This window comes from Pleurodeles waltl, chromosome 7, assembly GCF_031143425.1.
Source record: "Pleurodeles waltl isolate 20211129_DDA chromosome 7, aPleWal1.hap1.20221129, whole genome shotgun sequence".
In the NCBI taxonomy this organism is placed as follows: Eukaryota; Metazoa; Chordata; class Amphibia; order Caudata; family Salamandridae; genus Pleurodeles; species Pleurodeles waltl.
This window is the reverse complement of record NC_090446.1, coordinates 1,493,350,533-1,493,494,711: the sequence shown is the minus strand read 5'-3', so window position 1 is coordinate 1,493,494,711 and position 144,179 is coordinate 1,493,350,533. Positions and strand designations below refer to the sequence as shown.

General features: G+C 46.5%; 1 protein-coding gene and 1 pseudogene across 2 annotated transcripts in view; one reads left to right on the top strand and one right to left on the bottom strand.

The window, feature by feature from the left end:
* LOC138246563 (chemerin-like receptor 1) overlaps positions 1-5,757 on the bottom strand; it is an 18,000-nt gene extending 12,243 nt beyond the window's left edge. The window contains exon 1 of one of the 2 annotated variants that reach the window (XM_069201241.1): positions 5,639-5,757. The gene's annotated coding sequence lies outside the window, so the exon portion shown is untranslated. The remainder of the gene's footprint in view (positions 1-5,638) is intronic. The other variant, XM_069201242.1, reaches the window with a different exon arrangement.
* Positions 5,758-58,978: 53,221 nt separating this feature from the next.
* On the top strand, positions 58,979-116,807 carry LOC138247088 (N-formyl peptide receptor 3-like; annotated as a pseudogene).
* Positions 116,808-144,179: the final 27,372 nt, after the last annotated feature.

The following is a 144,179-nucleotide window of genomic DNA, read 5'->3' as shown; positions in this document are numbered from 1 at the left end:
TTAACCTGTGATCAATATTTAGTTAACACTGTGTACTATTCATCTGACAAAACTGAACAAAAACACTCTCTTCTGGTGTTAAAGGGGATTGAGATAAAGTTATTTATCTAAAAAGTGGCTAAACTGCACTACAAGTGACTTAAGAGCTGGGGTTCAAACCCCAGGTTCGCCTTATGACTAAATTGTGTGATCCTAGTCAGATCAATTGACTTCAGATGTCAAATGTACTTGATAGTGACATTTGAGAGCACTTTCAAGTAATTCAGTTCAAGATGAAACATGCAGAAAAACCTCATATGCTTTAATAGCCTACAATGTTCCACCATCCATAGCAATAACAGTGGCCATGATGTAAGGGACATCTAACAGTTGTTGCACTCTGTTCACTCATGGCTTTAAAGTTCATGTTTTGAAAAGTTTCCATTTCTTTATCGTGGATACTCACTAACATTTTCCAGGGGGCCTGTGGAGTGACGGAGGGCCACATTTATGCCAGCAAGGTGGCAGGTGGCAAATGGCAGGTCGGGGTTGGGAAAATGTAAGTTAAGCATAGAAGAAACGAAGCATGTACATATAAAGGCTGAATTGCACATTGACCTGGGATCAATCACGGCTCTTTCACTTGACCAAATTGTCTGATTCTATGCAGTTGTTTTATTTAGTAAACAACCACTGTTGTGCTCAATTCTATATTAGAATATTAGACAAACAGAGCCACCATATGGCAGACTGTCATAAGCACCAGTGTTGACAATTAAGTGTCAATACCAAACACTAGAAACGACAGGCTCAATTTAAGCACTGATTGTGTTTAGTTTGATAAACCATAATATTGCCCATGTAAAATAGCAACATAGGCCAGTCAGAGGGTAAACAGAACAACTGACATGCCTCTTAGTTCATTATTTGCATTGTTTCGAGGTCTGGGGCAAGCATGAGTGCTTATAAGTTCACATTTTGCAAACTATCACTTAAAAAATACTTCGCAATGCACTGATATATTCTGATGTACTAATCTGAAACGCTTCTGTGTGTTAATGAAATACACTTTTAGTATTTTTTGAAAAGGTGTTATCATATTATTACATGTTTGTTGCAATATGTCTTTAACAAATTAAGATGTTTCTATAATTAAATGATGCAGGGCTCCTTAGTTACTTCCTTTGTTTAACATATTTCTCAATGGTTCTCTTCAACTCACATTTCTCTTCAACTGAAGCTCAGAGGAGACCCTTGACACCCTTGTGGGTGAGTAGCTGTGCTTCATAAACCCTGATTTTATTTGAATGTTAGTGCTTTGTGCACACTGATCTTTACTATGATCTCACATTTTGTTTGGTATGTAATTTACATCCTAAGTATTTTGAAGATTCTGTATGTTTTTGGTGCTTATAGATGAGCAAGATCACTTGCAGTTCATCCTTGGCTCAACTGCAAAACCATTCTCAGATACGAGCAGAGTGGGCAAGTGGCCCGGGCACAAATTGTGTAGGTTTGGGTAGCAATGATGCCCTCCACACCATGCTCAATGGCATCAATTTACTATTGAACAAGGACATAATGTGCCACCAAAATGTAGCATACCTAGGCACAATCACATACAGAGCATAATTAATAAATAATACAATATAAAAAACAATGCACTGATAAAGTAGTCAGATATGGTCTCTTCTCGGATGTCTCCTAACAACTGACATTTTGTTCTCAATTTGTGTTCTGAAGTTTGACCCTTTTTCTGATTTTTTACGTTCTGTCCTGCCCCATGCCAGGTGGTCACCCTATCAGATTGCAGTTCCATGCTGCGCCAATCCAATAAGTGGATGGAATATTTGTGACAGGGTCAAACCCTCTCACCCTTGAGATATGCATTGGGTTCATCTACCTATCTGTATCTCATACTAAGGGCCTGTGATAAACTGGGTTGTTGGTTGACTGGGATGTGAGAGCCTGACTATGCACATTCATGCATGGATGGTTACATATGTACACTCAGTTTATGTAAAGTCACAACAGAAACAGCTGGCCTTCTATACAAGTGTGCTGTGTTTCACACTTATGTCTGTAGGAGGTTGGCCTGGTTTGTAGTGGGTACCTATGTTACTTACACCTTATACCAGGTCCAGTTATCCCTTATTAGTGAAATGTGGGCAGTGTCTAGAAGCCAGGCTCTCTAGGGCTGGCTGTACCTGAGCAGCCAAGGCTTATCTGGGAGACATGCAAAGCTCATGCATTACCACTGTAGTAACACAGTACTTACACACTTGCAAGAAAATACTCAGTGTTACAAAAATAAAGGTACTTTATTTTAGTGACACAAATACCCAAAATACCATAGAGACTATATTCCCTTAGGAGGTAAGTAATACACCAATTATATACACTAGTATGCAGAAGTATCAATAAAAACAGTTAGAAAACAGTGCATTTAGTAAAAGTCACAATAGTTAGAAATGGACCTAGGGGGAACACAAACCATATACTAAAAAAGTGAAATGTGAATGTCAGTTTACCACCTAGGCAAGTGTGGTGTGTAGAGGGGCACTGGGAGTATTAGAAAACACCAACGTTAAGTAATAGAAGCCACCCCAGAGCCCAGGAAATCAGGGGTAAGTTTCCTAGAACACACAAGAACACGAGAAAGAAGATAATGCAAGAACCAGAAGAGACTGCAAGACACCAACAGTGGATTCCTGGACCTGAAGACCTGTGGAAGCGGGGGACCAAGTCCAAGAAGCACAGAAGAGTGCAGGGAGGACTCTACCCAGAGGGTGCAGGCCAAAGGGGGCTCTCAGAAACTCAGAGAGCACACAGAAGACCAAGCAGCGTGCTCAGGACTCCCACGTCATGGGGACAAAGAAGGTGCAAAAGGAGGCCCACGCAGCACGACAAAAAAGGATCCCACGTCACTGGAGAACCACTCAGGAAGCTGTGCATCGCAGGAAGGAGTGGAGAGGACCCGCGCTGCACGGTGCATAACGAACTTTGTGGAAGGTTGCCAACAAGCCTTGGCAACTGCAAAACATGCGGTGCACTGCTGTACTGTCTTGCGTGGAGAGGCAAGCTCTTACCTCTATCAAAGTTGGACAGTAGGACGTCAGGACCGTCGGGCCACTTCAGTCTACCACCCGTGAGGCAGGATCCATGCAACTTGTCAGGAGAGCCAGTCGTCATTGAAGAGAGGTGCCTGCTGAAACAGGGGAGTGACTCCTTCACTCCAAGGGAGATTCCTTCATTCTTCTAGTGCAGGCTGAAAACAGGCTATCCTCTAAGGATGCACGACCATGAAACAGTTGTAGTTGCTGGCAGTAGCTGAAGATACTATGTTTCAGAAGTCATTGCTTCTTTGTGGCAGTTTGTAGAGTTCCTTTAGGGTCCAGATGCAGTTTCTTCAGTGAGAAGGTAAAGTAGAGGATGCAGAGAATTCCTGCTGGAGTCTTGCAATCTTAATCTGAAGACTCACCCAAAAGAGAGACCCTAAATGGCCCTGAAAGGAGGATTGGTCAGCTAAGCAGGTGAGCACCTATCAGGGGAGGGCTATGACGTCACCTGCTGGCACTGGCCACTCAGATGCTCCCAGAGTTCCCTGTCAACTTGGAATCCAAGATGGCAAAACCCAGGGACCCTCTGGAGGAGCTCTGAGCACCACCCCTGGGGTGGTGATGGACAGGGGAGTGGTCACTCCCCTTTCCTTTGTCCAGTTTCACGCCAGAGCAGGGACTCGGGCTCCCTGAACTGGTGTACATCAGATTAAGCAAGGAGCGCACCAAATGTGCCCTTCAAAGCATTTCCAGTGGCTTGGGGAGCCTACCCTTCCAGGTCTGTAACACCTATTTCCAAAGGAAGAGGGTGTAAAACCCCTCTCCCAAAAGAAATCCTTTGTTCTGCCTTCCTGGGCTTGAGCTGTTCAAGCAACAGGAGGGCAGAAACCTGTCTGAGAGGTGGCAGCAGCTGGGGCTGCCTGGAAAACCTCACAAGGCTGGAATGGCAATACTGGGGACCCTTTAAGGAGCCCCCAGAGCGCATGGGATCATACAACCAATGCTTGCAAAAGCATTGGGGTATGATTCCAACATGTTTGATACCAAACATGCCAGTACACATGTGAAATGGCGTCCCTGCAGTCAAGAAGTTTGGGAAATGGTCCTGGAGGTCGTGGGGGCACCTCCGCTAGTGCAGGGGTGCCCTCACACACAGGTACTATGCACCCTGACCTCAGGGCTGAAGGGACTTTCATAGGAGTGACTTATAAGTGACCTGGTGTAGTGTAAATGGCAGTGAAAGGGTGCATACACCTTTTCACACAAGCTGCAGTGGCAGTCCTGCAGAAGCCTTTGCACGGGCTCCCTATGGATGGCAAAAGAAATGCTGCAGCCCATAGGGATCCCCTGGAACCCCAATGCCTTGGTACCTCAGTACCATATACTAGGGACTTATAAGGGGGCACCAGTATGCCAATTTTGGATGAAGTGCTGGGTTACCAGTATGCAACAACACAATTTAGAGGAGAGAGAGCATAATCACTCGGGTCCTGGTTAGCAGGATCCCAGTGAACACAGTCTAGCACACGGACATCAGGCAGAAAATGGGGGTAACCATGGCAAAAAGAGGGTACTTTGCTACAATGTCACAACCAAGAAATATCAGCTATTCTGGCTTCATCCTTATGCCTCACTTCTGTCCCATAGATTGAACAGTACAGTGTTTTTGACGTTCAGTACCTTCTTGATGTATTTAAATATCTATCTGAGATGGATTTGCTTTCAACTCTACCCTTTGATCATCTACCTAGGCGCCCCCAATATTTAGGGCTGGCCAGGTATCTTTGGAAATTCTGACTGTTGAAACAGTCAGCACCTGCATCCCTTTCTCTCTCATTAAAGACAGATGCCTTGTGCTCTCTAGCTGCCCAGTCCCATTCTTATCTCATCTATTCAAGGTATTTTTCGCTCCATTCTGGAATTTATTGTCTCCTAAAAACCAGGACTAATAATCCCATAATGGAAGGAAAGTGACTGGACTGAAACTTGAGAGCCCTGCTTACCAATTATGTTTTTCCATCTCACAAACTCCCCTCAGTGTTTAAGCAAAACATACCTTAATGTGACACAGCATAACCAGTGCTTAATTCGTGGTTGTTGTTTCCGGTGCTGAGCACCGGCACTTATTTTTGAGGCCGGGGCATAGTCTTCTGCCTCAAGCATTTGCTGCGAGCAAAATACACATATGGGGAAGGCGGAGGAAGAGAAAAACGAAAAAGCGTCAGAAAGGAAGACAGTAAAAAGCTGCAAGAGTGAGCTGGAGGGGCAGGGAGTGGCTGTATATGGATTGAAGAGGCCCGAGATAGCTTCAGGATTACGCTGCCTCGGTGTTCCCTTTTCACACATTTAATTGCAGCAGCCGCGTGTTTAAAAGCAGGGCTTTGGGCACCGGCACCTTTTTATTTACAAATTAAGCACTGAGCATAACATATCCCTATAGGTTTCTATTCATGGTGGTTTAGGGTAGATATTCTGCTCACGAAGCATGGCCTCCTGACCGCAAATGTATACATATTTCAACTCTCCACCACATAATTAAAAGAATCATTCACATGTGCTGTCCCCACGTAACCCTGCCCGTACATTCTCGCGATACTTACCCTTTTGAGACTGCTAAGGGTGAGTTGATTTTTCAGCGGCTCAGCCTCGGAGACCAGTCGTCCAAAGTGTTGCTTCGCCTTTGACGTGCAAATACTCAGTCCAAACACGGACAACTACGCAGTCCAAACACGGAGCCTGTCAATGTCCGGGGCAGCCAACCCTCCCCCTTAGCGGTGCCCTCCCTTGAGGGCGGCTCCATCCATCAGAAACGGATGCTGTTTTATCATAGATAAGGAACAGTTTACTTAGCTTCAGATAACAACAAGCGATCTTGGAGTACGATAGTTTGCTTAATTTGTAAATAAAAAACGTGCCGGTGCCCAAAGCTCTCCTTTGAAGAACGCGGCTGCTGCAATTAAATGTGCCAGCACAGAATACTGAGGCTGTCTAATCCTGAAGCCATCACGGGCCTCTTTAATCCATTGACAGCCACTCCCTGCCCCTTCAGTTCACTCTTACAGCGTTCTGCTTTCTCCCTTTGTGGCGCTCTTTCGTTTTTCTCTTCCGCCGTCTTTAACATATGCGTCTTTTGTTCGCAGTAAATGCTTGAGGCATAACAATAAATGCCGACCCTTAAAAATAAGTGCCGGTGTCCCGCACCGGAAACTATCGACTCAAATTAAGCACAGACTTTACAACTGCAGATTTGGACATTAAATCTGGTCAACAAAGAGAAGGGCAACGTCACCCACATTCCCTGAACACGTTTCCAGTCCTGGGATTTCATTTGACAGCTTTGTGTGTTCTGGAAGTAGTCGTTTCTGGTTGCTTCCACTTAAAGGTGGGCGAACCAACAAATCGCCCTTTTACTCTCATCTGCACACTTTCAGCGCATTGTGATAACGCAGCATGTTTAACAAAAGTGCTAGGGATAGCAAAAGTGGCATCACACATCTTTTGATCCTTAGGACATCATGGAGTGAACTTCTTGTCCTGTCTTAATCTCATCAGCAGGTCTGCTGGGGCACTGGAGCGAACACAGCTGCAGTTATCCAAGAACCCTGCCTCTAACACACCATCACTAAGACGACCATGGGTAGAAATGGCAGAGCCAGGGTAAACAAAGAGCAAGAGAGAAGTGATACTCCTAAGGTAGCTCAGTGGGTCAAGGACCTAATAAACTGAATATTTTTTTAATTATTGCGATATCTATGTAGCCAGCAGGTCACAGCTTTAAATTCCAACAGGGTGACTATGCAACTATTAGTTAAGTCAACGCAAACCTTGTAATAACACCTACAGAAACCTTAGTGCATATTATACCAAAACTATACCAGGTTTTATCCAAGTAAACTGCCAGAGCCAAGCTTCTGAAATTACCCTCCACACAGTCTCAGAACCACCTCAAGGGTTTTACAACCCCTAAAAAGCCCCCTTCATGCTGGACTTTCCACCCCAGGAGTCCATAGTAAAGTGTTTCACTGCTAACGCCTGCACTTCATGGGCATCTTCAGACCATGAAAGGGCCATTGAGACAGACCTCTTGAACCCAACAAGACCTACCAGTTACATCCTAGCTCTGGAGGTCGTGGCAAGAGAAATCGACTGGAGAGAAGCAAGCTGTTTTTTAGGGTTGAGCCTGCGTCGCATGCGCTTGTGCATGCGTTTTGCTTGCGAGACACTTTAGTAGTTAAAAAAGAGCTTGCAGCCCCGTCCATGTCACGTCAGTGTCTTTCATTGGTTTGTGGACATGCCTGTTAAAATTTGCTACTTTCATTAGTGGAAGGCATGCATACGTCATGCCTTTTCCGGTGGTTAGCCCTCCTCGAGCGCAGCAACCAAGTACTGAAAAACACGCGAGGCTCACTGTTTTCCATCCAGTTTGTGGACTACTTTTGATCTTTTTCGCAGCACAATCTCGCTTGGCAGAAGTTGAGCGCTTTCCATGACATCGACCCTGTTATATAGTTAATTGCACTTTTGCAGTTTAAGTAGATAATTGCACTTTTGCTGATAGGTTTCTGTTAGACTTTTCATCCTTGGCGTGGTCTCCCTTAACTTTTTGCCTCTGTTCCCCAGGTTGTTGATGTGTGCTGGACTCAGATTTTACTGTTTTGTTACTCTGGGCACTTTACCACTGCTAACCAGTGCTAAAGTGCAAGTGCTCCTGTTTAAAATGTGTACGTAATTGGTTCTCCATGATTGGCATATTTGTTTTACTGTTAAGTCCCTAGTAAAGTGCACTAGAGGTGCCCAGGGCCTGTAAAGCAAAAGTTACTAGTGGGCCTGCAGCACTGATTGTGCCACCCACACAAGTAACCCTGTAATCATGTCTCAGACCTGCCACTGCAGTGTCTGTGTGTGTATTTTTACACTGTAAATTCGACTTGGCAAGTGTACCCACTTGCCAGGCCCAAACCTTCCCTTTACTTACATGTAAGGCACCCCTAAGGTAGGCCCTAGGTAGCCCCAAGGGCAGGGTGCAGTGTATGGATAAGGTAGGACATATAGTAATGTGGTTTATATGTCCTGACAATGAAATACTGCCAACTTCGTTTTTCACTGTTGCAAGGCCCTTTCTCTCTCATAGGATAACATGGGGGCTACCTTTAAATATGATTAAAGTGTAGATTCCCCTAGAGAGTAGATGGACATGTGGAGTTTGGGGCCCCTGAACTCACAATTTAAAAATACATCTTTTAGTAAAGTTGATTTTAAGATTGTGCGTTTGAAAATGCCACTTTTAGAAAGTGAGCATTTTCTTGCTTAAACCATTCTGTGACGCTGCAGTGTTTGTGGATTCCCTGTCTGGGTCAGTTTGACAGTTGGGTTGTTTTTCACCTCACAACAGACAGTGACACAAAGGGAGCTGGTGTGTAACCTGCATTTCCTAATTAGCCATCTCTGCTAGGAGGGAGGGGTGGAGTGGTCACTCTCATCTGAAAGGACTGTGTCTGCCTCGGACAATGTAGACTCCAACCCCTTGGTGTGTGTCTGAGGCCTTGCCTGGGCAAGGCAGGATTTCACAAGTAGGTGTGAGTCCCCTTTGAAGTAAAGTGACTTCAAAGACTAAAATGGGTATAAGAAGGGCACCCAAATCTACAGACTTGAGAAACACTTCTGGAACCAAGAGGAACCTCTGCCTGGAGAAGAGCTTATAGCCGAGGAAGACGTGCTGCCCTGCCTGTGCTTTGTGGAGCTTTCCTGCAGTGCTGCTTCTGCCAGAGTAAGAGGGCAAAGACCGGACTTTGTGTGCCTTCCATCTTGTGAAGAAATCTTCAAGGGCTTGAGTTAGAACTCGCCTCCTGTCTCAGGGACAGCAAAGACTTCTCTCTGCCAGCACCTGGAGTCTCTGGAGAGACTCCTGCTCTGACAAGTGGTGCCCTATCCAGTCCCCGGGCCCTTGAAAGGAAAGCTGGTGGAAATCCAAGAAAATTGACTTTGGACGACTCCGGACTGATGCCCCTGCTGAATCCGGTAACACCGCCTGCACCCGACGCCGTGACCTTCGCTGGAACGCAACGCTCTTCGCAGGCCCGACACCACTGCAGCCCCGCTGAAGTCCACGACTCTGTGGTAGTTGCCGCACCACGTCGTGACCGTCGCTGCTCGAAGCACGTGGATTCAACGTTTCGCACAGACGCCGTGATCCCTGACTTCGCGCATCGGCTTGTTTTCACTCTTCACAAAAGGTACTGTACTTGGGGGTCTATGCGACTCCGTGTCCGGCGCCGCTGGTGTCGGCTTGTTGGGAACGACTCCGTCACGACGCCGTGTTAACATCCCATCGAAGCATTTTTGTTTCTAAGCGCTATTTTTGAGTTTAATCTTTAAAAATTCATAACTTGACTTGTGTATGTCGGATTTTTGTCGTTTTGGTCTTGTTTTGTTTAGATAAATATTTCATATTTTTCTAAACTGGTGTTGTGTCATTTTGTAGTGTTTTCATTAAGTTAGTGTGTGTGTTGGTACAAATACTTTACACCTACCGCTCTGAAGTTGAGCCTACTGCTCTGCCAAGCTACCAAGGGGGTAAGCAGGGGTTAGCTGAGGGTGATTCTCTTTTACCCTGACTAGAGTGAGGGTCCTTGTTTGAACATGGGATAACCTGACTGTCAACCAAAGACCCCATTTCTAACAGTTTCACTACGAGTGAACTGTACCAGCGCGATCACGCTCTTTTTACCATTTAATGTGGCAAGAAAAGTCCGGTTGGGAGTTTACAACTGCTAATAGCTCCAACTTGGAGAAATGCGAGATCCGTAGCATTGCAAATGCTTGTTTCTTTCAGCAGTTCATGACCGTGCGCATGTTTTCTAGGTCTCTTTATAGGTGTTGTTCCCCCCTGAAAACTCCTGCCCATCATGCTTCCTCCATGTTGCTCCCTCATTGATTTTCCCAACTCACCTGCTCCCCCATAAGGCTCTCAGTACCTTTTCTTTCATTGCTCCATCACAACTCGGTGTCCAAAAAAAACAAAAAACATTTTATTATTTATGTAGTTTTTAGGAGGCCCCAGCTACTGCCTTTTGGTGTTGGGCTACAATGCACTTTCGCACAAGTAAAAATAATTTATTTTGATTTCACTGACTGTCATGAGTGATGTAATATGTGATGTCATAAGCAGTGCATTACAGGGGCGCAAGGTATAGTTAGCTCAGGTAACTATAACTGCTGAATTTCTCTGGTGTGGAAGTAAATTCGGAACCTAACTATCATGTACCTGTAACCTTTGTTTTTTTCAGTGAATTTCTAAGGGTTTTTTAATTCTATTTCCTAACTATAATGTCCATGTAACCTTTGTTTTTTTCAGTGAATTTCTATGTTTTTTTAACGTATAGTAATTTTTATTACTATACATTATTCCAACCACTGCCCTGCACGGCCGAAGCGATTTGGCCAACCCGCTGGGTTTTGAATAGATGTAAGAGGGTGTATAGGCTATGAGATTCTCTGGGTGTGCGTGCATCAGTGTCTTAGTGGGTGCGTCAGTGTCTGAGTGGATCTGTGAGTGGGTGCATGAGGCTCTGAGTGGTCTATGAGTGGGTATATGAGTGTCTCAGTGGGTTTGTGTGTGGGTGCATCAGTGACTGAGTAGGTCTGTGAGTGGGTGCATCAATGTCTGAGTGGGTCTGTCAGTGGATGTGTCAGTTTCTGGATCTGTGAATGGGTGTGTGAGGGGCTGGGTGGGTCTGTGAGTGGGTACAACAGTGTCTGAGTGGGTCTGTGAGTGGGTGCATGAGGGTCTGAGTGGATTTGTGAGTTGGTGCATGAGGGTCTGAATCGGTCAGTATCTGTGCTGGTCTGCGACTGGGTGCATAAGAGTCTGAGTGGATGTGTGAGTGGGTGTGTGAGGTCTCAATGGGTCTGTGAGGGGGTGCATAAGGGACTTTGTGAGTTGGTGCACCAGTTTCTGAGTGGGCCTGTGAGTGGATGCATCAGTGACTGAGTAGGCCTGTGAGTGGTGTGTCAGTGTCTGTGTGGGTCTGTGAGTGGGTGCATGAGGGTCTGAGTTGGTGTGTTAGTCTCTGAGTGGGTCTGTGAGTGTATGTGTCACTGTCTGAGTGGGTCTGTAATTGGGTGTTTGAGAGTCGGAGTGGGTGCGTGAGTGGGTGCATCAGTGTCTGAATGGGTCTGTGAGTGGGTGCATGAGGCTTTGAGTGGTCCGGGGTGTATTTGTGTCTCTGTGGTTCTGTGTGGGTGCATCAGTGTCTCAATGGATCTGAGTGGGTGCATCACTGTGTGAGTGGGTGAATGAGGGTCTCAATGGGTCTGTGAGTGGGTGCATGAGGGTCTGAGTGGATTTGTGAGTGGGTGCGTGAGGGTAAGAATGAGTCTGTAAGTGGGTGCATCAGTGTCTGAGTGGGTCTATGAGTGGATATGTCAGTGTCTGTGTGGGTCTTTGAATGGGTGTCTGAGGGTATGAGTGGGTCTCTGAGTAGGTGCGACAGTGTCTGAGTGGGTCTGTGAGTGGATGCATGAGGCTCTGAGTGGTCTGTGAGTGGGTGTATGAGTGTCTCAGTGGGTCTGTGTGTGAGTGCATCAGTTTCTTACTGTCTCTGTGAGTGGGTGCATTAGGATCTGAGAAGGTCTGTGAATGGATGTGTCAGTGTCCGAGTGGGTGTGTGAGTGGGTGCATGAGTCTCTGAGTGCCTGTATAAGTGAATGTATTAGTGTATGAATGAGTCTGTGGGTTCTCTCTCAACTTTCTTTCCTATTTGCGAATTATTTTGGGAATAATTTGCAAAGATTTGTGAATATGTTGAATTTTCACAAATATCATGCATGGTTTCGCAACATTATTTTAAACCAATAATTTGCCCCTAAAACACATCTATATCACACCCCTGGCATCCGGGTGCCTCCATACTGACCCCATACGCCACTTTCAATTAGGATTTTCAAACCTGGGGACCAAGTCCAGTGAAATAAAGTGGTGGCCACAACTCTCTAGTCAGGTTGCGGTTAGCTATTACAGCACTTCTTTTTGCACACGCATTCGCCAAAATTCGCGAATATTCGCTAATCATTCAGAGCCTAGATATACACATTTGGATTTCCTTTATATCTGAAAAACTACTGAAAAGATTTATACCAAATAAGCGAAACGTTATCTGCATACTGATAGCTAGCTTTCTGCCAACTTTGGTGTAATTCTGTCCAGTGGTTTGGGCTATAGTGATGTCCAAAGGTCCTATGGGAATTAACAAGGGAAACTCAACTTTTCTGAGCCCTCCTTTTTCTTGGGCCCCACTTGACGAATCACCCCAAAACTTTCTATGCACAACAAGAATCATCAGGGCACTTTTTTGGGAAAATTTTGTGAAGATTCATCAAACGTTGGTAAAGATTTAGGCAAGTCAAACAATGCTTTTTCAATGGAAACTAGGTCCTAACTATAAGTACCTACTGGCGACCGCCACTATTTAGCTATAGTTATAGTTTTTTTTACTTGCCTGTATCTTTGGCGCCGATTGACGAATCTTCACAAAACTTTCCACAACAAATTGCCACTGATGTTAGCTGCTGTCTGGAAAGTTTTGGGGTAATCCGTTCGCAGGGCGAGGAAAAAGGGGGGGTCCCAAAACACATTTTCCCCATTCATTTTGCTCTAGGGAATTTGAATAGCGATAGTGCAGAAACTACTGGATGGAATTACACCAAATTTGTCAGAAAGGTAAGTCCTGGTCCAGAAGGAAACCCTTTCTTGTTTCGGTGTAAATCCGTTCAGTAGGTTTTGAGAGATTAAGGGGAGAAAAAATGTGTATACCTGGGGATACAAAGGATTTGCGACCCCTCCCGATCTCGTGCAGAGGTCTGATTGGCTATCAACCATTTAACCAGGAAGTGTTGACAGCCATCTTGGGACTCGGAAGCCGAATCCCAGAAAAAAATTAATAAAAGAAAAGGGACCAGTGTACAGTCACCCTGACCACTTAGCTCTGGTAGTGGGGCCCCAGAGGGCCCCACCCCAGGGCTAAATATCATTTTAATTTTCACCCAGATTCACTGCAAATCCACGGATCTGTTAAAAATGTTTTGAATCAATGAAGCACGGACTCCTGTGCTTCATTTTTTTTAAGCCCCTGGGAGGGCCAAGTCCCAGGGGCTTTCTTTATAGGAGTGCAGAGGGGCCGCCTGCACCCCCACCACCCTGGGGACCGCCACTTCCCCGGGGCAAATCTCTCATTGTTTGTGGGGGGGCATGTGGCCTCTGTGCCCCTTGGGACCACCACCTCCCTGGGTCAATATTAATTATTGGTGTGGGGGGGCGCACCCCGGGGACTGCCACCTCCCCAGGCCGTTGCTAATATTAAATGCAGGGGGCTGCCAGGGCCCCCCGCTGCCTTGGGGACCACCACTTCCCTGGGGCTTTATGAAGGAAATCGGGGGTGCGCCTGGCCCCCCCAGCCCTGAGGGCCACCACCTCCTTGGGGCTTTGCTAATATTAAGTGCTTGGGGCTGCACAGGCCACCAGATGCCCCAGGGGATCACTGATAACGCGTCAAAACCTTGATAATTGTGCTTACAGGGAGACACGTTTTAGGCCAATGAACCTTTTGACCACGTTTGGAGACTTTCCAGGACGAGAGATCCGTTCTGGATTCCAATCAGTAAGTCAGTAACCTCATCAATATTCACAATAACTAATCAATTGAGCTAATCAACATCATGTAATAGGACTCGAACACCCCTTGACGTTTCGGTCATGAATAACCACACAAATCTAGTAAGAGTTAATATATTTATTCCCTATTAGTTACAATCTAATAGCATATTTATTAGTCTCAATATCAATAAGCACATCAAAACCACAAAAATATGGCAACTCGAGTAAAACTTTATCAGAGCATAGATCATGAACATTAAAACAAAGCAAGATGTTAACATGAATCAACTTTAGCAGAGTATCATTAGCACGTTATTCATAAAGCAAGAATTCAGTCATTTGTCTATTTGCATCTGATATTAGTGAACTCCTTAACTAACCTCGAATTAGCATCAGCATGTTGGGCTTCATGCAAAACAATTTGGCAACACAAATTTAGAAAACATCTAACTATGGCCTCTATCAAAAGAGCAGTTGGTACCTAGAAAGAAAAGGCAAACAGACAATTACAATATATCATCAGATAGTTACCCATCCAAATGGGTCAGCATACAGCGTCAGTCTTCCTCCTCAGGACATCAGTCGATTCGCCATCAGCCAGGGTAGAACAGGCAAGTTTAAGTAGGGCATAGATAAAATACGAGGTTCTTCCCTTATAAGCAGGAGAAGTAAGCATTAGGCAGGGAATAGATGAGGATGGTTTAAAGTATCAAACAGCTAAAGATACAGGGGGTCATTCCAACCCTGGCGGTCGGTGTTAAAGCGGCGGCCAACCCGCCAACAGGCAGGTGGTCTAAAAAATTGAATTCTGACCCTGGCGGAAACCGCCAACAGAGACCGCCACTTTAACACTCTGACCGCCACGGCGGGACAAACAAACAGCGCGGCGGTCACCGCCAACAGACAGACGGGAGACAAAGTACCGCCCACTCTATCACAACCCACCAATCCGCCACCTTTTCCGGGGCGGTAGCCCCGCCGATAAAAACACGGCGGAAACAGACATCACAAACGGAAAACACTCACCTCTACACACTCCACGAGGAATCTGAACAGCATGGAACCCGAACTACACATCCTACCAGCTATTGTCTTCCTGCTCCTCTACCAGGAGCACGAACGCCGGTGCAGAAGACACCGGTGAGTACTGCACCTACGACACAGGGGAGGGGGGAGGAAAAAAGTTACGGGCACACACATACGCGACACGCCCACCCCCACCCTCACCCACTACAACACACACAGCAATGCATAGCAACACATCACAGTTACCCTCCCAAACCCCCCGGAAGAATGCAAAGACAAAAGGAAATGACCATGAAATTTGAATTATATTGTACGGCTAAGTAAAAATATATATCAAACATCTATAACTCTATATACATATGTAAATTGTCCGTTCCAAATTGGGTATCAGCCATTATTCCTTGGCCAATGGCCCTAAACACATGGGCAAAGCCCACACAGGAGACCCGAATCCATTGGAGAGAACACTGCAGGGGCATCAGATAGCACAACTACAGGCACCTCAGGGGGAAGGGAATGGGGGGGGCACCTCAGCCAGATGAGTCCACGACGCCAGATCCATGAGGGGCCTCCATGGCCACTGTTCAATCCTGGGGAGTGCAAAGCCACAGTCTCACAAGTCCAGACAGTGGGTGGATTGCCCACTGTGCCATCCTGGGGAGTGCAAAGCCACAGTCTCACATGTCTCTACAGCGGGTGGGTTGCCCACTGCTGCATCCTGGGGAGTGCAAAGCCACAGTCTCACAAGTCTCTACAGTGGGTGGGTTGCCCACTGCATTATCCTGGGGAGTGCAAAGCCACAGTCTCACAAGTCTCTACAGTGGGTGGGTTGCCCACTGCATTATCCTGGGGAGTGCAAACTCACAGTCTCACAAGTCTCTACAGTGGGTGGATTGCCCACTGTGCCATCCTGGGGAGTGCAAAGCCACAGTCTCACAAGTCTCTACAGTGGGTGGATTGCCCACTGCTTTATCCTGGGGAGTGCAAAGCCACAGTCTCACAAGTCTCTACAGTGGGTGGATTGCCCACTGTGCCATCCTGGGGAGTTCAAAGCCACAGTCTCACAAGTGGATTACAGACTCCACTGGTTCTGGAGGAGACATGGTGCCCAGAGTGCTTCGTGCAGCCCTGCCCGACACAGATGCGGGCCTGCCCCTTCTGCCAATGGGCCAGCGGTGCGTGACACGGCGGTGCCCAGCGGATTGGTGCTTGAGAGGAAGGGCCCAGCGGAGCGGTGCTTGAGATGAAGGGCCCAGCGAAGCGATGCAGAGACGGCGGTGCCCAGCGGAGCGGTGCTTGAGAGGAAGGGCCCAGCGGAGCGGTGCAGAGACGGCGGTGCCCAGCGGAGCTTGAGATGAAGGGCCCAGCGGAGCAGTGCTTGAGATGAAGGGCCCAGCGGAGCGGTGCAGAGACGGCGGCGCCCAGCGGAGCGGTGCTTGAGAGGAAGGGCCCAGCGGAGCGGTGCTTGAGATGAAGGGCAGTGTGGAGCGGTGCTTGAGATGAAGGGCCCAGCGGAGCGGTGCAGAGACGGCGGTGCCCTGTTCAGTGGTGCCTGACTTGAAGGGCCCTGTTCAGCGGTGCTTGACTTGAAGGGCCCTGTTCAGCGGTTCTTGAGATGGCGGTGCCCTGTTCAGCGGTGCTTGACTTGAAGGGCCCTGTTCAGCGGTGCTTGACTTGAAGGGCCCTGTTCAGCGGTTCTTGAGACGGCGGTGCCCTGTTCAGCGGTGCTTGACTTGAAGGGCCCTGTTCAGCGGTGCTTGACTTGAAGGGCCCTGTTCAGCGGTTCTTGAGACGGCGGTGCCCTGTTCAGCGGTGCTTGACATGTGTGTCCAGGGCACCAGATCCAGCCATGAAGTGGATTTCACTCGCCACCTGACATGTGGCTGCCGGGCCCTTTGTGCACATCTGTCTTCTCGCTTGCGGGGCCCTCCTGTGCTGCAGTCCTGGGCCCGTGGGTGTCCTTCTTCATACCTGGAATGGGGCTGGTGGGGCCCTCCTGGGCAGCTCGGCTGCTGCCGGACTTGTCGGGCGTGCTGCCCTTGCCACCCTTCCCTGCTCCTCTGTGGCCCCTTCCTCCCTTTTTCGGTGTGCCAGGTGGCACCCCACTTCCTGACGGTGCCAGGGTAGTGCCTTTGGAGCCTGCTGTCTCTGGCCTCTCGTGCCGGCCACTTGGTTTCTTGGCTTTTTTTCCAGGGGGGGGGGCTGGCTGTCTCTTTACTGCTAGCCGAAGTAGATGGCCTTGAAGGTGGTGGACTCCAAAACCCTTGGACTATTGTCCTTGTAGGTCCAGGGTTTGTGGTGGCTGAGGTGCTGATTGGAGACTTATGAGATGGAGGGGGTGGGTCAGGTGATGGAAAGAGGTTAAGTTTGGACAGGAAAAGCTTATTAGGAGCAGTGGGAAGGGTAGGTGTAGTGGGTATGGGAGTGGAGGAAGAGGATGTGGTTGTAGGAGAGTTAAGTCTGGTGTGTTTGGGTGCAGGTGCTTGTGCTGGAGGCTCTTGTGAGGTGGATGGCTGTTGGGTGGGTGGCTGCCTGCGTTTGTGTGGTTTGGAAGGAGGGGTGACAGACACACAGGGAGAGGACACAGGGGACGTGTAAATGGTAGTGGGGGTGGTGACTGCACGTGTGCTGAGTGTTCTGGTGGGTGTGCTGGTGATGGACGTAGTGGCTGATGATGTTGTGCATGCAAGTGTGAGTGGAGAGGTCACAGGGAGGGAGGAGGGAGACGAGGAGGAGGGGGACACAGAGGAGGCAGTCGCTGTTGGCATGTCTGCATGTGGATGTTGCTTGTGTGAATGCTTGTGTGATGTGTGGTGCTTATGTCTGGATGAGCTTGCCTTGGGTGTTGAGGTGTGTGCAGGCTGGTCTGTAGGTGTGTCTGGGATAGGCAGAGGTACAGGGGAGTGGGACTGGGTTGAGGAAGTTGGAGGTGGGAGGCAGGAGGCAGGGACAATGGCTGCCATCAGTGCTGAGGCCAGAGCGTTGAATGATTGCTGATGGGCAGCCTGACCCGAATGAATGCCCTCCAGGTATGCATTACTCCGGTGCACCTCCCTCTCTACACCCTGGATGGCATTCAAAAGGGTAGACTGCCCAACAATGAGCGTCCTGAGGAGGTCAATGACCTCCTCACTGAGGGCAGCAGGGGTAACTGGGGCAGGGCCTGAGGTGCCTGGGGCGAAGGAGATGCCCACCTTCCTGGGTGAGCGAGCACGGGGCGAAGGCTGAGGGGCTGCTGGGAGGGCGAAGCTGGTGCGCTGGGTGGTGGCTGTACCTGTTGTTGCGGTGGGCACGGATGTTGCCGCCACCACAAGGGAGCTCCCTTCCGAGGACGTGTCTGTGTCGCTGGTGTCACCACGTGTCCCCGCTGTGGAGCTCCACTCGCCCTCCGTCTCACTGGTGTACTCTGAGTCGGTTGCATGGCCCTCCATGGCCATGTGAGATGCAGCTCCCTCGTGCTCCGATGCCACTTCTCCTCCGCCTGATGATGCTAATGCACACATGAACAGAAAGACCACCAAAAAAAGGGGGGGGGAAATAAAGACATGTTGAGTGCATACATTGGCGACACAGTTGGCGGAGAGGACAGACACAGAACCCCCGTGCACTACGCCGCGCACTTGGGGTACACTACTCAATCCGTGGGACATGGCCTACAAGCCTATGGATGACATCTGCACACATAGATGACACAGGGCCATGAAAACCAGTACTAGGCACCCTACAGAGGTGGGGGGCGGGGGCACAAATCCATGCCTTACGGAGGGGACTAGCCTACAGAAATCGCCCTGGCCTAGGGATACCCACAGCCCTCCTCCCCCATCCAGACACCTCCACTGCGCGCTAAGATAGCAGAATGTGCTTGTACTCACCCCCTTGTGTCTGCTGTGATGTCCTCACGCGCCCATCCAAATCGGGGTAGGCCACCGCCAGGATCCTGGACATCAGGGGGTCAATTGATGAGTGCCACCGCTCCTACGTTGAGAGGCCATCCCCAGCAGAGCCTCCGCGGTCTTCCTGCTCCCGTGGCGGATGTCCTCCCACCTCTTGCGGCAGTGGGTGCCCCGTCTGTTGTGGACCCCCAGGGTCCGGACGTCCTTGGCGATGGCACGCCAAATGTCGATTTTCTGATGGGCGCTGACCTATGTGACATGTACAGGGGGAGAAAATAAAATATAATCATTTTCTGCATGCTCGATGTGAGTGGCCCCCCATCCCCACCCTTGCCATGTGGCACATGCTCTCATCTGTGGTTTGATGCATGCCTCATTCGCTCCCCTCCCCACCATCGTTCATTCACCCAATCAACCCAGGCATTGCCCACAAAGCATGCTCACAGTGTACTTACCTGTTGGTCTGGAGGACCGTAGAGTAGCGCATACTGGGGGAGGACCCCATCCACGAGTTTCTCCAATTCTTCAGAAGTGAAGGCAGGGGCCCTTTCCCCAGTCGCAGCAGCCATTGTCTCTTCCAGACCGAGGTCACAGCAGCACTTGCAGTATAGGTCCTCTCCTGTGGATGATCAGGTCTCGAGTGATTAAGCAGATAAAAAATGGCGGTCACGCCCGCGGCGGTGCGTACCGCGGCGATGCGTACCGCGACCCCCGGCACACATCGTCATTGGCTCCTGAGACCCATAGGGTTCAATGTTAACCAATGCGGCTTTGCGCCGCGGTCTTCGACCGCCTACCGCCACGGTGTGCCACACCAGCGCATTGACCTCACATCCCACTGTCGCACTTCACAGGTCAGGCAGTCGCCATTTCAAGGGCCCACATGGCTTAAATTCTACTGCGTCACACATACCTAGGCCTTGCATCAACACTCATACAAGCCATTCAATGCATTGAGAATCGTGTACTGTGCAAGCTGTGGGAACGTACCTGTGGGTTGATTGACTCTGTGCTCCATGTTGTCCTTCCTAGGCACCGTCCGCTGGGACTTGTGAGGAGATGGAGGAATCTTCCCGTGTACAGACCGCTGGTGGACCTGTCGACAATGGAAGAAAGACATGTCATACTAACATACAGGCTTGACAGAGCCACTATGCAGGAACTGTGTGCCCAGCTGGAGCCAGACCTGATGTCACCCATCCGCCAACCCACAGGGATTCCCCCTCTAGTGCAGGTTCTGTCAGAACTCCATTTTTTGGCAAGTGGGTCATTCCAAACAACAGTGGCCATTTCATCAGGGATGTCACAGCCTATGTTTTCCAAAGTGTTGTCCAGAGTGTTGTCTGCCCTGCTGAAATACATGCGGAGCTACATTGTTTTCCCTGAGGTGGGCGATTTGGCTACGGTGAAGGGTGATTTCTATGCGCTTGGACATATTCCCAACATCATTGGTGCAATTGATGGGACCCATGTTGCTTTGGTCCCCCCCAGCACGAGTGAACAGGTGTACAGGAACAGAAAAAGTTATCATTCCATGAATGTCCAGGTGGTCTGTTTGGCTGACCAGTACATCTCCCATGTAAATGCCAAGTTCCCTGGGTCAGTGCATGATGCTTACATCCTGTGAAATAGCAGCATCCCTTATGTGATGGAACTACTTCAGAGACACCGTGTGTGGCTAATTGGTGACTCTGGTTACCCCAACTTGTCCTGGCTACTGACCCTAGTGAGGAATCCCAGGACGAGGGCAGAGGAACGGTACAATGAGGCCCATGGGCGTACTAGGAGGGTGATCGAGCGGACCTTCAGCCTCCTGAAGGCCAGGTTCAGGTGCCTCCATATGACAGGTGGATCCCTAATGTACTCACCAAAGAAGGTGTGCCATATCATCGTGGCCTGCTGTATGCTTCACAACCTGGCTTTGCGACGCCAGGTGCCTTTCCTGCAGGAGGATGGTCCAGATGGTGGTGTTGTGGCAGCTGTGGAGCCTGCGGAGAGTGAAGAGGAGGAAGACGAAGAGGACGACACAGACAACAGGGACACAGTAATACAGCAGTATTTTCAATGACATACAGGTAAGAATCAACACCGACATTTTACATTTACTTAAAGTCTCCTGCCTCTCTACTGTCTGAGTTTCCCCCCAGTGTATGTTAACTGAGTTGTGACTTTCCCTTCCAATTTCAGAGATGTGGGCCCCACTCCGTGACCTCTGCTTTGTTTCCCCATGGACTACAGCCGTGTGACAGTGGTATGTTGTCATCACAATGTAACTGGACATTTTGGCACGGTTCTGTGTAATACATTTGTTCAAAAATACAGGCAGACTCCAGATTATTTTTGTGCAATAAGTGTGTTTATTAAAGTGCTCAATTTTGGGTAATGGTTGCAATTTGGTGATGGGTGATGGTGGAGGAATGTCCATGGCAGAGTCCAGATTTTCAGTCTCACAGGTGCATTGTCTATATGCCTGTGGAAGGTGGAGCAGGGGCAGTTTAAGGTTGGACAGGGTGACAATGTGGGACAGTGGGATGACAATCAGGGGGTATCCTTTCCTGGCGGGGGTCTTGGCATCTTACTCTGTCTTCTTCCTAGATCTCAGGCCCCGCTTGCGGGATGGTTCTCCTTCTGCAGGGGGTGGGGTTCTGGTGGCCTGTTGTTCTTGTGTCGGGGCCTCCTGTCCACTAGCGCCGGCGGAGGTGGTAGCCTGTTCTTGGTCCATGCTAGTGACAGGGGCCCTTTGTGGTGCCACATGGTCCCGCAATGTGCTGACAATCTGATTGAGAGCCACAACGATGGTGCCCATTGCGGAACTGATGTTTCCGAGTTCTTCCCTGAACCCCATAAACTGTTCCTCCTGCAGTACCTGGATCTCCTGGAACCGGGCCAGGACCGTCGGCATCGTCTCCTGGGAGTGGTGGTATGCTCCCATGATGGAGGATAGGGCCTCGTGGAGAGTGGGTTCCCTGGGCCTGTCCCCCCCCCTGTCGCACAGTAGCCCTCCCAGTTCCCCTGTTTCCCTGGGCCTCCGTCTCCTGGACCGTGTGCCCACTACCACTGCCCCCAGGTCCCTGTTGTTGTTGGGGTGGTGGGTTAACCTGGGTGCCCTGTAGTGGTGGACACACCGCTGATTGACATGTCCTGGAGACAGAGGCATGGGCCCGCTGGGTGGGTGCTGTGCTGGTGTTCCCAGAGGGGGGTAGGTCTGCTGTGGCCTGTAGCTGTCTGTGGGTAACCGACTGTCCCGAGGTCCCCAATGGGCCGGGCTGGTCATCTGGGTCCAGGGAGACAGAGCTGCTGTCATCACTGTGGGCCTCTTCTGGGGGTGGAATGGACATTTCTGGACCCTCCTGGGCGGTGTCGTGGCGTTCGGGTCCTGCAGGGGTATAAGAGTATGTTTATTGCTTATGTTTGTGCCATGGCGTGCAATGGGTGGGTGTACACGGGGTACCCCAGTGCTGGCATTCCTTTGTGGGGGCTGTTGTGACGGTGGTTTGGGGGGGTGTATGGGTATGTGCAGTGGGCATGCTTAGGTGATGGGTGTCCATGGTTTGTGGTCGCATGCAGGGCTTGGTGTTGGGATGGCTGGGTTGTGATGGTGAGACATTAGCAAGAAGGATGTGTGATGGGGGTGGGGGGGAGGGTGGGGATGGTATGATTTGGCATGCTGGTGGTGGGGGATGAAGTAGTTGAGATGAGACTTACCAGAGTCCATTCCTCCGCCTACTCCTGCGAGGCCCTCAGGATGCAGGATCGCCAAGACCTGTTCCTCCCATGTTGTAAATTCTGGGGGAGTGGGTGGGGGTCCGCCGCCAGTCTTCTGCACCGCGATGTTGTGTCTGGATACCATGGAACGTAGGTCGTTCCACCGCTTCCTGATGTCATACCGATTTCGTGGATGCTGACCCACAGCGTTGACCCTGTCCACTATTCTTTGCCATAGCTCCATCTTCCTGGCAATGGTGGTGTTCTGCACCTGTGTCCCGAAGAGCTGGGGCTCTACCCAAACTATTTCCTCCACCATGACCCTGAGTTCAGCGTCTGAAAACCTGGGGTGTCTTTGGGGTGCCATGGGGTGGTGTGGATGAGGTGTGAGGTGGTGTTTGTGGTGATGAGTGAGGTGAGTGTGGTGTTTTGTGCGTGGATGTTGTGTGAGTGATAGTGTTATGTGCCTGTGAATGCTCTGTACTAGCTGGTAGTGTCTCTCTCTGGCCTTAGTCAATAAATGGTGGTCGTAGGGGTTTGTGGGTGATGTGGGTGTGTGTTTTATATTGTATTGGGTGTGTGGGAGTGGTGTTTGTATGTGTATCAGGTGTGTGTATTTTGAATTGTCCAATGTGGTTGTGTTTTGTAAGTGTGTGTGTATTTTGAGCGCGGCGGTGTGTACCGCCAATGGAATACCGCGGTTGAAAGACCGCCGCGTGGATTCGTGTGTCGGAATGGTATGGGCGTATTTCTGTTGGCGTGACGGTGGAGGTTTGCTCATCGCCAGTTTTTCGCTGGCCGTTGGTGTGGCGGACTTTTGTGGATGTCGGGTTTTTGGCGGTTTGCCTGTTGCGGGTCAGAATGACCGTGGCAGTTTCCCGCGGCGGTGTTATGGCGGTCTTCTGACTGGCGGTAAGTGCCTTTTACCGCCGAGGTCAGAATGACCCCCAAAGTCTCTCAGAGTAGCAAGGGATGGTGAAGAATGGCTTCAAGAGTGGGAAAGTAATGGCATCAAAGGTGGCAAAGTAATGGCTGATTTCTCCTTGTGTCACGTTGTTATATCAAATCTATCGAACAAGTCTCTAATTTCCCATTGGGCAATATTTGGTGCATCATTATCTCTGTCCAATGATCCTTCACACACCTTACTAGAATTTTCACCTAACACCGTTCTCATGTAGTCTATTGGCTCCTGCGATTGACGTCTTTACCAGGTGGAATGTCATGAAGAAAAGTTACACAACTTACATTTGCTCCAATCTGTAGTTCCATTGTCTTCTCATAGTCCAGGCGACCTTGCACCTGTTGCAAATTACACTGTTACATTCGGCAAGAATGTGTCCTTGAGCAAGTCGGGTCCCATGAGAAAGAATTTACTACGGCTACACACATATCTCTAGTTTATGGAAAAGTACATCTTCGTGTCCTTCAGGAAAGCAGCACATTGCACTTTAGAAAACACAGTTTAATATGAGATCAGGCAGCTAGGCCCAGACCCTTGCTAACTAAGACCTAGTTATTAATTTAGCAAAACCCTAATACATAATTCTTAATGCTAATATAAAGTTATACATTAGTAAATTGTTAATTCATCATTAGTCAGTTTCATTAATCATCGTATACATTGGTGGCCACTCCCCGTGGGCACATTTCAATGCGTTCACTATTTCTACATTAAAACATTTCTATGCGGCTTCATTACACATTATATTGAAAGCTTTTCATATTAATGATTAATTCTAAAAGTCACACTCCAACACCACCACCTCCCCAAATCAACAGTTAAAAAACATGAAGGAAGTCAGTTTCGAATACTCTGTAGCCCCGGGGACCACTACCTCCCCAGGGCTATAAATGTAGAAGAGGGACTGTCCAGCCCACCTCAAGGAGCCACTGAGGGCCCTGGGGATCACCCCCCACCCCCCCAAGGGCAGGCTCCTGCTATGTCCCTGTTTGCCTACTCCCAGGACATAGCTGTTTGCTGTGGCTTGACTGCAGCTTTGAAGGTGCAGCCAAGCCACAGCAATCACTCCAGTTGCTGACAGGGGGATCTTTCAAAAAGTTCCCACTGTTAGAAAGCAGTCCTTTCATCTCCTTTCATCTCTCTCTGTGCAGAGATTAAAGGTTTGCTTCAGCAAGCAAGGAGCTGCTGTTAAAGCAGCTCCTTGCTTGCTGAAGCAGTGGCACAGTGGGGGAAGCCTTGAGGGTTCCCCCACTGTGTCACATAGCCTGTAAAGGGCATGTTGTAAAATAAATAAATTAAAAAAAAAACATGTAGGGATCATTGGGGAGTAGATAGCCCATAAATGGCTAAAGAAATGGATTAAAAAAAGATAAGTTTAGCTCAGTGTGAAGTTTAAAGACCTGCGCGTTGACGGTTCGAGTCCAGCCAAACTCGTTTCCATATTATTATTTTTTTTTCAGTACAAATGTTTTAGGGTCAAGTTAAAGGTGATTTTACTTTTTAAAAGGATAAGTAAATTTTTCTTTTTAAATTATACAGAAATATCTTATTCTAGGTATATCAAACATCAAAGCCTAAAAAACTCTCCCTCTCTCCCTCTCACTCTTTCTCTCTCTCTTTCAATCTCTTTCTCCCACTCACAAACCCACTCAGGCACTTACACACTGAGTCACAGACCATCTCAGACACTCACCCACCCACTCATTGACCCACTCAGACCCTCGTGCACCCACTCACAGCCAAAATCAGACCCTCATGCACCCACTCACAGACCCACGCAGACACTTACGCACCCAATCACAGACCCACTCAGACTGTCACACATCCACTCACAGACCCACTGACACCCTCTTGCAGCCACTCACAGACCTGGGCACACACTGACACACCCACTAAAACACTGATGTATGCACTCTCACACTCAGATAGACAGTCTGACGGCCACTCTCACCCTCAGATAAACACTCTCACACTTATTTTTACACCCAGAGAGGCTCTGGACAACTCCCTCCCATGGGGTTAGGTGGTAAGGGGGGGTTGGTTGCAGGGTCTGGCTGCAGGCAAGGTCTTGCAGGCAGCCTCCACTGCGCACAGGTGAAGGACGTGCACGGCGGTGGTTAACATATGGTAATTAAAATTAATATATCTAAAAAAAAACATAGAAATTCACTGAAAAAACAAACGTTACAGTGATATTATAGTTAGGAAACAGCATTTAAAAAGCCCATAGAAATTCACTTAAAAAAACAAAGGTTACAAGGACTTTATAGTTAGGGTCACATTTTGAACATACGAAACCACAGAAATTCAACAGTTAAATTTAAAGTTACCTCAAGTAACTACAACTCGTGCCCTAAGGTAACTATAACTTGTGCCCTCACCAAGCACTGCTAATAACCCCACAAATGATGGCACTCTTTGATAACATGATTGATCATATCAATGTATTATTTGCAGTAAACTTTTTGATGAAAAACTGTGCTGTGATTGAGAAAGGCTGTGCATCAGCCGAAACGCGTTTGTGTTTCTGGAATTACCTGATCCAATAAATAAGTTAATTGTCTCCCGTCTTCAAGTGTTGGCTCTCCCCTGATCTGTAAAGGTTTCCTTTGGTGTTTTAATGGTGCTAGCTGTAGCACCTTTCCATGCACCACTGGTGATCAGGCACAGGCCGGAAAACCACGACTGACTGGAGTAGGATACATATATATATTATATATATATATATATATATATATATATATATATATATATATATTTATTTCACTTAAGGACATTATAGACAGGTACTGAATTTTACTCACACAAAACCATAGAAATTTAGAATTTATAGGGCCAGATGTATCAAAGGGTTTTACCCATTCTGTGTCTATGGGAAAATGCTTTAGTACATATGGCCCATAGTTCCTAGCCCTAACTATATCTTACGCCCCCACTGCTTATGACCTCATATATTACAAAACTCATGACATGGTCAGTGACATCACTAATGACATCAATAATGACATCACTGATGACATCATGCAGTCTCTTTAAGAGTGTAAAAAAGTTTACATGAGTGAAAGATACATACTGAGGTATTACATCATTTAAATTAGTGTTGTTCCAGACCCACTGATCAGTGATACCATTTGTAATGGATATAATCAGAGTGAATATGTCTTTGTCTTTATTTTTATGTGAGAGGTTGTGTGAGTCGCTATTGTTGTGGATGCATTCATGTGTTAGCTGTTGATTTCCTCAGCTAGTGGGTTTCTCTGTAGCTGTATGGGTTAACATTTGGAGGGTTGAGTAGTTGGATGTGTGAGTGTGTAGTTTTCTGAGTAGGTATAGTGGTAAGTCGAGTGACTGAGGCCCTCATTCCAACTCCGGCAGGCGGCGGTCGCCGCCCGCCTGGAGGGAACCGCCATTTGGCCGCCCCGCAGTCAAAAGACCGCTAGGGCCATTCTGACTTTCCTGCTGGGCCGGCGGGCGCTAGCCAAAATAGCGCCCGCCGACCCAGCGGGAAAGCGCCCTGCAACACTGAAGCCGGCTCCGAATGGAGCAGGCGGTGTTGCAGGTGTGCGACAGGTGCAGTTGCACCCGTCGCGCTTTTCACTGTCTGCTAGGCAGACAGTGAAAAGCATACTGGGGCCCTGTTAGGGGGCCCCTGCACTGCCATGCCAGTGGCATGGGCAGTGCAGGGGCCCCCAGGGGCCCCAGGACACCCGTTCCCGCCATCCTGTTCCTGGCGGTGAAAACCGCCAGAAACAGGCTGGCGGGAAGGGGGTTGGCATCCCCATGGCGGCGCTGCTTGCAGCGCCGCCATGGAGGATTCTCCCAGCCGGGGGAAATTCGGCGGGAAACCGCCGGACCCTGTTTTCCGACCGCGGCGGAATGGGCAATGAAGCACCGCCAGCCTGTTGGCGGTGCTTCAGTCATTTTAGCCCTGACGGTCTCGGACCGCCAGGGTTAGAATGACCCCCTGAGTGTTTGAATGGGTGATTAAGTTGTTGCGTAAGTGCCTGTTTCAGTGAGTTAGAGCCTGTGTCAGTATTTGTATGGGTGACTTAGTGGGTGTGTCAGTAACTGTGCGTGAGTGAGTGTGTTAGTTAATGTATGGGTAATTGTGTACTTGTATCAGTCACTATATAGGAGAGTGAGTATATGTGTTAGTATCTATATGAGTAAGTGAATGGGTGTGGAAATAAGTCAGTGGGTGAGTGAGTGGTTTTGGTATTTGTTGTACAGGTGAGAGAGTGGGTGTAGAAGTAGGCACATGGGTGAATGACTGTGTGGTGGCTGTCCGTATTACTGGTTGTCTGTGCATGTAATTTGGAGTAAGTGGGTATATGAGTTGGTGTATGGGTGTGCTAGTGACTATGTGTGTCAGTGTATGCATTAGTGTGTGTCTGGGTGTCTCATTGTGTACATTAGTGGGTGTCTGTGTGTGTGATTGTGTGCATCAGTGTATGCCTGGTTGTGTCAGTGTATTCATTAGTGTGTGCCTGGGTGTGCCAGTGTATGCATCAGTAGGTGCTTAGGTGTATCAGTGTATGCATGAGTGTGTGTCTGTGTGTGTCAGTGTGTGCATTAGTGTGTGCCTGAGTGTGTCAGTGTGTGCATTAGTGTGTGCCTGAGTGTGTCACTGTATGCATCAGTGTGCGCATGGGTGTGTCCGTGTATGCATTAGTGTGTGCTTGGGTGTGTCACTGTATGCATCAGTGTGTGCCTGGGTGTTTCAGTGTATTCATCAGTGTGTGCCTAGGTGTGTTAGTGTATGCATCAGTGTGTGCATTAGTGTGTTCCTGGGTGTGTCAGTGTGTAAATAAAAGTGTACCTGGGTATGTCAGTGTGTGCATTAGTGTGTGCCTGGGTGTGTCAGTGTAACTATCAGTGTTTTCCTGGGTGTGTTAATGTATGCATTAATGTGTGCCAGAGTGTGTCAGTGTGCGTCTGGGTGTGTAAGTGTTTCTATCAGTGTGTCCCTGGGTATATCAGTATTTGCATTAATGTGTGCCTGGGTGGTAGTGTTTGCATCAGTGTGGGTCTGTGTGTGTGTCAGTGTTTGCATAAGTGTGGGTCTGGGTATGTCAGTGCATGTGTTAGTGTTTACCTGGGTGTGTCAGTGTTGCATTAGTGTGTGCTTGTGTGTCTCAACATATGCATCATTGTGTGTTTAGGTGCATCAGTGTATGCATCAGTGAGTGCATGGGTGTGTTAGTGTGTGCAGTAGTGTGTGCCTGGGTGGGTCAGTGTGTGCATCAGTGTGTGCATGGGTGTGTTAGTGTACACAGTGTGTGCCTGGATGTGTCAGTGGGTACATTCGTGTGTGCCTGGGTGTCTCATTGTGTGGATCAATGTGTGCCTATGTGTGTGTGTGTGTGTGATTCTTTGCATCAGTGTATGACTGGGTGTGTCGGTGTATGCATCAGTGTGTGCCTTGGTGTGTCAGTGTATGCATCAGTGTGTGCCTAGATGTGTCCCTGTGTGCATTAGTGTGTGCCTGGGTGTGTTCCTGTATGCATCAGTGTGTGCATGGGTGTGTCAGTGTAGGCATTCGTGTGTGCCTGGGTGTCACTGTATTGGTCAGTGTGTTCCTGGGCGTATCAGTGTATGCATCAGTCTGTGTCTAGGTGTGTCAGTGTATGCATCATTGTGTGCAATAGTGTGTGTCTGGGTGTTTCAGTGTGTGCATTAGTGTGTGGGTGTGTCAGTGTAAATATCAGTGTTTCCTGTGTATGTTAGTGTATGCATTAGTGTGTGCCATAGTGTGTCAGTGTGTGTCTGGTTGTGTAAGTGTTTGTAGCAGTGTGTCCCTGAGTATATCAGTATTTGTATGAGTGTGTGTCTGGGTGTCTCAATGTTTGCATCAGTGTGTGCCTGTGTGTGTCAGTATATGCATGGGTGTGTGTCTGGGTATGTCAGTGTATGTGTTAGTGTGTACCTGGGTGTGTCAGTGTGTCAATTTATGCATCAATGTGTGCATAGGTGCATCAGTGTATGCATCAGTATGTGCATAGGTGTGTTAGTGTTTGCATTAGAGTGTGTCTGGGTGTGTCAGTGTGTGCACCAGTGTGTGCCTGGGTGTGTCAGTGTACACATCAGTGTGTGCCTGGATGTGTCAGTGTATACATTAGTGTGTGTCTGGGTGTCTCATTGTGTGGATCAGTGTGTGTGTGGTTGTATGCATCAGTGTATGCCTGGGTGTATCAGTGTATGCATTAGTATGTGCCTTGGTGTGTCAGTATATGCATCAGTGTGAGCCTAGGTGTGTCACTGTGTGCAATAGTGTGTGTCTGGGTGTGTCACTGCATACATCAGTGTGTGTCTGTGTATGTCAGTGTATGCAGTAGTGTGTGCCTGGGTGTGTCACTGTATGCATCAGTGTGCGCTTGGGTGTTTCAGTGGGTAGTTGGGTATGTCAGTGAATGCATGAGTGTGTGCCTTGGTGTCTCAGTGTATGCATCAGTGTGTTCCTGGATGTGTCAGTGTATGCATGAGTGTGTGTTTGGGTATGTCATTGTATGCATAAATATATACTGGATATTTCTCTATATTTTACTGTATGCATGTGTGTATAACAAGGTTTGTTTTCATCAGAGTATATTGTTATTTTACTATAATTAAGTATGTGTATGAAGTATATGTATGAGTGGTGTATGATTAAAGAAACATGTAATTAGGTGCCTACATTATTGCAACAAAAGATGTCTTTTAACTTGTGCAGAAAGAGAAAAACATAAACAGAAGTTAAAGTTCTATATTATAAATTTCACAATTAAGATTCATAATATGTAATCAGAAAGGCTATTGATAATAACATTCAAGAAACGTGTAATATTCTGTAGCAATTATAAATATTATTTACTGATGTTTGATTCCTTTTATTCACTGTTCTCAGCTTCAATTCTTGTACACTATAAATAAAGTGTGTATAGATACTCATCCTTGAACAGTGGAGTGAAAAATAATCACTTAGATTGTAAGGAAAATCCCATTAGAACATTGCATGTTATTTAAAATTAACGTTACTATTCATCACACTCACTACAAATATTGGCCTGTTTACCTACACTTGTTAAATGATGTAATGTATATTAGAGTTTATATTACAATTAATGTATACAAATCATTGTCATTGCTGAAAAGGTATATAAAGACATCACTCTTGGTAGACCGCATTATGTCATAACATCTGCTTATCCATTAAACAAGAGTAGAGTTTATCCATGGTGTAAATCTTTTCATATTGTTTTGAGCTGTTCTTCAAACATATGTTTAGGAATATTCCTTTTTCTCTTCAGTAGGTCTTTATCCTGGTTTGTAGTTTTTAATGTGCGGCTCTAATGTAGTCGTATCTTTGTTGTTTTCCTGCAAGAGTAATTTAATTTCATGATTTGAAATCCGTTATAGAGACATCACCCCTGGAAGGCCGTATGATATCTTAACTTGTATTAGAAGTCCCAGAAGTGTAGTATTCTATTTTGTAAGTAGCCACCCTCCTCAGAACCTTGGTTCAAGAAAGAGAAGGTACGCAGTTAGCAGTTTATAGGGTAATCTCTGAATGTAAGGTTCTTATAATTACACTCTGTCCATCCAGTTGTATTTATTTAAGTAAATGGTGTAGTGTCCTGATGTAATAGTTACTCTTTTATGAAGAATAGCTATACACCTATATGTTTTACCAGAAATAGAGATTTGTCTAGCTCTATAATTTGTAATTTTTGTATTCAGTTTACTTCCATCTGCATTACATCGCTGTAGCATTAAGATAACAAGCTTCCCTGTTCTTTGCATGTTCAACATTGATAGCAGATCTGAATTACATTTTGCGCAGGCATTCCTCTGCGATGCATCTTTAAACAATTTCTAAAATTGGACAGTATTATAGTCTGATAGAGTTAAGTAGATACATTGTTCTAAATCTGTGTTTGTTTTTGAAGAAAATAAACAATTTCACAATCATGCGGCTGAGAAACTTAACCACAAATACATCATCAATATGTACTATCTCTTCTTCTAAAATACTAAGTAGGACCATCAAGAATTCTTGAGCATCTTCTTGACTGTTTTGAATGAAGTGTACAGACCCAGGAAACAGATCTGCAAGATCTTTGACACAAGATGCAGAATATCTTTTTCTTCTATTACTGCACAAGCATTGTAACAAGGTAGAGAGCGCAGAGGACACTCTTTTACCTGTTTCTCTTAAATTGCATGAGCCAGATGAGGTCAAGAGAATAGAGCACTGTGACGGGCTGGACGGAGCCCGCCCGCACCCACTGTCGACTTGTGCTGCCGCTGCCCGTGGTGCACCGAAACACCACGGGACCAAAACCAATGGGAGAGGCGAGGCTGGACTGACGCGGGAAAGAGGAGGCACAAAATGGTCAGCGCCGGGATCACAGAGGAGAGAGGAATCCGGAGATATCGAGAAGGACGAGGAGCGAGACGAAGGAGTGGGAGACCGAGAAACCAACGTGGAAAAGAACCCAGGACGGAGGACCACGGAAACCGAAGAGTGGTTTGTCCCTGACCGGGGAATCCAGGAGGAAGAAGGAGCCGGTGGAGACTGGAGCAACGCGGCGACTGGAGAAGCAGAACGCAAGAGCCTGCCACACTTCTGGAGAAGTGTGGCATTCCCAGGTGTGTAAAAAACCGTAGTAAGGGGAAGGGAGGACGGATGTCGAGTATCAAGGGAGGGGGGTAGAGATAAAAAAGGGGAACAAGGACAAACACTGATACACACTATGAAACGGGTGAGGTGAGGGGTATGTCAAACAGCTGACAGTAAACAAGACAGATAGCAGGTCATACTATTGATAAAAAGGGAAATCCTAAGCAGCAGTCGCCAAGAATACATGGGCAAGAGAACAGGAGAAGACCAAGGCAATACAGTGACAGGACGGAGAAAGAGAAGAAGAGAGTAACAGATAAGGGAAGTACAGGAAATGGAAAAAGAGAGGACAGAAAGAAAGGAAAGGACAGAAGAAGAGGGAAAGCAAGAGACAGTGAAGAATAACAAAACCAGAAAAACAAACCACTTACCAATATTAATATTCTTTTCTCCGCATGCGCTTCCCAGCGCCCTAAGAAACGAAGAGACGTAAAGAAGAGAGTAAGAACCAGGCGCCGAAATAGTCACAGCAGAGGAAAACGGAAGGACAAAGAGAGAAAACCCAACAGAGATAAAACCAAATCACAACACAATAAACATCACTTATCTACTTGAAGGCCGACTCCTGTGTTGTTCTTAGTCTGAGCGTCACAAGTGGTGTCAGAAGTGGGATCGAGTGAAACACGCTACGATGGAGGAGAAGCCAACCATGGCTGACATAATCGCCCAATTGGTGGAGGGGCAGCAACACCTACAGATCGTATGGGAGCAGCAGATGAAAGAGGCCAGGGAAGAACGCAAAGCCTTACAGACAGCTCTCAAGAGTCAGGCAACTATCATAGCGAACAATCATCTAGTGCACGAAACTGCTCTGGGTAAATTTACAGACACATGTTCTCTGTCTTGTTCCTGGATCTCAGGGACCGTTTGCGGGGTGGTTTTCCATCTTCAGGGGATGGGGTACTGGTGTCGTGTTCCTGTGGTGGTGCCTCCTCTCCACTAGCGTCGGCGGAGGTGGAGGGCTGTTCATCGTCCAGGCTAGTGTCAGGGGCCCCTTGTTGTGCCACTGTGTCCCTCCCGGTGTTGACAACATCTTGCAGCACCCTGCAATGGTGACCAGGGTGTTGTTAATGGACTTCAGGTCCTCCCTGATCCCCAGATAGTGTTCCTCCTGCAGCCCCTGGGTCTCCTGAAACTTGGCCAGTACCGTTGCCATCGTCTCCTGGGAATGATGGTAAGCTCCCATGATGTTGGAGAGTGCCTCGTGGAGAGTGGGTTCCCTGGGCCTGTCCTCCCCCTGTCGCACAGCAGTCCTCCCAGCTTCCCTGTTTTCCTGAGCCTCTGTCGCCTGAACCGTGTGCCCACTGCCACTGTCCCCAGGTCCCCGATCGTCCTGTGTTAGTGGGGTTGCCTGGGTTCCCTGTAGTGGTGGACACACTGCTGATTGCCCTGTCCTGAGGATACTAAAGTATAAGTACTACATTATCAAAGCATTGCAACATTAATGTACATTGAAAGTACTACAGGATGTCCTTTGGTGGGCAGCAGTACATATAGCAGGAGCCAGAATAGGGCACAGAGATCTGGAAATAGAGAATCCAAAGTGAACAGTCAGTGGCCATAGACATTGGAAAAGAGGCTACCTTGTACAATGTCCAACAGATTACTGAAATGTAAAAGTGGAGTTACAGTCTCTTACCTGTGTGTCACTGGAAGTACTGCTGTACAATGTTCGTTCTGTTGTCCACATCTTCTTCCTCTGCCTCCTCTTCGTCACTGTCCACAGGCTCCACCGCTGCTACAAGACCATCTCCAGGCACATCCTACTGCAGAAAAGGCACCTGGCATCTCAAGACCAGGTTGTGCAACATACAGCATGCCACGATGATCTGGCACACCTTCTTGAGTGAGTAGTACAGGGATCCCCCTGTCAGATGGAGGCACCGGAACCTGGCCTTCAGGAGGCCGAAGGTCCTTTCTATAATCCTCATCGTACTCCCATGTGCCTCATTGTAACGTTCCTCTGCCCTTGTCTTGGGATTCCTCACTGGGATCAGTAGCCATGAGAGGTTGGGGTTACCAGAGTCACCTGTAAATATAGGGTGACAACCGTTAGATACACACTAACCCTTAGGGGCAATCCCATACCCAGACATCAACATATACTCGGATGGGGACCTTTGGCTCACCTATTAGCCACACCTGGTGCCTCTGGAGTTGGCCCATCACATATGGGATGCTGCTATTCCTCATTATAAAGGCGTCATGCACAGAGCCAGGATATTTGGCATTCACATGGGAGATGTACTGGCCCGCCAAAGACACCATTTGCACATTCATAGAGTGATAGCTTTTTCCATTCCTGTAAACCTGTTCATTTCTCCGGGGGGGAGGGGAACGGGACAAATGCTACATGTGTACCATAAATGGCACCAATGATGTTAGGGATATGTCCCATGGCATAAAAGTCAGCTTTCACTGTGGCCAAATCCTCCACCTGGGGGGACACGATGTAGCTGCGCATGTATTTCAGCAGGGCAGAAAACACTATGGTCAACACGTTGGAGAACATTGGCTGAGACATCCCTGATGCCATGGCCACTGTTGTTTGGAAGGAACTACTTGCCAGGAAATGGAGCACTGACAGGACCTGCACTAGAGGGGGGATTCCTGTGGGCTGGCGGATAGCTGACGTCAGGTCTGGCTCCAATTGGGAACACAGTTCTAGGATTGTGGCACGATCAAGTCTGTATGTGATGATAATGTGTCTGTCCTCCATTGTCGCAAGGTCCACCAGGGGTCTGTACACTGGAAGAGAACGGTGAGCAGAGGGTCATATTTCCACATCTATTACACTAATGTTGATTTTTTTACTTTACAGAAGCAGTATGTGAACTCAAGAGTCAGTTGGTGTGCCAATGTCTGCTGTGATGCAGTTAGGTGCCATGCCCTTTGCCCCCCTGAAATGGCGGTTGGCTGACCTGTGAGGAGGGACAAGTGGAAATGAGGTAATTGCTCTAGTGTTGTGCGCCGTCGCGGTAGGCGGACGATGACCGCTGCGCAACTTCGCATTGGTTATTTTTGGGCCCTATGGGTTCCAGGAGCCAAAGGCGATGTACATCGGCGGTGACGGTACGAACTGCCCTGGATGTAACTGCCATGTTCTAACTATTCACTCACTTGCTACCTGACCTTCAACAGGAGAGGACCTACACTGCAAGTGCTGCTGTGACCTGTGTCTGCAAGCGACAATGGCTCATGTGTCTGGGGAAAGAGCCCCTGCCTTCACTGCCGAGGAGTTGGAGAAACTGGTGGATGGGGTCCTACCCCAGTACACATTACCCCACGGTCCTCCAGACAAACAGGTGAGTACACTGTGAGCATGATGCGTGGGCCATGAATGTTTGGAGTGCTGTGGATGTAAGCCACATGTTGGGGGGTGCTGAGGCGTCCTGGCCAAAGTGCAGCATGTAAGGTGGCCACTGTATGTGCGTCAGGGCATGGGTGGGAACTGGTGGGCAAGAAATGACGGTCCGGACGGGTGAGTAATTTCCTTTTCTGCTGTCTTTTCCCTCCAGGTCAGCACCCACCAGAAGAAGGGTATTTGGCATGCCATCGCCAAGGAGCTGAGGACTCTGGGGGTCTTTCAAAGGTGGAGCACACACTGTCGCAAGAGATGGGAGGACCTGTGCCGCTGGTCAAAGAAGATGGCGGAGGCCCAGCTGGGGCTGGCCTCCCAACGTGGAAGGGGTGCCCATCGCACCATGACCCCCCTGATGTATTGCATACTGGCGGTGGCCTATCCGGAGTTGGATGGGCGCCTGAGGGCATCACAGCAGCCACAAGGGGGTGAGTACAGATTCTGAAAGCTGACTTTGCGCGCATTAGGAGGTAGCTGGGTGGGGGATGTGGGCTCTGGGTGCCCCTAGGCCAGGGCAGTCATGGCAGGGTAGGTCCCTTGTTGGGCAGGCTCTCAAGCACTCCAACCCAAATGGTGTGAGTGGCCATCTACCACTGGGAAGGGTCCTGTGGGTAACTGGTGTGCTGATGCTGGCGTTAGGCATTGTACCCCATGGGCTGGTGACTGTCTCAGTAAATGGTTGGGCATGGCCTAGTGCATAGGGTTGATCCCTGTGTGCAGTGTAGGCCAACGGTGATGTTGTTGCTGGCATTGACCAAGTGTATCCTCTGTCTCTTCCCCTCGCTTTTTGTTTTGTCACCCTGTCCTTGTGTGCATTTGCATCATCTGGCGGAGGAGCAGAGGCACCGGCGACCGAGGGAGCTGCATCCCACATGGGCCTGGAAGCCGAATCCGCCGAGGGTGAAGGCACCAGTGGGACGGAGGGTGAGGGGAGCACCACGATGGGGACAGGAGGGGAGACCACAGACAGCAACTCCTCCTCCGATGGAAGCTCCCTGGTGGTGGGGGACACCTCTGTGCCCACCCCAACAACAGGTACAACCGCCACCCCCCACCAGCACTGCTCTCCCAGCAGCCCCTCGGCGTGTGTCCTGTGCCCGCTCACCCAGGAGGGTGGGCATCGCCTTCGCCCCAGGCACCTCAGGTCCTGCCCCAGTCAGCCCTGCTGCCCTCAGTGAGGAGGCTATTGACCTCCTGAGATCCCTCACTGTTGGGCAGTCAACCATTCTGAATACCATCCAGGGTGTCGAGAGGCATTTGCAACAAACACATGCATACCTGGAGGGCATTCACTCTGGCGGCCAACAGAGAACATTTCAGACTCTGGCCTCAGCACTGATGGCAGCCTTTGTCCCGGTGTCTAGCCTCCCCCCTCCAACTTCCTCTACCCAGACCCAATCCCCTCAACCTCAGCCTATCCCAAGCACACCTTCAGACCAGCATTTACCCAAATCAACACACAAACGTGGCTCAGGCAAACATAAGCACCACATTTCATCTCACAGGCACTCACACAAGCACCATGCCCATGCAAACACACCAACATCCACTGCCTCCACTGTGTCCCCCTCCTCCTCATCGTCCACCTCCCTCCCAGTAGTGTCTACACTCACACATGCATGCACTACATCTTCATCCACTACATCCATCACCAGCACGCCCATCACAACACAGCCTGTTAGAAATGGGGTCTTTGGTTGACAGTCAGGTTACCCCCTGTTCAAGCAAGGGCCCTCACTCTAGTCAGGGTAAAAGAGAATCACCCTCAGCTAACCCCTGTTTACCCCCTTGGTAGCTTGGCAGAGCAGTAGGCTTAACTTCAGAACGCTAGGTGTAAAGTATTTGTACCAACACACACAGTAACTTAATGAAAACACTACAAAATGACACAACACCGGTTTAGAAAATTAGGAAATATTTATCTAAACAAAACAAGACCAAAACGACAAAAATCCGACATACACAAGTCAAGTTATGAATGTTTAGAAATTAAACTCAAAAATAGCGCTTAGAAACAATAATGCTTCGATGAGATGTTAACACGGCGTCGTGACGGAGTCGTCCCCAACAAGCCGACACCAGCGGCGCCGGACACGGAGTCGTGTAGACCCCCAAGTACAGTACCTTTGTTGAAGAGTGAAAACAAGCTGATGCTGGAAGTTGGGGATCGCGGCGTCTCTGCGAAACGTTGAATCCACGTGCTTCGAGCGGCGTTGGTCACGGCGTGGTGTGGTGACTTCCACGGAGTCGCGGACTTCAGCGGGGCTGCAGCGGCGTCGGGCCTGCAAAGAGCGTTGCGTTCCAGCGAAGGTCACGGCGTCGGGTGCAGGCGGCGTTACCGGATTCAGCAGCAGCGTCGGTCCGGAGTCGTCCGAAGTCGATTTCCTTGGATTTCCACCAGCTTTCCTTTCAAGGGCCCCGGTTCCTCTTGGTTCCAGAAGTGTTTCTAAAGTCTGTAGATTTGGGTGCCTTCTTATACCCATTTTAGTCTTTGAAGTCACCTTTCTTCAAAGGGGACTCACACCTACTTGTGAAATCCTGCCTTGCCCAGGCAAGGCCTCAGACACACACCAGGGGGTTGGAGTCTGCATTGTCAGAGGCAGGCACAGTCCTTTTCAGATGAGAGTGACCACTCCACCCCTCCCTCCTAGCAGAGATGGCTAATCAGGAAATGCAGGTTACACCCCAGCTCCCTTTGTGTCACTGTCTGGTGTAAGGTGAAAAACAACCCAACTGTCAAACTGACCCAGACAGGGAATCCACAAACACAGCAGAGTCACAGAATGGTTTAAGCAAGAAAATGCTCACTTTCTAAAAGTGGCATTCTCAAATGCACGATCTTAAAATCAACTTTACTAAAAGATGTATTTTAAATTGTGAGTTCAGGGACCCCAAACTCCACATGTCCATCTACTCTCTAGGAGAATCTACACTTTAATCATATTTAAAGGTAGCCCCCATATTATCCTATAAGAGAGAAAGGGCCTTGCAACAGTGAAAAACGAAGTTGGCAGTATTTCATTGTCAGGACATATAAACCACATTACTAGATGTCCTACCTGATCCATACACTGCACCCTGCCCTTGGGGCTACCTAGGGCCTACCTTAGGGGTGCCTTACATGTAAGAAAAGGGAAGGGAGACATGATTACAGGGTTACTTATGTGGGTGGCACAACCAGTGCTGCAGGCCCACTAGTAACATTTGATTTACAGGCCCTGGGCACCTCTAGAGCACTTTACTAGGGACTTAACAGTAAAACAAATATGCCAATTATGGAGAACCAATTACGTACACATTTTAAACAGGAGCACTTGCACTTTAGCACTGGTTAGCAGTGGTAAAGTGCCCAGAGTAACGAAACAGTAAAATCAGAGTCCAGCACACATCAACAACCTGGGGAACAGAGGCAAAAAGTTAAGGGAGACCATGCCAAGGATGAAAAGTCTAACACAGCCCTTATGAGCAGTCACCACCCCCACAACCATGCACACGTCCCCTGTGTCCTCTTCCAGTGTGTCTGTGACCCCTCCTCCCAAAGTACACAAACGCAAGCACCCACCCACCCAACAGCCATCCACCTCACAACAGCATCCAGCCCATGCACCTTCACCCAAACTCAGCAGACAAACACCTCCTACAACCACTCCCAAACCTTCTCCATCTTCCCGTCCCAGTGTGTCTAAAAAACTGTTACTGGCTAACATTGACCTCTTCCCTATCCCTCTGCCCCCCCGTCCTTCCCCTCAGGCCAGGGTGTCCAGATCCCAGGCCAGAACCTCAACCACCAAGTCGGCGGACATTGTGGTACCTGTAACTCCCAGAGGTTCAAAGGGGGCACCCGTCAGGCCAGCCAGTGTGCCACCGACCCCTGCAAGGGACCAACCCATTCCGCCACCTGCCAAGGTGAAGAAGGGGTCAGCATGCAGGACGGCCAAGGAGCATGACCCACCCAGTAAGGCCTCCTCCAAAAGTCCAACTGCCAGTGCCAAGGTCCCAGCAGCATCTGCCAAGGTGAGGAAGGGACAGAAAAGCCAAGGCAAGGCACTTCAGGCCTCGGATGCTCTAGGTGAGGGCCTGGTGCCCACTATCAGAACCGACAGCCCCGCCACCTGTACCGCAGCAAGCACCGCCACTAGCACTGCCGCAAGCACCACCACCTGCACCGCCACCTGCCCCACCGCTGTCACAACAAATGTCAGCAGTAGCATCCCTGGTGGGCAGCCGTCCAAGGCTGCAGGAGACGGGCTGGTACATCTCTCCACCACTACCAGCACCTGCACTACGGCCAGCACTGCCAGCATCTCTGCTGCAGGCACCGCCGCAAGCACCACCACCAGCACCGCCACCTGCCCTTCTGCTTCCACAACAACTGTCAGCAGCAGCATCACCAGTGGGCAGCCATCCGAGGCTGCAGGAGATGGACTGGAGCCTCCCAACACCACTGGAAGCATCCCCACCAGCACAGGCACAACCAGCAATTTGCAGCCTTAGTCGCCGCAGGATGGAGTTTGGCCCTGCCTCCATGGAGTATCATGCAACTTGTTCCCTGCAAATCTCGTGCCTCAGACACCCAGGTGGTGGAATGTGAACTACCACACCCCAAGTGCTGCATCACTGGGCACAAAGCCCCCTCCAGAACCAGTGGAGAAATGCATCCACTCACCCAATCTTTGGCAGGATGAAGCACACTGGGCACAATGCCCCCTCCAGAACCAGTGGAAGAAGACATCCACTCATCCAATCTGTGGCAGGATGAAGCACACTGGGCACAATGCCCCCTCCAGAACCAGTGGAGAAATGCATCCACTCACCCAATCCTTCGCAGGAAGAAGCACACTAGGCACAGTGCCCCCTCCAGAATCAGTGGAAGAAGCCATCCACTCACCCAATCCTTGGCAGGATGACCACACTGGGCACAATGCCCCCTCCAGAACCAGGGGAGAAATGCATCCACTCACCCAATCCTTGGCAGGATGAAGCAGACTAGGCACAATGCCCCCTCTAGAACCAGTGGAAGAAGCCATCCACTCACCCAATACTTGGCAGGATGAAGCAAACTGGGCACAATGCCCCCTCCAGAACCAGTAGAGAAGCCATCCACTAGAGAGACTGTGGCCTTGCACTCCCCAGGACCAAGCAGTGGGCAGACCACCCACTTGAGAGACTGTGGGCTTGCACTCCCCAGGACCAAGCAGTGGGCAAACCACCCACTTGAGAGACTGTGGCCTTGCACTCCCCAGGACCAAGCAGTGGGCATAGAGCCCCCCGAGGATCAGTGGCGTTGTACCATCTTCCGGCTGAGGTTCCCCCTTCCCCGTCCCCCTGAGGTGCCTGTGCGTTTACAACCTGATGCCCCTGCAGTGTTCTCTCCATATTGAGGCAGGAGTCAAGTGTGGGCTTGGCCCATGATTTTTGGTCCAGTGGCCCACGGACATTTCCAAAGGACAGTGTACGGCCTTCTGTACATATTGTAAATATGTGTATATACTGTTTTTCCATATTCATTAAGTATACCTGCATATTTCAAAATATCACTGATTTAAATCAATTCCTTTTGTCCTTGCGTTCTTCCAGGGGGGAACGGGGTGTAATTGTACTGTTGTTGCATGTGTTTGTGTGTATAGTGTTGTGGGTGAGGGTGGGGTTGGGGGTGTTGCGTGTTGCGGGTGTGTGTCACTCTCTCCCCCCCGTGTACTAGGTGCAGTACTCACCGTGGTCGTCGCCGCTGCCTTTGATATTCATCGTATATGAGGAGGTAGACCAGCATCGGCAGGATCTGCAGCTCGGGCTCCATGGCGTCCTGGTTCTTCGTTGCTTGTCGAGGGGTGAGTTGTTTCCCTTCCAAAGACTGTTTCCGGTGTGCTTTTGATGTCGTTGGTACCGTCCCGGAAAAGCTGGGGGATTGGCGGGTTGTGATAAGGTGGGTCGTACATTGTCTTCTGCCTGTCTGTTGGCGGAGACCGCCACCGTGTTTGTTGCTACCGCCATGGCTGTCAGAGTTTTAAAGTGGCTGTATGTTTTGGCGGATTCCACCATGGTCATGATCCCATTTTTTTTACCACTGGCCTGTTGGTGGTATTACCGCCGCTTTAACACCGACCACCAGGGTTGTAATGAGGGCCTTAGTGTCCAACAAGCTGCAATATTGCTAGAAACAGAACTTCTGCCTGACTATGCGCATGAATGTATAATTGCCTATCTGAGTCTTTGACTGCATGTGTTTTATTGGCTCTATACTTTTGTTAATAGGTATATCAGTTGCAGTATGGCCTGCACACTGCATGTTTATGAGCATAGGACTCTGCAGGTGCACATCCAACTCAGTGAAAATTAGAAGGCCGTGTTTCACCTTTTAACTTCAAAGCACCCTTCTCTATAACCTACTTATAGACTAGCTGAGTACTCACATTTCACTAGCAAAATCACACTTTAAGGATTTACAGGGAGCCTTTCTAATGGCAAGCCAAGCTGACAGTAAACATGCACAACCAGGTTCTACAGTAGTAGGCCTGAGCCATATGTGAACAAATACTTGTCTGCGTGTGAGAGTAGATTCTGTCAGTAATTGCCTGCACATCTGAGTGGGTGTATTAGTACCTCTGTGGGTTTCCCACCAAATGTCTAAGTAAATTTGGTGAGTACAGCGATATGTACCTGTCTGCACAACTGAGTCCAATACTATTAGAAATATAATTGGTGCCTGGGTGTGTGCATTATTGTATAAGTGTCTCTCTGACTGTATGTGTGTGAGAAAACAGGGCTGATTGCAGAGGCCCCCTAACTTTTTGCCCCCATTTTCCACTTTATGCTGGTGTTTTCCTGACTCTGATGGTGCCCTGGGTACTGCTAACCAGTCCCAGGGCCTGTGCTCTGTGTAAAGTGGATATGCAAATTAGGCTAATTATAATTGGCTAAGTTAACCTACCTATAAGTCCCTAGTATATGGTAGGGCATGTAGGTTTAGGGACCACAGCATAGGTGGTGCACACCTAGGTGCACTGCTGAGGTGCCCAGTGTCATTTTAAAAGCAAGCCTGCCTTGCTGGCTGCTTTTAAATTAAAGTTATATGCAAATTCGACTTTGGAATTAAAGGTACTTCCAAAGTCTTAAACTACCTTATTTTTACATATAAGTCACCCCTAAGGTGTGCCCTATGTGCCCCTAGGGCTGGGTGCCATGTAACTATAAGGAGGGACTTTATAAAAATAGATTTATAAGCCCTGGTGAGGTAAAAACAGCCAAATTCGTTTTTCCCTCATTGAAGTAAATGGCCTTCATAGGCTAGAATGGGCAGACTTTATTTTAAATTTTAAAGTCTCCTTAAATGTTACATACCAAGAATTTGGTATCAAATTAATTGTTGTAATAAATCCCACACCTTCCAGTTGTTGGATTTAATATAACTTGTTTAGGTAAAAAGTTTAGACTTTACCTAAAAAGTTGCCAATTTCAGCTCTGCATTGTTTTTGCTGCTGTGCTCTGATTGGCCAGCCTGCAGCAGCTTCTGCCAGGCTGCCTTGATGAGGTGTGAAGTGGCCTGACTTCACACAAAGGAATGTGCTTGGGGGAGAGAATCTCCCCTCAGCAGATGGTGAGGCAGGAAGGGGGAGGGCGGCCAAACTGGTCTTCAAAGGCAGAGAAGGACATTTGGAGCACCCACCAACACCCCCACATCCTGCAACCCCAGACAATTAGGTGCCCCCTTGATTAGATTAGGAGAGTGCAGGAGAGTTGTGTGTTTCTGATTTTTAGCCACACCAGTGGGTGGGCTCAGCCAGATGTAACCTCCAAAAATCAGATTCATCCATGTTGGATTTTTAGAGACTGTTGCCTTCTGGGATGGATTTTTGCCACACTTCCCAGGAAGTGGTCATCACAGGGGGACGACCCTGTCCCTGATTGGAGAACCAGGACCCCCCTGCTTTTCACCCAGGAGCAAGGATAAAACTGGCAGACCTGCACCCACACCTCAGATCCCCACCAAATTTCAAGAAGAAGGAACTAAAGGAGAAGAAGGACTGCCCTGCTGGACCCCTGGCCTGCACCTGGAACCTGCACTCAGAAGGACTGCACCAGCTGCACACTTGGGCTTCACCACAAGAAGGACTTTGCCTGGCTTCAACTGGTTCAAGGAGGGACTCCCTGGGGGTGATTCTGATTCCGGCGGGAATTCCGCCCCCATTATACCGCTCCGCGGTCAGAAGACCGCGGAGGGTATTATGAGTTTTTCCCTGGGCTGGCGGGCGGTCTCCAAAAGACCGCCCGCCAGCCCAGGGAAAAACTCCCTTCCCACGAGGATGCCGGCTCGTAATCAAGCCGGCGGAGTGGGAAGGTGCGACGGGTGCAGTGGCACCCGTCGCGTATTTCAGTGTCTGCAAGGCAGACACTGAAATACTTTGCAGGGCCCTCTTACGGGGGCCCCTGCCGTGCCCATGCCATTGGCATGGGCACGGCAGGGGCCCCCAGGGGCCCCGCAGCACCCCCTACCGCCATCCTGTTCCTGGCAGGCGAACCGCCAGGAACAGGATGGCGGTAGGGGGTGTCAGAATCCCCCATGGCGGCGCAGCAAGCTGCCATGGGGGATTCTAAGGCCAGCGGTAAACCGGCGGGAGACCGCCGGTTTACCCTTACTGACCGCGGCCAAAGCGCCGCGGTCAGAATGCCCTGCGGGGCACCGCCGGCCTGTCGGCGGTGCTCCCGCCGACCCTCGCCCCGGCGGTCGTTAGAATCAGCCCCCCTGTTTGCTACAGGTGAAAAATTGCTATCCAGAGTCCCCTGCACCAACTCCTGAAAAAAGAGACCAGTGACCACTGCCCAGTGGCCAAAAAGGAGTTTGCGCCAGGTGCATTCTGGGAGTTGAAGTCCGCACCCCCCAAGGACCATCACAGAACTTCTGGACCCTTGGGGTGAGCTGTGGACCCCAAAAGAACCTTAAAAGAACATCTGGGTGAAGCCCCAGAAGATTGGAAAAGATTTGAGAATTTTTGAAAAAAAGCTCCAGAGAGGGACCGACCCGCCGCGGAAATTCTAGCCGGCTATCCTCAACCGCGACCCGGCCTGACTTTGTGGTTCGTCCCGGTAAAGAAAAACCTCCAAAAAAGAGACTAAGGCCCTAATTCTAACCTTGGCGGACGGCGGGGGCCGTCCGCCAAGGTACCGCCGTCAGAACACCGCACCGCAGTCGAAAGACCGCTGCGGTGATTCTGACATTTGCCCTGGGCTGGCGGGTGGCCGCCAAAAGGCCGCCCGCCAGCCCAGGGCAAATCAACCTTCCCACTAGGATGCCGGCTCAGAATTGAGCCGGCGGAGTGGGAAGGTGCGACAGGTGCAGTTGCACCCGTCGCGTATTTCAGTGTCTGCTAGGCAGACACTGAAATACTTTGTGGGGCCCTCTTACGGGGGCCCCTGCCGTGCCCATGCCATTGGCATGGGCACGGCAGGGGCCCCCAGGGGCCCCGTGGCACCCCCTACCGCCATCCTGTTCCTGGCGGGCGAACCGCCAGGAACAGGATGGCGGTAGGGGGTGTCAGAATCCCCCATGGCGGCGCAGCAAGCTGCGCCGCCATGGGGATTCTAAGGGCAGCGGTAAACCGGCGGGAGACCGCCGGTTTACCCTTTCTGGCCGCGGCTGAACCGCCGCGGTCAGAATGCCCTGCGGGGCACCGCCGGCCTGTCGGCGGTCCTCCCGCCGACCAATCACCCCCTAAGTCCGAAGGTAAAAAGTTGACCGGGACCTCCCAGCCATCGTATCCGAGAAGGGCTCCACGGACGTCGGATCAAGATCCAGGTTTACCCCGGTCGAAGGATTTTCATCTCGAATAAACGACTAAGTCCGAAGGTAAAAATCTCCACCGAGGAAACCCACTTCGCGTATCCGGACAAGGGCTTCAGGAGGTCGGATTCAACTGGCAGGTTCGTCCCGGTGAAGAAAAAGTTCAAAAAAGAGACTAAGTCAGAAGGTAACTTTTTAACCGAGGCCTCCCGCGACTTGTAGCCGAGCAGGGCTCCATCGCGGTCGGCCTGAAACGTTGACTTTGCCCCGGTCCTGGTGCAACCAGATGACCCGATTGGCGCTTTTTGTTTCTAAGCGCTAGAAAAATAATAATACTTTAAAAATTCATAACTGCGGTTCCCCTGAACCAATTTTATTCGTTTTTGTGTAATTTTAAAGATAAAAATATAAACTATTTTTATAAATTGGTTTTGGATTTTTAAACTGTTTCCTGTGTTTTATTTAATTACTGTTTTGTGATATTTGAATGCTTTACACACTGTCTCCTAAGTTAAGCCTTGACGCTCGTTGCCAAGCTACCAAGGGTTGAGCTGGGATTAATTTACTGAGACCTAACTGTACCTAGGTGGAGGTTAGTGGCTTGTTGCTAGGTGTAGGTACCTACCTGCCTTTACCAATAACCCATTTTCCAACAATGTGTCAGTGGCTCTATTCTTTTGTTAATAGGTCTGTCAGTTGCAGTATGCCCTGGGCACTCCATATATAATTGAGCATAAGAGTGTGCAAAGGCACGTCTAACTCAGTGAAACTTAGAAGGATATGTTTTATCTTTTCACCCAAAAGAAATCCTGGTCTATGGCCTACCTACATCCTAGTTTAGTGCTCGATTTTCTGTTTAAGCAGACCAGTTTAAGGATTATCAAGCAGCTTTACTAATGGCAAGTCGAGGTGACAATAAAACTGCACACCCAAGTGTAGCAGTACTAGGACTGACCCATATTTATAGGACTACTTGTGTGGATGCACCATTAATTTGTGTCAGTATTCGACCAAATAGCTCACTGACTGTACTAGTAACTTTATGGATGTGCTAGCAGATATTTAAGTAAATAGAGCAAGTACCAACATGTGGCCTACATATAACCTAGCTAAGGGTGCAGTCTTATGAACTAAAACACAACTGTAATCTTTCATTACTGATTTTTCTACCTTTCCTTATTCTTATCACATAACTATTATTTATATTCCTTTTTAGTTGTTATGAACATTCTATTCAGTCTCATTCATAGTAACACATTATACCTTAAAATGCATTACACTACACATATTTGTTAAGTGTGTTCGGTGGTCCGTATATTTGTCTCTCAGTATCAGTTACAAGTTCTTCTCATTGAAAGTGTGCAAAACAAACAAGCAGAAGAATGGTATAGTGGTGGAGAAGTGTAGCTCAATGGTTAGAGCATCAGACCCTGATGCAGAAATCTGACCAGGGTTCAATTCTCACTTCAGCAGGTCTTGAGCTAAATTTCCTTGGACCTGATAATTCTTGCATCAGTGCCTAATCTAATTCATGGGTCCCACTCTGTAACTCTGGGCAATAGCTTGCTTAATCTCCACCACAGCCCCAGCATTGCTGGGATGCCTGGCTTCACCTTGGAGGTTGCCCAGGATTGGGCACCTCACATGGAAAAGCTAGAAGGGGTTCCACAGCAGTATGTGTACAGCGCCTTGAGACCCTAATGGGTGCATAGTGCTCTATACAAGTACACAGTTTACAGTTTTATAGCAATCACATGCCAGGAATGAGAACCTTTTCAACTTTGTTATCAAGGTTACTCAGTCACAAAGCGAATCAGATTCTCTCTTTCATATCTAACTTTTGCTATACATCTTCTGACTGGATCTTCTACTTAACCCCTTCAAACACTCCTCAAAAGATAGCCCAATTCGATACCAATTTTCACCGAATCAGTGGATCCTCTGCAACGCTCAGCACGCCTTCGGTGTAACTCTGCGGCGTATCCGCAGATTTGTGAGGGAGTACAAACTTCATTTTCACAATACATTGTCAAATGCTGCCATACATATTCTTCTTTCAATAAAATAGTTTATTCACACTAAAACACTTTTTTTCAAAACATTTTCCCAATAAAACTGCAACTACAAGATCACAGTCTAGTCTTTTTACCCCCACCACACATGCTCCTGTAACTCTGCTACCATTGTAACACACTTTGCAACATTCTGTTGGAGCAGTAGGTCACAAGCTCATAACAGTTTTTCAAAGCACCATATTTTCTAGTTAAATTAAAAATAGCAGGTCTGGTTGAATTTTTCAAATAATGCACATATCCCAAACACCAACAGTTTTTCAATTTTCTCAAAATCCAATCCAACATCAATTCTCTTTCTCAAAAAATTACTACCTATCTTTTTACAGCAATATATTTAGAACAACCAATAAAAAGTGTCTTTTCAAATTCTAACTACTGGCCTCCATTTTCAGCTACAATTCATTTCAAAACTGCCTCATTCAACTACAACATTATCCTGAGAGTTACTCCATTTTCCTTCCAGAATGCTCATCTGAAAAAACGCCAAATAAAACAATTTTTTAATAACATTTCCACCCATTAATAATTTTTATGACACATTTCTATCAACCCATGGGGATCAGGGAACTTCTACCCTGATCACTTCATTTGTATTTCTGCATACATTTTGCCCCAGGACCATTTCACAGAAACAACAAAGTCACTATGAAAGTGGATGTGAGACTTTGGGCCTTACTGTGACTTCAACGGATGGAAAAGCCTGTCCGCCGAAGTCTCGACAGGTAGGCTACCACAAATGCGGCAGCCTTCCCGCCAGGCACATTACTAGTTTCCCACTAGGTCAGTGGGTGGAAACAATGTTTCCGTACACTGGCCCAGTGGGAATCCGCCTAAAGCATTATATCCGGATCATAATAGAGCCGGCGGCAATGCTGTAGGGTGCAGCAGCACCCGTCGCAATGTTCACTGCCTGCAAAGCAGAGAGTGAACATTGTGACAGGGGTGGCCAAGGGGGCCCCTGCACTGCCCATGTCAAGAGCATGGGCAGTGCAGGGCCCCCCTTGAGGCACCCTGCACCCGGTCTCTGCCAGCCTTTTCGTAGCAGTGCTTTTGCCATGAAACCGCTGGCAGAGAAGGGAGTCTTAATCCCCAGGGCAGCGGTGCTTGCAGCGCTGCCCTGGAGGAGTAGGACCGGCTGCACCGCCAGACTGACATTCAGTCGTAATCTGGCAGTGCTGACAATCTGACCGCAGCACTACTGCCATGGTCATAATGTGGAGGTCGGACTACTGCCAATGTGACCCTGTCGGTTTTTGGACTGCCAGGGTTATAATCAGGTCCTTTGTGTCTGGCTGTGAGAGTGCCCTTCTTAGTGTGAGAATGGGTGTGAGAGTGTCTGGAGGTGAGAGTAGGTGTGAGAGCATTTGTCTGGGTGTGAGAGCAGGTGTGAGAGTGGCTGTAAGGATGTGAGAGTAGATGTAAGAGCATCTGTCTTGGTGTGAGAGTGTCTCTCTGGGTGTGAGAGTGGGTGTGACAGTCGTTCTTTGAGTGTGACAGTGGGTGCGAGAGTGTCTGAGTGTGCCTGTTTTAGTGTGTGAGTGGGTGTGACAGTCTCTTTCTGGGTGTAAGAGTGGGAGTGTCTGTCTTGGTGTGAGAGTGGGTGTAAGATCGTCTCGGTGTGAGAGTCTCTGTCAATGTGAGAGAGGGTGTGACAGTCTTTCTCTGGATGTGAGAGTGTTTGGATGTGAGAGTTGGAATGAACTGTCTGCCTTGGTGTGTGACTGAGTATAAGAGTGTCTGTCTGGGTTTGAGAGTGGGTGTGAGAGTGTCTGTATGGATGTGAGAGTGGATGTAGAAACATCTGTCTGGATGTGAGAGTGGGTGTGAGTGTCTCTCTGGGTGTGAAAGTGGGTGTGAGAGCATCTGTCTGCATGTGAGAGTGTTTGGATGTGTGAGTGGGTGTGTGAGAATGTTTCTCTGGTTGTAAGAGTAGGTGTGAGAGCATCTGTTGGGGTGAGAGTGGGTGTGAGAGTGCTTCTATTGGTGTGAGAGTGGGTGTGACAGTATCTCTCTGGGTCTAAGAGTGGGTGTGAGAGTGGTTAGATGTGAGAGTGGGTGTGAGAGTATCTGTCTTGGTGTGAGAATGGGTGTTAGAGTGTCTGTCTGGGTATGAGAGTAGGTTGGAGAGTGTCTGTCTCGATGTGAGAGTGGGTGACAGAGTGTCTGTCTAGGTGTGTTAGTGGGTGTGAAAGTATGTATAAAGATTTTTTTGATTTATTGTGAAATCTGTGGTTCCACTCGTGGATTTGCACCAGGGGCTGAGCTGGGCACCGCAGATGGATCTGTGGATTTAGTTGAACAACAAAAAATGTGTTTTAAACCATTTCATCCGATTAATTACTGTTTTATTACATTTACAGTATATGAGCCCCCATGTGATCAGAAAACCTCTACCCTGGCTCCATTTTCTCTATTGTAGCCCCCATTTCAGCACTGGGAACCATTCTTCAATAAAATAAAATGGAGGCTGCAACTTCCCTGTCAGGTTGTTGCCAGCCAATCAGAATATTGCTTTGGCTTGAGAATCCACGGATTGCTCCACCGAAAATCTACGGAGTATCTGCATGCCTAGATATCTCTTATTTTTGCACTTTAATATCTCTAAAACTACTGAACGGATTTACACTAAATCGTGAAGCTTCATCAAGCAACGCCTGAGTTATTGGCAAAACAAAAATGCTCTTCCTATGGAAAGTAGGTCCTAACTACAACTACTTACTTACAACCGCCAGTAAGTGATATCTATGTATATAACTTTACTGAAAAAAGCAAAGGTCAGAAGGACGTTATAGTTAGGAAATAGACTTTTTTTAAAACCTAAGAAATTCACTTAAAAAAACAAAGGTTACCAGGATGTTATAGTTAGGATCATATTTCAAAAGTACAAAACCATAGAAATTCAGCTGTTATATTTAGAGTTATTTCTAGTAACTCATCGCCCTAAGGTAACCTTAACTTGCACCCCCACCATGCACAGTTTTCTCATCAATAATTTTACTGCAAATGTTATATTGATAATATCAATGATGTCAAAGAAGATGTCATGAGCGATGTAATATCTGAAGCAATTAGGAGTGCATGGAAATGCAGAGAAACACACTTGCTTTGTAATGACCATGCACAAGAAATTAGGATGATTAAAAATTTAAGTGAAAAAATGAGACGTGAAGCTTCAACTTAGGCACCTGCTTTGTTAATATATCTGTGAGTGCTTCCTGTTGAGGTTTAGTTTCTGTGAAATGGGCATTATGCCAAAATGAATTCTCCCCTGGGTATTTATCTAACATAAAAGCCCAGGGCAGGATTCATTATTTTTTTTAAACTGTAGGGAGAGACTCTATGCCCAGTGGTCTTAGTTGGCTCCCTCACTCCTGTGGGAGCTGGCATTGCACCTGCATGCAGGGAGCTGCTGGAAATGCAGCTCCCTGCATGCAGGAGCAATACTTTCCCTGCCTGTATGGCTGTGGCAAGGAAAGATTGTCCAGATAACAACATGGATTATACACAAACCAGAATTGATCTTTTCAAATTTATTAGGGGCATTAGAATATATTGCAACCAAAGAAGCCAATGACACCAAAGCCCAGTACCTACTAGGACTAACAAGCAAAGTTTGTTAAAAGTTGCCGATATGGCCCTTCCTACAACTTTGCAGGAGCTAGAGAATGAAATTCTTGGTATTGAGCTGTCGGTCACAACAGAGCCAGTCTATGCTGAACAGGATCTAGACATTTGCAGGGATGCCCCTACAAACTTTAAACTGAAGCTTAAATTTGTACATACGATGCAGCGGGATGCTGTTGACATCTTTATCTTTAGCGACTTAGTGACTCAAGATCTAAAACAGTTGTATTTGGACCTCAATAAAAATATGTTCATGCTTTTACCATCAGAGATATTATGAACTAATGAGGGACTAAGATGGAGATCTGACTGTATCATTTGGTATTCTGACAAAGGAGGCAACTTAGTCTTGTTGTCTAAGGACCAATATCTGTTGGCAGTCTATAAGCAGCTCAATGACACTCAATGTTATGTTAAGATCTGCAGCGAACGGATGAGAGAACTACATAGAGAATGCAACTTGGACGTACTGAATTGGTGAGACCAGGGTTTTATTTCACATGATGAATATCAATTTTTGAAAACTGACAAACTGAGAACTCCGGTGTTGTATTTAGTACCTAAGATTCATGAGGATAGGGAGAATCCATCTGGACACCCCATTATTTATGCAAATGGGAGTGCCTTTAAAACACTTTTAAATATGTTAATCACTTTTTACAAGGCTTTGTTACAATGTTACCATGCTACGTGCAATATATTGGAGACTTTCTCAAAGAAACCTATGACATACCTTGGGAGGAAGATTACATATTAACTACTATAGATGTGTCTTCATTGTATATAAATATCCAGCATTCTCATGGGATGAGGACAGTACAGCACTTTTTAGGGTCTAGGTCACTGAATTTGTGGAAACACATGCAAATGTTATTAAAGATGATGCAATGGTGCCTAGAGAGTAACATCTTTTTATTCAATAAGTAACTATTCCATCAAATCCGGGGGATGGCGATGGGCACCTGCTTCACCTCCACATATGTGAATTTGCATAGGGTGATGGGAGGAGCAGGTGGTCAGAGCTGAATATCACCAGGAGTGGAGTACACATGTAGTACACTGGAGTAGGTACATTGATGACCTCTTTATAGTGTGGAAGGGCACCAAGGAAAGCGTGGAGATGTTTACTAAGAAAATCAATAGTAATACGCTTAATTTACAGTTCACATGCACTATTCATCAAACAGAAGTGAACTTTTTAGATCTAACTGAGTATGTCAAAACTAACAAGCTGTAGAGTATGTTCTCTGCTACATGCCACAAGCTTTAACCCCAGTAGATTGATTCAGAGGGTTCAACATAAATGCAGTGAACCAGAGGAGGAGATCAGGGAATTAGAAAGCTTGTCAAGAAGGTTTAGAGCAAGAGGTCATTCAAAAACCTATATTGAGGAAGCACAACGAAGAGTGAGAGCGCAATTGTCAGACCAGATATTGTTTGGCAGGAAGAAGATTATACAAGGCAAAGGTGACTCACATTTCAGATTCATAACTAGCTATAATAGGCAAGAGAGCAAGGTGAGATCTACATTGCAAATGCATTGGCACCTTACAGTGTCTCGTAGGCCTGGAGTAACTTTCAGGAGAGCTAAATCAATTTGGGATAGCTTGGTAAGATGCATTCCTGAAGCCTGTATCAAACGTAATATAACCTGGTTAGATCAACATTTAGGGTCAGAAAATCCAGTAAATTTAAAGCCTGTGATCATGACATTAATATAAATATGTATATATTACAGCTAATTCAGAAAAATAAAAGAATAATGGGCAATTATGACAGCAAAACAAATTATCCAATCTATGTTCCTCAGTGACCCTGTGGCTTAGTATATGTAGGCAGTACAATACTCCCTGTCCACAAAATAATTTTACAGCATTTATGGGCCACAAAAAAACAAGATCAAATGTATCCTGTTGTTAGGCATTTTGAGGAATTTCATCATAGTAGTACTGAAGGCCTGGTACATTATGTAATTGAACCAATCCCTCAGTGTTAAAGGAGATGACAGGGAAAAAGTCTTGAGAAATATCGAGTCATGGTACATCATTGAATTCAATACCAAAAGCCCCAATGGTCTCAATATTGAGGACATGCACACACATTTGTAAGCAATAAGAAATGCACACGTGAGACCATATGATCGTTCCTTCTTGTAGTCATGAAGCACTTTTTGATGGTTTTGGTTTCACTAGTGGTGATAGTTTAGTTGTTGTACCTTTATTAGCATAGGTTAGGAATAATGTAATACAGTTGATATTAGCTAAATGAGGTTAAAAATAGCCCAATCAGACTTCAAAGTGATAAAAAAAATGTGAGAGCCTTGTTTTAGCTACATCATATGTTGGGAGATTGACAAACATATACCAATTGCCCAAAATAGATTTACAATTTGCAATTTATGCATACATTTTATTATAATCTGTCAAAATATGTTTTGCACCAGGCACTTCATTTCAATAGTTTCTTTTAATTACGGCATTTTTTGACTCAATAAGAAGAAAAATATGTAAATGGTATTGTCGATAGCAATACTGGTATCTGTTAAGGCCGATAATATAATTATGCGCTAGGCACTTTGGGCCTCATTACGATTTTGGCGGTCTGACAGTAAGACTGCTGCAGTTGCGACCACCAAAAGACCGCCATGTTGGCGGTCATCCTACCAGCCTTATTAAGAGATACACAGCTCAGACCACCATAAAACTGCCAATTTTCCAAAACTGCCATGGCAATGATGAACGGAAAAAAGGCGGTTAGACCACCAGTACCTCCAGCATGACAAAAATCTACTGATCTAACTATGATCCACAAATCACAAGAGTGGTTCTTCCATGGCAGAAAACCATTGGCGGTGCAAATCGAGGCGGTCTGAACTCACATCAGTCAGAACACTACACCACATTGGATAGTTTGAATACCCCACACCTGACACACATTCACACACATGACACACCTACACACTGCACTATAAAACACACCCCTACAGAACCCATAATCCTTTGCAACCAGAACACCAGTCACAGACAGAGAGTTGCCAAAAAAAAGAACTAGGTAGACAAACAATGGGCACCCCTACACATTAAACCCAGCACACATCCCATATTTGCACAAAATACACAACACACAATTTACAAAACCACACAATACACAACAACCATCACCCACTCACATCATGGCACTCACACCTCATCACAAACATTTATCATCCTTTTACTCAGTACCTTACCATCTTTACCACCACTACCATGACCCCACAAAAACATTCACAGTTCACTGATGATGAGTTGAGGGTCATGGTGGACGAAATTGTCAAGGTAGAGTCATATCTATTTGGAGCACAGGTCCAGCAAACATACATAGCCAGAAAAATGGAGTTGTGCCAAAGGATAGTCGACAGGGCGAATGCATTCGGCAGTTACCCTCGCACAAGAGAGTACATCAGGAAGAGGTGGAACAACCCCAGGGGGAAGGCTCATTCCATGGCATCCAGGCACCAGCTGGCGTTTCTCGAGACTGGCGTTTGGCTCCAACCTTCTCCCCCATAGTTCACATCATGGGAAGAGAAGGTCTCAGACATCCTGCATCCTGAGGGCCTGAGAGGAATACCAGGAGTTGGGTAAGTAACAACTACATTAATGTGACCAAATAGTTTTGTCTTGCATGCTCAGTCATCACCTTTCCCCACCCTAATGACCAAACCACCCACCACCCCCTGTCCACATCTCCAAGTTCCCGTCACAGCCATGCCACATGTCAAGTAAACTCACCTTGGGCCACAGTGTTTGGGAAGGGCATGTGAAGTCCTGGGAACTGACAGCACTACAGCTCCCAGAAGGCAATGTTCCAACACTAAGAAAACCAGATCTGTGCCCTAAAAATGAAATGTCTTGTATTTGAAACTAGCAATCAAAGTAAACCAACCTGAATGGTCCACCATTTAAAAGTTCATGACAATTACAGTTATGCAATGTCCCACTACCAGTACCATTACAAGCAAATCACAGCTACAGCTGTGTCCCATACCAAACTGGACTCAGAGAAAACATCCCTAATCATGTCATATACTGACCTTGTGGGGACACCTCAATGGCAAACTGGAAGCTCTTGCAGTACACCCAGACAGAGGCCCAGGGCAAAAATTAAAACCAAATGTGTGCCAGCTCTGACACCATTGTGCATTGTTCATCTTGTACTTGGCTCAATTATGTCATACACCTAAGTAGGAGAGAAATGTACATTGCGTGTCTTCACCCAGACAAGATATGATGGTATTTGCAGACATTTAAACACCAACATACTCCAAGAGCATGAAACATACTGTATGCAATTTCAAAACTCTGTGTCCCACATTGCACTAATCCAGATTTAAAAGCAGCTGTCATTGTAATGTCAGGGGATCATGTAAAGGCAGTATGTGCATTTCACATACCATGTATAGTTGTTTAAATTATACATCACTTTTTGCATCACTTACACCAATTGTGTGTTCCACTTCTCCTACAGGTAACCTTGCCATCCCCAACATGGAGAGGATACCAGAGACAGACACTACCCCTCTGGATGAAGGCCACAGCGAGGAAAACAGCCCTAGATCTCTGGACACTGAGGAAAAAGCTGGCCCATCAGGGACACCTGTTCAGTCAACAACTGTCAACCTCTTCCTACCCACAGAAACTCCTCCCAGCCCTGTTGCATTACAAGCAATCATTCACCCCTAAACCTGTGTCCCAATTTCAGTCTCTTCCGTTGTGTGCCCCCAGTACAGGTACCTGAGTCTTCTCATGTCACCCCTGACAATGATGGTCATGCCACCAGTGGAAGTGGGCACACTGTGCCAGGGGCAAAGGTAAGGTGGGGTATGGTGCATGGGAGGGATGGTGCGGGCTAGAGGATGAGGGCTCCAAGGGACACAACTGACCAAGTCTTAGGAGCCTATCAACATTCCCAAGGCATGATGGGCCAGATACTGGTCATGATGGGGGAGATCAGACAGCTGCAAAGGGACAACCACCAGGAAGCCATGCAGCAGTGGCAGGCCCAAAATGCCATGCTGGCTTCCATTGCTGGAGTGCTGAGGGACATCAACACTACCCTCAGTAGGTTTGGCACCCAACATCAGGACTCTTCCACTAGCCATGAGACATCAGGCCCCTCAACATCTGTGGCTGCTAGTGGAATGGAGGCCCTGCCAGGAGAAAGACGTACCTCAGACACCCCACCCTCTGTAGCAGAGGAACCATCCTCACCCCCTGCAAACATGGAAGTCCACCCAGACATCCAAGAGGAGCAGATGCCAAGACTAAACCCACTGCCAGGAAGTGAACGTCTCCTTATTGGTTCTCTTTGTGTATCGCTGATGCACCCTGTTAACTGTTCTGATACCTAACTCCATTTTCCTGTGTTGCAAGAACACTGGACTTGTGTTTCCAAATGGTGTAGCAGCTAAAGACTGAACCCTTCACTATTAACTTTATTTCATTTCTGTTTCAATTCACCCATTTTGTTGTTCACTCCCCTATAAATACCTCTTAATCACAGAAGATGTGTACATTTGATGTATCAACCATATTCAAATGTCATTTATGACAACTATTGTAGCAAAATGTTCCTCTCCAATGTTATACCTCTGTTATGGTCATGACACATGTACTTGACAACCAGGATGCATATTGCATCGGGATTGTAACATACACATGACACAAGTCACCTGTATAGTACATCTCCATGTTTTTAATTGTAGAATGGCAATCAGCACATTGTGAAGTCCTGCTGTGGACTTCAGTGTTTCAGCTTAGGTGTCATTCACTACCAACCCACATGATACAGAAGTCAGGGACAAGTCAGTCTATCACAATCCCAGAAGGCAGACAGATTGGTTAAATGTATAATCAGCTAAAGCTGTATCACATACCCATACCTTATCTTCCAAAATGACCATACCCCATGAAACAGACGGAGGTCAGTACTAATCTCGCCAGTAATGGACCCTTCCACTTACCATGGTCAGGTACCTGTAGGCTTGTCACTCACCTATGTCAGTCTTCAGACACATGCACATTGGTCTGCAATGAGGAAACACACTGACAGCTATGCACAAGTTAGGCCACATACAGTACAAACCATAATGTTGGTAGAGTGTCTGGATACCAAATAATGATGTGTTGGACAAAAATGAACACACACATGCCAACATTTGAGCCATCTCAAATACCAAACAGGTCTATATGTCTGAAAAGGACACTTCCAAACCACTGTCCTGACAGTCTGGGCATATAATTCATACACCACAAATCTCATAAAAAACAGTACCTGGTCTAATCCATGTTCACTGCTCTTGTCAGTCAGCAATTACCATCTGCCTGTGACACTGTCTGACAATGCCAAATGAGGATGAGCCAAACAGCCAATCTGCAAATCTGTGATTGACAAAGATAAGGTATAGGGCCGAGTGGAACACAAACATCACATTGTCTATTCGTAACTACAAATGTGACTTTGATTGTGCATTTTCTAAAGAATAGATTATGTACATAACTGTTCCGTACACAACTCGAAAGGAACATTCACCATGCAACTCTGTGTCATGGGCTTTGGAGCCACTTAAGAGCACACTGATGGTGATAAAAAGAACATTACATGGAATTCATAACCTCAACAATACCACATGGAATCTATATTGTAACATAACATCACATACCCTGAGTCAGTTGAAGTACTGATTGATGACTGTTAGACCTGGCATCCTTGACGTGGTCTCTCCTGTCTTTTTTGCCTCTGCTTCCTATGTTTTGACTCTGTGCTGGACTCTGTTTTTGCTGTTGTGGTACTCTGGGCACTTTACCACTGCTAAGCAGTGCTAAAGTGCAAGTGCTCTCTGTGTGAAATATTTATGTAATTGGCTTTTCCATGATTGACATATTTAGTTTACTAGTAAGTCCCTAATAAAGTGCACTAGAGGTGCCCAGGGCCTGTAAATCAAATGCTACTAGTGGGCCTGCAGCACTGGTTGTGCCACCCATATGAGTAGCCACTGCAATGTCTGTGCGTGCAGTTTTAAACTGTCAATTCCACCTGGCAAGTGTACCCCTAACCTTCCCTTTTTATACATGTGAGGCACATTTAAGGTAGGCCCTAGGTAGCCCCGTGGATAGGGTGAAGTGTATGTTGAAGGTGGGACATGTATTGATGTGTTTTACATGTCTTAACAGTGAAGTACTGCCAAATTCGTTTTTCACTGTTGCAAAGGCTATCTCTCATAGGTTAACATGGGGGATGCCTTTAAATATCTTTTAAGTTCAGTTTGCCGTTGGGAGCAGAGAGAATTCAGGATTTTGGTGTCTCTGAACTCACAATTTAAAAATACATCTTTTGGTAAAATTGGTTTTTAAATTGTCAGTTTGAAAATGCCACTTTTAGAAAGTGGGCATTTTCTTGCTTAAACCATTCTGTGGCTCTGCCTGCTTGTGTATTCCCTGTATGGGTTAGACTGACAGTTTGGTTGTTTGTAAATCCCCTGTAGACAGTGACACAAAAGGAGCTGGGGCGTAGCCTGACTATATGGTGGGCCATCTGGGCTGGAGTGGAGGGAGGAGTCACATACACCTGAATACCTGAGGGCTGTGCCTGCCCTCACACAATGCAGTCTCCAACCCCTGGTGTGTGTCTGGAGCTAGGGCCTGGGCAAGGCAGGATCTTGTGAACAACAGAGACTTTCCTTTGAAGTCTGCCTACTTCAAAGGCAGAAAGAGGTCAAAGTAGTGGACCCAACCCCCCAGATTTTTAGATCACTTCTGGATTCAAGAGGAACCTCTGCCAAGGAGAAGAGCTGCAGAAGGAGTACTAGCCCTTTGCCTGTGACTGTGCTTTATTGGTTGGCCTGCGGTTGCTGCTTCTGCCTGAAATAGGACAAAGACTGGACTTTGTGGTATATTCCTGCTTGTGATGAATCTCCAAGGGCTTGGACTGAGCTTGCCTCCTGTTTTGAAGTCTCAGGGCCATCAAAGACTTCCTCTGCCAGCCTCTGGACTCTCCTCGGAGACTCCTGCCCTGCCATGTGGTACCCCATCCAGTCTCTGGGCCCTTGAGAGGTTAAGTTGGCAGAACAAAGACTGAAAGCCATGCACAGGACACCATGCGGGGTAAATTTTGACGCACCACCTGCAACACAGCTAAAAAATGACACGCCATCCACTTCCTAGCTGAAATCGATGAACCACCTGCATTGCGACTCGGAAGTCAATGATTCACCTGCATTGCAGCTGGAGAAACAAATCAACACCCGCTTGCGACTGGTGGTAATAATGCAAACCCCACGTAGCGTGGTTTTCAACACCGTGCTGCAGGAGTTCTCACGCATCATCGCTGGGCGCCAAAACTCAACGGAAGCCTGCATGGATCCGAGTTTCCCTGCCCGGAAATTGACACATCGCTCTCTTGCAGGGGAGAAAATCGATGCATCGCCTACCCGAAAAAAGAGGAAACGATGCACAGCCTCACTTGCAAGTGAGGAATCAATGGATTGCTGACTTTTTCAACGCACGCTTGCCTGTGCGGCTTTATTTTTGATGCAAACCAGGTACTTTGTGTAACAATAATACTTGCATTGGTTTCTATGGAGTAAGATTCTTAGGGGGTCATTACGACTCCGGCGGTCTTTGCTAAAGATCAGCTGAAGCCGCGGGCGCTACAATAGCACCAGTGGTGGCGGTATCCGTGGCACCCTATTATGACTTTTCCGCTGGGCCAGCGGACGGAAACAGTGTTTCCGCCCGCTGGCCCAGCGGAAAAGTGACATCAACATTGAAGCCGGCTCGCAAGAGGGCCGGCCGCAATGTGGATGTGCAGCGGGTGAAGCAGCACCCGCCCCGTGCATTTCACTGCCCGTCATTCGGGTAGTGAAATGCGCAATGGGGCTGTGCCTGGGGGCACCTGCACTGCCCATGCCAAGTGCATGGGCAGTGCAGGGGCCTCCATTGGCACCCCAAGTCCCCCTTACCGCCAGCCTTTCCATGGCGGTGTTTACCGCCATGGACAGGCTGGCGGTTGGGGACTCATAATCCCCAGGGCAGCGCTGCTTGCAGCGCTACCCTGGCGGATTACGACTGCCCAATTGCAGCTTGGCGGTATCCTGGTTAGACCAGCGATATGACCATGGTGAATGCACCAAGGTCATAATACGCCTGCTGGACACCGCCAGCCTGTTGGCGGTACTACCGCCATAGTTTCGCCATCCGCCGGGGTCATAATGACCCCCAAATTCTTTTGAAAATCATATCTTGACTTATGTATGTTGGATTTTTGTCGTTTTGGACTTGTTTGTTTTAGATAAATATTGCCTATTTTTCTAAACTGGTGTGGTGTCCTTTTTGTAGTGTTTATACTGTATTACTGTGTGAGTTGGTACAAATACTTTACACATTGCCTTTGAGATAAGCCTGACTGCTTGTGCCAATCTACCAAGGGGGCAAGCAGGGGTTATCTAAGTATGTATGTCCATTGCCCTGACTAGAGTGAGGGACACTGACTGCCAACTAGAGACCCCATTTCTAACATTGGTGATCAGCGGTGAGGATAGAACTTGTATTTGTACTTGATATACAGTGATTAAGAGTACACTACTATTTTCAATGCAAACCATTACGTGACCACATAATACTTGTTTTTGCTTTTTGTCTTTTTGAACTTTTTCTGCTTCCATATTATTGGAGATTTTTTTGTTACTTCTCTTGGTCACTCTGTGTTCTTTTTGGAACTTTGCAAGTTTGAGTGAACTTTACTAACATGTCTCAATCTGGGGATGCACTAGCTGCGTCTACAAAGGCTGTTTCTGAGTTTGAGAAACTGGAGGAGTAGACAGAGGCTCAACTGTATCAGGAGCTCCACCAGGAAGGAGGAGCTGCAAAAGGCATTGAGGGCCTGGGTGGCAGCCAAGGAGGCTGGGAGCACACAGAGGAAGAGGATGAGGGTTAGAAGGTGCAGTGTTCATAATGTGGTAGTGGATGTACCTGTTCTGCCTGGGGGGAGGGTCTCCAGGGCAGGTAGAAATATGTCATCCAATGGTCTAACTCCTGAGGAGTTGCAGGACAGACATGCAGAGAGGGTTCACAAGTTGGAGTTAGAGAAACTTAAAATGGGGATGGAAGAGAGAAGGTTGTACATGGAGGAGAAAAAGATGCTCCTGGCTCATGAGCTCACATTAAGAGAGCTGGATCAGAAGAGCCAGTCTAGCAGAGATGGTGGCAGCAGTACCTCAGTGCAGCCTGAGAGGAGGGTAAACATTCAAGAGGACACATTAAAGCATTACAAGAAGGAGTATGACATATATCTGTGGTTTAAGGGGTATGAGTCAGATCTCCACATGAACATGATCACTGAGCACATTGGGGGGCAGGTCTGTTGAAGCACTTTAAGGGATGGGAGGGACACTCTTACATCCTTAGGGGACCTCAGGGACTCACTTACTGTTTTATGAGGGACCTCCTACTCACAAGATATGGCCTCACCTCTGACTAGAACAAGGACAAGTTTAGGTCCTACAAGAAGAAGGATTCCCAAAAGTGTAGACTCTTTTTTCAGGTAAGTGGATGGTTGGGTGAAGGTCAGTAAGGTAGCAACTTATGAGGGGCTTTAAAACTTAATTGCTTGGGAGCACTTGTACAGTCTTTGTTTTTCAGAGCTGCACCAGCACCTGATTGACAGCAAGCTGACTGACCCCACAAACCTTGCTCAGGAAGCGGACCGGTGGGAGAGCACTAGGGTTCAGAAAAGGTATGGGGGAAACCATGCCAAGGATGGGCAGGGTCCCCATCAGAAGAAGTGGGGGTAAGGTTAAACAGTGGGAGTTCTCTGAAGGGCCCACACCCAATTGCCAGGGTAAGGATTCCCAGCCCCCAGTTGAAAAGAAACCATGAGTCTCTACAGGGAAACCTGCAGACAAGACAAGGGTCCCCACAAGTGTTTTGTGTAGGAAAGTCCTTTTTTTTTGCCTGATCACCCCCACTCTTTCTGGATAGGTACTGGTGGTTACTGACTCTTGGCTGTGCCCTGGGTACTGCTTACCAGTCCCAGGGCCAGTGCTCTGTGTAAAATGGATATGCAAATTAGGCTAATTATAATTGGCTAAGTTAACCTACCTATAAGTCCCTAGTATATGGTAGGGCATGTAGGTTTAGGGACCACAGCATAGGTGGTGCACACCTAGGTGCATTGCTGAGGTGCCCAGTGTAATTTTAAAAGCAAGCCTGCCTTGCTGGCTGCTTTTAAATTAAAGTTATATGCAAATTCGACTTTGGAATTAAAGTTACTTCCAAAGTTTTAAACTACCTTATTTTTACATATAAGTCACCCCTAAGGTGTGCCCTATGTGCCCCTAGGGCTGGGTGCCATGTAACTATAAGCAGGGACTTTATAAAAATAGATTTATAAGCCCTGGTGAGGTAAAAACAGCCAAATTCGTTTTTCCCTCATGGAAGTAAATGGCCTTCATAGGCTAGAATGGGCAGACTTTATTTTAAATTTTAAAGTCTCCTTAAATGTTACATACCAAGAATTTGGTATCAAATTGATTGTTATAATAAATCCCACAACTTCCAGTTGTTGGATTTAATATAACTAGTGCAGGTAAAAAGTTTAGACTTTACCTAAAAAGTTGCCAATTTCAGCTCTGCATTGTTTTTGCTGCTGTGCTCTGATTGGCCAGCCTGCAGCAGCTTCTGCCAGGCCACTTTTATGAGGTGTGAAGTGGCCTGGCTTTACACAAAGGAATGTGCTTGGGGGAGAGAATCTCCCCTCAGCAGATGGGGAAGCAGGAAGGGGGAGGGCTGCCAAACTGGTCTTCAAAGGCAGAGAAGGACATCTGGAGCACCCAGCAACACCCCCACATCCTGCAACCCCAGACAGCTAGGTGCCCCCTTGATTAGATTAGGAGAGGGCAGGAGAGGGGTGTGTTTATGATTTTTAGCCACACCAGTGGGTGGGCTCAGCCAGATCTCTCCTCTAAAAATCAGATTCATCCATTTTGGATTTTTAGAGACTATTGCCTTCTGGGATGGATTTTTGCCACACTTCCCAGGAAGTGGTCATCACAGGGGGACGACCCTGTCCCTGATTGGAGGACCAGGGCCCCCCTGCTTTTCACCCAGGAGCAAGGATAAAACTGGCAGACCTGCACCCACGCCTCAGATCCCCTCCAGAATTCAAGAAGAAGGAACTACAAGGAGAAGAAGGACTGCCCTGCTGGACCCCTGGCCTGCACCTGGACCCTGCACTCAGAAAGACTGCACCAGCTGCACACTTGGGCTTCACCACAAGAAGGACTTTGCCTGGCTTCCACTGGTTCAAGGAGGGACTCCCTGTTTGCTACAGGTGAAAAATTGCTAACCAGAGTCCCCTGCACCAACTCCTGAAAAAGTGACCAGCTGACCACTGTCCAGTGGCCAAAAAGGAGTTTGCGCCAGGTGCACTCTGGGAGTTGAAGTCCGCACTTCCCAAGGACCATCACAGAACTTCTGGACCCTTGGGGTGAGCTGTGGACCCCAAAAGAACCTTAAAAGAACATCTGGGTGAAGCCCCAGAAGTTTGGAAAAGATTGGAGAAATTTTAGAAAAAAGCTCCATAAAGTGACCGACTCGACGCGGAAATTCTAGCCGGCTTGCCTCAACCGCGACCCGGCCTGACTTCGTGGTTCGTCCCGGTCAAGAAAAACATCCGAAAAAAAGACTAAGTCCGAACGTAAAAAGTTGACCGGGACCTTCCAGCCATCGTATCCGAGAAGGGCTCCACGGACGTCGGATCAAGATCCAGGTTTACCCCGGTCGAAGGATTTTCATCTCGAAAAAACGACTAAGTCCGAAGGTAAAAATCACCACCGAGGAAACCGACTTCGCGTATCCGGACAAGGGCTCCAGGAGGTCGGATCCAACTGGCAGGTTCGTCCCGGGGAAGAAAAACATCGAAAAAGAGACTAAGTCAGAAGGTAACTTTTTGACCGAGGCCTCCCGCGACTTGTAGCCGAGCAGGGCTCCATCGCGGTCGGCCTGAAAGTTTGACTTTGCCCCGGTCCTGGTGCAACCAGATGACCCGATTGGCGCTTTTCGTTTCTGAGCGCTAGAAAATAATAATACTTTAAAAATTCATATCTCCGGTTCCCCTGAACCGATTTTAATCGTTTTTGTGTCATTTTAAAGATAAAAATATAAGCTATTTTTATAAAATGGTTTTGGATTTTTAAACTGTTTCCTGTGTTTTATTTAATTACTGTTTTGTGATATTTGAATGCTTTACACTTTGTCTCCTAAGTTAAGCCTTGACGCTCGATGCTAAGCTACCAAGGGTAGAGCTGGGATTAATTTACTGAGACCTAACTGTACTTTTGTGGAGGTTTGTGGCTTGTTGCTAGGTGTAGGTACCTACCTGCCCTATCAATAACCCATTTTCCAACATAATTGGAAGCAGCGACGGGATCCTGTACTTGTGTTCAATATCACGTTACAGTTTTAGATAAAACAAATTAAAAATCCTTTAAATTGTCCTAGTGCAAAAATTGTTTTTAATTTTTAATTTTAATTTTTTTTTTAAATTAATTTGGATTAATTTCAATTATTGAATTTTTGTAATTTTTCTAAATTCTTGTTTCCAATTTTTGCAAAAAGCTTTTGTTGACACAAAACTAGGGAACCATGGAGCTTGATCTGGCTAGCCTACCCACACTGACAGTAGTCCAGCTTAGGGGGTTGTGTATTGAGAGGGGGTTGCCTGCAACCACTAATCTCAGGAAAGAAATCCTGATTAAATCCCTGACAGCATGGGCTGAGGCCCAAGAGGTAGAGACAGAGGAAGCTCCAGAGGAGGAACCAAAAGAAGATGATGCTAACTCTAACCATTCAGGGGAGGAAAGGCATCAGACCCCAAGTGAGGAAGAGGAGGAACGGTCCTCACTGGACACAGTCACTAGGGGTAGACCCAAAGCTAGTGGTAGGAAGAGGGTCCTTTCAGGAGGAGAGAACCCATCCATTAGGGAGAGAGAGCTGGAAGCCCAGCTAGCCTACATAGCTTTGGAGGCAGATAAGCTTGCGCTAGAAAAAAAGAAGTGGGCAAGCAAAGAAAAAAAAGATGGAAGCAGCGAGAAAGAAACTGAGGTGTCCCTGGGTGGGGGTTTTGCCCCCAGATTACCCAAAGGGGTGGTTCCTGCCTATGTAGAGGGGGATGACATCGATAAGTGGCTGGGGGCCTTTGAGAGGGCCCTCCAGATGAGGAAAGTCAAGCCTCAGTACTGGGGTTCACTCCTTTGGGAGTTAGTTCCCAACTCTGGGAGGGATAGGCTCCTAACCATGAGTGGGGAGGATGCAGACTCATACCCCAGTATGAAGAGATGCTTGACTAAAAAGTTTGGTCTAACCCCAGAGCAGTATAGGCTTAAGTTTAGGGACACCCAAAAGACAAGCACCTAGTCCTGGGTGGACTTTGTGGACATTTCAGTGAAAGCACTGGAGGGCTGGATACAGGGCAACAGGGTAAGTACCTTTGAGGGGCTGTACAATTTGATTATGAGGGAGCACCTTCTAACTTATTGTGTCCAAGAGAGGCTCCGCCAGTATCTAGTAGACTCTAGGTTGACCAACCCCAGAGAGCTGGGGGAGGCAGCAGATGACTGGTTAAGAACTAGAGTTAACCAGAGACCCCCAGGGGGTGATCAGAAAAAGGGAGGACATGGTTCTTCTCAGGGGAAGAACCAAGGGAAAGATGACAAAAAACCCAAAGAGTCCTCACAAGAGTCCCCAAAAACTTCTCAGGGAGGGGGAGCCCCGAGCCAATTCACTTCTAAAGGGAAAGGGTATCAGGGAAAGAATTTTGATCCTGCTAAAGCAGGAAGGTTTCAGGAGCTTGCTAAGGCCGGCAAGTGTTTTGACTGTTATCAGCCAGGACATAAAAGAGGAGATGCTATCTGCACCAAGAAGCCCCCCACTGGTGGGCAATCCCAGGGGATTGCTAGTGTAGGGTTGGGGGTGGAAGTTGGCCCAGGGGTGGAATCAGGGTACACTGAAGTCACCTTAGTATCCGTGGGTGGGGTGGACATTGCAACTATGGCCACCTTACCTCCCATCATGCAGAGGTATAGGCAGAGGCCTAAAGTCAATGGGACTGAAGTGGAAGCTCTGAGAGATACAGGAGCCAGTGTGACAATGGTCACAGAAAAGCTGGTTTCTCCAGAGCAGGTCTTACCTGGTGTCTTCCACCAGGTGACTTATGCAGATAGCAGAACCAAACTCCATCCCATGGCTATGGTGAGTCTGGAATGGGGAGGTGTGACTGGCCCTAAAAAAGTAGCTGTAGCTCCTGCCCTCCCAGTAGAGTGTCTACTGGGAAATGATCTTGAAGCATCTGAATGGTCAGAAGTGGAGAGAAGGGTCCATGCAAAGATGCTGGATCTCCCTGAATGGGTGTGTGCTGTGACCAGGTCACAGGCAGCACAACAGGGAAATGCTGGACACTTGGACCCTGGAACAATGGGCCAAGCCTCCAAGAAGAAGAGAAAGGGCACTGGGTCTGGCTTACCAGCCCCAACAAGTACAGAGGGTCAGGAAGAATCTAACCCTGAGGGGGAGGATCTGAACTCTGAGGGAGGGACACCTTCCCTGCAAACTCTGCCTGACTTGGCAGAACTGCAAGGGGCAGGTGGGCCCACCAGAGAAGATTTGTGCCAGGGACAAAGAGAGTGTCACACTCTTGAGGGCCTGAGGCAGACTGCTGCCAGGCAAGAACAAGGGGATACCAGTGGTACCCACAAGGTTTACTGGGAGGATGGAGTTCTCTACACTGAGGCTAGGACCCTCAAAGAAGGGGCTACTAGGAGAGTAGTGGTCCCCCAAAAGTATAGAGAATTCCTCCTTACCTTAAGCCATGATATCCCCTTAGCTGGTCATTTGGGACAGACCAAGACCTGGAACAGGCTGGTCAACCATTTTTTTTGGCCAGAAATGTCAGAAAAAGTCAGGGAGTTTTGCAGCTCCTGTGTCACCTGTCAAGCCAGTGGCAAGACAGGGGGCAAGCCAAAGGCTCCCTTAATTCCACTGCCAGTGGTTGGGACTCCCTTTGAGAGGGTGGGGATTGACATTGTTGGTCCCCTAGACCCACCAACTGCTTCAGGTAACAGGTACATTGTGGTGGTAGTGGACCATGCCACCAGGTACCCTGAGGCAATACCCCTCCGGACAATCACTGCACCCACAGTGGCTAGGGCCCTACTTGGTGTGTTCACCAGAGTGGGATTCCCAAAGGAGGTGGTCTCAGATAGGGGCACAAACTTTATGTCAGCCTATCTGAAAGCCATGTGGGAGGAGTGTGGTGTTACTTATAAGTTCAGCACACCCTACCATCCACAGACCAATGGTCTGGTGGAAAGATTCAATAAGACCCTGAAGGGCATGATCATGGGTTTGTCTGACAAACTCAGGAGGAGGTGGGATGTCCTCCTCCCATGCCTGCTGTTTGCCTACAGGGAGGTGCCACAGAAGGGGGTTGGATTCAGCCCCTTTGAGTTACTGTTTGGGCACCCTGTAAGAGGCCCATTGTGCTTGGTGAGAGAGTCTTGGGAAAAGCCTCTCAAGGAAGCCAAGGAGAATGTGCTGGATTATGTACTAGGCCTGCGGTCTCGCATGGCTGAGTATATGAAGAAGGCAAGCAGGAACCTGGAGGCCTGTCAGGAGCTCATGAAGCTCTGGCATGATCAAAAGGCTACCATGCCTGAGTATCACCCAGGACAGCTGGTGTGGGTTTTGGAGCCCATGGCTCCTAGGGCACTGCAGGCCAAATGGACTGGGCCCTATCCAATCCTAGAGAAAAAAGGTGAGGTCACCTACTTGGTGGACCTTGGCACCCCCAGGAATCCTCACAGGATCCTGCATGTTAATAGGATGAAACCCCACCAGGACAGGGCAGACATGACCATGCTGATGGTCACTGATGAAGGGAAGGAGGAGAAGGGTGAACCTCTGCCAGACCTCCTGTCCTCAAAGGAAAAAGATGGGTCAGTGGAGGGAGTGGTACTCTCTCCCAAACTGACAGATCAGCAACAACAAGACTGTAAGCAAGTCTTGGGACAGTTTGCTAGTCTGTTCTCCCTGACCCCTGGACTCACCAATTGGTGTGTCCATGATGTTGACACTGGTGACAGCTTGCCTGTCAAGAACAAGCTGTACAGGCTGTCTGACCAGGTCAAGGCCAACATCAAAGCTGAAGTGGCTAAGATGTTGGATCTGAAGGTAATTGAGCACTCTGATAGTCCTTGGTCCAGTCCAGTGGTACTGGTGCCCAAAGCTAGTCCCCAAGGTGGGAAGAAAGAATTAAGATTCTGTGTGGACTACAGAGGTCTAAATGCAGTCACTAGGACTGATGCTCACCCCATACCTAGAGCTGATGAGCTCATTGACAGGTTGGGGGCTGCCAAATTCCTGAGCACATTTGATCTGACCTCAGGATATTGGCAGATTGCCTTAAGTCCAAGAGCCAAGGAGAGGTCAGCATTTTCCACACCAGAGGGCCACTTTCAGTTCAAGGTGATGCCCTTTGGGATGAAAAATGCTCCTGCCACCTTCCAACGGTTGGTGAATAGAGTCCTATCTGGGTTGGAATCTTTTAGTGCAGCTTATCTAGACGATATAGCTGTATTTAGTTCCACCTGGAGGGACCACCTGGTCCACCTGAAGGAAGTGCTTCAGGCCCTGCTTCAAGCAGGCCTGACTATCAAGGCAAGCAAGTGCCAGATAGGGCAAAGTTCTGTTGTGTACCTGGGCCACCTTGTTGGTGGAGGCCATGTACAACCTCTCCAGCCCAAGATCCAGACTATCCTGGATTGGGAGGCTCCAAAAACCCAGACTCAGGTCAGGGCCTTTCTTGGCCTGACTGGGTATTACAGGAGGTTTGTTCAGAATTTTGGGACCATAGTGGCCCCTCTGACTGAGCTTACCTCCAAGAAACAACCCAAGAAGGTCATTTGGACCCCAGAGTGTCAAAAAGCTTTTGACACCCTAAAACAGGCTATGTGTTCAGCACCAGTGTTACTGGCCCCTGACTATAGCAAGGAGTTTGTAGTGCAAACAGATGCTTCAGAGGAAGGGATTGGGGCAGTGTTAGCACAAGTTAATGAAGAGGGCCATGATCACCCAGTTGCCTTCATCAGCAGGCGACTACTCCCCAGAGAGAAGAAATGGAGTGCCATTGAGAGGGAGGCCTTTGCTGTGGTTTGGTCCCTGAAGAAGTTGAGGCCTTACTTGTTTGGCACTCACTTCCGTGTACAAACTGACCACAGACCTCTCAGATGGTTGATGCAGATGAGGGGGGAGAACCCAAAACTGTTAAGGTGGTCCATTTCCCTACAGGGGATGGACTTCACAGTGGAGCACAGACCTGGGACTGCTCATGCCAATGCAGATGGCCTTTCCAGGTTTTTCCACTTAGCTGATGAGGACTACCAGGGTGTAGGTTAGTACCCATCACCTTTCATCTGGGGGGGGGGCAGTGTAGGAAAGTCCTTTTTTTTTGCCTGATCACCCCCACTCTTTCTGGATAGGTACTGGTGGTTACTGACTCTTGGCTGTGCCCTGCGTACTGCTTACCAGTCCCAGGGCCAGTGCTCTGAGTAAAATGGATATGCAAATTAGGCTAATTATAATTGGCTAAGTTAACCTACCTATAAGTCCCTAGTATATGGTAGGGCATGTAGGTTTAGGGACCACAGCATAGGTGGTGCACACCTAGGTGCATTGCTGAGGTGCCCAGTGTCATTTTAAAAGCAAGCCTGCCTTGCTGGCTGCTTTTAAATTAAAGTTATATGCAAATTCGACTTTGGAATTAAAGTTACTTCCAAAGTTTTAAACTACCTTATTTTTACATATAAGTCACCCCTAAGGTGTGCCCTATGTGCCCCTAGGGCTGGGTGCCATGTAACTATAAGCAGGGACTTTATAAAAATAGATTTATAAGCCCTGGTGAGGTAAAAACAGCCAAATTCGTTTTTCCCTCATGGAAGTAAATGGCCTTCATAGGCTAGAATGGGCAGACTTTATTTTAAATTTTAAAGTCTCCTTAAATGTTACATACCAAGAATTTGGTATCAAATTGATTGTTATAATAAATCCCACAACTTCCAGTTGTTGGATTTAATATAACTAGTGCAGGTAAAAAGTTTAGACTTTACCTAAAAAGTTGCCAATTTCAGCTCTGCATTGTTTTTGCTGCTGTGCTCTGATTGGCCAGCCTGCAGCAGCTTCTGCCAGGCCACTTTTATGAGGTGTGAAGTGGCCTGGCTTTACACAAAGGAATGTGCTTGGGGGAGAGAATCTCCCCTCAGCAGATGGGGAAGCAGGAAGGGGGAGGGCTGCCAAACTGGTCTTCAAAGGCAGAGAAGGACATCTGGAGCACCCAGCAACACCCCCACATCCTGCAACCCCAGACAGCTAGGTGCCCCCTTGATTAGATTAGGAGAGGGCAGGAGAGGGGTGTGTTTATGATTTTTAGCCACACCAGTGGGTGGGCTCAGCCAGATCTCTCCTCTAAAAATCAGATTCATCCATTTTGGATTTTTAGAGACTATTGCCTTCTGGGATGGATTTTTGCCACACTTCCCAGGAAGTGGTCATCACAGGGGGACGACCCTGTCCCTGATTGGAGGACCAGGGCCCCCCTGCTTTTCACCCAGGAGCAAGGATAAAACTGGCAGACCTGCACCCACGCCTCAGATCCCCTCCAGAATTCAAGAAGAAGGAACTACAAGGAGAAGAAGGACTGCCCTGCTGGACCGCTGGCCTGCACCTGGACCCTGCACTCAGAAAGACTGCACCAGCTGCACACTTGGGCTTCACCACAAGAAGGACTTTGCCTGGCTTCCACTGGTTCAAGGAGGGACTCCCTGTTTGCTACAGGTGAAAAATTGCTAACCAGAGTCCCCTGCACCAACTCCTGAAAAAGTGACCAGCTGACCACTGTCCAGTGGCCAAAAAGGAGTTTGCGCCAGGTGCACTCTGGGAGTTGAAGTCCGCACTTCCCAAGGACCATCACAGAACTTCTGGACCCTTGGGGTGAGCTGTGGACCCCAAAAGAACCTTAAAAGAACATCTGGGTGAAGCCCCAGAAGTTTGGAAAAGATTGGAGAAATTTTAGAAAAAAGCTCCATAAAGTGACCGACTCGACGCGGAAATTCTAGCCGGCTTGCCTCAACCGCGACCCGGCCTGACTTCGTGGTTCGTCCCGGTCAAGAAAAACATCCGAAAAAAAGACTAAGTCCGAACGTAAAAAGTTGACCGGGACCTTCCAGCCATCGTATCCGAGAAGGGCTCCACGGACGTCGGATCAAGATCCAGGTTTACCCCGGTCGAAGGATTTTCATCTCGAAAAAACGACTAAGTCCGAAGGTAAAAATCACCACCGAGGAAACCGACTTCGCGTATCCGGACAAGGGCTCCAGGAGGTCGGATCCAACTGGCAGGTTCGTCCCGGGGAAGAAAAACATCGAAAAAGAGACTAAGTCAGAAGGTAACTTTTTGACCGAGGCCTCCCGCGACTTGTAGCCGAGCAGGGCTCCATCGCGGTCGGCCTGAAAGTTTGACTTTGCCCCGGTCCTGGTGCAACCAGATGACCCGATTGGCGCTTTTCGTTTCTGAGCGCTAGAAAATAATAATACTTTAAAAATTCATATCTCCGGTTCCCCTGAACCGATTTTAATCGTTTTTGTGTCATTTTAAAGATAAAAATATAAGCTATTTTTATAAATTGGTTTTGGATTTTTAAACTGTTTCCTGTGTTTTATTTAATTACTGTTTTGTGATATTTGAATGCTTTACACTTTGTCTCCTAAGTTAAGCCTTGACGCTCGATGCTAAGCTACCAAGGGTAGAGCTGGGATTAATTTACTGAGACCTAACTGTACTTTTGTGGAGGTTTGTGGCTTGTTGCTAGGTGTAGGTACCTACCTGCCCTATCAATAACCCATTTTCCAACATGCATTTGACCAGGTGGGTCATGTAGGGGGGGTTCCCAAATGTCTCAAGAGGACACAGGCACTAACTGGTGCTCAGTCACAGGGTTTGGCCGGTGTAGCTCATGGGCAGGAGTTGGTTCCAGTTGGGCAGGAGCCAGCTGAGCTGACCCTTGTCTCCTTAGGGGACAGTAAGATGGTCCAGAGGGCCCTTGTGCCTGAGAACACTGCGGTGAGAAGTCACCTGGTGTCTGAAGAACAGTTTTCCCCCATGCACTTTTCTAAGTAGATGCAGTAGACAACTCTGATCACCTGTGCAAAGTGGTGCAGGTTCACTATGAATGGAGGGGGTCTCAGGTTCCTTGAGGTTAGCTGTGAGTCCAACAATGCCTCTAGATTGTCTGCTTGGCAATGACCTGGAGGATTACCCTTGAAAGGAGGTGGAACACAGGCCGCACTTGGAGATGTTGGGTCTGCCAGGGTGGGTGTGTATGTCCACCAGGTCAATGGCAGCACGTCAGGGTGACCAGGAGGCCCTGGAGCCTGAAAGAGTGGCTCGGGTGTCTGCCAGAAGGAGGAAGGCCAAGGGGTGTGAAAAACTGGCCCCAGAAGTTCCCACAGTCGGGGAGGAGGATGAACCTGAGGGGGATGCCCTGGAGCCTACAGGGAGACAGGTGGCTGGGTTGGCGTAGGTCCCTGAACCTATTCAGTGGCAGCTTGAAGGGGGACCCACCAAAGAATTCTGTACACAGAAGATATGCCCTAACCTGTAGGGTTTGTTGGAGAAGGCTGCAGACTAGACGACTGGCTAGGAGTCTGGTTCACATCTGATTTATTGGGAGGATGGCCTCCTATATAGCGAGCCTAAGGTTGTTGAGCCTGGGGCAGCTCATGTGCTGGTGGTACCCCAGAGCTTAAGAGCCTTCCTATTGGGGTTGGCTCATGATGTGCCTTTAGCTGGACATTTGGGGGTGGGCAAGACCTTTGAGAGGCTTGTCACTCACTTTTAGTGGCCCCAAATGCGCAGGCACTCAGATGCGTACTGTAGATCTTGCCAAACATGTCAGGCAAGTGGCAAGAGTTGGAGGAAATGCAAGGCCCCCTCCAACCTTTTCCTGTGGTCAGCACCCCCTTTGAAAGGGTGGGTATTGATATTGTGGGACCTCCGTATCCCAAAACAACCATGGGCAACAGGAATATCCTGGTTTTGGTGGACCATGCCACCAGGTACCCAGAAGCCATTCCTTTGAGATCAATCACTGCCCCTAAGGTGGAACGTGCATTAATTGGGATTTTTACCTGCATGGGGTTCCTCAAGAAGATGGTATCTGACAGGGGTACCAACTTCATATCTACCTATATGAAGTCTCTGTGAAGGATTGTGGGTTGACATACAAGTTCACCACTCCTTACCACCCCCAAGAAAATGGGCTGGTTGAGAGATTCAACCACACCCTGAAAGGCATGATCATAGGCCTGTCAGAGCCCTTGAGGCATAAATTGGATTTCCTCTTGTCATGCCTTCTGTTTGCTTACAGGGAGGTGCCACAAAAGGGACTTGGTTTTAGTCCCTTTGAATTTTTGTATGGACACCCTGTGAGAGGACCTCTGAGTCTGGTTAGGGAAGGCTTCCAATAAGCCCCCCCAGGATGTATTTAGCTACATGCTGGCTTTTAGGAACCAGACAGCCCTCTTCAGGAAGCTCGTTCAGGAGAACTTGGAAGCAAGCCAGGAAGACATGAACACTGATATGACCAGAATGCCACTCTGGTTGAGTTTCAGCCTGGCCAAAAAGTGTAGGTGATGGCCCCACTAGAGCCTAGGGCTCTCCAGGACAGGTGGACTGGGCCTTTTGAGGTGGTGGAGCACAAGAGTGATGTCACCTACCTGGTGAACTTGTGGACTCCAAGGAACCCTTTGAGGGTCCTGCATGTGAAGTGCCTCAAATCTCACTTTGAGAGGTCTGAGTTCAAAATGCTCCTAGCAACAGATGATGGGGTGGGGGAAGAAAGTGAGCCTCTTCCTGACCTCCTGTCTGCTCAGGAGAAAGATGGGTCTGTGAAGCGTGTGAACCTCTCCCTCTCACTGACCACCAAGCAAGAGAGGGACTGTCGCCAGGTGTTGGGACAGTTTGCCTCATTGTTTTCCTTGGTCCCAGGGGGTCACTCATCTGTGTACACATGATGTGGACGCTGGGGACAGTCCACCTGTAAAACACAAGATTTACAGGGTGACTGACAAGGGTAGGGCTAACATCAAGGATGAAGTGACCAAGATGTTAGCATTAGGGGATATTGAGTTTTCCAGTAGCCCTTGGGCCAGTCCTGTAGTCAAATGCTACTAGTGGCCATGCAGCTCTGGTAGTACCACCCACATGTGTGATCCTGTAAACATGGCTCAGACCTGCCACTGTAGTGTCTGTGTGTGCTGTTTTAAACTGCCAATTTGACCTGGCAAGTGCACCCACTTGCAAGGCCTAAACCTTTCCTTTTTATGTATGTAAGGTACCCCTAGATAGCCCCATGGGCAGGGTGCAGTGTATCTTAAAGGTGGGACATGTACTGGTGTGTTTTACATGTCCTAACAGTGAAATACTGCCAATCTGTCTGAGGCCAGGCATGGACAAGGCAGGATCTGGTGAACAACAGAGACTTTCCTTTGTAGTAGGCCTACTTCAAAGGCAGAAAGGGGTATAAGTAGTGGACACAAAAAAACTGATTGTTAGTTTCCTGCTAAGTAGTATTGCTGAAGAGCTGAAGAGGAGTACTGCCCCTTTCCCTGTGACTGTGCTTTGCTGGATTGGCCTGCAGTTGCTGCTTCTGCCTGAAAGAGGAAAAAGATTGGACTTTGTGGTATATTCCTGCTTGTGAAGAAATTTCAATTGTTTGGACTGAGCTTGCCACCTGTTTCAAAGTCTCAGGGCCATCAAAGACTTCCTCTGCCAGCACTTGGACTCTCTGCTGAGACTCCTGCCCTGCCAAGTGGTGCCCCATCCAGTCCCTGGGCCCTTGAGATGTGAAGTTGGCAGGACAAGGACGGAAATCCACGCACTGAACACCATGCAGGGAAAAGTTTGACTCAGAACCTGCAACACAGCTGAAAAACGGCGCGCCACCCTCTTCGCGGCTGAAATCAATGTACCACCTGCATTGCAGCTGGGAAATCGACACATCACCTGCATCGTGGCTGATGAAACCACGCAACACCCGCTTCCAGCTGCTGATAATGATGCAAACCCCACGCAGCGCGGTTTTCCAACACCGTGTGGCTGGATTGTTCATGCATTATCGCTGGGCGCCCAAACTCAACGCAAGCCTGCACGGATCCGAGGTGCCCTGTCCAGAAATTGACGCATTGCTCTCTTGTGGGGGAGAAAAACGATGAACACCTACCTGAACGAAGAAGAAACGACGCACTGCCTCACTTGCGAGTGAGGAATCAACGCTTTGCTGACTTTTTCAACGCACGCTCGGCCGTGCTGCTTTATTTTTTACGCAAACCATGTACTTTGTGTAACAACGTTTCCATTGTTTTCTATGGGGTAAGTCTCTTATTGTTTTGAAAATTCATATCCTGACTTGTCTATGTTGGATCTTTCTATTTTTGGTCTTGTTAGATTTAGATAAATATAGCCTATTTTTCTAAACTGGTATGGTGAACATTTTATAGTGTTTTTACTGTGTGAGTTGACATAAATACTTTACACATTGCATTCGAGATAAGCCTGACTCCTTGTGCCAAGCTACCAGGACGGTAAGCAGGGATTATCTAAGTTTGAATCTCCGTTGCCCTGACTAGAGTGAGGGTCCTTGCTTGGACAGAGTACAAACTGACTGCTTAACAGAGATCTAATTTCTAACAGTGCATCATCAGCATAGAAGCAGATGGAAAAACCATAACACTTGATAAAAATCGCCATAGGTCAAGTATAGATTTCTAATAGGATAGGCGGTTTAGAGGAGCCCAGAGGGATCCCAAATATTTGATGCAATTTCAAATGAAAGGTTGTAAACCCAGTAACTCAGTGGGTTCTTTAAGAAAGGAGACAAACTATGACAGCATCTGCATTTGCATTCCAATATTTTGCAAATGAGGTCATAGGATGTGATGTCCAGGCTGCAGACAGGTCAACTAGCGTTAAAGCTACTGAGTATCCTTGATTTGTAATGGAACAAATCTCCTGAACTACCATGACAACAGCTGTTTCCATACTCTGGCCGGCTTTGAAACCAAATTGCCATGGACCAAGCAAATAGTTTTTTTTTCCATATAGGCAATTCATTGGTTGCTTAACTACTATCTGCTACATAATCATTCTCAGTAATTCTCAGTAATGGTAGTAAGGAAATCAGATGGTATTTCACTTTTCTACTATCCAAATTTTCTTTCTTCAATACATTTCTCCTTCTTTCTTTCTTCAATGCAAATAAAATCAGGCAATGCGTTTACCAGTGTCTCCTTTTGTTTTTAGGTCGAGGTTCTCAAGAGATCCTGTGGACCAGCCAGAGAAGTTCAGGCGATTCCAGTTTTTAATGGATGCAGCTGCTAAAACATCTTTGAAGCTGGTGCAGGACCACTGGGGGGCACCACTTGGAAAAGCAATGCACAGATGAACTACAAGGTGAGTCTGTTGGGTCCCCTTGGTGTTTAGAGGTTGCAAGGGGTGGGGGACCCCTAGAATACAGCAGTTTCTCCGGTGCAGGGCCCAGGAAGGCCGGGTGCAGAGAAGAAAGGTGAGCCAAGAGCTGTGCGACAAGGTGCCCTTGGAAGCAGGTCACTTTGAGGGGGGACTGCAGGTCAGCAGGGCCACTCTGGGGGGGGGTTCTTATGTGTACTGAACGTCCTTGACTGGGTCTTGCTCCTGGTCCTTTGGGAGTCCAGAGTGGACTTTTCTTCTGTGTGTCTGATGTTGGGGGTCCAGTACCACTTGCTCAGCCATTGAAGGTCGCAGCGCCACCAAACTTGGCACACTTGCAGGATTTGTCCTTGAGTATGCTGGGTGAAATTTGGTCTGGCTGCTATGTCTGGTTCCTTGGTCAGCGTCCAGTCAGTAAACTGGACTTCACTGGTCTTTTGTTGCAGGGAGTGATGCCTTCATTCTGGAGGGAGATCTTTGTCGATTTTCAGAAGGGTGGAGGTTCTCTGGGGTTTTGTAGAGTATGTCCAATGTCCATGCAACCCCTCAGCAGTGATTGTCATGTTCTGGGTGCAGTAGGCAGGGTTTGGCCCTTTTTCTTTGTGCAGCAGGAATGCAGTCCTCAAGCCTTGGGTCTACTTTCTTGCATGCCTTTTTGTGTCCTTAGTATCTGATCTGCAGGTTTAGGGGGGCCCACTAAATACTGCATTTAGTGGGCATTTAGGGGAGTTCCTAGTAGTGACAAGTGGGTCATCTACCTTACGGTAGCTACACCCGATAGGTGACCACTTCCTGTTGACAGAGGTCACTTCCCTATCCCTGATAGGCTATTTTCCTACCATGCAAAATGGAGAAAAATGAAATGGAGAGGTCACCTCATGTGCAACACCTTAGGTAAGGAGCAAGCTGGGGGTGGCCACTCCTCCTGACCTTTGTGCATTTTCCTGCCATTGCTCCTTCCAAAAGTGGGGGTTTGCATAGGGGGCGGCCATCTGCTGCTAACAGCAGGGCCGTGGGTCGAGTTCCAAGGGAAGCAAGCCCTTTTAAGCTCGCAGGCAGGGCTGTGCACATTCCTGGGGGAGGAGGTGTAAGACCCCTGCCCAGGAAGGGCTTTGTTTTCTGAAGCCTGAGAGCAAAGGCTCTCACCCCAGGGTTCCATAATATTGTGTAGTGGAGGAAGGCTGGTTGTGACTGGTCAGCAACCATGCCAGGGTTATTTAGCTTTTGCAGGGCTCACCTTCAAGGTGGCCCCTGGGTACTTTGTGCAAGAAATCCAGTACTGGAACCAGTTTGGATTGATTGTTCTGAGTTGTTTGATACAAAAAACCCAGGGTCAGAGTGGCCATCATGTATCTGTGAAACTCGTACTGACCAATGTCCAGCACATGCATGTAAAATGCCTGCTCTGTTCAGTTAGTATGTCCCAGGTTTGGCAAGGACACAGTAGGGACATATTGCTCATGCATCTATGCCCACACATGCAGTATAGTGCACCCTGCCTTAGGGCTGAAAGGCCTGCCAGAGGGGTGACATACCTATATTGCATGCAGTATGTAGTGGAAAGGTCACACAGGCTGTGTGCCATGTCAGCTTTGTATTTTAGGATTGCACCGGGACACACAGCCTGCAATGGCAATGGCAATGGTGGGTGCACATGGATGCATGGTCCCTGCAGGTGGCACAATCTGCGCTGCTGCCCTCAGGGGCCATGCCCTGGGCACCTAAGTGCCATTTACTACGGACATATAGTGGCATCTAAAGGTGTTGCCAATTGTGCCAATTCGTCACATTAGTTTTGGGAGAAGAAATCTGGCCAGAGAACCTGGTTAGCACATGCCCTGGGCACTACAAACTTTGAAAACCACATCAAATACCAGGCAAAAAGTGGGGGGCTAGCCATGTCAAAAGAGGCACTTTCCTTTACATGGATACAAAGAAAACATTAGGAGCTGCATTACACAAGTGCCACAGGGTCTCAGCTGGCATTTGTTTGTGCCCAGGTACATTTTGATATTAAAGAAGAGCTGCACTAGATAGTCCTTTGTAAAATATGGGTTACGCTGGTACACATTTTGTGTTCACATGATCCAAATTTTGTGTTTCCTCATTTTCATGCCCTTTGCCAGTGCACCAAGAAACTATTACAGGGTGGGAGCATGTGCTAACGAGATATTAGGCAGAGCTCTGAATGGGCACCTCACACAAGGTGGTGCACAGTCAGTACACACCCTTAGATCACTTCATGTGAGCCAGCAGTTTCTGAGTGGACCATCTCAACACATATGGGCAGATCAGTGCCCCTCCATGAAACTGTGGTCTGGTCTGACACTTCCAGAGAAACGTAGAGTGGAGCTATTAAACAACCAGTGTACATTTCAGTATTGCAGTATTGTCAATGCAGAGGCAAGTTGGCACCTGCTTTGAGAGCAACACTTTTTTGCAGCAGGACTTCCAATCACAGGGCACAGACAATTAAGGGTCCACCATGGCACAGATCATGAAATGTACCCATTCTGTTATAGTGATCCTGGTAATGTCATTTGTGAAATCACCCATCACTCATTGACACAATAAGTGACATCACTGTATTTTTCCTTTCATGGTACTTTGCGCTGCTCCCCCTCCCAGGACCTACTTAATAATGCCTGCAGTGTGAATGCACCATAGGTAAGCCTGTCTGTGCCTGTCTACAACAACATTGTGCCCCTCAGTATGAACCATGGTTCTCTCCCTACCCACAGCTACCCTGCCATGCTCCTCTGTGCTCTCAACCCCAGCCATTGCTCACTACACTGGTGCCACACCATATCACACAACATGGAAAGGAGCATTCATATCTGCCTCCTCCATATTTGTATGTACTCTCTCAATCCCTACACTTACCACTCCAGCGCTAACAGTACCCAGCGCACAACTGACTCACACTCACTCACACAAGCCTGCCACCTCCTCATGCTCAAACAGACCAAATCCCACCCACATAACACACCTCTTTCATGCCTGCTCATTATACCCACTCGCTCAACAAACAAGTCACAGAGATATAGGACCTACTGCATGTCAATGTTCCGGATCTGGTCTTCCTCAATGAAACATGGCTAAACCCAACATCTACACCATATATTGCAACAGCCATCCCCACCAGCTACAATCTCATCAGAGAAGACTGTCAGGACAAGTCTGAAGGTGGAGTCATCACCATATTCAAAGATACAATCAACTGCACCACATTCACTCACATCCCTTCCAGCTGCATGGCATACCTCACTTGCAAGATGTGCATCACAGCCAACTTGTCCCTCGGTGGAACCTTTGTATACAGATCCCACGACCCTGAACTATTTTTACCAGCAACATCTTGGTCTTTATCGCACCCCTCATCTTCAACGTCAGCACCTTCTTACTCCAAAGAGCCCTTAACTTTCACCTAGAAGACTGCACTGACCCAAACTCTATGGCTCTTCTAGAAAACTTTGAAAACCTTGGTGGTACCCACCACATTACGCAATCCACCTACACCACTGGACACCTATAAGACATGATTTTCTCCTCAATCAGCAATATTACAGCCAACAAGCCAGCAACTATGACCTGGACAGTTTCAGCATACCCATCCTGCATCACCAAATACCTACCACCAATGGATCCACCCATCACAGTTAGTAAAGCATCACAAAAGAGAAGTGGGCTTCTGCCATGTCTGCACACCATCCAAGCACACTAGAATCTTGCCAAAAGCCATCAAGAACCTAAGCAACTGGACCACTGCATGCACAAACACCCTGGCTTCCCTCAACCGCAACCCTATGGCAGGAGCCCGATCAGAAGCCAGCAGGTACGGAGAGGAACTCAGGCAGGTGAATCACCACTGCAAGCAACTTAAGCACAAGCCAAGACACCACAGATAAAGACATTTGCAAATCAGCCCTAAAAAACTACCACCAGCAGATACAGAACATCAAGTGCACAGCTCTTGCAGATCGCATTGACACCAGCTCTAACTGCAGCAAGGAAATCTTCACCATCAAACATTTCGCTACCTCAAACCTCATCAGCCACTCACAAGATCTTTGCAACAAGTTCTCAAAATTATTTTGTAACAAAACCACCTCCATTACAGCAACTTTGACCTTCAAATGGACTCCATCACCACCGCAACTCAACTTCTCATCATGGCCGAAGAATGAACCCTGACCTTGTTGACCACCTTCACCAGATCTGAAATCATTGCTACCATGAAGTCTGTCTACTCCAAGCCCCTATCGGACTCATGTCCCCACCAGACCTTCACCAAAGGACTCATAATGATCAGCAGATCACTATCTCCACCCCTCAATGCCTCCATCGACTGAATATTCCTGGATGCCTGAAAACAAAAAATTGTCATGCTCCTTCTCAAGAATACATTTGCTGACCCAGCCCCACTTTCCAATTACAGATCAATCGCCCGACCCGGCAAAGGTCTTAGAGAAAATAACCAACCCCACTGACCACTTGAGCAACCACCATTTCCACAATCATTCATATACCTTTTTCAGGCCCAACCACAGTACAGAAACAGGACTCATTGCCGCCACGAACATCTGCATGATTCCTGACACAGGAGTCACAGCAGCCCTCATTCTCCTGTACCTCTCTACAGCATTTGACACAATGTCACACCCCATACTCCTCAGGGCCGAAAAAAGATTTTTCTTAATGGGTAGAAATCTTGCACCTTACTAATCTTACTGTTGCTTGCACACAGAGTTGCTCGCTCTTTAATACAAACATTTATAACATGTTCGGTAGCTCTACATAGCTATTGTGCATTAGGAGTACAATTGTTCTGTAACACCCAGGGTGTACAAAATTAGATAGAAAAGTATTATGGTAGTTACCTGCCACTATGTAAACTATAAAACAAACTAGCACACTCATTGGATGATGTCATCAGTGATATCATCCGCGATCACATCAATGCCATTCGAGATCTATTCAGTGATATCATAAATGATGTCATAGAAAATGCCATGAATGATGTTGCATGTAACGTCATAACTAGCCCACGTTATTTTGACTTTACAGTACACTAAGGGGGTTATTACAACTTTGGAGGAGGTGTTAATCCGTCCCAAAAGTGACGGATATACCACCAGCCGTATTACGAGTTCCATAGGATATAATGGACTCGTAATACGGCTGGTGGTATATCCGTCACTTTACCGTCACTTTTGAGACGGATTAACACCTCCTCCAAAGTTGTAATAACCCCCTAATTGTTGGAGTTGATGGCTAATGTACCACAAATATCCCAGACTACAAGGGCTACAATATTATTTGCTCAGTAATGGCTTTGGTTTGACATTTATGTAAACCAACAAACCTGCTGCATCTTCACACAGCAGAGTAATGTACGGATTTTACAAATGTATAACGCATAATAAAATAATTATGACCAATATTTTACAATATAAATATTTTAACCTGCACCTCATATAATCTGCTCTGCCAACATTGTGGATAACATGTGGATAAACAACTTCTAAGATTTAAACATTGTGTCATTTAAAGGTAAGATAAGCAAAAAAGGAAGGTGTATTATGTGTATTAGATATTTATGACAAGTATATAGAATATCAACATATGTTCTAATATGATATGGTCCATATGTGATATAATAAGAATTGAAACCATTGCAAAAATATGTGTTTACATTGTTACACAGTGCTAAAAACATTTGTTATAGTAAGTTTGTCTATACAGTTTCAATATAATAGAACACACATTTCATATGTATAAGTATGATATGTTCCTACATAATGATACTTGAAGTGAAAACTCCACATTTTGAATGGGGACGTTTGCGGCAAAATAAATAAAATTACACATACCTTCGATTATGTTGGCACTGTTGTGGCTCATCATCCATATCAAACAGCAGGTAAGCAAAGCCTTGCAACATCCAATTCACTCTGATAGTTCAATGAGTTAATGTAGGTGAGGTCAATTATCCATTTTTATTTGTGTTCAACCACCAGCTCAGTTGCAGAGATCTAACCGGTATGCCAACCATGACGGAAACGAAAGTCGTAATCTTGTGGGCTCAGTAATTACTGTCACAAGTCCCTAAACCACTTTTCATCAAATACTCCATTGAAGGAGTAATTGAAGATGATGGAGGCAGAGGAAGCTTGACGGAGTTTTGTCTTCCATACAGCCAACATATAAATAGGGCAGTTGAATAGTCACGACAGCAGACAGATGGTATGCAATACTCAACGGTCCCAACACATCAACCAATATATAAATTGGTCCCTTAGATTGGGCAATGGATTTAAATGCTTGGAGGGCCAGTGACAGATTAGGACCCCAGCAGTCTCCTGAGTTTCTAAAGCCCTGCTTTACTCCAATACACAAGATTTGGTTACATCTAAATGTACTTACAGTCTCAATTTGCAGTAAAGTCCATGGCAACATATCTGTTGGAGGTTACTACCTCCACCATTATATCTACGAACCATCAGTACTGTTTCCTCTTTCAACCAAATAAATACCACCATTTTAGGTTTTTCCATGTTTCTAATTAAGCTTTGAACCTCATAGAACCTATAGAAAGGTCCCAATGTGTAAGTTGACAGGTGTCATATCCATGATTACCAAGTCATTGGCATCTAAAAGTCAGTGCACATTTATTTCTCTCAACTGCTGGGCAATTGACCACAAGCTGAAACAATGATCAAGTGTGCAATGGCCTCTTTTAAAACCACCATGCGACAGAGTATCTAAATCGCCAACTTATAATTCATCCCTTAAGTCATCAAACATTTGGCAAATCAGCATGGGGTATATAGTATGCTGGCATAATTTCACCCTCAATTGCACATTAAATTTACAGATGAGTATGAGTAGACTATTTGGTGAATGACACATTAAATTCCTCAATTGACCTTGACCAGTTTACATGTTTAATTCAACGCTATCGATTATATCCTACAAAGAGACCTGAACTTCCACCTAGAAGACCACACCGGCCCGATCTCAAAGCACTCATTGCAGGCCTTGGAGGCCTGGTCCTCACCCAACGGGTAAAAGGGGTCACTCAACATCTCCTCAACCCCATTTTTACCAACTTCAGCAACATCCGAGTCGATGAGCCCACAACAGTCCCATGGACAGACCACATCCGTGTCAAGCTTAGCATCCCTGTCCCAGCCACCACATACGTACCACAGCCAGACCACTGACAGACCAGCCCACTGAAACTTGAACAGCATCACTGACAAGGTCTGAAACACTGGTCCAATACCCACTGACCCGATCACAACAACTGTCTCCCAAAGACCATCAAGGACTTCTGCAACTGGATCACTTCCTGCACCAACTCTGTAGCTCTCCTCAGACACAGCAACACAACAAGATCCAGACCCTGGCCAGTTGTTACATGGAGGAACTCAGACTGATGAAACACCACTACAAACAACTGGAGTCCACGTGGAGAATGAGCCAGGACAATGCAGACATGAAAATGCGCCCTAAGACGCTACCACCAAATGATCCTTACCACCAATTGCATTGCTCTGGTGGACCACATCATTGCCAGAACTAACAGAAGCAGAGAAATCTTTGACATTGTGAAAGATTTTACCTCACCATCCACTACCGCCAACCCGATCACCCCTTCGCAGGATCTTCAAAAACAAAATCACTGCCATTTATAGTAACTTCAGCCCGCAACTGAACCTGGAAGACCTCATCAAACACCTCCCAATCTTATCCAAAGAACCAGTTTTAACCACTTGGCTCATTATCACCCCAGAAGACACTGCCATCACCATGAAGTCAATCCACCCAGGCACCCATTGGACTTCTCTCTGCATAACACCTACTCCAGTGGACTGCAACCCATCAGCACCATTCTAAATGGCTCCAACTTTTATGTGGACTTCCCAGATGCTTGGAAACACACACCTGTCCTCCAAATGCTGACAAAACCTTCTGCAGACCCTAAAACGTTTGCAACTACAGATGATCTCCCTCATACCATTTCTGGCCAAGTTCTTAGAGAAAATCATCAACAGAGACCTCACAAATGCCTCAACAACCTCATGATTCTGGATACAGGAGACAGAGCAACCCTCATACTCCTGGACCTTTATGCAACATTTGACACAGTTTCCCACCCCATCTTCATCCAATGTCTACACAACATTGAAATCCAAGGACAAGCACTTTAATGAGTTTGGTCCTTCCTGAATGGAAGGACCTAGTTAGTCAACCTCAGATGTGTAGGACCTTGTCTGCGAAGTTACTTAAGGATCCTCCCTAGCCCAACCCTTTTCAGCACATACATGATCCCTCTAACCAGCATTATTCGTTCTCATGATATCAACATCCTCTCCTACGCCAATGACAGGCAACTTATTCTTTCACTCAAGGAAAAAACACCCAGTACCCAGATCAAGTTCAATGCCTGCATGACTGAAGTCACCCACAGGTTGAACATTAATGTCAACAAGACCAAAACCGTGATCTTCTGGAACAGCACACCACAGTTCACCTGATGGCCAACAGAGCTAGGACTAACATCTTCCCCCTCCACCCATGCCAAGAACCTCGGTCTCATCAGCAACAGAAACTCAACATGACAATGCTCATGCTTTCATACTCCAATGATGCTGAGAAATATTTTCAAATGGCTCTCAATCAGCACCCGGAAAACCATCACTCATGCCCTGGTCACAAGCAAGCCTGACTATGGGAACACCTTCTTCTGTGTCAGGATAAAAAAGAAAATCACCAAACCATTCAGAACTCAGTGGCCAGAATCACTCTCAACCTCCCACACCGCACTCACAGCACACCCCAGCTGAATGAGCTCCACTTGCTCCCCAGTCACAAACGTGCACAATTTAAACTCCTCACTCACACTTTCAAGGCACTACATAATACTTGCCCAGCATACCTCAACCGTTGCATTCACTTTCACAAACCTTCCAGAAAAACTCCACTCATTTTACCACAAATTGCACAGATACGGAAATAATTAATTTGGGCTGTCAAGACTTCTCCTACACCACTCCTAAAGCAAATAATGACCTGCATCTACATATCAGAATATCTTTCTCAGTTCTTGAATTCAGCAAGAGGCTAAAAACCTGGTATTTTAAGTAGTCCCCCTAGCCACTAGGTTTCCCTAGTCTCACACCGGCTCTGCAGTAGTATATCCCCATGGGTGATAGTGCACACTACAAATCTGCATCACATAACTTACAATGTTTCTATTATTGAACACAATTATTGTCCTATATGCAGTTCACAAAGTGCCCTCCTTTTCCTAGATCAATGTCCATTCTAATTGGTCCCCTATTGGGCAATATTTCCTCATAAATGCTAGTCAATCTAAAAGTGGGTGTGCCATTTTCTCATGCAATACCTTTATAACAATCACGATATTGGATCGATGTTAGAATGAGAAATGTGTGATTTTAAATAAAAAAATCCACATGCAGACACTTTGTGAACTATGGGTAGTAATCAAAATGTTCACATAAATTACAGAACATTTGTGAAAGAAAAACTTTGCAACTTTGCCTGCCATTGCCACACATGCTTGTCATGATGAGGCACCTCAATGCAAGCACAGGAGACCAGATTAAAAAATGTATGTGGGCAAAAATGTACCTATAAAGCCCACATATTTCACACATGTAATTGTGAGGGCACATTTGTAAATACTTACTTTTTTATTTAACCATATATTTGTATTACTTTAATTATTATCAATATTATTGTTATTACTTCCTTAGTGTGCTAAATTTACTGTTGCTCTTATGTCTTTTGCAGCTTAACAGTTCTCCCCACTGTTTCCAGTATTAATAGCCTTGTGATACCCAACTAGACCATGTTTGGATATGTACATAAGATAGTCAACAATATCTCAGATGGAAATTGTCAATGCCACATGCTGCAGCAGATAGTGGGAGTCAAGCATGATTATGGCCCTCATTACGATGGCGGAGGTCTTTTCTGAAGACTGCCGCAGCCACCAGAAGACTGCCAGTGCTGGCGATCTTCTGACTGCTGTATTACAACTGCCGACGTATATCCACAATGCCGGCGGTCGGATATCCGGCGGCATTCATGACGGCAGTCGGTGGCGTTTAGGCAGTTCCACCGCCAGCACTGCCATGCCAGAAAAAGACCGCCCACAGAATTACGACCTGTAATTCTGTGTGGCAGTCTTCTGGTGACAGGGCGCTGCCGGCGGTGGGAGCACCGGGTCCCATCCCCTCACGGAGGGGCACCTCGTCGGACAAGGTAAGTGTCATCCGAAAGGGGAGGAGGTGGGGGGGGTTAATGGGTATGTGTGAGTGTGTGTAGGCGTGTCATGAATGTGGGGGGAGGGAGAAGGAGTGTTTGTGTGTGTGTGTCTGTGTGTAAATGTGGTGGTGGTGAAGCGTGTGCATATGCATGTGGACGGGGTGGGGTTGTACATGGGTGAATGAGTAAGAGGAAAGGGAGAGTGACAGTGAGTGCGTGCATGCAGGTGCGTGTGTGTTGGTATATGGTGTGTGTGTGGTGAGGTACGATTTGGGGGTGGGGGTATGGTTGTGTGAAGATGAGTGGGGGTTGTGTATGTATGTATGTATGTAGTTGAAGGGAGGGTGTGAGGGGATGAGAGTGTATGCGTGCATGTGTGATGTGTATGAGTATGTATGCATGTCTATGGGGGTGAATGTTGTGAGTGAGTGTGTGGGTGGGGGTGCTCTTTGTGATTGTGTGTGTGTGGGTGGATGCTTGTGTGTGCGGAGGTGTTTGGGAGTATCCCTGCGACAGGTACGCAAGTTCCTGTCATTGGAATACATTTCTGCCAGAATTTTCATAGCTGTGAGACCGCCAGGAAAATGCTGGCAGTGCCCTGAGTCAAAATAACCTCAGCGGGTGTTTGACTCCCTCCGGGCTGGAAATGGAAACCTCCAGCCTGGTGGGCCATGGTAAAGTGGCAAGACGGGTGGGAAAGCTGCTGTTTGGCAGTGGCCAAACTGCAGTGGTCATAATATGGCGGTCCATGGCCAGCCCCATGGTGGTGAGACCGCCACCGTGGCCATGGCGGTCCATGGACCGCCATGGTCGTAATGAGGGCCTGATGATCTCACCACTCCAGGGGAATCGGAGGTTCCAGAACACAAACACAACAAGCAGATGCCGTTCATGTGAAAGGGAAAGAAGAGGAACATACAAACTTGCATGCAAAACTTACATTGTGGACCCAAAACAACACAGCTGCTAAGCTTCAGTTTGACTGACACTGCCTGTGTCCTGCCTTCCTGGAGTTTATATGAAAGTACAGGCAGAGATAGGGAATTGCTGTCTCCTAACACATGGGCAGGACATATTGTTTGGGGTCAAGCAATACAAGTCTTTATTTTTATTTTGTTGACTTGACAATTATGCACGCATAGGCTCAATCTTCTACACATCAAACCTTTTGGTGGCAAGCTAATTGTATGGATCTATGGAAAATAATTATCTATAACTAAGGTGAAATTTGTATTCACAGGTTTAAGTGGTTCTAACTTGTACCTAGGGAACAAAAATGTATACAAATGTTTGCAAACTTTAACAATTTGAGGGTAATGTTCCTTGAATGAATGCAAATACACATGGAACCCTGAAAGCTGGATTGATAATTGTTTTCATTTCACAATAAAATGTGTACAATATAATAGCAAATTTAAAAAGATGTTTTGCTATACTATGTTGCAACTTTAAATTCGATTTCCTTATTGCGGTATTTAGGAAATATTGTTTGCTGCATGCTAAGTTAAGTAGTGGAGAATGAAAGGTAATATAAAAAAGTGAACCAGCAGGTATATTTATCCTACTATTGGTGCAGAGAAATGACTTTAAGGAACTCACAAGAGTTAACGAAAGTAGGTCCAGAAAGCATACTCCTAGAAAACGTTTGCGTTTGTGTGTGAGTGTATATATATATATATATATATATATATACATATATCGCATTTTGAACTAAAGAAAAAAGCATAGAAATTCAGCAGTTATAGTTAGCACCAATAAAACACTAAAATGTTAACAACATAACTGAGAAATTTACTTAATTATAACGTTACTTTAACCTTTGTTTTATTCAGTAAAGTGCTAAGTTTTTTTTATATCAAAACACATATTTTCATTACGCCTAACTATAATGTTACTTTAACCTTGTTTTTTTTCATAGCATTTGGGTTTTTTAAAGTAAATTAATATGTAATTTAACGCTAATCTATAAGAAAGTATTTGAAAACAAAACATTTTTTAGTATTAAAAATTAACAAAAATAGCTTTTTCCAGAGATACCCTATGGTTCCATGATCTGTGTTTTTTTGTACTGATTCCCTTTTTTTCCTTCTTACAAACTCCTGCAATACTTTCGCGAGAGCAGGAGAACCTAAATGCTTGCTCTCGTCTGTATATTTTGCCAGCTCTCATGACAGTTTTACTAGATCGTCATATTTTTGAAAAATAAGAATTAACCATCTACTCAACTCAGTACTTACACACTGTCAGGGATGTCACTGACCGTGTCTTGAGTGATGTAATATGTGAGGTCATAAGCAGTGCATTATGGGGGTGCAAGTTATATTTAGCTCAGTTAACTATAACTGCTGAATTTCACTGATTTTGTAGGTTTGAAGTGTTTACCTAACTATAACGTCCCTGTAATGTTTGTTTTTTTCAGTGAATTTCTATGTTTCTTTTAAAATCTATTTCCTAACTATTGCATCCCTATAACCTTTGTTTATTTCAGTGAATTTCAATGTTTTTATAATGTATAGTAATTTTCATTACCATACGTTAATGCAACCACCGCCATGCACGGCTTTTGGCAGTGCACAGTGGTGGTTGAGGCCAACCCCTTATAAGCACCGAAACTTGCACTGTTCACAGCCTTTTACCTGTGTGCAGGGGAGGTTGCCCGCAAGACCTGGCCTGTAGCCAGACTCTGCAGCCCACTACCCTTAACCCCTCAACCCCTTGCTGTACACTGGCCTATGGGGCACGTTGGGTGAGGCCTCTGTGGGTGTGAGAATAGATGTGAGAGGGTGTATCTAGGGTGAGAGTAGCTGTCAGATTGTCTGTCTGGGTGTGAGTGTGCATAGATCAGTCTTTTAGTGGGTGCATGGGTCTGTGAGTGGGTACATGAGGGTGTGAGTGGGTCTGTGGGTGGTTGCGTGAGTGTCTAAGTGAGTGTGAGTGGGTGCATAAGTGTCTGAATGGGAGAAATTGATTGAAGAAGAGAAAGAGATAAAGAAAGTGAGAGGGAAAGAGATAGAGTTTTTAGTCTTTATTTGTGTTCAATTTAAAAATTTACAAAATTATTTATTATTTTAAATAAAATGTTTTTTTTATTAAAAAAAAAAAAGAAAATGTTAATGAGTCCAGCTGGACTCGAACCCCCAAAGCTCAGTGTGAAGGTCTGGTGACCTTCACACTGAGCGATGGAGGTTTTAAAAAAAATATATATGTAAACCCTCTATGGGCTATCTGGAACCGCGAGGGAGCCCTTAAGGGCTCCCCATGATTCCTCCTTATTTATTTATATATATTTATATATATATATATATATATATATATATATAATAAAAGCCTTAAGGCTTCCCCTGCTATGCCATTGCTTCAGCAAGCACGGAGCTGATAACAGCTCCATGCTTTGTGAAGCATTTCATCTCTGTCACCTGCACACATGCAGGGGACAGAGATTAAAGCTCTGCTATTTGACAGCGGACCTGCTTTAAAGGTTTGACAGTCAGACAGAAGAGTGCTTGCTGTGGCTTGGCTGCAGTCAAGCCACAGCAGATAGCTATGTCGAGGAGCCAGCCCTGAAGGGGTGGCGTTCCCCTGGGCCATCAGTGGCTCCACAAGGGGGCCCGCGCGGCTCCCTGCAACATGAAGATAGCCCATAGCCAATGTTTTTACTGTTTGCCCTGGTGGGTGGTTCCTGGGGTAAAGAGGGGCCATGGGCCCCCTGTACATATTTATATAGATGCCTCTGGGGATAGTGGTCCCCGAGGCTTGTGAGTCCCATTGGGACCCCCTTTGTTTTTTAAAAAGATTTTCCCTTGGAGGTGGTGGTCCACAGGGTGCGAGTGGCCACGTGCCCCCCCACTCAAAATTCAGTGTAGCCCCGGGGAGTGACAGTCCCCGGGCCTAATAGGGGTCACAAAGGGACCTAATTTTCTTTTTGTTAAATATTTTAGGAGAGTGGGACCATAGAGTATCCATTCAAAGATCATCTATGATTAATGACAATATCCTAATTTGATGATTTGGATACAACTGGCTGGAACTGTAGCCCGTCTCCATTATACACTTGCCATTTATGATGTGTGTTATTAGGACATATTGCGATGTTGGTAAATGGCATGACTTCAGTTCTAATGATCTTTAGGAGGTGAGGTGTCACTCCAAGGTGGCATCCATCTAAGAGCTACATAGTATTATATCTATTGTTTCAATATAGCACCAGGGTTGAGGTGATTGTTGCCGCACCTTCATCGATAGTTACATCCATGGCTAGATACACTATTGGTGCTCAGGTCTTGAGGACCAACCCCATAGGCCTCAAATAACCATAGGTTTTGAACATTTACTAAAAAGACCCGGCACATCAAAGTGTTTGCTAGTGTTGAAAACCTTTTTGACCCATCTCTTCAAGTTTCATTCGAAATCACACAGTCCCATTCTACAATTTGATGGAATCACAGTTGTTTTATTAATCCAATTAAAATAACATAATCCATAGCCAAAGCGTTTTGTCCTAACAGACTTCTTCAGGGCTATAAAATGTAAACATATAAAACCACATATTAATATAATAATATGGCTTAATCCTAAAGTACTATATAATAAGATGTTGTGAAAAGACTTTAAAAATACAAAATGCTGTCACCATAGTGTAATTATATTATTCCAATTCAAAATTCTCCTGTTGCCTTGTACTTTTAAGTTATTTTCTATTTCTATTACAATTCCTATACAATTTTTTTATATCTGAACCAAAACATCCTACATTTTATAATATTCATATATATTGGAGATAGATGAATTGAGAAGACAAATGGTCTATCAATTCCCAAATTACTCATATTACAATATTATTGTGGGTCACATACCTGTGACAATTGTTTTAAAATGAAATTTACATTTCTGTATTTTTGTGCTACTAACATTTATCAAATCAATTGCCAGAATCCCAATGCAAAGTATGTATTCCCTGGCTGGTAGCAGCCTGATCTATTACATAATCTCTTCCCGTATATCTTAGTTATAAGCTTATTTATATTGCTACCGATGTTAATAGAAGATCGAAAATATTCTCACATCCAAGGTGGTACATCTGTTACATAGATTAAAGTATTTCGATTACCCAGATTTATGCCTCGTAATTTATGCACTCGAGGCACTAATTGGCAAAACATCATCGGACCGGTATACCCACAGAGATCGATCACACATTTTTATAATGATATATATACTTTCAAATAGCCGCCTGCACCTGATGGATCAATTAACAGGGCTCACTCCCGGCCGAATTTCTATGGCAGCCATTTTTGAGGTGATTTTTACCTATAAACAACCAAATAGTCTTACAGGTAAAGTTGGTTGTTAAAATAAATTTCACAAAAAGACAATATAGTTTCTAGCTATATTATTCCTATTGCCATTTAAATTAGAGCATCCACCTGAAACACTCACTCACACGCTCAAACAAGGGTCACGTGCTGCTCATCGGAACATAATCTGGGCAATATGCCTCCTGGATTGTTTGTATGTTTCTACTGCATTAGTACCTTTACGAATCCTCTTTTCTGATATGCGATTGTTGTTAACCTAGTTGTATCACTCATGATGTTATTAAAGGGTTATATACAGTATCCTCCCAACCAAACAGTACGTCTGTTGCATAGATTTTGCCTTCAAATTCCCAGATTCATACCTCAAAATTCATGCACTTAAGGCGCTCTACGGCAAAACGACATTGACCCAGTATATCGGCAAAAAACAATCATATGCTCATGAATCATTTATATATCTTTGGATAACAGCTTACATCTGGCAAGTCAATTAAAGAACTCACTCCCGGCGGTGTGTCCATGGCGGCCATTTTGGAGTGTTGTTTAACTCCATACAGTCGTAATCATGGAAATCAATTAGATACAATTATGGTGTTAATTCCAACTTATCTTTTACATGTCGACATATTGGACAACATATCTTTGTCCATTGTCACCAAAACGATATGTCTATTGCATAGATTTAATTTTTCAGTTTCTCAGGTTCATACCTCAAAGGCACTCCACGGTAAAATACCAACGGCCTGGTTAGTCAACAAGGACCAATCGTGTGTTCACGCATCATGGTGGCCATTTTGGAGTGATATTTGGCTCCATCTGACCGTAGAGGTTTTTTTGAAAATTAATTGTAAAAATGGATTAGATGATGATACAATGTTGATTCTAATTATCTTTTGCGTATTCACATAAGATAATAGATCTTTATCAGTTATCACCAAAACAGTACATCTATTACATCGATTTTGTTTTTCATTTTCCGAATTCGTACCTTCGAAATACATGTACTTGAGGCGCTCAACGGCAAAACGCCAGCAGCTCAATATGTCAGCTAAACCAATCACATACCCATGCATTATTTATATATCTTTAGATAACTGATTACATTTGATAAGCCCATTAAAGGACTCACTCTCAGCAGTATATCAACAGCGGCCATTTCGGAGTGATGTTTCCCTCCCTACAACCATATATTAGAGTTAATTGTGGAAATAAATTCAACAAAAATGTGATGTTAATTCTGAATATGTTTTATATATTAGTATATTAGACAATAATATATTATCACTCATATCAACTTTCAAGTTTCCAAAAAATAATTAAATTCATTATTAACATTTAGACCTTCCTGAACTGTTGTTCGTCAGCGACTTATCCATTTTGCCTCTGTTTGTCTCAATATCAACTCTCTGTTGCCTCCCCTTTCATGAATAGATATGTGTTCCACGCCTTGGAACCAAATCTGAGTATTCATGGTATGAACTTGTTGTATATGCATAGCCACGGGGTATCTTCCATCGCCGTTCTTTATAGCTCTTACATGTTCCATCATTTTGATTTTTAAACTCCGTATACTACTACCAGTATATAATTTGCCACATGAACAGCCTAATACATAGACTACAAAAGTGATATTGCAATTGATGAAAGAATTGATTGTATATTCCTTCAAGGTGTTGTATTTACATTTTTCATTTTATTTATTCCCATTTTACATATGGAGCAACCTCCACAAATGAAGAAACCTTCCAGTTTCGCATCTAACCATGTTCCAATGTCTGATTTGTTAAAATTGTCTTTCACATAACTGGGACACAATATGTTTTTTAATGTGTTGCCTCTCCGATAGACCATTTTAGGTCTTTCACATATCGTACCTTCCGGTAGTGTGGCAGAGTTTAAGATATGCCAATTCTTATTTAGTGCGTTAAAAATATGATTACTATAAAGATCATATTTAGTAATGAAACATATCTCACGTTTCTTTTGGTTATCCTTATTTTTATTTGTTTCTTTCTCCCCATGTTTTTTCTTTCAATGTATATTCCCTGCCCACTTTCTCGATTTTTGCTCTTGCCTTTTTCAAAACACCCTCACTATATCCTCTCTTACGAAAATCATATTCCATTATCAATAATCTTTTCTCAAAATCCTTCTGTTGGCTACAGTTCCGCCATGCCCTCACCCTTTCTCCATATGGTATTGATTGTATTGATTTTCTTGGGTGTGAACTAGTGGCATGAAGTACACTGTTACATGCAGTTATGTTCTTAAAAATATCACTATGGATGGCATTCTCATGTATAAAATACTGTAAATCCAAAAATCAGTTGTGTGTCTATGGTATTTTAGAGTCAACCTCACATTGAATCTATTGTTATTTAGAAAGGCATGATAATCAACAAGATCTGATAAGCTTCCATTCCATATGATAATAATGTCATCTATGTAACGTCCATAGAAAATGATGTTATCCATCCATTGATGTGCCTGTCGGCCCCAGGCATGCTCCACCTCAAACAGACCCATAAAAAGGTTTGCATAGGATGGAGCAAACCTGGAGCCCATTGCGGTTCCTCCGTTATGGAGAAATGCATTATTGGTCAAAATTATCTTAGCCATATCTAATAACTAATAACATTAATGTATGTTCTAGAACACTGGCATTTCGTTTAAACAGAAAATGTTTTAGAGCTTCCAATCCACAATTGGTTTGTATACAAGTATATACACTCTCTACATCCATAGTTACGGAGATAAGGTCTGTGTTGTCCCAGACATAGGCGGTCATTCTGACCCTGGCGGTCCATGACCGCCAGGGCCGGGGACTGCGGAAGCACCGCCAACAGGCTGGCGGTGCTTCCTGGGCCATTCTGACCGCGGCGGTAAAGCCGCGGTCAGAAAAGGGCAACCGGCGGTTTCCCGCCGGTTTACCCCCGACCCAAAGAATCCGCCATGGCGGCGCTGCTTGCAGCACCGCCATGGGGATTCCGACCCCCTTCCCGCCATCCTGGTCCTGGCGGTAAATACCGCCAGGAACCGGATGGCGGGAACGGGTGTCGTGGGGCCCCTGGGGGCCCCTGCACTGCCCATGCAACTGGCATGGGCAGTGCAGGGGCCCCCTAACAGGGCCCCATAAAGATTTTCAGTGTCTGCTGTGCAGACACTGAAAATCGCGACGGGTGCCACTGCACCCGTCGCACCCCTTCAATTCCGCCGTCTCCATTCGGAGCCGGCTTCATTGTTGAAGGGGCTTTCCCGCTGGGCCAGCGGGCGGCCTTCTGGCAGTCGCCCGCCGGCCCAGCGGGAAAGTCAGAATGACCGCCTCGGTCATTTGACCGCGGTACAGTCTTTTGGCGGCTTCCGCCGCCCGCCGGGGTCGGAATGACCCCCATAATCTTTTAATTTATTCAACAGATCTTTACTATCCCTCAAATAGGATGGTAAATTTTTTACAAAAGGTTGCAGAAAGTCATCTACATAATCTGCCATGCGTTCCGTAGGGGATCCAATGCTTGAAATGATAGGTCTTCCGTGTGGAAAGTCGCCTTGTTTATGTATTCTGGGTAATATATATATACATGGATATCTAGGATTACAAACTTTTAGTTATTAATACTCATCATCAGTAAGTAAACATGATTCATGCCGGTCCATAAGTTTGGCATTTACTGTTGTTGTATCACTGCAGCTAGATTGTTTTCTAATCTTTCATAACAGTTTTTATCAGACAACTGTCTTTCAATTTCTTTCAGATAGTCCACTTTGCTCATGACTATAATATTTGAACCCTTGTCTGCTTCACGTATAACCAAATTGTCATCATTTTTTAAATTTGTCAAAATGTACTTCTCTTGTAGGGTTAAATTAAACTTATGTGAGCACTTCTTGTTCGTATAATGTAGGGCCTCAATTTTATAAAAATCTTTAGTCATTTTACGATGAAATTCAACCATTAAGCTATCCTGTGTACTAGGTGGCAAAAGTTTAGATGATAATTTAGGATAACATTGTGTTCCCAAATTCTCTTGAATATTTAGATCACTATCTATATCAGTTAAATCTCCTATCTCAACCGTATTATCAATTGAAGCAATCATATGTATATCTCTCAAGTCTGCAATGGTTAAATTAGAACTAGTCAATTCATCTCTTGTACATTCAATTTTCAATTTTCTTAGGGTGTTCCGCAAAAAACTTTTTTAGTTTTAAGATTTCTAACAAATTTGAATAAATCAACATGTAAACCCACAAAATCACATTTTGCGCTTGGACAAAAACTTAATCCTGTTTAATACTCGTATTTCTGCTTGACTTAATACTCTTGCGGACAAATTTATGATCTTTAGCTTGTTCGTACTTTCATCATTGCATGTGACAACCTCTGTCTCTCCATTACTTTTCAATTTGGAATTTGTGCTTTCCCCCCTCTTGAGCTTTTGGCCTGTTGTCGAGTCTGTACTCCTGTCTTTGTGTTTCTTTCCTCCTCTTCTGGTCCTATATCTTTTGCTCTGATTCCTTTTTTTTGTTGCCCAATCTGAATCTTTGTGCCTCGCATAAAAAACTTGAGTGTACACTACTAATATTACTTGTCCCTTCTCCTGGATCACTGTCACATGTGAGAGAGATATACTGCTGGAGGAGGTACTTGTTTGTCTACTATGATCATTTTGTGATGGACCTTTACTAACAGGGACATCATCATAACTTCTGCCAAATGTAAAGATCCGTCCCCTTGCATAATCATTGTCATCTCAATTGATTTTCTTCTGTTTTTTGTCTTTTAGATATAGCTGATAACATGCCAGTTCTTTCTTTAAAATCTCATAGTTCTTCTGTGTGGCTTCTGGTAAGTTCAACTCCCAAATTTCCCTTTCTAAGTAATGAATCTCCTCTCTCAATTTTTTAACATTTCTTTTAGAGTTGGTTACCTGAATCTTCATCATTTTGTACGTTGCCTCATAAAGGCCTTCTTCCCATTCTTGTAACAAATCTACCTCCAAATCCTCAAAATTTGGAAAAATTAAAATTCTAAGTCCTCTTGGTATACGTTTATTTTCTATATATTTCTTTATTGTGGCTCTATCCCACCACTTTGCAAGTTCCTGTTTTTTTACCTTTTCCAAAGTTATGAATTTTGCTTTTAATCCATCTTTATTTGTTGTCTTTAGAGACTCCATGTTTGATTTAGGCATGGTTTTTGTGAAGAGATCATCCAATAATGCTACATGATCATCATCAAACTCCATTGTATTAATAATATATTGTACGTATCTTAATCGGAAGTGCAGGCTCCACCCAAATTTTAATTGTTCAATATAGCACCAGGGTTAAGGTGATTGTTGCCGCTCCTTCATCCATAGTTAAATCCATGGTTAGATACAGTATTGGTGCTCAGGTCTTGAGGACCAACCCCATATGCCTCAAATCACCATAGGTTTTGAACATTTACAAAAAAGACCCGGCACATCAAAGTGTTTGCTAGTGTTGAAAACCTTTTTGACCCATCTCTTCAAGTTTCATTCAAAATCACACAGTCCCACTCTCCAATTTGATGGAATCACAGTTGTTTTATTAATCCAATTAAAATAACATAATCCATAGCCAACGTGTTTCGTCCTAATGGACTTCTTCAGGGCTATAAAATGTAAACATATAAAACCACATATTAATATAATAATATGGCTAATCCTAAAGTGCTATATAATAAGATGCTGTGAAAGACTTTAGAAATGCAAAGTACTATCACCATAGTGTAATTATATTACTCCAACTCAAAATTCTCCCCTTGCCTTGTACTTTTAAGTGATTTTCTATTTCTATTACAATTCCTATACATTTTTTTTTATATCTGAACCAAAACATCCTAAATTTTATAATATTCACATATATTGGAGATTGATGAATTGAGAAGAAAAATGGTCTATCAATTCCCAAATTACCATATTACAATATTATTGTGGGTCACATACCTGTGACAATTGTTTTAAAATGAAATTTACATTTCTGTATTTTTGTGTTACCAACATAATCACTTTTTTTATTAAATCAATTGCCAGAATCCCAGTGCAAAATATGTACTTACTGGCTGGTAGCAGCCTGAACTATTACATAATCTCTTACCGTACATCTTAGTTGTTAGCTTATTTATATTGCTACTGATGTTAACCTGTTCTGTGCCTTGGACGAGATGATCTCGTCCAAGGCTACAGTTACCCTGTGCCTTGGACGAGATGATCTCGTCCATGGCACAGGGGAACGTGGGGGCGCGCTAGCGCGCCCCCCGTGCACTCCCCTCCCCCCCAAGTCGGGGATGGAAGGGGAAGACCTTCCCCTTCCACCCCCGACCCCCCTCACCCCCCCCCCCCTGTGACGTCAGCGCGCGAGCGCGCGCTGATTTGTCACAGGGGCCTCCCTCGTCGCGGATTGAAAGAGAAATGCAAAAGCATTTCTCTGTCAATCACTGGGGAGGCCCGGAGGGGCTTCAAAGGGAAGGAAAAGTATTTCCTTCCCTTTGAAGTCTCTCCGAGGGCTTCAAAAGCCGGATTGCTTGCAATCCGGCTTTTGAAACCCCACTAGACACCAGGGATTTTTTTTTACTGTTATTGACAAAAGGGAGTGACCCCTTGGGCAAGGGTCGCTCCCAGGGGGGGCATATTTTCGGGAAGGCCTTTTCTGCCCCCCTTGGGGGCAGATCGGCCTATTATTAGGCCGATCTGCCCCCAGGGGGGGCAGAAACCTCTAGGCACCAGGGACCATTTTTTTTTAATGTTTCATTTCATTTTTTTTGGTGGGGAGCGACCCCTTAGGCAAGGGTCGCTCCCCTTGGGGGAAAATTATATTTTGGCCATTTCTGCCCCCCTTGGGGGCAGATTGGCCTATTTTGATGAGGCCAATCTGCCCCCAAGGGGGGTAGAAACTACTAGACACCAGGGAGTTTTTTCTTTGCGTGAATTTCACACAAAGGGAGCGACCCCTTAGGCAAGGGTCGCTCCCTGGGGGGGAGGGCAATTTATTTTAGGCCATTTCTGGCAGAAACCTCTAGGCGCCAGGGCAATTTTTTTTTTTTTTTTTGTTTCTTTTTTTTAGAGATGGGGAGCTAGCCATCAGGCAAGGGTCGCTCCCCTGGGGGGCAAATTGTATTTAGACCATTTTTGCCCCCCTGGGGGCAGATTGCCCGATTTTAGGTCAATCTGCCCCCAAGGGGGCAGAAACCACTAGGCACTGAGGATTTGTTTTTTGGCGCCAATGTCACGCAGGGGGAGCGACCCCGTAGGCAAGGGTCGCTCCCGGGGCGGGGGTTGGGGGGGCAAATTTATTTTAGGCCATTTCTACCCCCGGGGGGGGGGCAGAAACCTCTAGGCGCCAGGGCAAATTTTTTTTTGTGTTTTTTTTTTTGTTTGTTTGTTTTTTTAGAGATGGGGAGCGACCCATCAGGCAAGGGTCGCTCCCCTGGGGGGCAAATTGTATTTAGGCCATTACTGCCCCCCTTGGGGGCAGATTGGCCGATTTTAGGTCAACCTGCCCCCAAGGGGGCAGAAACCACTAGGCAACTGGGATTTGTTTTTTGGCGCCAATGTCACGCAGGGGGAGCGACCCCATAGGCAGGGGTCGCTCCCGGGGCGGGTGGGGGCTAGGGGGGCAAATTTATTTTAGGCCATTTCTGCCCCCCCTGGGGGCAGATCGGCCTATTATTAGGCCAAACTGCCCCCAGGGGGGGGGCAGAACCCTCTAGGCACCAGGGCAATTTTTTTTTTGAGTTTTTTTTTGTTTGTTTGTTTTTTTAGAGATGGGGAGCGACCCATCAGGCAAGGGTCGCTCCCCTGGGGGGGCAAATTGTATTTAGGCCATTTCTGCCCCCCTGGGGGCAGATTGGCCGATTTTAGGTCAATCTGCCCCCAAGGGGGCATGTTAGAGGACGGTTCTGACCATCAGGACTGCCCTGATTTTTCGATTTTTGACCACCTGGTTTTTGACTGTTTACTGTGAGGAAGCCTCCTATGAGGTGACTCCCGCACAATAAACACATGGTAAAATGGACTGCACATGGTTACCGCTGGTGTCGCCGTGCTAAGGAAAGGCTGCTGTGGCGCAGCAAGGCAGGAGGCCCCAGGCAGCTTACATGTGATCATGTGTGCGCATGGATGTGCACCCATGTGAGGGCTGTGAGAGGAGGATTCCTAGTGTGCGCAGCCCTAGAACTGTGCTTAGGTAGTCCTAGTGCAGGAGGAACTATGCAGAGTGGGTGGTGACCTGGAGTAGGTCTCATGAGAGGGGTGTATACATGTGAGGGAGAGTCAGTGTGCTTACTGTCTTTTCACTGTAGGGACACCCAGTTCAATGCCAGTGTCAGGGTGCTTAAGATATTTGCATTGGGGGGATACTCCATTGAATGTCAATGGGAAAGGAGGGCCTAGGGTGCAACTCCAGTTCTCTGGGGTCCACCGAGACCAGAGTCACACCAAAGTACACTGTAACCTGTAAGAAAAGAATGATGCAGTAGGTTACAGGAGCATAGTTGTACAACTTATGGGTCATCCAGGGATGTCATCTTTCTCTGCCTCAGCTCAGGATTAGGGGCCAATTACTGCTCTGTCCAGTTGCTGGAGCAGGGCCTAGCATCAATCAGCCAGCTGTCATTCCGTGCCAGGAGCAGGCTGGAGAAGCCCTGCGAGGAATGTCAGGTAGGAGGGGCTGAGACTTTCAGAGCACATGTGGCAACTAACTCCTGGAGGATGCCATCTTGAGCTATCCCAGAAGACTGTGCAAGAAGGAGGGGATGGGAGCAAGGAAGTGATGTGGCACATCTGGATAGGCCAGAGGTGCAGACCTGCTGGACACTTCCGCCCCCACTTAAAAGGTCCTGCACAGGGGAGAGCTCTCTCTCTTGGCTGTGCTTCACTGCTGGACACTGGGACTGCAGACGGGCGTCATGGACAACTGGAAGGAAGAACCTCCTGACTGCCCTTGGGGCAGGGACTCTGCCCCTGAAGGATCCCAGGCCAGCGAGGCGAATGCCAGGGCCAGGCAAGCTGGCCCCCTTACCCCCCCAGAGGACTAGTTGGGGGAAGGACTGGGCTAGCGCAAGGAGAGCGCGCAGCCCAGAAGGAAAAGAGGGAACCCAGAGGAAAGATTGGTGCAGGAGTCAGTGGAACTGGCTCCCTGATGATCTGGGACCCTTCGAGGCCAGGAGGCCTAAGGAGAGTGCTCCTGGTGGCAAGGGCTTGTCACCAGGAGCGGAACGACGCAAGAATGAAGAAAATCGGCCCTTGGGGGCCCGAGATATCACAGGAAAAGAATGGCGACCTTTGACCTTTGTGAAAGCAGCTACGAAGCGAGTGGAGCTCCGCAGCTGCTTGAGACTGTGCCCCCAGGGTGGGCCAGGGCCTGGGGGGCTGCCCAGGAAGAAGAGGAGAACAGGGGAGTGTCGTCGCACTCCCCGTCTCTGAAGAAGAAGGGACCCCGGACCCCATCCCAGGGCCCTGTGAAGCCTGGTCCCGTTTAGGAGGTTGAATGAAGGGGGGTGCCATCGCGCACCCCCCTGCCGCTGTGGAGAGGGGACCCCGGACCCCATCCCGGGGCCCCCGGCGGCGAAGACCAGCCGGGGAGCGCCATTGCCCTCCCCGTGAAGAAAGGTGAATGGGGGGGGCGCCGTCGTGCACCCCCCAGCAGAAGAGAAGTCGGGGAGCGCCGTCGCGCTCCCCGTGAAGACGGTCCAAAGGGGCCCTGGACCCCATCCCGGGGCCCCGAGAAGAGGCGGGAGTGGGGGTGCGCCGTCACGCACCCCCAGACGAAGAAAAGTCGGGGAGCGCTGTCGCGCTACCTGTGAATATGGCCGGAGGGGCCCTGGACCCCATCCCGGGGCCCCGCACAGAAGAGGGCCTGGGGAGCGCCGTCGCGCACCCCCCTATGAAGGAGAGGGGCCCCAGACCCCATCCCGGGGCCCCGAGAAGAGGAGGACTCCGGGGAGCGCCGTCGTGCTCCCCGTCGTGAGGAGGAGGGGCCCCGGACCCCATCCCGGGGCCCCGAAGATGCCAGCAGGAAGGGGGAGTGCCGCTGCACTCCCCCGCGCGGCCCCAGCGGCCGCCAGCATCCCGAGTCTGCCCGCTGGAGCGGGCAGACTCAAAGTCAGCAAGCCGGTTCCCGCGGCAGCACCCGGAGGTGCTGGCCGTGCGGGGTACCGGTGGGGGCGGCCAGGGGTGGGCTCCCTGAGCCGCCCTCCCACGAGGGATCCTTGTTTTGGTGTGGGGGGTGGCCGGGTGGGACCAGCACCCCCAAATAGCAAGAGCAAAGGGAAAAAAAGGAATTGCGGCTCTCCCCTCGCAGCGGGAGAGCCGCTCATCATTTATGCAGCCGCCCCAGCATGCTTTGTGGGGCAGGGGCTGCTTTTTGAGCCCTTAAAACGCCTGTGGTGGTCCCATTGAGATGGGTGCCACCACCAACGGAGAACTGGGAGGCCGGGGGAGCTGCAGGAGCAGCGCAGCCTCCCCCCAACATCTGTTGGTGTCCCCACCCTAGGTAGGGTGGGACACCTGAGAGATAACCCCTCAAGGGTTGGAGGGATGCTTGAAGGACAAGCTTCAGTGAACTTTTGTTCCTGTTTGTGCAAGGGTGCCTACCATAGGTGTAGGTTGGTATGGCCCCATGTATTCTACAGTTATTTTATGGTACAGTAAAAGTAATCAAAAGTAATCTAAAAGTAATCCTAATGGTTATCATGCTAGAATTTGGTTTCTTATGTTCTCTGATTATGCTAATTTGAATAATGACACTGACAGTCACATCTTGGCAGGATGAAAGTATTTATTCACAAATGTAGGTGTCATTATTGCACTGTACTGTTGAATACTGTCAGAATGTTCAAATGTTGCAAGGGGGGCACTGGGATTGTTTTGCCATGTGGGTTGTTGGATTATATTCTCCCTTAAGGAAACCTGAACGATTACATACTGTTGGTCCAGAGTGATTTTATCACTTTGTATATATTTGTAGATTGTTGCATAGTATTGAGTAGTGTGTGTGAATAATAATTGTACTTTTACTTTATCAAAAGAAAAAGCACAGACTAGACATTCATTTATTAAGAGTCATGCTTGCGTGCTTGTGAATGGGGATTACTAGCCCACACCACCTCCCTTGAGTAAGCCTTGGACTGCTCTGCAACGCTACCCTATGAGAGTCAAGCGCTACAATGGGGTGTTTGGTTCCCAGTGGCGGTCGTGTGCGGACTCGTTACTTGTGCAGGCCACACAACTAATGACCCACCTTCCAACAGGGCAGAAACCACTAGGCACCTGGGATTTTTTTTTGTTGGTGCCAATGTCACGCAGGGGGAGCGACCCCGTAGGCAAGGGTCGCTCCCGAGGGGGGTGGGGGCTGGGGGGGCAAATATATTTTAGGCCATTTCTGCCCCCCCTGGGGGAAGATCAGCCTATTATTAGGACGAACTGCCCCCAGGGCCTTCCTGTCGCGGGCGCTAGGCCTACCCACACAAGTGAGGTATCATTTTTATCGGGAGACTTGGGGGAACGCTGGGTGGAATTTGTGGCTCCTCTCAGATTCCCGAACTTTCTGCCAGAGAAATGTGAGGAACATGTGTTTTTTTAGCCACATTTTGAGGTTTGCAAAGGATTCTGGGTAACAGAACCTGGTCCGAGCTCCGCAAGTCACCCCTCCTTGGATTCCCCTAGGTCTCTAGTTTTCAGAAATGCACAGGTTTGGTAGGTTTCCCTAGGTGCCGGCTGAGCTAGAGGCCAAAATCTACAGGTAGGCACTTCGCAAAAAACACCTCTGTTTTCTTCCAAAAATTTGGATGTGTCCACGTTGCGCTTTGGGGCGTTTCCTGTCACGGGCGCTAGGCCTACCCACACAAGTGAGGTATCATTTTTATCGGGAGACTTAGGGGAACGCTGGGTGGAAGGAAATTTTTGGCTCCTCTCAGATTCCCGAACTTTCTGCCACAGAAATGTGAGGAACATGTGTTTTTTTAGCAAAATTTTGATGTTTGCAAAGGATTCTGGGTAACAGAACCTGGTCCGAGCCCCGCAAGTCACCCCTCCTTGGATTTCCCTAGGTCTCTAGTTTTCAGAAATGCACAGGTTTGGTAGGTTTCCCTAGGTGCCGGCTGAGCTAGAGGCCAAAATCTACAGGTAGGCAGTTCGCAAAAAACACCTCTGTTTTCTTCCAAAAATTTGGATGTGTCCACGTTGCGCTTTGGGGCGTTTCCTGTCACGGGCGCTAGGCCTACTCACACAAGTGAGGTATCATTTTTATCGGGAGACTTGGGGGAACGCTGGGTGGAAGGAAATTTGTGGCTCCTCTCAGATTCCCGAACTTTCTGCCACAGAAATGTGAGGAACAGGTGTTTTTTTAGCAAAATTTTGATGTTTGCAAAGGATTCTGGGTAACAGAACCTGGTCCGAGCCCCGCAAGTCACCCCTCCTTGGATTTCCCTAGGTCTCTAGTTTTCAGAAATGCACAGGTTTGGTAGGTTTCCCTAGGTGCCGGCTGAGCTAGAGGCCAAAATCTACAGGTAGGCAGTTCGCAAAAAACACCTCTGTTTTCTTCCAAAAATTTGGATGTGTCCACGTTGCGCTTTGGGGCGTTTCCTGTCACGGGCGCTAGGCCTACCCACACAAGTGAGGTATCATTTTTATCGGGAGACTTGGGGGAACGCTGGGTGGAAGGAAATTTGTGGCTCCTCTCAGATTCCCGAACTTTCTGCCACAGAAATGTGAGGAACATGTGTTTTTTTAGCCAAATTTTGAAGTTTGCAAAGGATTCTGGGTAACAGAACCTGGTCCGAGCCCCGCAAGTCACCCCTCCTTGGATTCCCCTAGGTCTCTTGTTTTTAGAAATGCACAGCTTTGGTAGGTTTCCCTAGGTGCCGGCTGAGCTAGAGGTCAAAATCTACAGGTAGGCACTTCGCAAAAAACACCTCTGTTTTCTTCCAAAAATTTGGATGTGTCCACGTTGCGCTTTGGGGTGTTTCCTGTCGCGGGCGCTAGGCCTACCCACACAAGTGAGGTATCATTTTTATCAAGAGACTTGGGGGAACGCTGGGTGGAAGGAAATTTGTGGCTCCTCTCAGATTCCCGAACTTTCTGCCACAGAAATGTGAGGAACATGTGTTTTTTTAGCCAAATTTTGAGGATTTGCAAAGGATTCTGGGTAACAGAACCTGGTCAGAGCCCCGCAAGTCACCCCTCCTTGGATTCCCCTAGGTCTCTAGTTTTTAGAAATGCACAGGTTTGGTAGGTTTCCCTAGGTGCCGGCTGAGCTAGAGGCCAAAATCTACAGGTAGGCAGTTCGCAAAAAACACCTCTGTTTTCTTCCAAAAATTTGGATGTGTCCACGTTGCGCTTTGGGGCGTTTCCTGTCACGGGCGCTAGGCCTACCCACACAAGTGAGGTATCATTTTTATCGGGAGACTTGGGGGAACGCTGGGTGGAAGGAAATTTGTGGCTCCTCTCAGATTCCCGAACTTTCTGCCACAGAAATGTGAGGAACATGTGTTTTTTTAGCAAAATTTTGATGTTTGCAAAGGATTCTGGGTAACAGAACCTGGTCCGAGCCCCGCAAGTCACCCCTCCTTGGATTTCCCTAGGTCTCTAGTTTTCAGAAATGCACAGGTTTGGTAGGTTTCCCTAGGTGCCGGCTGAGCTAGAGGCCAAAATCTACAGGTAGGCAGTTCGCAAAAAACACCTCTGTTTTCTTCCAAAAATTTGGATGTGTCCACGTTGCGCTTTGGGGCGTTTCCTGTCACGGGCGCTAGGCCTACCCACACAAGTGAGGTATCATTTTTATCGGGAGACTTGGGGGAACGCTGGGTGGAAGGAAATTTGTGGCTCCTCTCAGATTCCCGAACTTTCTGCCACAGAAATGTGAGGAACATGTGTTTTTTTAGCAAAATTTTGATGTTTGCAAAGGATTCTGGGTAACAGAACCTGGTCCGAGCCCCGCAAGTCACCCCTCCTTGGATTTCCCTAGGTCTCTAGTTTTCAGAAATGCACAGGTTTGGTAGGTTTCCCTAGGTGCCGGCTGAGCTAGAGGCCAAAATCTACAGGTAGGCAGTTCGCAAAAAACACCTCTGTTTTCTTCCAAAAATTTGGATGTGTCCACGTTGCGCTTTGGGGCGTTTCCTGTCACGGGCGCTAGGCCTACCCACACAAGTGAGGTATCATTTTTATCGGGAGACTTGGGGGAACGCTGGGTGGAAGGAAATTTGTGGCTCCTCTCAGATTCCCGAACTTTCTGCCACAGAAATGTGAGGAACATGTGTTTTTTTAGCCAAATTTTGAAGTTTGCAAAGGATTCTGGGTAACAGAACCTGGTCCGAGCCCCGCAAGTCACCCCTCCTTGGATTCCCCTAGGTCTCTTGTTTTTAGAAATGCACAGGTTTGGTAGGTTTCCCTAGGTGCCGGCTGAGCTAGAGGTCAAAATCTACAGGTAGGCACTTCGCAAAAAACACCTCTGTTTTCTTCCAAAAATTTGGATGTGTCCACGTTGCGCTTTGGGGTGTTTCCTGTCGCGGGCGCTAGGCCTACCCACACAAGTGAGGTATCATTTTTATCAGGAGACTTGGGGGAACGCTGGGTGGAAGGAAATTTGTGGCTCCTCTCAGATTCCCGAACTTTCTGCCACAGAAATGTGAGGAACATGTGTTTTTTTAGCCAAATTTTGAGGATTTGCAAAGGATTCTGGGTAACAGAACCTGGTCAGAGCCCCGCAAGTCACCCCTCCTTGGATTCCCCTAGGTCTCTAGTTTTTAGAAATGCACAGGTTTGGTAGGTTTCCCTAGGTGCCGGCTGAGCTAGAGGCCAAAATCTACAGGTAGGCACTTCGCAAAAAACATCTCTGTTTTCTTCCAAAAATTTGGATGTGTCCACGTTGCGCTTTGGGGCGTTTCCTGTCGCGGGCGCTAGGCCTACCCACACAAGTGAGGTATCATTTTTATCGAGAGACTTGGGGGAACGCTGGGTGGAAGGAAATTTGTGGCTCCTCTCAGATTCCAGAACTTTCTGCCACAGAAATGTGAGGAACATGTGTTTTTTTAGCCAAATTTTGAGGTTTGCAAAGGATTCTGGGTAACAGAACCTGGTCCGAGCCCCGCAAGTCACCCCTCCTTGGATTCCCCTAGGTCTCTAGTTTTCAGAAATGCACAGGTTTGGTAGGTTTCCCTAGGGGCCGGCTGAGCTAGAGGTCAAAATCTACAGGTAGGCACTTCGCAAAAAACACCTCTGTTTTCTTCCAAAAATTTGGATGTGTCCACGTTGCGCTTTGGGGTGTTTCCTGTCGCGGGCGCTAGGCCTACCCACACAAGTGAGGTATCATTTTTATCGGGAGACTTGGGGGAACATAGATTAGCAAAACAAGTGTTATTGCCCCTTGTCTTTCTCTACATTATTTCCTTCCAAATATTGGAGAGTGTGTAAAAAAGACATCTATTTGAGAAATGCCCTGTAATTCACATGCTAGTATGGTCACCCCGTAATTCAGAGATGTGCAAATAACCACTGCTCCTCTCCACCTTATCTTGTGCCCTTTTTTGGAAATACAAAGGTTTTCTTGATAGCAATTTTTTACTCTTTATATTTCAGCAAATTAATTGCTGAATACCCGGTATAGAATGAAAACGCACTGCAGGGTGCAGCTCATTTATTGCCTCTGGGTTCCTCGGGTTCTTGATGAACCTACAAGCCCTATATATCCCCACAACCAGAGGAGTCCAGCAGACGTAACGGTATATTGCTTTCGATAATCTGACATTGCAGGGAAAAGTTACAGAGTAAAACAGAGAAAAATTGATGTTTTTTTCACCTCAATTTCAATATTTTTCTTTTTCAGTTGTTATTTTCTGTAGGAAACCCTTGTAGGATCTACACAAATGACCCCTTGCTGAATTCAGAATTTTGTCTACTTTTCAGAAATGTTTAGGTTTCTGCGATCCAGCATTGGTTTCATGCCCATTTCTGTCACTAACTGGAAGGAGGCTGAAAGCACAAAAAATTGCAAAAATGGGGTATGTCCCAGTAAAATGCCAAAATTGTGTTGAAAAATTGGGTTTTCTGATTCAAGTCTGCCTGTTCCTGAAAGCTGGGAAGCTGCTGAGTTTAGCACCGCAAACCCTTTGTTGATGCCATTTTCAGGGGAAAAACCACAAGCCTTCTTCTGCAGCCACTTTTTCCAATTTTTTTGAAAAAACGAAATTTTCCCTGTATTTTGGCCAATTTCTTGGCCTCCTTCAGGGGAACCCACAAAGTCTGGGTACCTCTAGAATCCCTAGGATGTTGGAAAAAAGGACGCAAATTTGGCTTGGTTAGCTTATGTGGACAAAAAGTTATGAGGGCCTAAGCGCTAATTGCCCCAAATAGGCAAAAAAAGGCCTGGCACAGGAGGGGGAAAAGGCCTGGCAGCGAAGGGGTTAATAGAAGATCGAAAATATTTTCACATCCAAGGTGGTACATCTGTTGTATAGATTAAATATTTTTTGGTTACCCAGATTTATACCTCGTAATTTATGCACTCGAGGCACTTATTGGCAAAACATAATTGGACCAGTATACCCACAGAGACTGAGCACACATTTTTATAATGATATATATACCTTCAAATAGCCACCTGCACTTGATGGATCAATTAACGGAACTCACTCCCGGCCCTATTTCTATGGCGGCCATTTTTGAGGTGATGTTTACCTATAAACAACCAAATAGTCTTACAGGTAAAGTTGGTTGTTAAAATAAATTTCATGAAAACACAATATGGATTCTAGCTATCTTATTCCTATTGCCGTGTAAAGTAGTGCATCCACCTGAAACACTCACTCACACGCTCAAACAAGGGTCACATGCTCCTCATCGGAACATAATCTGAGCAATATGCCTCCCGGATTGTTTGTATGTTTCTACTGCATTAGTACCTTTACGAATCCTCTTTTCTGATATGTGATTGTTGTTAACCTAGTTGTATCACTCCGGATATTAATAAAGGGTCATATAAAGTATCCTCCCAACCAATCAGTACGTCTATTGCGTAGATTTTGCATTCAAATTCCCAGATTCATACCTCGAAATTCATGCACTTAAGGCGCTCCACGGCAAAACGCCATTGACCCAGTATATCGGCAAAAGCCGATCATATGCTCATGCATCATTTATATATCTTTGGATAACAGCTTACACCTGGCGTGTCCATTAAAGGACTCACTCCCGGCGGTGTGTCCATGGTGGCCATTTTGGAGTGGTGTTAAACTCCATAAAATCGTAATCATGGAAATCAATTAGATAAAATTATGGTGTTAATTCTAGCTTATCTTTTACATGACGACATATTGGACAACAAATATTTAACCATTGTCACCAAAACGATACGTCTATTGCATAGATTTTATTTTTCAGTTTCTCAGGTTCATACCTCAAAGGCACTCCACGGTAAAATACCAACGGCATGTTTGTCAACAAGGACCGATCATGTGTTCATGCATCATGGGGGCCATTTTGGAGTGATATTTGGCTCCATCTGACCGTATAGGTTTTTTAAAAATGTATTGTAAAAATGGATTAGATGAGGATACGATGTTGATTCTAATTATCTTTTGCGTATTCACATATTAGATAATAAATCTTTATCAGTTATCACCAAAACGGTGCATCTATTACATCAATTTTATTTTTCATTTTCCAGATTTGTACCTTCGAAATCCATGCACTCGAGGCGCTCAGCGGCAAAACGCCAGTGGCCCAATATGTCAGCTAAACCGATGACATACTCATGCATCATTTATATATCTTTAGATAACTGATTACATTTGAAAAGCCATTACAGGACTCACTCCCAGCGGTATATCCACAGCGGCCATTTCGGAGTGATGTTTACCTCCCTACAACCATGTAGGTTTCTTTAGAGTTAATTGTGGAAATAAATTAAACAAAAATGTGATGTTAATTCTGAATATGTTTCATATATTCGTATATTAGACAATAATATCTTTTCATTCATATCAACTTTCAAGTTTCCAAAAAATAAAGAAATTCATTATTAACATTTAGACCTTCCTGAACTGTTCGTAAGCGACTTATCCATTTTGCCTCTGTTTGTCTCAATATCAACTCTCTGTTGCCTCCCCCTTCATGAATAGATATGTGTTCCACACCATGGAACCAAATCTGAGTATTCATGGGATGAACTTGTTGTATATGCATAGCCACGGGGTATCTTCCATCGCCGTTATTTATAGCTCTTACATGTTCCATTATTCTGATTTTTAAACTCCGTATACTACTACCAATATATAATTTGCCACATGAACAGCCTAATACATAGTCTATAAAAGTGGTATTGCAATTGATTAAATAATTGATTGTATATTCCTTCAAGGTGTTGTATTTAAATTTGTTTGTTTTATTTATTCCCATCTTACATATGGAGCAACCTCCACAAATGAAGAAACCTGCTGGTTTCGCATCTAACCATGTTCCAATCTCTGATTTGTTAAAATTGTATTTCACATAACTGGGACACAATGGGGGTCATTCTGACCCCGGCGGTCTAAGACCCCCGGGGCCAGGGTCGGCGGGAGAACCGCCGACAGGCCGGCGGTGCCCCGCAGGGCATTCTGACCGCGGCGGTTCGGCCGCGGTCAGAAGAGGCAAACCGGCAGTCTCCCGCCGGTTTACCGCTGCCCTTAGAATCCCCCATGGCGGCGCAGCAAGCGGTAGGGGGTGCCGTGGGGCCCCTGGGGGCCCCTGCCGTGCCCATGCCAATGGCATGGGCACGGCAGGGGCCCCCGTAAGAGGGCCCCGCAAAGTATTTCAGTGTCTGCTAAGCAGACACTGAAATACGCGACGGGTGCAACTGCACCCGTCGCACCCCTGCAACTCCGCCGGCTCAATTCTGAGCCGGCGTCCTCGTTGCAGGGGCATTTCCGCTGGGCCGGCGGGCGCTCTTTTGGAGAGCGCCCGCCGGCCCAGCGGAAATGTTTAAATGGCCGCCGCGGTCTTTTGACCGCGGTGCGGTCATTAAACGGCGGTACCTTGGCGGACGGTCAGAATCAGGCCCAATATGTTTTTTAATGCGTTGCCTCTCCGATAGACCATTTTAGGTCTTTCACATATCGTACCTTCCGGTAGTGTGGCAGAATTTAAGATATGCCAATTCTTCTTTAGTGCGTTAAAAATATGATTACTATAAAGATCATATTTAGTAACGAAACATATCTCACGTTTCTTTTGATTATCTTTATTTTTATTCATTTCTTTCTCCCTATGTTTTTCTTTCAATGTATATTCCCTGTCCGCTTTCTCTATTTTTGCTCTTGCATTTTTCAAAACACCCTCACTATATTCTCTCTTACGAAAATCATATTCCATTATCAATAATCTTTTCTCAATATCCTTCTGTTGGCTACAATTCTGCCGTGCCCCCACCATTTCTCCATATGGTATTGATTCTATTGTTTTTCTTGGGTGTGAACTAGTGGCATGACGTACACTATTACATGCAGTTATTTTCTTAAAAATATCACTATGGATGGCATTCTCATGTATAAATAACTGTAAATCCAAAAAATCGATTGTGTGTCTGATATTTTAAAGTCAACCTCACATTGAATCTATTGTTATTTAGAAAGGCATGATAATCAAAAAGCATTTTCCACCAAATAAAAAAAAAAAAAAACAAGCACAACCTCCTCCACTTGTCTCTATGAAGCCCTCAGATGAGCCAGGTCCCGGGGGCATTGAAATTTTAATGCGGGGAAACCGCCACATCCCCAGTGTTTTTGCTAAAGCAAACACAGAGGGCCACTCTGTCCCAGGGACAACCGCATTCTTGGGGCTTCATTCACTTTCAATGAAGGGGGGCCTCTCAGCCCCCGAGACCGCCACCTCCCCGTGCTTAATTGAAATTCAAGATGGGGGGCTATGTGGCCCCCTGCAGCCCCAGAGACTGCCACCTCCCCAGGGCTTAATTGAAATTCAAGGTGTGGGCCGCACAGTCACCCACAGCCCTAGGGACCACCACCTCTCTGGGGCAATAACCTTTGGAGGGGGGCCCCCTCACGAAGCCACCCATAACCCTGGGGACCACCACCCCTAGGGCCAGCTCCAGCTTTGTCCCGGGGTGCCCCCTCACAAAGCCGCCCATAACCCTGGGGACCACCACCCATAGGGCCAGCTCCAGCTTTGTCCCGGGGTGCCCTTCCCCGGGACATACCTGTTTGCTCTGAGCTGGTGGGAGCTTTGACAGCCCCCACCAAGTCAAAGCAAATACTCTCCTAGGATGAAGTGAGACCTGTCAAACAGCTCTCACTTCATGCAAGCGGAGGTTTTCTCTGTTTCCCTGCCTGCAGAGATGCTGGCAGGGAAACATTGGTCTCACAGAGAAGGAGCTGCTTTACTATCATCACTGATGTCACGGAAGATGTCATGAGTGATGTCATATGTGAGGTCATAAGACTTGCATTGAGGGAGCGTAAGTTATAGTTAGTTCAGGTAACTATAACTGCTGTATTTCTATGGTTTGGTACATATACAATGTAATCCTAACTATAACGTCCCTGTATCCTTTTATATATATATATATATATATATATATATATATATATGCACATACTTGTAGAGACACAAGTTGATATTTGACCTGGAAAGCAGCTCCTTCCATTGCTTCCAATTGCCATTTTATTTTGTTACTCTTATTTTCTTGCTTTCTAATTGATGGTTTTATTTCTTTTTATTTTGTACCTCTAGTCTTTCTCCTCATGTGGAGCAAAGCCTATTTACCATCTCTCTGACAGGCTCCTTTTATCCTTCCACAAGTTCCTGCTTTTCAGGAACTTTTTTTTCTACTTTTAGAACCACTCATTGAGAGTGTCTTTCGTTTTCCTCATTCACTGAGTTGTTCCACTTCTCCCAGCACATTTCATTTCATAACATTATAAAATTTCTATTTTCACCATCTTTTCCATTTGAGACAATCTCAGTGCAAATACATTTTTATACAGCTTCGCCGTTTTGTTGTACCATGCACAGTTTTAAACTATTTAATCTAGAGCCTTCCCTATACTTGTATGCACACATTTTATTTCTTACCATTAGCGCTATCATAATTCAAAAACTTTAAACCACCCTTTACAAATGCATGAGTGCATGTGCTTTTTACCATTCAGAGTGTTGCCCGCTTTTCTCAGCACATTTCTTTTAAAAATATAAAACTTTCATTTTCCACAAATTCATCCTTCAAGTCCCCCTTAAGTATGTTTTTAGTGTGCTTTTAGATTACTTCAAGTCGTTTTCTGATATTCTTTAACATCACATTGTGCTCTCTTGCTCAGAGTGGTAGAAAGTTCCAAGACTTTGATGCAAGAAACAAGATAGAATTAGTCCAGTGAGGAGTTTACAGATCCAAGGAACCTGTACAAAAAAGTGTTCGAGGATCAGCGAGATCTAGATGAGCAGTAGTGCAGCAATCTTTGTCTAAGATACACTGGATTTATCTTGTAAGAAACTTTGTATGCCATACACAATGGCTTGAAAGGGGATCATTTGCAGATAGGACTCTAGTGCAGATCATTGAGATGCTCAGATACAAATTTGAGAGGCAGCAGTCTCAGGACCAGTATGGCTGCGGTGTTCTGCAAAATTCAAAGTCTACACATTAAATATCATGAATTCCCTAACATCGGGACTTCACATAGTGTAGGCTGAAATCAAGGCTTGAGTGGTCATTTTGCAAGCTGAAAGAGGCATAAAAGGCAAGAATTTGAGAATAAGGACACAGGATGAGGCAACTCTGTTAATCTGTTCAAAATGAACACCCAGATTTTAGACAACGGAAGTAGGCTGTGTTCAGCACTTCCATTTTTCTTAATGGGGCTTAAGGCATTGCATAGCATGCGTCGACCTAGCCAATGCCAGCATGCGGGGCCGGCTTTAGCATTGATGGAGCTTGGTGTGACAATCTATGTTGGGTCCCCCAGTGACTTCATTCGAGGAGGAGTTAAGGCGCAGATCAACTACGTTTTTACTATGGACAGTAACCAAGGTTTCTGTACTGTGGTACTCTTAACTCTACTGCAAGTATGCTTTTAGCTGCCATGCACCAATACCCACTTCTTTGCACCATTGTGCAAGGGTGCTTGCATAAGGTGAATCTTATGTTTTAATCTATCCAGCACAACATTTTTTGCTGCTTTGACAAAGTTTAACACTTTACCATTGTGTACGTGTGCTGTGTGGTGCAGCATACGTGCACCATTGAAAAGGTTTGGAGAAAATAAATCTTTCCTCTAACTTTATGCCTGCCTCCTGGAAGCATACATTTTGATGCCTAACCCTTTCTAACAAAGTTAAGAAATCGGGATTAGCATCAAAGTCCATGGGGGAGTGCATAGAATTGTCCATGCACTACCTGTGCAATGACTCCTTCACATAAAGAAGTGCCCAGTGCTACTTTGTGTTACTTTAGGGTTACTATCCAATGCAAGTCAGAATTTGGGCTGGAATTAAGCCACAAAACATTCCTTTGCACCAGTTTTGCATCAAACAAGACTCAAAGTGTTAGTAAATCCACCCTATAAACATATCACAATATTTGGGGTGCCCTACTAATAAAATTGAATTGATACACAAATGAATCCTTTCAGAAAAAAAATAAGGTTCTTATCCTATATCTTTCACTTTTCATGTAGTGATTTGATGCAAATTCATAGCTCAATGTGCTAATTTAATAGGATTGTTACTTATGAATTCTAAGAAACAAAAGGATCTCTTTGACAAAAGCAATAAACTACTGCGCTATCTAAATAAAGTACTAATCTATGACCTGCATGTTACACGTGCTTTGCAGTACGAACATTAACGCTAGATAATCGAATATTATGAGTCAAAACTGTGACTATACATATGGAACATCTCTCCATCAAGCGCATTAACCACACAAGCCTTTAGGCTGTTGCAGTTATCCCCTGAAAAATGCCACACACACAAACATCTCTACAGGCTATTCTTATATTGGTTCATCTGGCCACAAGGAGCCCCCCCCCCCCTCCCCCCCCCCCCCCGGTTACCTTAGCGATCGTTCACAATGGCACCAGTTGGACAGCCCCAAAAGCCAGCACTGCCAGCATGCAAGCACTGATGCGACCCTGAGTCTTGAGAATTACTGGAAATGGAGACAACAATTTGGGTGACGTCGGCATAGGATACAATTTCAAATCTCCATGTTCTGACCAGTACAGAGAGTGGTTAATATATGTTTTAATATGGAAGGAACTTAAGACCATTGTGGGATTCAATACAGAATAGGAAGTCCTTTGGGGAAAAAAGGTGCAAGTGAGAGATTGTGACCAATTAAATACAATGGAAATAAGCCATTGTAATACTTTATTTCATTTTTGAGACCCCACTTAACTAGGATACTAAGATAGTGTGAGAGACAGAGTCCAACGCTGCAGAGTGGTCCAGGTGGTTTATTTAAGTGGTTTCTTTGAATTAAAATACATTCAGTTACAGATTCTGAAGACTAATTTACAGGAAGAACCACAACTTTTGAATTAAAAGTACACAAAAAATATTTTTCTCTGATGGTGACTGCATTTTTTTCAATGCTTTTTCTTTGGTGCTGTTGTTTTGTAACTGGACACATGTTTAACTATAACTATCATCACTGTGGCATAAATAATGTTTACCCATTTTCTTTAATGTCCACATTTGTTTTGAAATTAACTGAAATTTATGTTTGTTTTTGTTTGCTCTAGAGCAGAAATTTGACAATTATAAATGTTAAACTTTTTTTAATTTCAGGGAAACATCGTTAGATGTCATGGAGAACATCACTGTCAGTCTAATACTTCTCTCAAACCCAACAACTATAGAGACAACTACACTGGCCCCTGAGTACATTTTTTATTTCAACATAAGAATGTTCTCCATGGTGTCTCTTTCAATCACTTTCCTTCTGGGAACATCAGGCAAAGGATAGGTATCTGTACCTTCAAGATGACAAAGATGGTGAATGCTATTTGGTTCCTTAAGCTGGCCATTGCAGACTTCATCTTTGACATTTTCCTTACCCTTCACATTTCGTCAAAGGCAATAGATGGATATTGGCCATTTGGAGGATTTTTGTGCAAGATCGGTAACATGGTGTTATATCTAAACATATTGGTAGCAAGCATCTCCTTCCTCGTGGTGATCATTATAGACAAACGCATTTCTGTGCTGTATCCATTCTGGTCCGCAAACATAGAAAACCCAACCTGGCATACGAGGTTGCATTTGTCACATGGATGTTCTCAGTCATTCTCAATTCTCCATATCCAGCATTTTATGACACTGTGGCTTGGGAGGACAATGATACATTTTGTTTCAGGAATTACGGTGTTCCTTATAAGGATGTTTCTGAAAAAGCTCTCAATATCATGGCAATGCTCCACAAGGTCATGCTCATAACTTGATTTGTAGCTATGTTTGTAGTCCTATTCACCATCATCATTATTAACTACAGAGCCAATCACAGTGAAGATCAGACAACTACCTTGCCAGAGAACATCCAGGCAACCCTCCAGGTTTATCATGACTACCTTGTTCCTGTTCTTCATCAGTTGCTTTCCATTCCATTCCTTACCCTTACTTGATTTGACAGAATATATACTTTGGCCTCTCAATGTCCATCTGGTAGCCGAAGCACTTGCAACATGTCTGGCAAGCTTTAACAGCTGCCTCAACCCTTCCTTGTACTTCTTCATGGGCAGAGACTTCAAAGATATGTTTAGACAGTCTATTTTATCAGTGTTTGAAATAAACTTCAATGAGGAATAAACTCTGGCCAGGTTGGACCTCAGGAGCCTTTCCAAAATCATCAAGTGAGGTGGAATTGTGTTTGCTTTGAAACTTTCTTGAGCTTGTGCAAATAAGGTGCTCCCTGTGCATGAATATGCCATACTCCATTGTGGTTTTCTACAAACAGAGTTTCATTGAAGTGAATCATTCTTGTTCGAAAATCATTCAGTGTTTTTGTACTACAAATGCCAGTAAAGGTTTTGATAAGTCTATATGTTGTCTATATTGTAGATCCACAGTTTATAGTGACCCCTCTATCACCCTACATATATGTCTTTCACAGCATTTTATATAGACATCTGTATTCGAATTGCCAACAATAAATTTGGAGGAATTACCTTTTCATAATAATGGCTCCTCTCAATAGTCAGTAATGCAATGTTCATATTGAAGGGTTTTTTCTACATTACCCTGTCCCTTTTCTAGTCAATTATTATGTTACACATTCGTAGTAGGGTTGTGCAATATCCACCATTTATAATGTTTCATGTGGATGTGAGTGAGTGCCAAACCATCAACATAAATATGTAATGCAAGACAAGCACAAATATTGCAATTTTAGAATCATTTCATCTCTAAATGTCTTGTGAAGATTATTTAATTCAGTATATTTCTTTCCCAGCCACATAATTAGTCCCTGAACGATTTTTCCAACATGTTTGCCATGTGAGGTTCTCTATTTTCAAACTATGAATAAGAAAAAAACATCATGGCAACAAACAAAAACTTCGTACGACTGCCAGTGTACTGGTGTTGATTACAATCCTATTACTGCCCCAACCCTATGGGTCAAAGCCTGTTCAGCTCATTAACAGCTCAAGGCACCATTCACGTCCTACTCCCTTCAATCTCCTTAATCACTGCTCTTCAACAATCACTTGAAACTAAAAAGATCCACAATTATCCCAGATTGCTAGACAAAGTGCTTAAATGTATTCACAACATCTGTTTAAACACTTCAGTCAGTCAGGCAACCTTTCAATGGAATGAGGGCAGTACCCACCTAACACTTATGCTGAATGACAGTATAATGATTAGCATCAACTGTGTTATTTGGGTTAAAAACAATATTTGCCACCAGTAACAAACAATGGATGAAGAAATGGTCATTCATTTATGTATGTTTTTTCCAAGAAACCTTCAACTGAATTGTAATTGATTATCAAGGTCAAGTGGTGAGTCTGACAAACGTATCACTCTGTTGCCTTGAGAAACTCTTCTGACTCTATAAAATACCTGATGTTAAGAAGAGCATAAGACTCAATCAATCAATCAATCATTTGTTAAGCGCGCTACTCACCCGGTGGGGTCTCAAGGCACTGGGGGTTAGGGGTGGGGTGCTACTGCTATCTTCAATCTATTTAGGTATTATAAATTATGAGCACCAGGTTCAATATGGTTGCACAGTGTGTAAATTGCAAAAGAGCCTCTGACTGTGACCTGCACACTTCATGATTAGCACATTCTGGGATTAGTTCAGTGTGTATGACAGTAGTGACAAGCTCCAGCATATTTCTTCTTTGTAAAAGCAGAGAAAATGTTGTTCATCTTGTCTCTTTCTGAAAAGAAATGAACTACTCTGGAACCTTCATGCTTTGCCTACATTATTGTTGTTAGACCATTCCAGAATATTGGACTAGATCAACCCTCTAAATATGGTAATTCATTTCAAATCTTCAAGGTTAATTTTTAGAAATATGCTGTTGGCACCTGGGATTGTTTGTTGTCCAGAACTGTCTCAGCAAAGAGAGTATTTGGTGATGTCTGGGCAGTGCTTGTTTGCACTGCGTAACTTTACAAGCATTGATTAGCAAAATGACTCCATTAGGAAAGCAAGGCCTGACTTCACACTTGTATCAAACTTTTCACAAACATTTAGATTATTATATTCGTGTCAGGCCAGTAAGTGATCACTTTACCACACAGTAAACCTTGGTTGTGTTCCTTTGGGCTTTACTTAATTGGAGATACTTAATTGGAGTTGCTTGATTCAAACTGAGAAATAGACAAAGACAATACCCCAGTGCCCACTGGAGACAGGAGGGTCCACATTTTCTGGGATCTGATGCCTAACTGTGTTATGGGGGGTGACATATATAATTGGTTTGATGCCTATGAGGTGCCTAAGAAATCCACAGGGTCCCTGAAGAGGATTGCAGGTGCAGAGTCTCTGGAGGCACATTCCCAGTGAACAGAGTTATGCCCCGTTAGCCAAAGGGAATGGGGACAAGATGAGGTATCCAAACCTGAAGGATTCTCTCTCCAGGAAGTATGAGCTTACCCCAGAGAAGTATAGGCAGAAGTTTAGGACAGCCAGAATTTGCCCCAAACAGTCCTTGTTGGATTTCGTTTATCACTTTTGAAAGACTCTGGATTGTTGAGTGAAGGGTAGTGATGTATGTAGTTAAAAGGCACTGTACAATTTGTTTGTGAGAGAGCTCATGTTCAGTAATAGTTTTCCAGAGCTCAACCAAAACGTAGGTAATAGAAGGCTCACTGACCCAGGTAGCTTGCTAAGGACATGACGCGCTGGCTCAGCACCATGGTCCACTAGAAACTATTGGGGGTCTCCAAAAAGTATGGTCAGGGGGTCCTACCAGAAGAAAGAGGAAGGAGAAATGCTTAACAATAAGATGTCATCAAAAGGCCCCTAAATAATTCCAAAGCAAACAGTAACCAGGCCCAACCTGATTGGAAGAAGAAGGATTCTTTGATCACAAAACATGGAGGTTTGTCCCCCAGTGTACTGAGTGTCACAGTAATAGGCACTGCAAGGGGGACTCCAAATGCCTCAAGAGGGAACAGCTCAACCACTGGTGGCCAGACACCAGGTTTGGTCAGTGTAGTGCTTAGGAACGAGGTGGTCTCAGTTAGCTTGGGAGAGAGACAGCGGAGGTTACCCTAGTGTCCCTGGGGGACAGAGAGATGGTGCTAAAAGCCCACAGCCCTTCAAATACTTCCAAGCATAGACATTAGGTACCCATCAAAGGGAAAAGGTGGAGGCTCTGAGAAACATAGGCGTCAGTATGACTACAGTGAGGTGTCATCTGTTGTCCTCAGAGCAGGCATCCCAAATACATTTAATCAGATACATAGTTTGGATTCTACCTCTTGCCTCTTTCTTTCCCCATCCAGACCCTCCCTGCCCCATTATTCCACTCTTGCAGATTCCTTTTCAGCCTTGCTTTCACCCTTTGTCACTGCTTTTCTGACTTTCTCATCCTCTTCTTTTCTCCATCTGTGTTTTTCTCTCTCTTGCTCTCTTGCTCCAGGTGAAAGTTGGATGAGTAGATCTTAATGTCACCCCTAAAAAACGTGCTGAGGGTCACCGCCTGCAACCACCGACTCAAATTAAGCACCAACTTTGCATTCAAGAACATTTTACTGCTACTGCATGGAAGAAGAATGTGCAGATGTTACCTTGCGTTCAACATAATGTAACCACAACACACCTGCCCAGGAGTGTAAAAGGTGTGATTAAGAGCACATTATCAGTAAAGCTGATAATACGTGAGAATCCTGTCTAAGTAAACCACAGCGCCTCTGGTACCTGATTGATTGTGTTCCCCAAGAACTATTTCATAAGTTTTTCTAAGAAGCGTAGTTATTCTCGTCCTCACATGTTTACCAGTTCATCACCTGTAGGTACTTCTGAAGCTGGACAGCCATGAGCAGGTCCAAGGATGAAGAAAACCCCTCTGTGCTTTATGTTCATATTCCCTGTAGCAAAAACAAGGGTAAGCCCAATCTGCTATGCCAGGAACCTGGGGTAATAACAGACAACATTGGTTCACTGTAGTCTCATTTTTAACATCTGTTTCCTAATTATTGTTGTGGATGCCAATGCTATCCACAGGTGGATATGCAAATCACAAAATAATATTTATACACATTATGATGGCATATATTGACTTTAGCAGAGAATTCAAAGCCCAACTATATCCACAAAAACAATACAATTTATGTATTGGAGTAATAACTACATTATTACTAAAAAGGTTGAGATAAATAAACATATTGAATGGTATTGCAACTTGCCTTGTATGGGTCATGTTGCTGAAGGGAAGGAGTCAATCCAAAATGAACAGGCGCTTCTGGTAAGTGGCACCCTGTAAAATTAATTTGAAAAACTAATAAAGGAAGAAGGTGAATAAGGGGAAAACATAGGGTCAAATGATGGGATTGAAGCTGGTGCCAATAATAAACTTGCAATTCAAGTCACCACTCAGTACATAGCTGCCAGACCTGGCATGCTTGAAGTGGTTTCCCCCCAACTTTGTTTCCACTTAAGTTGCATTTTAAACATGTCCAGGCCTTCCAATGTAGCCTGTGTGCATGCTATTTTTGACTTGGCAAAATCAACCTTTTACCAGGACCAAACCTTTCTTTTAAATTCATCTTAATACCTATAAATCATCTCAGCGGTAGGTCCTGGACATCCCAGAGATCTGGGTGCATGGTGTATATTTAAGTTTTAACATATCCTGGTAGTGAAAAACTCAAGTTTGTTTTTAACTATTGCAAGGCCTGCATCTCCCATAGGATACCATTGGGGTTACCTTATTACATTTAATAAGCTGTAACTTCCAAATGGGAACAGGTAACTCATTCATGTTTGGTATCTTAGGTAAAATTAGATTTTAAACCACAATTCTGAAAATGCCACTTTTAGAAAGTTGGTATTTTCCTGCCTTAGTCATTTGATGCCAGCACCCAATCTTTGGAACATATGACTGGGTGTAGTTGACATTTGGGCTTTGTGTATTCCTCCAAGACAGCCACACACAATAGGGAGCGTAGGTGTGCCTGGATTGGCCATCACTTACAGGATGGCACAGCCCCACTAACACTTTAATAAGATGATTCCCGTCTCCACACAAAGGGCTGCCTACCCCCTGTAGCTAATCTGGACCCTGGGCAAGGAAGGTAGGGTACCTGTGCACTTCAAAGGCATAGCTCTAGAAGCTTCTCCCACATCAAAGGCAGAGCTGGATATAAATATTGAACCTCAGAAACCAACTCCTCAGTACATTTCAGGACCTGTGGACCTGCCATGAAAAAGGACTGCTGTGCTGCTGAAAGGACTGCCACTCCATTAGAGTATTGTTCTGAAAGAACTGCTGCCTTGCTGTGCTGACCTGCTTCTAACTGCCCTCTTGCCTGGGTTATAAGGACTGGACCTTCATCTGTTTAAATCAGGACCCCTGAATGACTCCAAGGGCTTTTGGACTGGCTTTCTGGCTTCTGCTCAACATCCTCGTCTATAGCACCTGGACTCTGTGAGTCTACAGTGCCAAGTGATGCCACCCCAGTCCTGGACCCTTGTAATTTGGCCTAACGTGCTTCGCCAGCCTCTGTGGATGCATCAAAACCGACACATCACCACTGCTGTGTGGGTCTTCTCTGTCATGAAGACCTGCATTGTGGAACCACTGCTGCACAACAGATCCTCAGCATAGGTCCTCACATCCTTTGTTGACAAATCCTGGGTGATGACACTGGACTCTGCATCGCTCTGAGATTATAAATGCGGCAACTGTATTGCTTGTAATTACACCATCAACACCAAAGATTTCCAACATTAGCATATACAATACGATTTGGATTTATGTTCTAACTGTAGTTCGAATAACATGAATAGCTGGCCATACAATTAAATTTAAATTGGTCAGACCACACAAAAACTGAAGGCTTTTATCTGTCATCATAAAAGCAGAATTTTCTGCAGAGTAGCCAATGCATCATTGGTTAAGCACTTTACAAGCGCCAAGAACACCCAAAAATATTTTACATGGCAAGTCATTGACATAGTAAGAACCATCCTAGTAGTGGTGATATTGAATGCTTGCTAAATAGATTGAAATGCAAATGGATCTTTTGGTGTGAATCAACCATCAAGGGTCTAAACAGAAATAATGGTAGTAATGGTAAAACAACAGCACTTCCTTCTTGTCTCCAATAAGTAATGGGCATATGGTCTTATAGGTGTGGTGCTATATGGTCAAATGCCTTACTACCTCAGGGCAAAATATTTGTGTATTCATAGAATACACAGTGTACACTTATCCAGCTAAGACCACAGCACTCCGATACAAGCACAATATCTAGATAGTTGGGTTTAAAGCCCGTCCTTAAACAACAACAGTGATCTTCTTTGTTGACCACTTTGTAGTTTTATTCCTGTCAACAGTGGTCCTTTGTAACTGGTTTGTTCATACACAGCCAACAGTAATAGCCAACAGTAATAGTCTTTGATAGTAAATTATTTCATTAACAGCCTGTTAATAAAAGAATTTACTGTTGTTGTTTAAGGACTGGCTTTAAACCCATTACAACTTGACAAGCAACTATCTAGATATATGTGCTTGCATCCGCGTGCTGTGGTCTTAGCTGGATAAGGGTGTAAACACACTCAAAGGAATCAACTTCAATACTGTAAACATTTATATGCAGAAATTCTGCAATGTACACATACCTGATTGTGTATAAGCTATTTGGAAATAATTTTATATGTACAATTTCTGTATGTTTACCATTTGTTTAAATTATGTTTGATCATTTACTGTTTGTACCCTACATGTCATTATTATTACTATTTTCATTATTTTGATTCACATTCCTCTCTTTTGTGTTGAGCAACGTGCAAAATATCCTTAGTTATTTTTATTAGTTAATTTATGTGTTGTGTTTGTTGTACATGTTGGATCATAAATTTAATTTCTGTGTTATTTCAAGTACTCTTGTCACTTCTAGTAAATGCACCAGTTCCCTGCACCCTTTTTACCCATCCCACCCTCCTCCACCTTAGAGGACTCTCACCTCTTGCACTGAAGAACATGCACCATTTTTACACATACTGCTCCCTCCTAAACTGCCCCAAGACCCCTTTTTAGACCACAGTCTACCATACAACTCAGCTGTGTGGTATGCTAAAGACATTGTGGGGAGTTTCAGAAAGTTGACCTGGAGATGCATTCTGCCTATCGCTTGTCATTGGCTTTGTGGTTTGTAACTCATGTTTTCTTGCTTCCCATTAGCTGGCTTTACTTGCTTTAGGCTGTCCAGGTTCAGTTCGTACTGCCCGAAGAGGAAGCTGTGTTAATTGAATACTTCCACAAACTCCTTTTCTGTCAACAGGCTATTAAATCGTGTTCTTGTCTTTCACGTTTGTTGGGCATTCAAAGACCGCGGTCAAATATCAATCTGTGTTTTTGTGGCAGCCTGGTTATTTTGTTTTGCTTTTTGCTGCCTTTAAAGTGACAGCCTTTACAGGAAAGAGGAATGTAGCCTCACTCCATGGATCCTGCGTGTGCCCTTTTTTATTTTAGATATAGCCATCTCAAAAGGTATCTTGTTCCTCAACTGCAAAAAACATTTGTACATTTTTGCAAAATTCTTTTTTGAGTCCATTTAATTTGTAAATTTGCCTTTTTAGGAGAACATTTCAGTCTCGTTGTCAGCCCAACATATGATGATCTTGGGCAATTTACACTGTTTGTGGCCTATTTACTACCAAGCACAGGATAAGATAACACAATTTAACAATGCTTAGTTTTCACTTTGATGAGTAAAGCGTATCATTTATTTATGACATATGTGCCAACTTGTTTTGGAGAGTTGGATAAGTTTAACCCCTTCGCTGCTAGCCCCACCCCCATGCTAAGCCTATTCTTGACTATTTGAAGGAGTTCACTTTTAGGGCCCCATTACGTTTTGTCCACATAAGCTACACACACCAAATGTATGTCCTTTCTTTCAACATCCTGGGGATTCTAAAGGTACCCATGGTTTGTGGATTCCCCTGGAGGAGACCAAGAAAATTGACAAAATATAGCTAAATTTGGGTTTTTGTAAGAAAGATGGGAAAAAAGTGCTGCAGATAAAAGTGTCTGCTTTTTTCCCATCTTCCCAGCTTTTAGGAACAGGCAGGCCTGAATCTGAAAAACACATTTTCAACACTGTTTTGGCATTTTACTGGGACATAGTCCAATTTCGTATTTGTTGTGCTTTCAACCTCCTTTCAGTTAGTGGTAGAGAAGGGTGTGAAACCAATGGTGGGTCCCAGACAACTATACGTTTCTGAAGAGTATGCAAGGTTATGAATTCAACAAGGGTCATTTGTGTAGATACTCCAAGGTTTTGCTATAGAAAGTAACAGTTGAAATAAAAAAATATTGACATTGAGTTGAAAAAAACAGCTATTTGGCTCTACATTTTCATCTGTAATTTGTTATATTTATGGCAGATTTTTGAAAGCATCATACTGTTATGTCCACTTGACCCTTCTAGTTGCAGGGATATATAGGGCTTGTAGGTTCACCAAGAACCTGAGGTACCCAGAGCCCATAAGTGAGCTGCACCTTGCAATAGTTTTTCATTGTGTACCAGGTATACAGCAGTTCAAATGATAAAATATAATTAATGAAAAGTAGATATCAAGGGAACCAATGTATTTACGAATTGGGCACACAATATGGTGTTTAGAAGCAGGGGTTATTTGCACATCTTTGAATTTGTGGGTACCCATACAAGCTTATGAAGCAGAGGGTATTTCTCAAAATTACTTGGACGGTGAAAATGCAGAGAAATACAATTGGCAATCACACTTGTTCTGCTACTCTGTGTTCCCCTCCCAATAAAAATGGTACCCCTCTTATGTGGGTAGCCCTACTGCCCACAACAGGAAACAGCCCAAACTGCAACAAGGATATATTACTTTTTTCCACACAAAACTGACCCGTTTTGTTTTTGCAAAGTGGGTAGCTGTGCTTTTGGGCCCTACCTCAGCTGGCACCGAGGGAAACCTAGCAAACCTGTACATTTTTTTAAAAATGGACACCTAGGGGAATTCAGGATGGGGTGACGTGTGTGGCTTTCACCAGGATGTGTCACTTAGAATCCACCACAAACCTCAAACTTTGACTAAAAAAAACTTTTTCCTCACATTTCTGTGATGGAAAGTTCATGAATCAGCACAGAGCCTCAAATTTCCTTCCACCCAGCGTTGTCCTTCATCTTTTGATGAAAATGGTACTTCACTTGTGTGAGTAGGCCTAGTGCCTGAAAAAGGAAGTGGCCCAAAATACAACATGGATAAATCATTTTTTTCCACACAAAACAAAGTGGGTAGCTGTAGCTTTTAGGCCCTAGCTCACCCAGCACCAAGGGAAACCTAGCAAACCTGTACGTTTTTGAAAACTAGACAGCAAGGAAAATCCAGGGAGGGGTGACTTGAATTGATCCCATGACATTCCTTTACCCACAATGCCCTAAACACCTCAAACCTTTCCTGAAATCTCACATTGTCCTTACATTTCTGTAATGGAACCTTCTGAAATCCGCAAAATTCATATCACCCAGCATTGACTCACAAGTGACAGGACCTTAACAAACCAAAGACAATGGGAGCCTCTGCATGGGGACTCCTATTGACATCGGTTGGATCCATTCCTTTCACTGGCAGTAGGCCCAACCACACAAGTGGCACACCATTTTTATCATCAGAAGTTGGACAATGCTGGGTGGTAGGGATTCAGTGGATTCCTGAGGATTCCTGAAGTTTCCATCACAGAAATGTGAATAAAAATATATGTTTTAGTCAACATTTAAGGTTTGCGGGGCATTGTGGGTGAGAAAATGGTGTGGGATGGATGGGAAGCGCACCACCCTGAACTCCCCCTGACGTCTAGTTTTTAGAACTGTCTGGGTCTGATAGGTTTTTCAGGTGACAGCCTACCCAAGCCCAAAAAGTGAAGCTGTTTATCATTGCAAGTGGGATGATATTGGGAGTTAGCCAAACTTTCCTGGCCCAATTTGTAAAAACAACAAAATCAAGTATCCTCTTACTTGCCATTGGGGTGAAATGCTTTAGTCTACAGAGGAGCAGAAAGACTGTTTCACAATTTTTGACAGTGTGGAGGCATGGCAATGCGTATGCTGGGCAGGCCCCACCCCTAAAAAATGTTATCCCTGGTGTTTAATAGGCTTTCTGCCCCACCAGGGAGCAGATGGGGTTAATGCCCCCATCTGCCCACCCCAGGGGCAGACAGACTGTTTTCCTTTTTGGGAGGGGAGGCATCGACCTACCCATGTTGGGCAGCACCCACCGAAACAAACATAAAAAAGTAATCTGTGGTGTCCATTGGGCTTTCTACCCCCATGGGCAGACGGGGGTAATTGCCCCCATCTTCACTCCTGGGGGGGGGGCATAAAGACTGTTTCCATATTTTCAAGGGGAGGCATAGCCATGCCCATGCTGGGCAGCCCCAAACAATGCAAATATAAAAGAAGTAATTCCTGGTATCAAGTGGTCTTTCTACCCCCATGCGGGTGGCAGATGGGGGTAATTGCCCTCATCTGTCACCCAGGGGAGCAGAAAGACTGTTCCCATTTGTGTCTGGGGGACGGGCATTGACATGCTGTTGGAAAATGGGTTATTGGTAGGGCAGGTAGGTACCTACACCTAGCAACAAGCCACTAACCTCCAAAAAGGTACAGTTAGGTCTCAGTAAATTAATCCCAGCTCAACGCTTGGTAGCTTGGCAACGAGCGTCAAGGCTTAACTTAGGAGACAAAGTGTAAAGCATTCAAATATCACAAAACAGTAATTAAATAAAACACAGGAAACAGTTTAAAAATCCAAAAACCAATTTATAAAAATAGCTTATATTTTTATCTTTAAAATGACACAAAAACTATTAAAATCGGTTCAGGGGAACCGGAGATATGAATTTTTAAAGTATTATTATTTTCTAGCGCTTAGAAACAAAAAGCGCCAATCGGGTCATCTGGTTGCACCAGGACCAGGGCAAAGTCAAACTTTCAGGCCGACCGCGATGGAGCCCTGCTCGGCTACAAGTCGCGGGAGGCCTCGGTTAAAAAGTTACCTTCTGACTTAGTCTCTTTTTTGATGTTTTTCTTCCCCGGGACGAACCTGCCAGTTGAATCCGACCTCCTGGAGCCCTTGTACGGATACGCGAAGTCGGTTTCCTCGGTGGTGATTTTTACCTTCGGACTTAGTCGTTTTATCGAGATGAAAATCTTTCGACCGGGGTAAACCTGGATCTTGATCCGACGTCCGTGGAGCCCTTCTCGGATACGATGGCTGGGAGGTCCCGGTCAACTTTTTACCTTCGGACTTAGTCTCTTTTTTGGATGTTTTTCTTTACCGGGACGAACCACGAAGTCAGGCCGGGTCGCGGTTGAGGCAAGCCGGCTAGAATTTCCGCGTCGGGTCGGTCACTTTATGGAGCTTTTTTTAAAAAATTCTCCAATCTTTTCCAAACTTCTGGGGCTTCACCCAGATGTTCTTTTAAGGTTCTTTTGGAGTCCACAGCTCACCCCAAGGGTCCAGAAGTTCTGTGATGGTCCTTGGGAAGTGCGGACTTCAACTCCAAGAATGCACCTGGCGCAAACTCCTTTTTGGCCACTGGACAGTGGTCAGCTGGTCACTTTTTCAGGAGTTGGTGCAGGGGACTCTGGATAGCAATTTTTCACCTGTAGCAAACAGGGAGTCCCTCCTTGAACCAGTTGAAGCCAGGCAAAGTCCTTCTTGTGGTGAAGCCCAAGTGTGCAGCTGGTGCAGTCTTTCTGAGTGCAGGGTCCAGGTGCAGGCCAGGGGTCCAGCAGGGCAGTCCTTCTTCTCCTTGTAGTTCCTTCTTCTTGAAATTTGGTGGGGATCTGAGGTGTGGGGGCAGGTCTGCCAGTTTTATCCTTGCTCCTGGGTGAAAAGCAGGGGGGCCCTGGTTCTCCAATCAGGGACAGGGTCGTCCCCCTGTGATGACCACTTCCTGGGAAGTGTGGCAAAAATCCATCCCAGAAGGCAACAGTCTCTAAAAATCCAACATGGATGAATCTGATTTTTGGAGGTTACATCTGGCTGAGCCCACCCACTGGTGTGGCTAAAAATCATAAACACACCCCTCTCCTGCCCTCTCCTAATCTAATCAAGGGGGCACCTAATTGTCTGGGGTTGCAGGATGTGGGGGTGTTGCTGGGTGCTGCAAATGTCCTTCTCTGCCTTTGAAGACCAGTTTGGCAGCCCTCCCCCTTCCTGCCTCACCATCTGCTGAGGGGAGATTCTCTCCCCCAAGCACATTCCTTTTTGTGAAGCCTGGCCACTTCACACCTAATCAAGGCAGCCTGGCAGAAGCTGCTGCAGGCTGGCCAATCAGAGCACAGCAGCAAAAACAATGCAGAGCTGAAATTGGCAACTTTTTAGGTAAAGTCTAAACTTTTTACCTGGACAAGTTATATTAAATCCAACAACTGGAAGTTGTGGGATTTATTACAACAATCAATTTGATACCAAATTCTTGGTATGTAACATTTAAGGAGACTTTAAAATTTAAAATAAAGTCTGCCCATTCTAGCCTATGAAGGCCATTTACTTCAATGAGGGAAAAACGAATTTGGCTGTTTTTACCTCACCAGGGCTTATAAATCTATTTTTATAAAGTCCCTGCTTATAGTTACATGGCACCCAGCCCTAGGGGCACATAGGGCACACCTTAGGGGTGACTTATATGTAAAAATAAGGTAGTTTAAGACTTTGGAAGTACCTTTAATTCCAAAGTCGAATTTGCATATAACTTTAATTTAAAAGCAGCCAGCAAGGCAGGCTTGCTTTTAAAATGACACTGGGCACCTCAGCAGTGCACCTAGGTGTGCACCACCTATGCTGTGGTCCCTAAACCTACATGCCCTACCATATACTAGGGACTTATAGGTAGGTTAACTTAGCCAATTATAATTAGCCTAATTTGCATATCCATTTTACACAGAGCACTGGCCCTGGGACTGGTAAGCAGTACCCAGGGCACAGCCAAGAGTCAGTAACCACCAGTACCTATCCAGAAAGAGTGGGGGTGATCAGGCAATAAAAAGGACTTTCCTACACTGCCCCCCCCCCAGATGAAAGGTGAGGGGTACTAACCTACACCCTGGTAGTCCTCATCAGCTAAGTGGAAAAACCTGGAAAGGCCATCTGCATTGGCATGAGCAGTCCCAGGTCTGTGCTCCACTGTGAAGTCCATCCCTTGTAGGGAAATGGACCACCTTAACAGTGTTGGGTTCTCCCCCCTCATCTGCATCAACCATCTGAGAGGTCTGTGATCAGTTTGTACACGGAAGTGAGTGCCAAACAAGTAAGGCCTCAACTTCTTCAGGGACCAAACCACAGCAAAGGCCTCCCTCTCAATGGCACTCCATTTTTTCTCTCTGGGAGTAGTCGCCTGCTGATGAAGGCAACTGGGTGATCATGGCCCTCTTCATTAACTTGTGCTAACACTGCCCCAATCCCTTCCTCTGAAGCATCTGTTTGCACTACAAATTCCTTGCTATAGTCAGGGGCCAGTAACACTGGTGCTGAACACATAGCCTGTTTTAGGGTGTCAAAAGCTTTTTGACACTCTGGGGTCCAAATGACCTTCTTGGGCTGTTTCTTGGAGGTAAGCTCAGTTAGAGGGGCCACTATGGTCCCAAAATTTTGAACAAACCTCCTGTAATACCCAGTCAGGCCAAGAAAGGCCCTGACCTGAGTCTTGGTTTTTGGAGCCTCCCAATCCAGGATAGTCTGGATCTTGGGCTGGAGAGGTTGTACATGGCCTCCACCAACAAGGTGGCCCAGGTACACAACAGAACTTTGCCCTATCTGGCACTTGCTTGCCTTGATAGTCTGGCCTGCTTGAAGCAGGGCCTGAAGCACTTCCTTCAGGTGGACCAGGTGGTCCCTCCAGGTGGAACTAAATACAGCTATATCATCCAGATAAGATGCACTAAAAGATTCCAACCCAGATAGGACTCTATTCACCAACCGTTGGAAGGTGGCAGGAGCATTTTCCATCCCGAAGGGCATCACCTTGAACTGAAAGTGGCCCTCTGGTGTGGAAAATGCTGACCTCTCCTTAGCTCTTGGACTTAAGGCAATCTGCCAATATCCTGAGGTCAGATCAAATGTGCTCAGGAATTTGGCAGCCCCCAACCTGTCAATGAGCTCATCAGCTCTAGGTATGGGGTGAGCATCAGTCCTAGTGACTGCATTTAGACCTCTGTAGTCCACACAGAATCTTAATTCTTTCTTCCCACCTTGGGGATTAGCTTTGGGCACCAGTACCACTGGACTGGACCAAGGACTATCAGAGGGCTCAATTACCTTCAGGTCCAACATCTTAGCCACTTCAGCTTTGATGTTGGCCTTGACCTGGTCAGACAGCCTGTACAGCTTGTTCTTGACAGGCAAGCTGTCACCAGTGTCAACATCATGGACACACCAATTGGTGAGTCCAGGGGTCAGGGAGAACAGACTAGCAAACTGTCCCAAGACTTGCTTACAGTCTTGTTGTTGCTGATCTGTCAATTTGGGAGAGAGTACCACTCCCTCCACTGACCCATCTTTTGCCTTTGAGGACAGGAGGTCTGGCAGAGGTTCACCCTCCTCCTCCTTCCCTTCATCAGTGACCATCAGCATGGTCATGTCTGCCCTGTCCTGGTGGGGTTTCATCCTGTTTACATGTAGGATCCTGTGAGGATTCCTGGGGGTGCCAAGGTCCACCAAGTAGGTGACCTCACCTTTTTTCTCTAGGATTGGATAGGGCCCAGTCCATTTGGCCTGTAGTGCCCTAGGAGCCATGGGCTCCAAAACCCACACCAGCTGTCCTGGGTGATACTCAGGCATGGTAGCCTTTTGATCATGCCAGAGCTTCATGAGCTCCTGACTGGCCTCCAGGTTTCTGCTTGCCTTCTTCATATACTCAGCCATGCGAGACCGCAGGCCTAGTACATAATCCAGCACATTCTCCTTGGATTCCTTGAGAGGCTTTTCCCAAGACTCTCTCACCAAGCACAATGGGCCTCTTACAGGGTGCCCAAACAGTAACTCAAAGGGGCTGAATCCAACCCCCTTCTGTGGCACATCCCTGTAGGCAAACAGCAGGCATGGGAGGAGGACATCCCATCTCCTCCTGAGTTTGTCAGACAAACCCATGATCATGCCCTTCAGGGTCTTATTGAATCTTTCCACCAGACCATTGGTCTGTGGATGGTAGGGTGTGCTGAACTTATAAGTAACACCACACTCCTCCCACATGGCTTTCAGATAGGCTGACATAAAGTTTGTGCCCCTATCTGAGACCACCTCCTTTGGGAATCCCACTCTGGTGAACACACCAAGTAGGGCCCTAGCCACTGTGGGAGCAGTGACTGTCCCGAGGGGTATTGCCTCAGGGTACCTGGTGGCATGGTCCACTACCACCACAATGTACCTGTTACCTGAAGCAGTTGGTGGGTCTAGGGGACCAACAATGTCAATCCCCACCCTCTCAAAGGGAGTCCCAACCACTGGCAGTGGAATCAAGGGAGCCTTTGGCTTGCCCCCTGTCTTGCCACTGGCTTGACAGGTGACACAGGAGCTGCAAACCTCCCTGACTTTTTCTGACATTTCGGGCCAATAAAAATGGTTGACCAGCCTGCTCCAGGTCTTGGTCTGTCCCAAATGACCAGCTAAGGGGATATCATGGCTTAAGGTAAGGAGGAATTCTCTATACTTTTGGGGGACCACTACTCTTCTAGTAGCCCCTTCTTTAAGGGCCCTTGCCTCAGTGTAGAGAACTCCATCCTCCCAGTAAACCTTGTGGGTACCACTGGTATCCCCTTGTTCTTGCCTGGCAGCAGTCTGCCTCAGGCCCTCAAGAGTGGGACACTCTCTTTGTCCCTGGCACAAATCTTCTCTGGTGGGCCCACCTGCCCCTTGCAGTTCTGCCAAGTCAGGCAGAGTTTGCAGGGAAGGTGTCCCTCCCTCAGAGTTCAGATCCTCCCCCTCAGGGTTGGATTCTTCCTGACCCTCTGTACTTGTTGGGGCTGGCAAGCCAGACCCAGTGCCTTTTCTCTTTTTCTTGGAGGCTTGGCCCATTGTTCCAGGGTCCAAGTGTCCAGCATTCCCCTGTTGTGCCGCCTGTGACCTGGTCACAGCACACACCCATTCAGGGAGGTCCAGCATCTGTGCATGGACCCTTCTTTCCACTTCTGACCACTCAGATGCTTCAAGATCATTCCCCAGTAGACACTCTACTGGGAGGGCAGGAGCTACAGCTACTTTTTTAGGGCCAGTCACACCTCCCCATTCCAGACTCACCATAGCCATGGGATGGAGTTTGGTTCTGGTATCTGCATAAGTCACCTGGTGGAAGACACCAGGTAAGACCTGCTCTGGAGAAACCAGCTTTTCTGCGACCATTGTCACACTGGCTCCTGTATCTCTCAGAGCTTCCACTTCAGTCCCATTGACTTTAGGCCTCTGCCTATACCTCTCCATGATAGGAGGTAAGGTGGCCATAGTTGCAATGTCCACCCCACCCACGGATACTAAGGTGACCTCAGTGTACCCTGATTCCACCCCTGGGCCAACTTCCACCCCCAACCCTACACTAGCAATCCCCTGGGATTGCCCACCAGTGGGGGGCTTCTTGGAGCAGATAGCATCTCCTCTTTTATGTCCTGGCTGATGACAGTCAAAACACTTGCCGGCCTTAGCAAGCTCCTGAAACTTTCCTGCTTTAGCAGGATCATAATTCTTTCCCTGATACCCTTTCCCTTTAAAAGTGAATTGGCTCGGAGCTCCCCCTCCCTGAGAAGTTTTTGGGGACTCTTGTGAGGACTCTTTGGGTTTTTTGTCATCTTTCCCCTGGTTCTTCCCCTGAGAAGAACCATGTCCTCCCTTTTTCTGATCACCCCCTGGGGGTTTCTGGTTAACCCTAGTTCTTAACCAGTCATCTGCTGCCTCCCCTAGCTCTCTGGGGTTGGTCAACCTAGAGTCTACTAGATACTGGCGGAGCCTCTCTTGGACACAATTAGTTAGAAGGTGCTCCCTCATAATCAAATTGTACAGCCCCTCAAAGGTACTTACTCTGTTGCCCTGTATCCAGCCCTCCAGTGCTTTTACTGAAATGTCCACAAAGTCCACCCAGGACTGGGTGCTTGTCTTTTGGGTGTCCCTAAACTTAAGCCTATACTGCTCTGGGGTTAGACCAAACTTTTTAGTCAAGCAACTCTTCATACTGGGGTATGAGTCTGCATCCTCCCCACTCATGGTTAGGAGCCTATCCCTCCCAGAGTTGGGAACTAACTCCCAAAGGAGTGAACCCCAGTACTGAGGCTTGACTTTCCTCATCTGGAGGGCCCTCTCAAAGGCCCCCAGCCACTTATCTATGTCATCCCCCTCTACATAGGCAGGAACCACCCCTTTGGGTAATCTGGGGGCAAAACCCCCACCCAGGGACACCTCAGTTTCTTTCTCGCTGCCTCCATCTTTTTTTTCTTTGCTTGCCCACTTTTTCTTTTCTAGGGCAAGCTTATCTGCTTCCAAAGCTATGTAGGCTAGCTGGGCTTCCAGCTCTCTTTCTCTGATGGATGGGTTCTCTCCTCCTGAAAGGACCCCCTTCCTACCACTAGCTTTGGGTCTGCCCCTAGTGACTGTATCCACTGAGGACCGTTCCTCCTCTTCCTCACTTGGGGTCTGATGCCTTCCCTCCCCTGAAAGGTTAGAGCTAGCATCTTCCCCTTTTCTTTCCTCCTCTGGAGCTTCCTCTGTCTCTACCTCTTGGGCCTCAGCCCATGCTGTCAGGGATTTAATCAGGATTTCCTTCCTGAGATTAGTGGTTGCAGGCAACCCTCTTTCAATACACAACCCCCTAAGCTGGACTACTGTCAGTGTGGGTAGGCTAGCCAGATCAAGCTCCATGGTTCCCTAGTTTTGTGTCAACAAAAACTTTTTGCAAAAATTGGAAACAAGAATTTAGAAAAATTACAAAAATTCAATAATTGAAATTAATCCAAATTAAAAATTAAAAACAATTTTTGCACTAGGACAATTTAAAGGATTTTTAATTTGTTTTTCCTAAAACTGTAACGTGATATTGAACACAAGTACAGGATCCCGTCGCTGCTTCCAATTATGTTGGAAAATGGGTTATTGGTAGGGCAGGTAGGTACCTACACCTAGCAACAAGCCACTAACCTCCACATAGGTACAGTTAGGTCTCAGTAAATTAATCCCAGCTCAACCCTTGGTAGCTTGGCAACGAGCGCCAAGGCTTAACTTAGGAGACAAAGTGTAAAGCATTCAAATATCACAAAACAGTAATTAAATAAAACACAGGAAACAGTTTAAAAATCCAAAAACCAATTTATAATAATAGCTTATATTTTTATCTTTAAAATGACACAAAAACGATTAAAATCGGTTCAGGGGAACCGGAGATATGAATTTTTAAAGTATTATTATTTTCTAGCGCTTAGAAACAAAAAGCGCCAATCGGGTCATCTGGTTGCACCAGGACCGGGGCAAAGTCAAACTTTCAGGCAGACCGCGATGGAGCCCTGCTCGGCTACAAGTCGCGGGAGGCCTCGGTTAAAAAGTTACCTTCTGACTTAGTCTCTTTTTTGATGTTTTTCTTCCCCGGGACGAACCTGCCAGTTGAATCCGACCTCCTGGAGCCCTTGTCCGGATACGTGAAGTCAGTTTCCTCGGTGGTGATTTTTACCTTCGGACTTAGTCGTTTTTTCGAGATGAAAATCCTTCGACCGGGGTAAACCTGGATCTTGATCCGACGTCCGTGGAGCCCTTCTCGGATACGATGGCTGGGAGGTCCCGGTCAACTTTTTACCTTCGGACTTAGTCTCTTTTTTGGATGTTTTTCTTTACCGGGACGAACCACGAAGTCAGGCCGGGTCACGGTTGAGGCAAGCCGGCTAGAATTTCCGCGTCGGGTCGGTCACTTTATGGAGCTTTTTTTAAAAAATTCTCCAATCTTTTCCAAACTTCTGGGGCTTCACCCAGATGTTCTTTTAAGGTTCTTTTGGGGTCCACAGCTCACCCCAAGGGTCCAGAAGTTCTGTGATGGTCCTTGGGAAGTGCGGACTTCAACTCCCAGAATGCACCTGGCGCAAACTCCTTTTTGGCCACTGGACAGTGGTCAGCTGGTCACTTTTTCAGGAGTTGGTGCAGGGGACTCTGGATAGCAATTTTTCACCTGTAGCAAACAGGGAGTCCCTCCTTGAACCAGTTGAAGCCAGGCAAAGTCCTTCTTGTGGTGAAGCCCAAGTGTGCAGCTGGTGCAGTCTTTCTGAGTGCAGGGTCCAGGTGCAGGCCTGGGGTCCAGCAGGGCAGTCCTTCTTCTCCTTGTAGTTCCTTCTTCTTGAAATTTGGTGGGGATCTGAGGTGTGGGGGCAGGTCTGCCAGTTTTATCCTTGCTCCTGCGTGAAAAGCAGGGGGGCCCTGGTTCTCCAATCAGGGACAGGGTCGTCCCCCTGTGATGACCACTTCCTGGGAAGTGTGGCAAAAATCCATCCCAGAAGGCAACAGTCTCTAAAAATCCAACATGGATGAATCTGATTTTTGGAGGTTACATCTGGCTGAGCCCACCCACTGGTGTGGCTAAAAATCATAAACACACCCCTCTCCTGCCCTCTCCTAATCTAATCAAGGGGGCACCTAATTGTCTGGGGTTGCAGGATGTGGGGGTGTTGCTGGGTGCTGCAAATGTCCTTCTCTGCCTTTGAAGACCAGTTTGGCAGCCCTCCCCCTTCCTGCCTCACCATCTGCTGAGGGGAGATTCTCTCCCCCAAGCACATTCCTTTTTGTGAAGCCTGGCCACTTCACACCTAATCAAGGCAGCCTGGCAGAAGCTGCTGCAGGCTGGCCAATCAGAGCACAGCAGCAAAAACAATGCAGAGCTGAAATTGGCAACTTTTTAGGTAAAGTCTAAACTTTTTACCTGGACAAGTTATATTAAATCCAACAACTGGAAGTTGTGGGATTTATTACAACAATCAATTTGATACCAAATTCTTGGTATGTAACATTTAAGGAGACTTTAAAATTTAAAATAAAGTCTGCCCATTCTAGCCTATGAAGGCCATTTACTTCAATGAGGGAAAAACGAATTTGGCTGTTTTTACCTCACCAGGGCTTATAAATCTATTTTTATAAAGTCCCTGCTTATAGTTACATGGCACCCAGCCCTAGGGGCACATAGGGCACACCTTAGGGGTGACTTATATGTAAAAATAAGGTAGTTTAAGACTTTGGAAGTACCTTTAATTCCAAAGTCGAATTTGCATATAACTTTAATTTAAAAGCAGCCAGCAAGGCAGGCTTGCTTTTAAAATGACACTGGGCACCTCAGCAGTGCACCTAGGTGTGCACCACCTATGCTGTGGTCCCTAAACCTACATGCCCTACCATTTACTAGGGACTTATAGGTAGGTTAACTTAGCCAATTATAATTAGCCTAATTTGCATATCCATTTTACACAGAGCACTGGCCCTGGGACTGGTAAGCAGTACCCAGGGCACAGCCAAGAGTCAGTAACCACCAGTACCTATCCAGAAAGAGTGGGGGTGATCAGGCAAAAAAAGGACTTTCCTACACTGCCCCCCCCCAGATGAAAGGTGATGGGTACTAACCTACACCCTGGTAGTCCTCATCAGCTAAGTGGAAAAACCTGGAAAGGCCATCTGCATTGGCATGAGCAGTCCCAGGTCTGTGCTCCACTGTGAAGTCCATCCCCTGTAGGGAAATGGACAACCTTAACAGTTTTGGGTTCTCCCCCCTCATCTGCATCAACCATCTGAGAGGTCTGTGATCAGTTTGTACATGGAAGTGAGTGCCAAACAAGTAAGGCCTCAACTTCTCCAGGGACCAAACCACAGCAAAGGCCTCCCTCTCAATGGCACTCCATTTTTTCTCTCTGGGGAGTTGTCGCCTGCTGATGAAGGCAACTGGGTGATCATGGCCCTCTTCATTAACTTGTGCTAACACTGCCCCAATCCCTTCCTCTGAAGCATCTGTTTGCACTACAAATTCCTTGCTATAGTCAGGGGCCAGTAACACTGGTGCTGAACACATAGCCTGTTTTAGGGTGTCAAAAGCTTTTTGACACTCTGGGGTCCAAATGACCTTCTTGGGCTGTTTCTTGGAGGTAAGCTCAGTTAGAGGGGCCACTATGGTCCCAAATTTTTGAACAAACCTCCTGTAATACCCAGTCAGGCCAAGAAAGGCCCTGACCTGAGTCTGGATTTTTGGAGCCTCCCAATCCAGGATAGTCTGGATCTTGGGCTGGAGAGGTTGTACATGGCCTCCACCAACAAGGTGGCCCAGGTACACAACAGAACTTTGCCCTATCTGGCACTTGCTTGCCTTGATAGTCAGGCCTTCTTGAAGCAGGGCCTGAAGCACTTCCTTCAGGTGGACCAGGTGGTCCCTCCAGGTGGAACTAAATACAGCTATATCATCCAGATAAGCTGCACTAAAAGATTCCAACCCAGATAGGACTCTATTCACCAACCGTTGGAAGGTGGCAGGAGCATTTTTCATCCCGAAGGGCATCACCTTGAACTGAAAGTGTCCCTCTGGTGTGGAAAATGCTGACCTCTCCTTAGCTCTTGGACTTAAGGCAATCTGCCAATATCCTGAGGTCAGATCAAATGTGCTCAGGAATTTGGCAGCCCCCAACCTGTCAATGAGCTCATCAGCTCTAGGTATGGGGTGAGCATCAGTCCTAGTGACTGCATTTAGACCTCTGTAGTCCACACAGAATCTTAATTCTTTCTTCCCACCTTGGGGATTAGCTTTGGGCACCAGTACCACTGGACTGGACCAAGGACTATCAGAGGGCTCAATTACCTTCAGGTCCAACATCTTAGCCACTTCAGCTTTGATGTTGGCCTTGACCTGGTCAGACAGCCTGTACAGCTTGTTCTTGACAGGCAAGCTGTCACCAGTGTCAACATCATGGACACACCAATTGGTGAGTCCAGGGGTCAGGGAGAACAGACTAGCAAACTGTCCCAAGACTTGCTTACAGTCTTGTTGTTGCTGATCTGTCAATTTGGGAGAGAGTACCACTCCCTCCACTGACCCATCTTTTGCCTTTGAGGACAGGAGGTCTGGCAGAGGTTCACCCTCCTCCTCCTTCCCTTCATCAGTGACCATCAGCATGGTCATGTCTGCCCTGTCCTGGTGGGGTTTCATCCTGTTTACATGTAGGATCCTGTGAGGATTCCTGGGGGTGCCAAGGTCCACCAAGTAGGTGACCTCACCTTTTTTCTCTAGGATTGGATAGGGCCCAGTCCATTTGGCCTGTAGTGCCCTAGGAGCCATGGGCTCCAAAACCCACACCAGCTGTCCTGGGTGATACTCAGGCATGGTAGCCTTTTGATCATGCCAGAGCTTCATGAGCTCCTGACTGGCCTCCAGGTTTCTGCTTGCCTTCTTCATATACTCAGCCATGCGAGACCGCAGGCCTAGTACATAATCCAGCACATTCTCCTTGGATTCCTTGAGAGGCTTTTCCCAAGACTCTCTCACCAAGCACAATGGGCCTCTTACAGGGTGCCCAAACAGTAACTCAAAGGGGCTGAATCCAACCCCCTTCTGTGGCACCTCCCTGTAGGCAAACAGCAGGCATGGGAGGAGGACATCCCATCTCCTCCTGAGTTTGTCAGACAAACCCATGATCATGCCCTTCAGGGTCTTATTGAATCTTTCCACCAGACCATTGGTCTGTGGATGGTAGGGTGTGCTGAACTTATAAGTAACACCACACTCCTCCCACATGGCTTTCAGATAGGCTGACATAAAGTTTGTGCCCCTATCTGAGACCACCTCCTTTGGGAATCCCACTCTGGTGAACACACCAAGTAGGGCCCTAGCCACTGTGGGAGCAGTGACTGTCCCGAGGGGTATTGCCTCAGGGTACCTGGTGGCATGGTCCACTACCACCACAATGTACCTGTTACCTGAAGCAGTTGGTGGGTCTAGGGGACCAACAATGTCAATCCCCACCCTCTCAAAGGGAGTCCCAACCACTGGCAGTGGAATCAAGGGAGCCTTTGGCTTGCCCCCTGTCTTGCCACTGGCTTGACAGGTGACACAGGAGCAGCAAAACTCCCTGACTTTTTCTGACATTTCGGGTCAATAAAAATGGTTGACCAGCCTGCTCCAGGTCTTGGTCTGTCCCAAATGACCAGCTAAGGGGATATCATGGCTTAAGGTAAGGAGGAATTCTCTATACTTTTGGGGGACCACTACTCTTCTAGTAGCCCCTTCTTTAAGGGCCCTTGCCTCAGTGTAGAGAACTCCATCCTCCCAGTAAACCTTGTGGGTACCACTAGTATCCCCTTGTTCTTGCCTGGCAGCAGTCTGCCTCAGGCCCTCAAGAGTGGGACACTCTCTTTGTCCCTGGCACAAATCTTCTCTGGTGGGCCCACCTGCACCTTGCAGTTCTGCCAAGTCAGGCAGAGTTTGCAGGGAAGGTGTCCCTCCCTCAGAGTTCAGATCCTCCCCCTCAGGGTTGGATTCTTCCTGACCCTCTGTACTTGTTGGGGCTGGCAAGCCAGACCCAGTGCCTTTTCTCTTTTTCTTGGAGGCTTGGCCCATTGTTCCAGGGTCCAAGTGTCCAGCATTCCCCTGTTGTGCCGCCTGTGACCTGGTCACAGCACACACCCATTCAGGGAGGTCCAGCATCTGTGCATGGACCCTTCTTTCCACTTCTGACCACTCAGATGCTTCAAGATCATTCCCCAGTAGACACTCTACTGGGAGGGCAGGAGCTACAGCTACTTTTTTAGGGCCAGTCACACCTCCCCATTCCAGACTCACCATAGCCATGGGATGGAGTTTGGTTCTGGTATCTGCATAAGTCACCTGGTGGAAGACACCAGGTAAGACCTGCTCTGGAGAAACCAGCTTTTCTGCGACCATTGTCACACTGGCTCCTGTATCTCTCAGAGCTTCCACTTCAGTCCCATTGACTTTAGGCCTCTGCCTATACCTCTCCATGATAGGAGGTAAGGTGGCCATAGTTGCAATGTCCACCCCACCCACGGATACTAAGGTGACCTCAGTGTACCCTGATTCCACCCCTGGGCCAACTTCCACCCCCAACCCTACACTAGCAATCCCCTGGGATTGCCCACCAGTGGGGGGCTTCTTGGAGCAGATAGCATCTCCTCTTTTATGTCCTGGCTGATGACAGTCAAAACACTTGCCGGCCTTAGCAAGCTCCTGAAACTTTCCTGCTTTAGCAGGATCATAATTCTTTCCCTGATACCCTTTCCCTTTAAAAGTGAATTGGCTCGGAGCTCCCCCTCCCTGAGAAGTTTTTGGGGACTCTTGTGAGGACTCTTTGGGTTTTTTGTCATCTTTCCCCTGGTTCTTCCCCTGAGAAGAACCATGTCCTCCCTTTTTCTGATCACCCCCTGGGGGTTTCTGGTTAACCCTAGTTCTTAACCAGTCATCTGCTGCCTCCCCCAGCTCTCTGGGGTTGGTCAACCTAGAGTCTACTAGATACTGGCGGAGCCTCTCTTGGACACAATTAGTTAGAAGGTGCTCCCTCATAATCAAATTGTACAGCCCCTCAAAGGTACTTACTCTGTTGCCCTGTATCCAGCCCTCCAGTGCTTTTACTGAAATGTCCACAAAGTCCACCCAGGACTGGGTGCTTGTCTTTTGGGTGTCCCTAAACTTAAGCCTATACTGCTCTGGGGTTAGACCAAACTTTTTAGTCAAGCAACTCTTCATACTGGGGTATGAGTCTGCATCCTCCCCACTCATGGTTAGGAGCCTATACCTCCCAGAGTTGGGAACTAACTCCAAAAGGAGTGAACCCCAGTACTGAGGCTTGACTTTCCTCATCTGGAGGGCCCTCTCAAAGGCCCCCAGCCACTTATCTATGTCATCCCCCTCTACATAGGCAGGAACCACCCCTTTGGGTAATCTGGGGGCAAAACCCCCACCCAGGGACACCTCAGTTTCTTTCTCGCTGCCTCCATCTTTTTTTTCTTTGCTTGCCCACTTTTTCTTTTCTAGGGCAAGCTTATCTGCTTCCAAAGCTATGTAGGCTAGCTGGGCTTCCAGCTCTCTTTCTCTGATGGATGGGTTCTCTCCTCCTGAAAGGACCCCCTTCCTACCACTAGCTTTGGGTCTGCCCCTAGTGACTGTATCCACTGAGGACCGTTCCTCCTCTTCCTCACTTGGGGTCTGATGCCTTCCCTCCCCTGAAAGGTTAGAGCTAGCATCTTCCCCTTTTTCTTCCTCCTCTGGAGCTTCCTCTGTCTCTACCTCTTGGGCCTCAGCCCATGCTGTCAGGGATTTAATCAGGATTTCCTTCCTGAGATTAGTGGTTGCAGGCAACCCTCTTTCAATACACAACCCCCTAAGCTGGACTACTGTCAGTGTGGGTAGGCTAGCCAGATCAAGCTCCATGGTTCCCTAGTTTTGTGTCAACAAAAACTTTTTGCAAAAATTGGAAACAAGAATTTAGAAAAATTACAAAAATTCAATAATTGAAATTAATCCAAATTAAAAATTAAAAATTTTTTTGCACTAGGACAATTTAAAGGATTTTTTATTTGTTTTACCTAAAACTGTAACGTGATATTGAACACAAGTACAGGATCCCGTCGCTGCTTCCAATTATGTTGGAAAATGGGTTATTGGTAGGGCAGGTAGGTACCTACACCTAGCAACAAGCCACTAACCTCCACATAGGTACAGTTAGGTCTCAGTAAATTAATCCCAGCTCAACCCTTGGTAGCTTGGCAACGAGCGCCAAGGCTTAACTTAGGAGACAAAGTGTAAAGCATTCAAATATCACAAAACAGTAATTAAATAAAACACAGGAAACAGTTTAAAAATCCAAAAACCAATTTATAACAATAGCTTATATTTTTATCTTTAAAATGACACAAAAACGATTAAAATCGGTTCAGGGGAACCGGAGATATGAATTTTTAAAGTATTATTATTTTCTAGCACTTAGAAACAAAAAGCGCCAGTCGGGTCATCTGGTTGCACCAGGACCGGGGCAAAGTCAAACTTTCAGGCCGACCGCGATGGAGCCCTGCTCGGCTACAAGTCGCGGGAGGCCTCGGTTAAAAAGTTACCTTCTGACTTAGTCTCTTTTTTGATGTTTTTCTTCCCCGGGATGAACCTGCCAGTTGAATCCGACCTCCTGGAGCCCTTGTCCGGATACGCGAAGTCGGTTTCCTCGGTGGTGATTTTTACCTTCGGACTTAGTCGTTTTTTCGAGATGAAAATCCTTCGACCGGGGTAAACCTGGATCTTGATCCGACGTCCGTGGAGCCCTTCTCGGATACGATGGCTGGGAGGTCCCGGTCAACTTTTTACCTTCGGACTTAGTCTCTTTTTTGGATGTTTTTCTTTACCGGGACGAACCACGAAGTCAGGCCGGGTCGCGGTTGAGGCAAGCCGGCTAGAATTTCCGCGTCGGGTCGGTCACTTTATGGAGCTTTTTTTCAAAAATTCTCCAATCTTTTCCAAACTTCTGGGGCTTCACCCAGATGTTCATTTAAGGTTCTTTTGGGGTCCACAGCTCACCCCAAGGGTCCAGAAGTTCTGTGATGGTCCTTGGGAAGTGCAGACTTCAACTCCCAGAATGCACCTGGTGCAAACTCCTTTTTGGCCTCTGGACAGTGGTCAGCTGGTCACTTTTTCAGGAGTTGGTGCAGGGGACTCTGGATAGCAATTTTTCACCTGTAGCAAACAGGGAGTCCCTCCTTGAACCAGTTGAAGCCAGGCAAAGTCCTTCTTGTGGTGAAGCCCAAGTGTGCAGCTGGTGCAGTCTTTCTGAGTGCAGGGTCCAGGTGCAGGCCAGGGGTCCAGCAGGGCAGTCCTTCTTCTCCTTGTAGTTCCTTCTTCTTGAAATTTGGTGGGGATCTGAGGTGTGGGGGCAGGTCTGCCAGTTTTATCCTTGCTCCTGGGTGAAAAGCAGGGGGGCCCTGGTTCTCCAATCAGGGACAGGGTCGTCCCCCTGTGATGACCACTTCCTGGGAAGTGTGGCAAAAATCCATCCCAGAAGGCAACAGTCTCTAAAAATCCAACATGGATGAATCTGATTTTTGGAGGTTACATCTGGCTGAGCCCACCCACTGGTGTGGCTAAAAATCATAAACACACCCCTCTCCTGCCCTCTCCTAATCTAATCAAGGGGGCACCTAATTGTCTGGGGTTGCAGGATGTGGGGGTGTTGCTGGGTGCTGCAAATGTCCTTCTCTGCCTTTGAAGACCAGTTTGGCAGCCCTCCCCCTTCCTGCCTCACCATCTGCTGAGGGGAGATTCTCTCCCCCAAGCACATTCCTTTGTGTCAAGCCTGGCCACTTCACACCTAATCAAGGCAGCCTGGCAGAAGCTGCTGCAGGCTGGCCAATCAGAGCACAGCAGCAAAAACAATGCAGAGCTGAAATTGGCAACTTTTTAGGTAAAGTCTAAACTTTTTACCTGGACAAGTTATATTAAATCCAACAACTGGAAGTTGTGGGATTTATTACAACAA